At 42.4% G+C, this 138630-nt stretch overlaps 1 protein-coding gene across 4 annotated transcripts; it reads left to right on the top strand.

Moving 5' to 3' along the window:
- Window positions 1–67027: 67027 nt before the first annotated feature.
- Window positions 67028–129402, top strand: TMEM154 (transmembrane protein 154). Of its 4 annotated transcripts, none has more exons than XM_079153455.1 (7): window positions 67028–67213; window positions 91841–92098; window positions 92189–92227; window positions 98091–98118; window positions 99336–99421; window positions 101259–101316; window positions 104395–108148. In XM_079153455.1, the coding sequence occupies exons 1-7, from the start codon at window positions 67156–67158 to the stop codon at window positions 104669–104671; spliced, it is 804 nt and encodes a 267-aa protein (XP_079009581.1). In that variant the 5' UTR covers window positions 67028–67155; the 3' UTR covers window positions 104672–108148. The 4 variants fall into 4 exon arrangements, with proteins under 4 accessions (XP_079009581.1, XP_079009578.1, XP_079009580.1 ...); XM_079153452.1 differs by lacking the exon at window positions 104395–108148 and adding an exon at window positions 121932–122053 and having other exon boundaries at window positions 67029–67213; XM_079153454.1 differs by lacking the exon at window positions 104395–108148 and adding an exon at window positions 129294–129402 and having other exon boundaries at window positions 67030–67213.
- Window positions 129403–138630: the final 9228 nt, after the last annotated feature.

The raw sequence follows: 138630 nt of genomic DNA, 5'->3' as shown, positions 1-138630 counted from the left end.
ATTTAGGTTACACTTTCCCAATAATATCACCATTGCCCATATTTATAGAATATGTGTGTGCTATGTCACTGGCAAGGCGGCTCTCCCTTCCCTGCCCAAAGCCCTCCAGCAAATGACCTACTCAGGGAAAAATGGAGATGCTCTAGCTAGGGATGGGGATTGGGGAGGGGGAACTGCCCTTGAACTCTGCCTTCTTCTAGACTTTCCAAAGTGACCCCCAGTGAACCCCTATGTTAGTCAGATTTTTGTTGCTGTCACCTAAATACCTGACAAGAACAACTTAGAGGAGGAAAAGTTTATTTTTGTCATGGTTTTAGAGGTTTAGTTTATGGTAGCCTGAGTCCATTGCTCTGGGCTCAATGTAAGGCAGAACATCATGGCAGAAGGACATGGTAGAGGACAGCAACTCTACCCATGGTAGCCGGAATGCAGAGAGAGGAAAGGGCCACAGGGAAGATGAACCCTTCCATGCCTGCTCCCAGGGACCCACCTCACTGTCTATAATTACCACCCCATTAGTCCATCACGACTAGGGTGGGTAGGTTAGGTTACAGTTCTCATGATCCAATCATTTCATCTCCGAATGTTTCTGCATTAGCACAGGAATTTGGGGGTGGGGGAATATATCATATTCAAACCATAACAACTCCCCAAGAACTTTACTATTCCACAGGACACAGGGAAACCATTGTGGTTGAGGAGAAGCTGTTTCTGGAATCAACCTTTTAAAGAAACATTTTGATTACTTATTTAACCAATACCCAAATATCACTGTGTGCCAGGCACTGATGAAAGCATTTTACAAATACTAACCACTTTTCACTTTCAATTCGAGTCTCAATTTGCCACTTACAAGGTATGTGATAATTGTGAGATCTGTTCACTTCTCTGAGACTTCATTTCTTTACTGGTTATCTGTTATGAGAATGCTAAAATCTCACAAATTGCAAGAATCAAATAAAATGAGCCTCATACCAGTACTTTAGAAATAACAAATATTAGTTGTTATCATTTTGGTTATTGTTGAGCTACCAAAGAGTTGGCTGTTTCTCCACAGAGGAGCTGCCAATCTTTGATGACTAGAGTGGGCGTGGACAATCCTGAGCTGGAAGGACTTGGATCGGAGAGTCAGAAACTACATCTCAAATTTTGAGAAAGCAAGTTTTAAGACATCACTATAGTAATTTAGAATGGCTTGTGTGTGTGTGTGTGTGTGTGTGTGTGTGTATGTGTGTGTGTGTGTTTGTCTGTCTGTCTGTCTGGACTGAAGAGGGGGAAGAACTTTCAGCTAGTATATTTATAGAGGACTTCCATGAAATTGGAATATGTCTATCTTTTTTTTTTACTCTTTCGTAGTTGTAGTTTAGTTAAAGATGTACACAATATCTTTATTTTATTTAATTATTTTTTTCTGTGGTGCTGAGGATGGAACCCAGTGCTTCACATGTGCTAGGCAAGCGCTCTACCACTGAGCCACAACCCCAGCCTCTGGAAAGTGTATATCTTGTTATCAGAAAACCTTCCTCTAATATAATGAATGTGCACTCCTAAGGTAACTGTGGGACCACCCCAGCATCCAAGGCTATATTGCAAGTGCTCAGAAAATGTCTGTTGATTTCTGATTCCTAGATGACTTTTGCCCACTATCTTTAAGGTCCCTCAGGCAACTGACTATCCTCAATGGCATGTTTACAATGAGCCTTAAGTTCAGTTTGGGGATTCAGTCATCGGTGGGATAGATACTCCCTTTAAAAAATTCAGCCTCTGAAGCGTAGTCTAACTTGGGAGAGACTGAAAGGGAAATCAAGCAGAGTTGCATTTTTGAACTTGTTTGGGGCACACAAATATCCTTGTCAGTTGCTGAAGGGTCAGCGAGGATCCTGTTCACTGAAAAATTTCATACATTGCAAGGAGATGAAATGGCATTGAGAATAAAATGAGATGTCATCTCAGTGAAATGAAATGTCTGGGAAAGGGAAAAGGAGACAGACAAGGATGATAGAATTGACAGTCACAGGCAGACAGCCGTTTAGCATAAGTTAATTTACCAGTCAGCTCAGACCAAAAGGATGCTGATATCAGGCTTACGCTATGAAATATTAGACTCTGGTGCCATGGTAGGAGGGCAGGGGTTTAAAAGGGCCATTTCCAAGGACTTAATATATCTTATATGTGAATTGTAGAAACACAAGACAGACCAAGAAGAAACTGACAAGTGCTTTTCATCTTTTTCAGATGCCTACCACCTCCGTGTCTATTGTAGCTCCTTCTTTGAAAGGCAGGACCCACACAGTTTTGGTGCATCAAGTTCAATTCTGTTATCTCCATAAGAGCTTTCTTGTGGAATCAGTGAGAGATATGCATATACCTGCATTCACACACGTTAAGTATATGGTTAACTTTTCCATGAGTGTAAACTAGAAAGCAAGTCAACTATCTTATGAACATAACCCTTTAAAAATGACCTTATATTGGATGTTAGTAAATAAGGCCTCTGGTTGTAATTCCAAGAACATCCAAAATGCAAAGGTAGAAACAAAAGACCTTGTTTTTAAAAACTTGAAATATTCAGAATGACTAAGGGACAACTGAAGTCTATTTCTAATCATAAGCAGATGATATCATCATTCCTATTTAATAGGTGTCTGAAATTTTCACCACATACAAGGAGGGACGCCCAGAAACAATTGCACAAAAGAAACATGAAGGAGAGTTTTAGACAGCGTCTTAGATGCTGTGACTAAATGACACAAACAGAACAATTGTAGAGGAGGAAAAATTTATTTGAGGGCTTGCAGATTCAGAGGTCCCCATCCACAGACAACTGGCTTTATTCCTCAGGTCTCCAGGTCAGGCAGAACGACATGGCGAAGAATGTGGCAGAGGGAAGCAGCTCCCATGATGATCAGAAAGCAGAGAGACTCCACTCATCAGATACAAATATATACCCCAAAGCCACGCCCCTAATGCGCACCTCCTCCAGCCAAACCCCACCTGCCTCCAGTTACCACTGGGTTATCCCATCACAACCTAGTCATTTCCCCTCTGAACCCTCTCACATCGTCTTACACATGAGCCTTCAGGGGACACCTCACCTACAAACCATAACAAAGAGATAAACATCAAGGAGACAAAACCATTGGATTATAAGCCATTCCCCTTGGAGCACCTTGGACAGAGCAGTTACTTAATGGTTTTAAAGAGAGGAAAAGGATCTTCCATCTGAGGGAAGACCAAATACTTTTGACACTTGAAAGTGACTGTAATAACTCTCACTGGTGGTGACTATGCTTTTTTCAAGTGATGGTCAATCAGAGTAAAGGCCCAGAGAAAAGAAAAACCAGAGTTCTGGGCAGAATAGCTGTGTTCAGTTTGGGTCCAGCTTTCACCTGCACAATTGTTTCTTGCCCCAGCTGTGGTCTTTGTGCCTGCTTGATGTCAAGGTGCCTGGTGGAAAGACAGGCAGGTAAGAGAGGTCAGTACTATCTTGGGAATATGTTGACTACTGACAGCTGCCTCTGGCAAAAATAGGAGGTGTAACTTGATTTCTGTAGTCTGAAATTTTGGATTTAAATATAAAATGGAATCATATCATACTTGCACCAAAGGAGTTCATTGTATAAGGGAAATCCATTGTATGCCTTTGTTTAAGTGCAAAATTATTACTTTAAAGCGGAACAATACAACCACGTTTTAACCCATATACCCTTTAAGCTTGACTTTTTTTGTTTAAGAATATTTTTAGTTATAGATGAACACAATACCCTTATTTTATTTGTTTATTTTTTATGTGGTGCTGAGGATGGAACCCAGTGTTTCACGTGTGCTAGGTAAGCACTCGACCACTAAGCCACAACCACAGGCCCTAAGCTTGACTTTTAAATGGCTGGTTTCCTTATGTGAAATACCTTCACATTCCAAAATTTATTTTCATAATCGTTTTATACTTGAAAGGAATAGGAAAAAAATCACTGAAATATGAAACATATTCAGTAAAAATTTTTAGAAAGCACAGGGCCAACCCAAAGTTGCCTCTTTATATTTTGTAAGGTAAGAATCACTTTTACTATTATTTCAGGTAAGGAATAATACTTTGACATTCATAAAAAGGACATAGCACAAAGAAGGACAGTTGGTTATCTGACAACAAACAGATAAAATATAATTTATAAACATCTACATAATTACTGAGTTTAGAAGAGTTACAGTAAGAAATTTTATCTTAAAATATTGTATTGTTTATAATTGTTAAATTTGATATATACTTATCAGATTGTGGTTATATATTCAATAGGACATCATAATGTAAAGCAGAAATGTTTAATTTATTCTCATATGTTATCTATATCATCCATTATTAAATTCTGCTTATCATAGGTTGGTTAACCAAAATGGAAGCAGACACTGGGGTTATAGCTCAGTGGTAGAGCATGTGTTTAGCATGTGAGAGGAACTGGGTTTGATCCCCGGCACCAAAAAAGAAAGTAACATTAAAAATGGCATTTCCCTTGGTTTGGGATGTTCTGTGTTAACTGAAGTGTGTCCACTGATAGCTCTAATGCTACCTTTATTCCTCTTGAGGCCCTGGGGGGTCTGGGGTGTGGGCTTCCATCAGTGATTTCTCATAGCGGAGGCCAGGCAACTGGAGACTCTGGAGTTTCAAGGAAGAACATGCTTGGTTTATGGGGAAAGATACCTTGGTTACAAAAACTTCCCCTTGGACCAGGGCTGTTCTACTGCCCAGCATTTGGGAACTAGTGCCCCACAGGATAAAGGTCTCATTTGCTTTTAATTTCTACCATTCATTAGATCATTGGCCCATAAATAGTGAATCAATTTTCTTTCTTTAAAATGCATAATCTTCCCCTTTTGTCCATTTTCTGTGGCACATTTTTTTTGCCCACATTGTAGTGAGTCAGATAAGGTCCTCTCAAAACATATGTTCATCCAGAACTTCAGAATGTGACCTTATCTGAAAATAGTGTCTGTAAAGAGGTAGTTCATTGTAATTATTTAAGAATTTCAAGATAAAATCCCCTCAGATTTAGGGTTAATACTAAGTCCAATGGACTGGTGCCCTTATAAAAGAAGAAAGGACACAAAAAAAAATTCACAAGAGCATGTGAAGACAGAGACAGAAAAAGATTAAAAGTAGAAAAGGGGTCTAGGGGGTGTAATTTGGTGGTAGAGCACTTGCCAGTATGTTCAAGGCCCTGGGTTCCATCCTCCGCACTGCAGAAAAACATTTTAAAAAGTAAAGTCTAAAGGTAGAGATTGAAGCTGTGCTGTCACAAGTCAAGGACTGCCAGGAGCTACAAGACACTGGAGGAAGCCAGGAAGGATCCTCCCCAAGAGCCTTCAGGAGTGCAGCCCTGCAGACACCCTGATTTTAAATTTGTGGCCTCCATAATTCTGTGAGAATAAACTCTTGTAGTTTTAAGTCGCCCAGTTACAGCTGCCCTAGGAAATTAATACAAACATCTTTTGCTATTTATGATTCAGTTCTCTTTCTTCTACATCCTTTGCAAGAATCAAAATTTTAAACAGCAGTAGATTTTTTTGTGGAATCTCTGTTGACTTAGTAGCACTCCTCACTGCACAAACCCCTTGCTTATTTATAGGCTCTGTCTGTTGGGCATCGTTAATCATCTTGACTTCTCACTTTGTGCCATTTATCCTGTTTGTGCTTCTGTTTGCCCTCTTCCTACTGCCCTTAGATGCACTGAAGTGTGCCTGTGTTGAAGGATGGGTGTCTCCTCTCCTCTTTTCCAGTTAATGCCTGAGTAGACTCAGAGCTATTTCAGTGGGATTTACATTTAGAAAAATCAGTTATGCTGGGGTCTTTTCTAAGACGGTCAGATTTTGCATTTTATTTTCTTACATCAGTGACCAGGCATTTGCCTTTGGTATTTATAACTACTGTCCCTTTTCAGGGACTCTTTTTCACCAAAACAATGTCCCCTTATCGGGTATCTTGTCCTGGACCCCTGAATGTCTGCTCGTAGTAATCCCCTACTAAATTCAAGGCAGAAAACAGACACCCACCATACTTTTAAAATAGTTTACTTCAGAACTTAATCCAACAAGAAAAGCACAAACATTTGTTGAGTACTAGGTAAGGTCCAGACTCTGGATCAGAGGATTTTGTGTGTGTGTCCTCATGTACACACTTTATAGGAAGAAGAAAAATCCCTTAGTCTTCATTTCTGACTCTCTGACACTCTCTCTTCTCAAATGCTAGTCCTCTGTCCTATAAGTAATCCCAATCCCAGACACCATTTCATCATGGACAGGGTTGTTTCTTTGCTCAGACACCTGGAGTTTCTCCAGCTAATGTGAAAACAAAGGAAAAGATGTTTTCTCTACTCTTCCTGAGTTTTATTGCTTTTTTGGTAATAATGTGGAGAGGAAGGGTGAAACCAACTGTGTGGCAGATACCCATGGGCTCCCCTCTCTCCTCTCGCCTCCTGCCTTACCCTTACATCCCTCTCCCTCTATGTCCCTGACCCAGTTCCCAAAGGGAGCCTGTCAGAGCTGAGTGCAAACATCACTGGAACCCCTGGATTGTCAGGCTATGGGGTGATCCAGCGGGCTTACAGAGGTGGTGGGACCCTGGAGAACTTGGGGTAGCAGCTCTCACTAACCTGTATAGAAATATTGAACATTTTAGTAACTGATATGTCCATGGTGATGGATACCAATTAGTAACAGCCCTGTCTCACTGTGTGACCAGCACTGAATAACTCGGCCCCATGAGACCCAATTTCCCCGTGCCTTTAAGGAATCATATTTGTCCTGTCTAGCTTATAGAATTATAATAAGTCATCATGATGAATACCTACTACTTAATAATTTAGATGCAAAATATAGAGGACTTTTAATTAAGCTTTATGTTTACTAGGACTACCTGTATGATCTTGGGCAATTTAGTTAATGTACCTGTGCTTGTTTCCTCATCTATAAAATGAGAGATCACAGTAACACCTATTGCATAGAATTGTTGAAAAGAAGCGAGTTAATATATGTATAGTGGTGGGAGCAGTGCCTGGCACCATAATAATAATTTGGTGGCACAGATTGGGCAGCTACCTAAGCCTCCCTAGTTGAAGCAAAGTCTCTGGGCTCTAGTTATGAAAATGAAATCCCAAGTGTGACAAGAAGGGAAGGTTCTGCTTTCATGTGCTAGGTACTTACCTTTCTAGATATTGACAGCTACCAAAAACATGCAGAAAAGCAAAAATGATTACTTGTCAACCCTATTTGCCCTTTGAAAAATTCTGATTTTTCTGAGTCATCACATACCTTGCACACTCTTTCCTTGACAACCTTTTGCTTTGTTTCATTGTTTGTTTGTTTTTTGGTACTGAGTTGCATGCATTCCCAGCTCTTTTTATTTTTTATTTTTTTTCATTTTGAGACAGGGTCCTGCTAAGTTGCTTAGCATTGCTAAATTGTTGAGGTTAACCTCAAACTTGCAATTCTCCTGCCTCAGCCTCCTGAGTCACTGGTATTACGTGTATGCGCCACCCTGCACAGTGACAATCTCATTTTTTATACTATTTCCTTATGTGACCTTTGACAAATCACTTCTGATTTTTTTTTGTGGGGGGCATGTACCAGGGATTGAACTCAGGGTCACTCAATCACTGAGTCACATCCCCAGCCCTTTCCTGTATTTTATTTAGAGGCAGGTTCTCACTGAGTTGCTTAGCACTTCACCAAGTTGCTGAGGCTGGCTTTGAACTCATGATCCTCCTGTCTCAGCTACCTGAGCTGCTGGGAAATACAGGCATGCACCACCATGCCAGGCTAAATCATTTAACTTTTTTGAGCCTGACTTTCTCTTCAGTTAAACAGATTTAAATGTAGGAGAATCAAGAAAGATAATACATAGGAAGGCACTTTACAAACCAGAATCATTGTGTAACTATTATGGAGGCAGGCATTTTTATGATTTATTAATTATGAAACACAAACTTTTCTTTAGGATTGAAAAAAACTTCCATAAGATATGTTCAAGTCACAAACTAAAAAAACTTATAAAGATATTTGAAAAGATGAAAAACTACAAACTTAAAGGTAGGCAGACCAGATGCCTGGACAGGTTTAAGGTTCTTGCATATAGAAAAGGTTAAAGAGTATTATGTCCAACTGTTTTTTACCTTCATTGATGATAGGCTAAATGAAAATGGGCATTGATAGAAGAGATTTAGTAAGATATGAAGAAATTCTCTGTTATTGAAGATTTTTATGTATTCATTTATTTTTGGTGCTGGGTATAGAAACTAGGACCTTGTGCATGCTGAGCAGGTGGCACTTTACCACTAAGATACATCTTCAGCTCCTAGTAAGGAGGTTTGATTTTTTTTTTAATTGAAATGCACTGCTCTAAAGATCCAAAGATTTGACATGTAATAAGGACACACAAATGAGCATATGGGGTCAGGTAGGGGAATTTGCTTGAAAACATCCCAGACTTTCCCAAACTGCCACTTTTCTTGAGAAAATTTATATTATATTGTATTACATTATATATTATATATCATATTATATATCATATTTTTTAGCCTTTGTCAATTTAATGACTCATGTGCATTCTTTATCTAAATTAGTGTCCCCATGTATTAAAGGGCTGTCATATTGAGGTTAGAAGTACTTAGGAGTCAAAAAGCCTGAGTTGCCATCCTGAATCTGCCCCCTGGGTCATTTTGATTGCTATATCTCAGTTTCCTTCTCTGTAAAGTGGAGATTGTTAATAATGATTCTTACCTTAGGAGTGAATGTAAGCACATCTCCATGGAGCAAATGCTAAAAATGATAGCCAGGGTTTTGCTAAAGCAACCTCTTCATAGTTTCAAAGAGGTACTTCTTAGATCTAATACTTAGAGATCAGTTTGTTCTATTATCTCATGTTTTACATGTGCCAACCCTCTGGTTTGTAATTTCTTCTTGTCTCTCCTCTTTCCCTTCCTTTTTAGTTCATTCTCACAGGAAAGTACATTTCCCTCCTTGTTCATGCTAGTTGCCATTCTCTGAACTCTTTCCAGCTCCATTACATCTTCCTTGAAGGGAAGTGACCTGGAATTGTTCAAGTGTGATCTCCCTAAAGGAGAGAGATGGACTGAATAATGTATGAGGCTATCTTCTGCCAATATGAATCTCTGCAATGACTCAGGTGAAGGGAATTTTCTTTTTCAGACTGCCTCATCAGTTAGCAGAGACCTCTTTATAACACTAGAGGTCACTGTTAAAGCAATATTTCAAAAGAAGAAGACTAACCAGCAATAAAATTGAGAAAGAGTCCTTCAGAGCATGATCTGTGCAAAGATATTATACGGGTAGTTTGAGGGCAACAGCTGGGATTTTATCAGGTTCCTAAATTGAAATTCACTTCTAATCTCTTCTTGTTTCTCACCTCTAGAAAACAATTCCACTTTCCCTGAGGTGGTAAGATCTACCTGGAAAGATGTGGAACTGATAGCTTTCTCTGGCTTGAACTGCTGATTTCCAAATCAACTTCTCTACCTCTGACACCTAAGTCAAGCCTGTTTCTCTATATTTCTGACCATTGTCAACCAGTTTCAGTTTGGTCATTCCCCCCTGCCTGCACCTTCCACTCAAAACATGTTAAATCAGAATCTACTTCCCAAATCCTTCTTCCCCTCTTTCATACCCAGACTCCCGCTTCTTAACCCAATTAGATGTGCACTATAAATACCTTCATTCACCAAGTCCTGTTGATTTTCCTTCATAATTGTTTTCTGGATACATCTTCTTTTGCAAAATTGGAATTACAATAGTTGTGGGGAGTAAAATAGACTATGAACCCCTGCCTGTTCCTTAAAAACTCAGCTTTCAGCGACTGAGGAGGCTGAGGCAGGAGGATTGTGAGTTCAAACCCAGCTTCAGCAACTCAGTGAGACCCTGTCTCTAATAAAACATAAAAAAAAAAAAAAAAAAAAAGGGCTGGGGATGTGGCTCAGTGGTTAAGCATCTCTAGGTTTAATCCCTAGTACAAACAAAACAAAACAAAACAAACAACCTCAGCTTTGAGTATCTCATCATCGGACTATATCAACTCTCTCCAGTCTTTTTTAAAAAATCACTTTTGGATTATTTTATTACTTGTCTCACCTCACTCTGTAATATTAACCATATCTTGATTCTTAGCAATTTCAAGTTACACCCAGGTGATCTTTCCAACACCACAGCTTCTGCTCTAAGGATCTTGTCCTCCACCTGACCTCAGCCACTTATTCCCATTGTTATTCATATCACAGGCTAGCACAGTCCAAAAGAACTTTATAGCTGGGCACTGTGGCCATGCATACCTATAATCCCAGCTACTCAGGAGGATGAGGAAGTCAGGATTGCAAATTTGAGGCTAGTCTCAGCAATTTAGGGAGATCCTGTCACAAAATAAAAATAAAAGGACTTAGTGGTACAGCACTTACCCAGTACATGCAAGGCCCTGTGTTCAATTCCCAGTACTGCAAAATACAAACAAACAAATTCTTTCTGGGATGATGCTTTTTTTTAAATTTTAAGTTTTTTTTTTTTTTTTTTTTTTTTTCTTTCTAGTTTTGGTACCAGGGATTGAACCCAGGGGCGCTTAACCACTGAGCCACATCCCCAGCCCTTTTTTTTTTTTTTTTCTTTATATTTTGAGACAGGCTCTCTCTAAGTTGCTTAGGCCTTGCTAAATTGCTGAGGCTGGCTTGGAACTTGCTATCCTCCTGCTTCAGCCTCCCAAGTCGCTGGGATTACAGGTGGGTGCCACTGCGCCTGGCTTGGTGATGATTTTATGTCTGTTCTGTCCAGTAGAGTAGCCTGAGTCACATGGTGCCACTAAGCACTTGAAATGTAAAATGTGAACAAGGAACTGAATTTAAATTTAATGTTTAGCTAATTTAAATAGAAAGCATCTATTTTGCTTGTACTCTCTTTGTTTTGTTCTCCCCTGTTTCTTTTCCTGTTCCTTTCTTTTTTCTTTTTGTACAAGGGATTGAACCCACTTGCTTTTTTTTTTTTTTTTTTTTTTTGGTAAAAGGTAATATTTATTTTAATGACCATCTAAATGCAGATGTCCCAGATCATTTTCTATTCCCTTGTCTGTTTTGCTCCCATTCTGCCTTTTCTATCCCAGAGCACCAGGTCTTTGCCACACCCTCCACCCTTCCTTAATTCTCCTAGATTCTGTGTCTCAGGGTCAGATTCTGCATGTCTGTTAAGGTGCCAGCTAGCTGACTTGAAAAACTCATACTGATGGTACAAAGGTTGCTGCTTCATACAAAGATGCTTTATGACAGGGTCTCTTCTGGGGCAAATGCCCCGCCCTTCAAGTCCTATTCTGTGGGAGGAAGAGGTGGAATAGCCATCTAGACAGGACATCAGGAGGGAGAGGTAGGCCACCCATCTCCTCTCAGAGAAGATAAAGCTTTCTGAGCACCCATCATGTGGCCAGAGGGAAACACTAGCAGGGATGTGGCAGGGATGTGTGATGGGTAAATATCGTGACACACAGTTAGGTGCTGGAGGGGATGTGGGTATCAAAATGGGTAGGACTTGTCCCTGCCTTCAAGGAGTGAGGGGATGTTAAGCACACAGTTAATAAGCATAGATGATAAGTTATGACATGAGCTGAAAGAGATCCAAGTCAGGCTGCAAATAAAGATGGAGCAGGTTGAATAGATTGCTCCATCTTTATTTGCACAGGGAGGCTGATGGTGGCCTTAGAACTGACTCCTGAGAAGGATTTTTACAAAGTACAGAAGTTCTCCATTTTCTTTGGGGGATATATTGCAAGTTCCCCCATTTATTTATTTTATTTTATTTTTTTTGACATGACTTGGTTCCTCCTTTATTTGACAATTCCTTTAGGATAATTCCTCCCTTTGCTGATTTGCTTCTTTGTTTTTCATCTCTTCCTCATGGAATATTTTGCTGAGAATGTTCTGTAATGCTGGCTTTCTTTTTGTAAATTCTTTTAGCTTTTGTTTATCATGGAAGGATTTTATTTCATCGTCAAATTTGAAGGTAAGTTTTGCTGGGTATAAGATTCTTGATTGGCATCCATTTTCTTTCAGGGCTTGAAAAATGTTGTTCCAGGCCCTTCTAGCTTTTAGGGTCTGGATTGAAAAATCTGCTGATATCTGTATTGGTTTCCCCCTGAATGTAATTTGGTTCTTTTCTCTCACAGCCTTTAAAATTCTGTCTTTATTTTGTATGTTAGGTATTTTCATTATAATGTGCCTTGGTGTGGGTCTGTTGTAATTTTGTGTATCTGGAGTCCTATAAGCCTCTTGAACTTGATTTTCCATTTCATTCTTCAGATTTGAGAAATTTTCTGATATTATTTCATTGAATAGATTGTTCATTCCTTTGGCTTATTTCTCTAGGCCTTCCTCAATCCCAATAATTCTTAAATTTGGCCTTTTCATGATATCCCATAGTTCTTGGAGATTTTGTTCATTTCTTACCATCTTTTCTGTTTGGTCAACTTTGTTTTCATAGTTAAATATTTTATCTTCAATATCTGAGGTTCTGTCTTCCAGGTGTTCTATCCTATTGGTTATGCTTTCTATGGAGTTCTTAATTTGGTTTATTGTTTCCTTCATTTCAAGGATTTCTGTTTGTTTTTTTTTTTCAATATCTCTAACTCTTTATTGAAATGATCTTTTGCTTCCTGTATTTGCTCTTTTAACTGTCGATTGGTGTGATCATTCAATGCCTGCATTTGCTCTTTCATCTCATCGTTTGTTTCCCTGATTGTTTGAATTATGTACATTCTGAACTCCCTTTCTGTCATTTCTTCTGCCATGCTGTCATTGGATTTTATTGATATAACATCTAGATTTGTTTGGGGCATTTTCTTCCCTTGTTTTTTCATGTTGTTCAGGTATCAGTGGACCGCTGAGATATTGCAGATTTCCTCTATTGAATTATAATGTCCCTGAAGATTTCTAGTATATCCCCTCTTAGCCTTCAGTAGCCTAAAGTCTTGGAGGAAGTTGATAATGCAGTGCTCCACAAGGAAGTTGCTTCTCTAGGAGTGGTGACCTTCAGGTGGGGTATATTCCCTGCTAGTGGGCAGAGGTGCCTCCATGTGTTGACCAATGGTCATCCAAAGGGGAACTAGGCTGCGGGCTGAGGCAAGGCCTGTTTGGGCCTGTGTCTCTGGTTTTACCATCCTTGTGGGAAAACCTCACCCAGCAGGAAAGACTCACCCGGTGGGGAGGTCTCGCTGGTCAGTTTCCATCCTAGAGGTTCCCCTCAATCTACAACTACTGCCTGGGCTGGGCTGCCTTCCTCTGCAACGTTCCCAGGGGCCCAGACCTACCTCCTGGGTCTGGGAGCCTCACCCTTTGCAGACGAGTCTCCTTAAGCTGCCCCTCCTCAGAAAAGATGCCCGCAGGCCTGGAACCTTCGCTCCGCCCCTCAGCTTGTCTCTGTACGGCTCTTCCACCAAGAAGCCTCCTAGGTCCTGGGACCCTACTCTGCACCTAATCGCCTGGCTATGCGGCCCCTCCTCTGAGCAGCCACCTGGAGCCCCATATAGTCGCTCCAAGTCCCAGCGACCCATCGCCGTCTCTTCCTCCGGACAGCCACCCAGTGTTCTGGTGCAGTCACTAGGAGTCCAAGCAACTCACTGTGTGCCTCCTCCTCCCGCCAACCGCCCGTAGCCCTGGGCAGTCACTCTGAGTCCAAGTGACCCGCCCCGTTCCTCCTCCTCCTCTGGGTAGCCCCCCGGGTGTTCAGGAGCGGTCCCTCTGAGTCCAAGCAACCCACCGCGCTCCTCCTCCGGGTAGCCCCCCCGGTGTTCAGGAACGGTTGCTTTGAGTCCAAACAACTCACTACTCGCCTCCTCTTCTGGCAACCGCCTGTAGCTCTGGTATAGTCACTCCGAATCCAAGCGGCCACACTCCTCCTTCTCCTCCTCCTCCTCCGGGCAGGCCCCGGTGTTCAGGAGTGGTCGCTCTGAGTCCAAACAGCTCTCCTCGCAGTCCCTCCTCTGGGCCACCACCCGGAGCCCCAGTGGTTGCTCCGAGTCCCAGCGCTGTGCTGAGCGGCCTCCTCTACGATGCTCCCAGTTGTCCAAGTTCACTGCTCCAGTGGGGGGAGGGGTGTCTCGCCGGCAGCTCTACTTCACAAAGTTCCCTGCGTTTTAGGACTACTGCCCCATCCGGGACGCCTCCCCAACGGGAGAGACTCACCCGGCTGCTTTGAGTTGGTCCCAAGTCTCTCAATATCTCCTCTTTTGACTCCTGAGTCCTGGAGCAACATGAAATGCAGCCACCCTCTAGGCCGCCATCTTGAAACCCCCCTCACTTGCTTTTTTTTGTACCAAAAAAAAAAAAAAAGAGTCACTGGTGACTCCATATTGTCCATGTTCTTCACCCTCTACCTCTTTGACTCCACCTCTGAATGCTGGAATGCCCAGGGACATTTGTCCTTATACTCTTTCTTTTTCCTATTCACCCCCTCCCTGGTTGATTTCATCTAGAGCTTTAAACATCTTTAATTTGTTGGTCATTCCTACATTTTTATCTCCAGTATAGACTGAAAAAAATATTGGCCTGAAGTCTGGGCCAATATATCCAACTGGCATCTGGACATCAAATATGACAGGTCCCAAGTTGAACACTGATATTCCCGTCCCTACCTTCTTGTATAGTCTTCTCCAACTCAGTGAAGGGCAATTCCATTTTTCCCAGATGCTCAAACAAAATCTTAGATGTATCTTCTCTCTCTCTCTCTCTCTGTCTCTCTCTCTCTCTCTCTCTCTCTCCCTCTTATGCATAGTATCCAATCTATCAGCAAATTTTATAATCAGAAATTAATCATTTCTCACCCTTTTCATTGCAACGATCTGGCTCTGACCTGCCATCATTATTAACCTTTTTCTCCTGGATTATCATAGGAGTGGTTTTTTTAATCCTGCCTTTGTCCCGGCAATCCGTGCTCAAAAGTCAGCTGGGGTGATCTTTTTAAAATTAAAGTTGAATCATGTCACTCTTCTACTCAGGATGCTCTGGAGGATCCCTTCTCACCTAGAATAAAAAAATCTTATTATGATCTTAGAGGTCCCCCCAAAATGGGGAGTCCATTACCTCTTTACCTTACCTCCAACGTCTCCTTTCCTCATTTCTCATTCACTTAAGTCAGCAAAACCGGCCTTCCCACTATTCCTGGAACTTAGATTAAGTTTCCGCCTCTGAACCTCTGCATGTTCCGTTCCCTCTGCAAGCAATGGTCTTTGCTCAGCTGTTTTCTTTGGTTCCCTCATTTCCTTTCAGTCTATTTAAATGTCACCTTTTATTGAGGTCTCATGTGGCTCTGCTGTCAAAAACTTCATGCTTTCCCCAACACTTTATTTCTCTTTTTCTCCATTATTTTTTCTCCCTAGCACTTAGCATTATCTACTATGTTACTACATTTTATTTATTTATCTTGTTTATTGTTCGTCTTCCTCAGTAGAATGGAAACTCCATGAGGGTCTGGATTTCTGTTCTCTTTATTTCCTGCTGTATCTCATTGCCTAGATGAGCACCTGACCTATTTATTGAGTGAACTAATGAAATAATGTGTTTAATGTCCTTATACAGTACTTAGCATATAGTAATAGTTTAACTAATTCCAGCTGATATTTTTATTGCTATAATCATCATCGTCATTACCATCATTCCTGGCTGGCTGCTTTCCTCCCCATCCCTATTTCAGTTTCCTCACTTCAGGCTCTCATTACCTCTTGCCTAGACTACCATGGCAGTTCCAAAAGTGGTCTTCCAACCACCAGTTTTGCTTCCTGTATACTTCCACTCTATTTCCTGAGTTATGTTTTTATTTACTTAATTATCCTGGGGATTGAACCCACGGGTACTGAATTACAGTCACAGATCTTTTTATTATTTTAGGGGGCAGGATGGGTACTGGGGACTTCATCCAGGGGCAAGTCACCACTGAACCACATCCCCAGCAATTTTTTGTTTTTTATTTTGAGACAGGGTCTTATTAAGTTGCTTAGGGCCTTGCTAAGTTGTTGAGGTTGGTCTTGAACTTGCGATTCTCCTGCCTCAGCCTCCTACTTAGCTGAAATTACAAGCATGTTCCAACACATCTGCCACTGAATTTTGTTTCTGAAGTACAAATTTGATCCTTTGATGCCATGTCAAAAAATTGGATATGGAAAATGAAAAACCCCAAAATATTATAGCCTGATAAAAGGGAGTGAAAAAGAAAGTCATATATTGATGGCTTTCATCTCTTTCAAGATAAATTCATTTCAGATGTTGGCCACTGGTGGGGAATTAGTGTTTCATCAAACCTAGAATGATAGTCTCTAGGAAACACTAGTCTCTTCCAAGATAAATCCTCTCCAGTTGCTGGCCACTGACCCTCAACACAAAAACCCAAATTCCTGAGTTCTCAAACTGACACACTCACTAAATCACTTCTCGGTATGACCTACATAAATCCAGTCCTCTCCTCAGTGGCTCGTTTTCCACCAGGACAGTGGGTCCATCAGAACCATGACTCCATTTCTGAATAAAGGTTTTAGGTTGATCTGTGAAATTTGTGACTGGCCCGGTCTTTTTGTGATAACAAAAAAGATGTGAATTTCCACATCTTTCAGATAAGTCCCAACACTCAGGTGACATAGACCAAACCTTCCACAATCTAGTTTCTCTCTCCAGTCTCATTCTGTCCACTCCCTCCTTACACATAAGACATCCAAAGACACTGTGCCCCTTCACCATGGTGCCCTCCTCTGCCAAGACCACCTGCGCCTGCTCAGCTCCCACTCATGCTTAAAAACACTCTCCAGGGAAGCCATTGACTCCCACAGAGTTCATTACTGCCTCCTTCCTGCCGCCTCTTTTTCTTAATGTCCTTAGGTGCTACCTAATTCAGGTTGTATATCTTTATGTTTTCTGTCTAATTTCTGAGTCTGATTTTTTTCTTCTCATGGTGTGAACTATTTTTTTCCCCCAAGTCTGGTGTTTCTTTCCTCTTTTCTTCTCCCTGTCTCTCTCTCTTACTAAGAGTTGAACCTAGGACCTCACATATGCTAGGCCGGTGCTCTACCTCTGAACTACATGCTCCTTCCTTTTAAAAATTTTATTTTATTTTGAGACAGGGTCTTACTAAGTTATCCAGGCTGGTCTCAAACTTGTCATCCTGCTGCCTCAGCCTCCTGAGTAACTGCGATTACAGGTGAGTACCATCACGCCCTGCAAATTCTAGTGCTTCTTGAGATCTAATCTATGGTCTGTCCCAGCCATATCTATGATCTGTCCCAGCCATATTTCTCCAGTTCTATTTGTTCACAGCTCTCTGGTTTACATTCCTTAGTATAGACCATCAGTCCATGAGGAAAGGGAACAAACGGGTTGTTACTCACTTCCATGTACCTAACATCTGGCTCATAGTAAGAGCTTAATTGACATTTGTTGAATGAATGCTTGAAAGTTTACCTATCCTGTTAAAGAACACGAGGCCAATTTGGGTGACTATATCCAAAGTCACATGGATAATAGTATATTTTCCTGTAACACCCCTCCTTCCTCCTTCCCACCCTCCCTCCCTCGATTCCCCCCCCCCCTCTCTCTCTCGTACTCCTTTCTTTTTTTTGCTATGCTGGGGGTCTAACCCAGGGCTTCAGGTATGCTGGGCAAACACTCTACAACTGAGCTACACCCACAGCCCCATAGCATTGATTTGAATATCTCAGAGGAAAAAAATGGAAGAGTTTACCTAGTAGGTAACCTAAATTATATTGTATTCAGGCATGATGAACAAGAATATTAAATCCATAAGAACTTTAAAGACTAAACAGGACACTTCACAGAAATTTCAAGTCTGCGGCAGATGCTTGGGGCTGCTGCTTCTGGTCTCTCAGAAGTGTGAGTTTATTCCCTTCTGCTGTTGGTTTAGCTGCTTTGGGGGAAGATTTACAAGTGCTGTCTCTGCTCCCAACCATTTTTCCTGCTCCTGGAGGCTCTTCCAGAATTGCACATGCGCCCACAGCTCCTGTGCCCCTTTGCTAGTCAACAATTTTCTACTGTTCTCCCTCTCCATCAAATTCAGGCCCCAAGAATTAACACCCACCATAGTAGACATTTGCTGATGTAGGACCTACCCGAAGCCTTAAACCCTGTCCTCCCTGTGCGTCACCATGTGTGAATCTCCCGAGAAGGCAGGACCCTGCCTGTGCCCACATGTGTGAACACATGTATTTGGCTACAGTGTCTGTGATCCACCTGCCTTCTCTTCTTGCCTCCTTTTTATTTTTATTTTTTTAGTCGTAGATGGGCACCATACCTTTATTTTATTTATTATTTTTACTTGATGCTTAGGATGGAACCCAGTGCCTCACCTGTGCTAGGCAAGCACTTTACCACTGAGCCACACTCCCAGTCCCCTGCCTGGTTTCTTGATCCAGGTTACCCTGCCTTGGATCAATTCTGTGAGCTACCTTCAGCCTTCCACTAAAATTATTTCCTGCTTAATTAGCTCAGTTTCTCTTGCTTTCAGTTAAGAAGCTTGACTGACATTGCACATGTACACACATGCCCCTGTGGATTTTTTTAAAGTTAACGTTGTGAGTTTTTACTAAAGGACAAGCATCTTGCTAAGATTTTACATGCATTATCTAATTCTCAGAACCACCCCATGAAGAAAAATGTACTATTATTATCATCCCACAGTTGAGGAAAAAGACACAAAAGAGTTAAGTGCTTTGCCCAAGGTTGCGCTACTTAGGAGCTAAAGATAGGATTTAAACCCAGGAAGAGCACCCATACTCAGCACAACAACGTACTGCCTAACCCTCCTGAACTAATGCTGCCCTCAATGCCACGCCTCCTGAAAGCTCAACTCTCAATTCCTCCATGGAGTATATTGTCTATTGAAGGGACCCCTTCTCAACACCACAGCACCCACTGTCATTGCCGGGTAGTTTCAACTCTTACCTAGATACTGTGCTACTGGTTCAATGGCAACATACTGTGCTACAATACCTTGTGCTATTATTTAGTTGCTTCTTATAGATTCAGTTTTCTCAATTCACTTCTATCCTTCTAGAACCACCTAATACTTTCGTATGCCATTTAGCGCCAAAGAGCTAGGCCAGGTGTCCATGGCATGGTAGGGCTTAATAAAGATGAGGGACTACTGTTTCAGGGGTTCTTTTACACTCTAACTGATTTTTTAGTACTTACAGCACAGATTAATAGACGGTGCGTAGGCTTTAGGACCAGACTAACCCAGATTCTATCGAGTTCTATGCCTTATGATCAGGCCCAGTGACTTAAGCTGATGGAGCCTATTTGTTGATTTGGGAAAATGGAGAAAATACCTAAAACATGATTGTGGTGAGCATTAGAGGTTTAACAGGAAAAGCCCAAGGTGCTCAGTATGATTTATGTTCTTCATCCTTCACTCAAGGTGGCTCCCAAGAGATATCTGAGAATCATTTCTTTTTAACAAAATCAGATAAAGAGGGTTTCTCAATCTCATTATTGACCCTTTGGGCCCAGTAACTTCTTTTATGGGGGAGTGTCCTGTGCAGCATCCCTAGCACTGGCCTGTTCTAGCTAGATGCCGGTAACAACCCCCACCCTAACATCCTTACTCCCACCCCGTCTTGACTAACAAAAATGTCCCTTAGGGAACAAGATAGCTCTAGTTGAAAACCACCAAGATAAGGGATATGAAACATTCCCTTATAAACTGTGTGTCTTATAAGACACACAGTTTATAAAAATGACACACAATTTACCAGTCTATATACAATTATTATTATTATTATTTTTTTGCAACTGAAAATGACCTGTTTACAGCCTAGGAAGTAGACAAAAGCATGGGGGTCAGGAGGAGGAAACAGTGTGGATAAAGAATGCTTTATTTCTCCTTGAGGAAGTGTTATGGTGTGGATCTTAAATGTCCCCAAAGGTCATGTGTTTCCAGTCTTTGGTGCTTTTGGAAGGTGGTCTAGTAGGAGGAAGTTAGGAGATTGTGTGTGTGTCCTTGAAAGGAATATTGGGAGCCTGGCCTTTTCTGTCTTTGTTTCCCAGGTGCCACAAAACGAGTGGTTCCCTCCACCACATACTCCCACCACGAGATGTCACAGGCCCATAGGCAACAGGGTCAACTGACCAGGGACCTCTGGAACCAGGAGCCGAAATAAATTTTTCCTCCTTTAACTTGAGTTTCTTGGGTATTTTGTCACAGTGATGGAACGCTGACTAACACAGGGAGGAAATCCTTTCCAATTTTGGCCTAAACTACCAGGTGCCTTCCATGGCAGGGCCAGGTGGAGAAGGCAGGGGCAGGCAGGATCAAGTATACGCAGTTCCTATTGGGTAGTGTCAGAGCAGTGTCCAACTGTCCTAAGAGTTGGAAATATTTTTCTCTTCCTATGTGAATTTAAGTCAAGATATTTTTTAAACGGAGGGAAATCTTTTCTAACTTTTTATTTTTTTGGTTGCAAGACAACACAGAAGTCCTTGTTCTTAACTTGCTATAATATCTTGGTAAATGTAAAAAAAAAAAAAACAAAAAAACAGATTTGATTAGTTGTAATCAACAATTGAAATCATTCATAGAGACCCTAACCGAATTTCTAAGATAAGCATTTTGAAGAAAAGGATAGCAGAAAACTTAGACTGCTAGTGTTATTTCTTGGGATGTCAAAGGATTTTTTTCAATATTTCTGAATTCCATTTAAACTTCCTTATTAGAAAAAAAGAATGTGAATTTGTGAATTTGTAGTCGAAAGTCTATGCCTACGCGTAGTGGCATTCAGCCATTTACAAACATTTCTTTTTTCTCTTGCTTCCTTTTCCATTTCAGGGCATTTGAGCAGTTCAGAACTAAAAAACGCTTTTGAGATTTTTTAAAAAGGGTTTCTAATCTTTATGTGTCACGGGCCCCTTTGGCATTCTGCCAAAGTCTACAAACCTCTTTCAGTAGAATTTTTTCAATGCATAAAATTCCAAAAATGTCAATCATGTTGAAACACAGTCTTCATATACATTTTTATTATTAAGTTTTGATAAACACACATAAGATAAAATCCGCCTACTTAACTATCTTTGAGTGCACTGTTCAGTGGCATTATTATATCCTTGTTACCATGCAGTGGTCACTATTTTCCGTTACTAGAACTCTCTTCATCTTGTGAAGCTGAAACTTGATTCTGATTAAACAGTAATTCCCCATGCTTTCCCGCTCCCTGGCAGGCACTATTCCATTCCTCCATCTATAAATTTGACTATGTTAAGTATGTCATGCACACGGAATCATACAGTCTTTGTCTTTTTGAGCTTTCTTTCTTTTTTCTCTCATGCTGGGAATTGAACCCTAGTAGGCAAGTGCACTACTACTGAGCTCCATCCCCAGCCCTTGTGACTTGCTTATTTCATTTAGTATAATGTCCCCAAGTCTCATCCATATTGTAGCATGCATCAGAATGTCCTTCCTTTTTAGGCTGAATAATATTCCACTGTGTGTATATTTTGTTCATCCCTTCATCTATTCATGCTTTCATCTGTCAAAGGTCTATTTTTTTGACTCTTATGAATAATGCTGCCGTGAATGTGGGTGTACAAATAACTACTTGAGTCCCTGATTTTAATTCTTTTGGGTGTATTCCCAGAAGTGGAATTGTTGGATCAAATGGTAATTCTATATTTCATATTTTGAAGAATCACCGCACCATTTTCCACAGTGACTGTACTATTTTACATTTCCACCAACAGTGTATGAGGATACCGATTTCTCTACATCCTCGTTGACACTTGTTACTTCTTATTTTTTTGGATTTATAAATAGTAAACTATGCTGATAAATATGAGGTGGGGTTTCAACATATTCTCAAAAACCGTCTTGTAGCTGGCAGTGTAGTTCACTGGTAGAGTACGTGTTAAGCATTCAAGAGGCCCCGGGTTCAATCCCAAGCACCAAAATGAACAAACAAGATAATTTGTAATATAGAAGTTTTTATTCACATATTAAATTTCGAAGTAATGAAATAAAAATATTTCAAAATACCTGCCCCAGCTGCCCGACAATATGAAGACACCTGTGATTTCTCTTAGTGCTGTGGCGCAGCTAGCTCAGTCTACCACTGCTGTGGCTTATGGTCTACATTTGCAATGGAAGGAAGTGTGTGTTTTCAGTTAGAGATCAGTGAAAACAAAGTGCAATTTTTTTCTCATACGAGTGAAGGGCCCTGAATATTTTTCTTGAATAATTTGGGGGTCATGGACCCCAAGTTAACAACTACTGATCTAGTTTCTTGCTCATTTTGTTGGTGAGGAAAGTGAGATATCCAAGGGTTAAGTGTTTTCCCAACTAAGTGACTACTTAGCTGGTGTCAGAGCCTGGACCAGGACTCAATCTCCCAATCCTAATCTTTTTTTTTTTTTTTTTTTTTTTACCCGGAAATGAACCCAGGGGTGCTTAACCACTGAGCCACATCCCCAACCAACAAAAACCCAAAGAAGAACCCAAGCCTAGAGAGAAGACTGCAGACTCAAACTTTGTATTTCCTTAGCATCTTTAGACCCTTTTAACCAACTAAAATAATTTATCTTTAAATTTGGTCTTCAAACTTACGGTGATTTTTGCTGAAATTTAAAAGATAACAGTTCTCTAAAGCAGATGCCCATTAATGGTTTGATAAAGTTAGATGACTTAGATTTGCCTTTTGTACGATACAAGTTCTGCTACAAGTTGAAGACTCAATGCCAGTTTTTCTATTCCATATTGGGCTGGCTGGTATATCCACTTTTCTGTTTCTTGTATTGTGAGAGAAATTACAGAAATTTTATTGTTTGGTTGTTTGCTGGTTTTGTCAGTACTGGGAATGGAACCCAGGGTCTTGCACATGCTAGCCAAGTGCTCTACCACTGAGCTATACCCCAGGTCCTACAGAAATTCTCTTCTGTCTGTTTGCCTGAATTTGTGTCTCTGCCAACAGTGAGGTGCTTCCCTATTTGTTTGTCGAATAGCTGAACTGATATTTGGTCCTAGAAATGAGTCACCTCTATTTTTGATAAGTCTGTAGCTAACTTTGGTGTGACTAGTTTTTATCTGAGGCAAAAGGCCACCTCTCTTAAGAATTTTTACTTGTGTCAAGGCCAAGAAGCTGATGTTCCTTTGCCTGAACTCTTCCATAGAAAGATTGAAGCTCACTGGCAGGGAGAAATATTAGAATAATTTTGGCATCATTTTTATCTTGTTTTCTTGGCTTTGGGGAATAATAATCCTTTAAATGTTTAGGCTTCTAGCTCCTTGGATAGTTCTATGGTTCGCTCCTTGGCATACAAGTCATATCTAGTTCACAAATCCTATTCATCTGGCATGACAAGTCATATTTCTACTTTTTAATATTTGACAATCTCAAGGTGTTTTAGGATGAATAAATGCACACGTTTTCACCAGGCGGAGAAGTGACCTCCTGGGTTTGCCAATGCCACATGTGGTGAGGTGCTTAAGCAGCCTGCTGTTTTGCAACATGTTCCACCAGTGCGCTGAGCCCTCTGGCAAGCATTCAGCTCTGACTTTTAAGGTCTGGAATTATCATTTTATTTGATCTCCCTCCCAATTGTTTTCTTTTTCTTCCTTGGCAGCAGAAGAGGCCTGTCTGCTAAAAATGATAAAATATATATATGGCCCTGGACTCCTCCATGTTCTGCCAGATCATCAACATTCTGAGCAGGTGAATGTAAATCTCCCTTTTAAATCAGGCCTGCTGCTCCGTATTTCCAGGCTGAAAAATAATAATCATAAAATCAGTAGGTGGGTTATGCCTAAACATTAGGAAATTGATTCCAACAGGTTGTGAAGCCCCCTGGGGAGCCAGGGGAGGGGTCTTAGTGGCATTTTAACCCTTGCACCTTTGAGTTTCTGTTTCGGATGAGAGAGGATTGCTGACCAAAGAGCAAATACCACCCAGCTGCATCTCCCCCTCTGTGCCTCCGCCCGTAGGCAGGTCCGAGAGAGAGGGGATGGCCAAAACCCTATGTGTGCAGAATGATTTGAAAAGCAGAAATGTTTTATCCTCCTTTGCCACCCCAATCGCCTCTTCCACACGTGTTTGCCATCTCAGTGTAACAGCACTGTCCTCTGCCTTTGCCTTTGAAATGTCCCATGCTCCTGAGATCTGATCCCTCAGTGATTGGTGTCCCCACTTCCTTTCCTCCCTCGGGCCAGTCATGTGCCAGAGAACAAGGGAAAGAGGCCCCACAGATGCTCCTGGGTGAAGTCATTCGTTCATCCATTGCCAGCCAGTCAGTCAGCACGTATTTTCTGAGCACCTAATACTGCAGCACTAGTCCAGGTGCTGGGCTATGGTGGGATGGGTGATAAGACAAGAAGGTTCATTCTCTAGTGGAGTTCACTTACTAGTGAGTAGAAAAACATAAAATACAGAAATGCGTAGAGCGACCAACACCCAGATGAAATAAGAGGGCATCTGTAAGGGACTCGCACCTGGGTCAGGCTCTGCCACTCTTCCACTTGGCTAGGGCACTGTGATCAAGACCTCACTCCCCTGGTTCTCTTTTTTCTCCATAGTTTCCAAGGTGGCTCTCTCCTAGAGGGTCTTCCCTGACTGCCCTATTTAAGAATGCAGCTCCGAATCCCTTCCTTGCTTTATTTTTCTGTCACCTTTTAACATGTTATGTTACCTTCTAAGATACACTATGGGCTGCAGGCTTGTCCCCCAAACATTTATGTGTTGAAACCCAACCCCCAAGGTGATGGTATTCAGAGATGGGGACTTTGGGGGTGAGATGTATTAATTGTTATTAAGGATTTAATGGTTTTAGCTGTGATCATTGTATTATGATTTTTTCCAAGTCTTTGTCTTTTAAAGATCTATACGGAATTCTAAATGATATACTGCGTGTAGCAGAATTGCCTATGACTTAAAGGTCATTGGGACTAGGTGACTGGTACATGAGGGTTTATTATATCATTTTAACTACTCTTGTATATGTTCAAAATTGTTCATCACAAAAAGTTTATTAAACTGTTGGTTAAAGTTGGATTAGAACCTAAAGTGTAAGATAAATATCCGTGAGTCAATAGCGATACAAATAAATGAAGAGATAAATCTCTCATGCAGAACTCCAAATAATTAATGTTAGGTACGCCATCCTTAGGGAAGTAGAGCATAAATCTCATTTCAATGTGGGCTGCACAGAGTGACTTCCTTCTAAGGAGCATAATGAAAAGGGTGAGAAAAAAGAGTAACTCTGCAGTGGAGACACATGACAAATACTACCTGAGCCAGGTGATCAAGGTCAGTGTCAACAGTGTGTCATATTAATAGCATGTACCATTGATATGAGGTGACGAGAATGGCTTTATGATTTCCTCCTAAAAACATACCGATGCAGTTTAATCTTGAGAAAATATTAGACAAACCCAAAGTGAAGAAGGTTCTACAAAATGCCTAACCAATACTCCTCAAAACTGTCAAGGTCATAAGGAACAAGTGAAGCCTGAGAAACTATCCTAGCCAAGGGGAAGCTAAGGAGACATGACCAATTAATGAAATGTATCCTGGAGGAGATCTTGGAAAAGAACATTAGGTAAAAGCTGAGAGAGTGCAGATCATACATGGAGTTCAGTTAATCAAAATGTATGAATATTGACTCTCCAGTTGTGAAAAATGTAAGATAATAATAGGATATAAGGTTGGGCGTAGCTTAGTGGTGGAGTACTTGCCTAGCCTGCGTGAAGCCCTGGGTTCTATCCCTAGCATCACAAAAATAAATAAATACATAAAACAATAATAAGAGAAATAATGTATGGGAATTCTCTGTATTATCTTCACAATAGTTCTATAAGACTTAAGTTGTCCTAAAATAGAAAGTGTATTTAAAAAAAAAATTAACTGGCTACTTGATCTAATATGATGTATTGAAGTTCTTAGAATCCTTCATTTCTACTTCCGATGTTATTTCTGCCCACCCCCACCCCCAGCAATTCATCACTCCTTAGCCAAAGACTTTTTGAAGTATTACTGCGTGAGAGAGATTAAAAAGGGGAAGGAGAGAAAAGGGTCTGAAAGTAGGTATTTGGTATTGATTCCTGTCTTCCTCAGCTTGAAGCCTGTCTGTTTCAGGAGAAACAAGAGGTCAGTGGCTGCAAACTTCAGCTTCTCTTGATTTCTTTTTTCTTTTTTTTTGGTTGGGGGAGTACCCAGAATTGAACCCAGGGGCACTCAACCACTGAGCTACATCCTCAGACCCTTTTTAAAATATATATATTTTTAATTTAGAGACAAGTTCTCACTAAGTTGCTTAGGGTCTCACTAAATTGCTGAGGCTGGCTTTGAACTCATGATCCTCCTGCCTCTCCTTCTGAGCCACTGGGATTACAGGTGTGCACCATGGCGCCTGGTTTGCTTCTCTTGATTTCTTCCTCAGGGTTGCAGATTGGCCTAGCAGACCTGCTTCCTCCTCACAGTGCAAGTCCACAGGGAACGCACTGTGTTATTGACACAATAACATCTCTTTCTACAAATTCAAGCCTTGTCCCTTCTCCTGTGTCTCAGCAGAAGTTCCTTCCACTTAAAACTGTGTCACTGTGAAAAGAAAACTCTCTCTTGGAGGCTTCTCTTGAAAGACCTTGGCAGTCATTTTAATAGGGGAAGAAAAAAAGAGATAGTAACAGATAAAAAATGTATTGTGTGAAGAAAACATTTTTCTTTGCTTTTCCTCACAATAGGGAAGGAGAAGCATTACAAGACTGGAGAATTCGTAGGCTCTTCAGTTACAAGTGGCTCCATGGGCTTCAATGTCAGCTACCTGCTTAGGCATTTGGAATTACTCCACTTGGTAAAGTTTGTTCAGAAAGAAACCCTGTGCTAGCGGTGTGTGACTCTCACACACTGACATTGTCTTTTTCTTACTTCTGTGGCAGCTAGGAGAACGGCAGCTCAACACGTTGAGTCTTTCTGTCACTCAGCAAGAATCCTGGTGGGGCTTCAAAACTAACTTGAGTGCCTGAGGATCACAGTCAGGCAGAGTGCAGTACCCAGAGGAGGGTTGTTCTTGCACCTGCAGGGTTTAGCAAACTTATACAAAAGTGATGGGTTTTTGTTTTGTTTTGTTTTGTTTTGAGAAAGGAAATGTAGGAGTTCTTGAACGAATTTTTCAATGTGTTTGGAAGCTCTGGGTGTTAGTTTTCCCTGGATATATTTTTTGGAGAAGCATGGAGAGTCAAGAAAAGCAATCCAAGTGCACACAGATTGCAAACCTCAGAGATAGGAAGTGGAGACCCGGATGTCCCTGAGTCGCAATGATCTGCCAACCTCAGGAGACCTGCAAAATGGGACATTGTCCTGTCTTCTCAAGGGACATTCCTCAAATGGCATCAGAATAGACATTGGGTTGGGCAACACATTTTTAAATGGGCATGGCTTAATGGTAGACCTGTTGCATGTTCTCTTATCGGACTGTGGTAGAATGAGGTGGGACATTTTTCCTAACCATTCTTTAAAGTCTTTTATTTCATTTCATCTTTTAGTTGATAGTCCTAAGTTTTTTGTTTGTTTGTTTGTTTTTGGTTGTTGTTCTTTTTGATATCCATGAGAGTAGAGTGTATTTTGACATATCATGAGTATAACTTCCCGTTCTTGAGGTTGTACATGATGTTTCACTGGTCACATATTCATACATGACCATGGGGAAGTTAAAAGTTGTTTTGATTTTCTGCAATTTTCCTTGCTTGATCAGAAAGTCAATAAGTGACATTGTTTGGAAAGAACTCCAAGAAAATGAGTGAATATTTACCTCCGTTGAGGTAGGGAAAGCCTTTCTAAGCATGACATTGAAAATAGAACATTAGGGAAAATATCAATGAGTTTGACAAAGTAAAAACCAAAAATGTCTCTAGATTTTTAAAAACTACTATAAACTATCCTAAAAGGCAAATAAATAACACCCTTCAATAATGTTTCCAATATACACAATAGACAAAAATTTAAAATCTTGGATTAAGAACTCATAAATAAAGCAAATGCCTAATAAAAATATGTAAACAAATGAATTATTTATAAACAAAAATTCAATAGCCAATAATTTTATGAAAAAATCATATAAAACTAATAAATAAGGAAATGTATATGAAAACAATTACAAGGAGATGTTTTCACTAAATAAGTCACAAAGAAAAACTATTACCAGCATTGGTAGCATTCATTACACAGTAATACTTCCATATATACAGAACATAATTTGATGTTTCTGAAATTTGGTCATGTTATTAAAAGCCTTAAAAGCAAGTTTTCCCTTTGACCTAGGAAGTGTCATAAGGAAATCATTAAACAGGTGCACCAAAGTGTATTCAAGGATATCCTACTCAGTATTGTTTATGAAAGCAAAAACGTCCCTGAGTCAGGATGATATCCAACGATAGGGAATTGGTTAGGTAATCTATATCATAGCATGGATTAAGGATCAAGATGTGGACACAGAGACTGCTCTGTTTCAATAGCTTCTAAGTACTTTGATTTTCTCATTTGTAGAGTGAAGATAATTACATTATTGTGAGAGATGAGTTACTCAGTAAAAGGTGCCTAGTACACTCTGTTAACTCTAATTATTTTTATTCTTTCTGTGGATGTGCCACAGCCAATAAATATGTTGTAATAGAACATCTAAAAACATTAGGAAATGGACATGATATACTAAGTGAAATAAAAAGTAGATTACAAAAGAGTATCTGTAATACCATTACAAATTTCAAATGTATAAAAATTGTAGGCAAATTAAAAATGCTGGCAATAGGTACATTAAAAAGCCTGGCAACAAACCAATTGTTAACAGTGTTTATAGCTGGGTGACAGGGTTTGGGATGATTTTTCATTTCTTCTTATTCCTTTTTAGTATTTTACAATTTTCCACCATATTTTTGTTCTTAATCAGAAATGTTAACTATCTGTCTATTGATGTTTGTCTATATCTAATATACGCATTTATTAGATAAGATAGATATATGTTCTTTCTATCTATCTATCTGTCTATCTATCTTTTTTTTTTTTTCTTTTTCAGCAGTAGGGATTGAATCCAAGCGTGCTTTAGCACTGAACTACATCCCCAGTCTTTTCTTTTTTATATTTTGAGTCAGGGTTTCACCAAGTGATTAAGGCTGCCTTGAACTTGCAGTCCCCCTGCTTCAGCCAGTCACTGGGATTCCAGGCAAGCGCCATTGGTCAGCACAGATCCATTTTTAAATGGGCATGACTTAATGGTAGACTTGTTGCATGTTCTCTTGTCGGACTGTGGTAGAATGAGGTGGGACATTTTTCCTAACCATTCTTTAAAGCCTTTCATTTTACTTCATCTTTTAGTTGATAACCCTACCTCTTCCTTTCCCCGGCCTAAGATTGGGCTCTGCTTTGTCCTGGAGGAGTAGATGAAGCTGATGGGATTCTGGGACTTGCTACAATCCCATGAAAGGAAATGGCACCAGGGACAAGTGTCTTCAGGGCAGAACTGGAACAAGTAGGGGCCACTGCCAGGTATGTAACTGCTGAGCAACAGAAGGTTGCAATGCCTTGGCAATGGGTCCCTGCTGGAGCGCAGCCTGGTGTATGATTCAGGTTAGAATGTTCTGGAATCTCATTTTCCTCTTGTCATGGATAGTGAGAGTAAGTATGCAGGCTGACTGCCACGATACACACTATAATCTCAGTTGCTCCAGAGGCTGAGGATGAGGGACTGCGAGTTTGATGCCAGCCTAGACAATTTAGTAAGATCCTGTCTCAAAAAAAAAATTAAATAAATAAAAGGGCTGCGAGTGTAGCTCAGTGACAGAGTACTTGCCTAGTACGCAACTGGCCCTGGGTTCAGTCCCCAATACCAAAAACAAATAAATAAAAGAATTCGGCAGGCAGTATTCGGCTCCACCTCCGGATTGGCTATCTGGGGGCATGTCTTTAAATGACTTGGTACCCTGTACTTAACTTATTGCCCAGAATTGCTCAATGAGGGCTTTACTCATGTCTCCTAGGGGGAGAACAGGAGGGGAGAGAGAGCCTGCGATTTTACTTGGTTAAAGGAAGCCCCAGCAGTGAGTTGTGCAAATAAAACAGGTTTTTCCTTTTCTCTTTGGCTGAAAGTAGGAGAGAGCTTAGGTGTGTCCGGGTTTCTGAGTCACGGATGGGTAGTTTCGGCCTTTCCTGGAGCTCTCTTGGAGTTTTGTTTTGGAGACTGGCATGCTGTGGGTGCTGCACGTATTTTGTTGACTGGGTGGGTGAACATATCAATGAGCGATTGAGAGGAGGAATTGATGAGTGGATAGATGGATGGATGATTGGAGAAGGAGGAGCCAGAGATGGACTTGGTGAATTCCCTCATCTTTCTCTTCCTTTAAACTTGCCAGGGGAAAGGGGTGTCCACCTACCACCAGCCCCTGGTCACAATCTCTCCTGCTCTCAAGGCTGAAGCTGAGGCAGTCACAGACTAACCCAAAGGGGAGAAGGACACTTGGTGCAAATAAGGCAGAGGTTTTTTTTTTTTTTTTTTTTTTTTTTTTTTTTTTTTTTTTTTCCTTAATAGTTGTGAGTTTAAAAGGAGTTTTAAAAGGAGTTTCCACGTAAAGTCTCTGAGGAGAGGGACAACTAGCAAAATTTCCCAATCAAATCTCAAATCCTGAGCGTGGATGTAAACCAAGCTGGAGTTCAGCAGAAATCTAGGCAGATAAATGGTCGGCCCTCGGAGGAAGGATTTTTGGCCATCAGGGGTTCCGGGGTTCAGGAGTAGGGCAACCGGTTTCTTGCTATCTCTAATTCTGCTGGAGAGTTTATTTACAAGCCAGAACACAGAAATACGCCACTGAGAAACTGGGCGTAGGCCACTGATTCACTCTCAGGAAATAGAGTTTATGGAGAAAACCCTGATCACAGATGGGGAGGCTACAGGAGGCCCAGGGTCCACCAGAGACTACTGACTGGGGGTGGGGTTTCTGTGACCTCCTACCTGCAGGGCTGCAGGCACAGGTGAGAGCCAAGTGGCTGCTGCTGGAGAGCAGGTGGGCAACCAAGGAGATCTTTACATCCCTGCTGAATGTTTCCCCCCATCGCTGGAGGATGGACTACAGAACCTCCCACGCATGCGCTCTACCCCAGAGCTGCATCCGCGTTGCCTCAGGGCTGTCTTTGACCATTCCCATTCCAATGGTCCTTCTTCCACTGACTATCAACATGCCTAGGCTGTGATTTATTTATCTATTTATTTATTTTGGTACCAGGGATTGAACCCAGGGGCACTCAACCACTGAGTCACATCCATAATCCTATTTTGTATTTTATTTTTTTACTTTTTATTATTTTTAAAAAAAATTATTAAAATATTTTTTTATTTTTACACATTTTGATTCATTGTACACAAATGGGGTACAAGTTTTCATTTCTATGGTTGTACACAATGTAGATTCACGCCATTCATGTAATCATACATATATATAAGGTTATACTGTCTGTTTCATTCTACTGTTTTTCCATCTCCACCCCCTCACACCCCTTTTTCCTCTACACCTCCAAAGTTCTTTCATTATTCTCTTCCCCCTGCCACCCTCCACCATTATATATCGTCATGCACTTATCAGAGAAAACATTCGGCCTTTGGTTTTTGGATTTGGCCTATTTCACTTAGCATGATTTTCCAACTTCATCCATTTACCAGCAAACGCCATAATTTTATTCTTCTTTATAGCTGAATAATATTCCATTGTGTATATATACCACAGTTTCTTTACCCATTTGTCAACTGAAGGGCATCTAGGTTAGTTCCACAATCTAGCTATTGCGAATTGAGCTGCTATGAACATTGATGTGGCTACATCACTGTAGTGTGCAGATTTTAAGTCCTTTGGGTATAAACTGAAGAGTGGGATAGCTGGGTCAAATGGTGGGTCCATTCTAAGCTTTCTGAGGAATTTGCAACTCCACCAGCAATGTATGAGTGTATCTTTTTTCCCATATCCACACCAACACTTATTATGGCTTGTGCTCTTGATAATAGCCATTCTAATTGGAGTTAGATGAAATCTTAGGGTGGTTTTTAATTTGCATTTCTCTAATTACTAGGGATGATGAGCACTTTTTCATATATTTGTTGATCACCTGTATATCTTCTTCTGTGAAGTGTCTGTCCATTTCCTTAGCCCATTTATTGACTGGGTTCTTTGAATTTTGGGTGTAAAGTTTTTTTAAGTTCTTTATAAACTTTGGAGATGAGTGCTCTGTCTGAAGTGTGTGTGGAAAAGATTTTCTCCCACTCTGTAGGCTCTCTTTTCACATTATTGATTGTTTCCTGTGCTGAGAAAAAACTGTTTAGTTTGAATCTATCCCATTTATTGATTCTTGCTTCTATTTCTTGTGCTATGGGGGTCTTGTTAAGGAAGTCTGATCCTAAGCCAACATGATGGAGATTTGGGCCTACTTCTTCTATTTGGTGAAGGGCCTCAGGTCTAATTCCTAGATCCTGGATCCATTTTGAGTTGAGTTTTGTGCAGGGTGAGAGATAGGGGTTTAGTTTCATTTTACTGCATATGGATTTACAGTTTTCCCAGCACCATTTGTTGAAGAGGCTATCTTTTCTCCATTGTAAGTTTTTGGCACCTTTGTCTAGTGTGAGGTTACTGTACTTATGTGGGTATGTCTCTGTGTCTTCTATCCTGTACCATTGATCTACCTGTCATTTTTGGTGCCAGTACCATGCCGTTTTTATTACTTTTGCTCTATAGTAGAGTTTAAGGTCTGGTATTGTGGTACCTCCTGCTTCACTCTTCCTGCCCAGGACTGCTTTGGCTATTCTTGGTCTTTTGTTCTTCTAGATGAATTTCATGATTGCTTTTTCTGTTACTATGAGAAATGTCATAGGGATTTTAATTGGAATTGCGTTTTGTATTTTATTTAGAAATAGGGTCTCATTGAATTGCTTAGCTCCTCGCTTTTGCTGAGGCTGGCTTTGAACACGCAATTCTGCCTCAGCCTCCCCAGCCCCTGGGATTACAGGCATTCACCACTGCAACTGGCTTGTGTTCTTTTTAAAATATCATAAATCGTTCTTACTTTGAATTACCAACACACATTTTTTTGTTTACTGGCAAAATTCTATTAAAAAACAAAGACATCTATACTCAAGGTTTTTCCCCTTCTCTCTTTCATTCTTTGGAATATGACTGTTTGTTGCTTTTTAACTGAAATTGCTGACATGAGTTTTACCAGGACTTCTGAGCTCCTAAATCAGTCATCTCTGCTCAGTTTTATCCTTCTTGGCTTTTTGGTATCATGTGACACTGATGACCAATGGCTATCACTTGAGAGTGCTTCCTTTTTGACCTCAGGGGCATCTCAGTATATTGATGTCCTGCTTTGGGGACCTTTCCTTCTCCAGTTCCTCTTCCCTGCTGGCAGAATGTAAGCATTTCTGAACCATATTGTATAGCATAGTGGTCCCAAATCTCCACCGCCAATTGTTCACTATAGTGACTGGCACATTATATGCATTTTTTAAAAATCTGCCTATAAGAAAAGCGCCTGCCTCCCTCACTCCTGGCTCTTCTCAGTCCTCTCATCCACCCTACTATTAAATCAAATTTGTGGGAGTTCATGAATTTGAACTGGGCACCTGTACTGGGTCTAACAAATCAAACCAACATAGAATTTAACCTTGGTAACTGCGCTTTGGTTGGTTGTAAGAGACCCTGTCATCAGTGAACTAAGCAGTAACAAACTAACTGGTTGCTTGACTCAGCTATAGTCATTAGTTTTCCATGCCGTAGGTCCATATTTCAGTACATGATCATATTGTTGGTTCGAGTTCTCAGAACTGTTCTAGTTCTGAGAGCAGTTTGATTCATGAATGGGTTTTCTTTCTTTGCTGAAATACACTCTGCTTGACATGATCGGCCTAGGAGGTTTTCCAGTTTAACACCAGCACAACCACCTGCAGACACCCCCAAAGCAGCACTGGAATTGTAACAGTGGTCAACTTTATGCATTGAATATCCCCCTCGCTCCCCTGTCACTGTGACTTATTTTTAAAAGGACATGTTTCTTTCTCTTCCTCCCTAATGTTTCCCCTTCCTAATCTCAGGGAAAACAGGATTACCTTTCTTCCCCATCCTAGGCAGAGTATCTGTTCTTGAGCCCTTGGGTACCCATCCCAGGGACGAAGTAATGCAGACACTGGGGATAGCACTAGAATGTCTCAGAAATGACTATCCCCCAAGTTAACAAGGGAATTCAACTCCGACTGAGAACACGTGGAATGTCGTCTTTGAGTCACCTCTTTAAAATCCCTCTGTTCCTCCTGTTGGACAGAAGAATCATAGCCTCAGGGAAAGGAGTCCCCTGTGTTTCTCCTTTGTTAACAAAGCAATTTGTTATTCCGTGTTTTTCCTTTTTCTCAGAACTGAGTCCTTGTCATTGGATTAGCATTGGGGAAAGGACGGAGCTTTTGGTAATAGAATCTGCTCAAGCAGGAGGGGTCTGCCTTTTAGTCAGCTTTTCCACTGCTGTGACTAAAAGACCCAACCAGAACTACTTTAGGGGAAGAAAAGTTTATTTGGGGGCTCACAGTTTCAGAGGTCTCAGTCCATAGACAGCAGGCTCTATTCCTGGGGACTTGAGGTAAAGTAGAACATTCTGGAGGAAGAATGTGGCAGAGGGAAGCAGATCACATGATGATCAGAAAGCAGAGAGAGATTCCACTTGTCAAACAGAAAATATATACTCTAAAGCCACATCCCCAATGCCCACCCCCTCCAGCCACACCCCCCTGCCTTCAGCTACACTCAATTAGTCTCATCAGGTGATTAATGCACTGATTGGGTAAAGACTCTTACAACTTTCTCCACTGAACCTTCTTGCATTGTCTCACAATGAGGTTTTGGGGGAACACTGCACATCCAAACCATATCAGCCTATTTCCTCCAGAATTCGGAGAATTCAGTAGAGAGGGAGGGACCCAGTTTCTCCCACTCTTGTAGCCCCAAAGAGTGGCACAGGATGGAATACTACAGTCTCATATTTCTCTTTGCAGAACAAAGGAACCCGAAGTGGATAACCTGGATGGTGTCCTTCTCCAGGAGGTTCTTGCTTTCAAAGCTGTGATACTGCTGGTTATCGGTGACAAGTTCTATTTCCTCAAATGTTGAAGTCTGAACATTAGAGAAGCACCTGAGGCAAGCATATGATGCAGGTTTTATTTAAAAGTAGTAACACAAATTTCTCCCTGGAGGGAAAAGGGGGCCATGGTTGGTATTCAGGTGTCCCCAAAAGTGAGAGCACTCTGCCCCTTTTATAGACTAAAGTTTCCTTTGTTCTCCTGCTCTCTCCCCCTTATCTGTCTCCTTCCTGCCTACGGGACTAGGCAGGCTCAGGAGATGCTGGTGGGGTGGCCAAAAGGTGGGAAGCAGATGGGCAGTAGGAAGGGCCAAATAATGTGATCCAGGCAGGCAGCAGCCCAGGGCATTGATAAACAACTCCTTGTCTGCGGCTCTTTGGGAGGGGTACGATAAGCAGGTAACCTTGGTGATCAACAGGCTCTGGAGACACTGACACTCCAGTCTCCCTGGGGCGGTCCCCAACTTCCAGGATCCAAACTGGCCTCCATTTTTTCAATTCGACCTGGTCACCCATCTATCCTGTCTGTCTTCAGCTCTGGCTTCAGCTGCTCATGAAGAACTGCCTGCTGGACATTTTCACAGAAGTGGCTCAGCTTAACTAAAACCAAACTCATGGCTGGGAAGTGTCATTCTTCCAGGAAGTCTCCCTATTGTCCTTAGGTACGGTCACCCAATCCTGGGAGTCTTCCTTCCCTGCTCCCTCATCCCGCCTCCCTTTCCTGTTCCTGGAACTCTACCTTGGCTCAGGTTGTCCTGCCCCGACTGACACAGTGACCTCCTAACTGCAGTTCTCCTTACCTCTGAACTTACCCACTCGTCTCCTTCAAAGCACACTGTAACTGAATCAGCCGTAAAACACCACCTTAGATCCCTCCCTCCCTTCCTCCTTCCTTCCTTCCTTCCTTCCTTCCTTCCTTCCTTCCTTCCTTCCTTCCTTCCTTCCTTCCTTCCTTCCTTCCTTCCTTCCTTCCTTTCTTCCTTCCTTCCTTTCTTCCTTCCTTCCTTCCATGGTACTGGGGGTTGAACCCAGGGGTCCCTACCACCAAGGTCCATCTCCAGCCCTTTTTATTTTTGTATTTTGAGACAGGGTCTCACCAAGTTGCTGAGGGTAGCCTTGAACTTGCCATCCTCCAACTTCAGCCTCTTGAGTTGAGGGGATTACAGGCATTCACCACTGTGTCTGGCTCCATCTTGGTTCTCTCACTTCAGTTCCCCCAATTAACTACCAATGTAGTTCAAGTAGTAATGGGGTCAAGTCACACCTCTGACCCTCCCAACCCTCCCTTTCCCTCTCCTGTTTGAAAGGAGCAGACTTGGATGTCTGACGAATAAATGGCAAGCCCCTAGTGGACGGCAAGCCAAAAAGACATAGGTGTCAGGAGAGCGCTGCACCAAGGAGGTAAGACACCATCTGGACCAGAATTAGAAACGAGCCAAGAAATAGGGTATAGAAACTCAGCCCTCAAGACAGCTCCTCTGCTCAGCCCAGATCTCCTGGCGAATCCACGTCAGCCAGGTTCGCGAGCCCCGCGGATCATCCATCCGTCAAGACTGCCGAGACTCCGCTGCTCTGTCGGCTTCACGACCAGCGGAGACCTGCCTGTCCTGGATCCTCGGACCATCGGCCGGAGAAAAGTTCCGAGACCAGCCGTCGTCTTCTCTCCGACTAAGATAACGTCGCATTTGGGGTCATCGGAACCGACAAGACAGAGAGGACTTTGGACTATTTGATTGAGGTGTATTTATTTGCCATACGATTTGATTGAAGTGTGATATTAGGAATATTAAGGTTGAGATACGGATTGTGTTATCCCAAGTGTATCAAATAAAGCCAACTTGTTTGGAACCCAAATTCTAGTCACTCGCCTCTCTGCTGCTCGAGACACTGTTCCATTCCTCCAGTCAGGGACACTGAGAGACTTCCTTTTTCAAAGACCCAGAGGGTATTCCCACCCTTGTGTCTTCCTTCCAGTCATCTCTTTCACTTGAATTACCTTCTCCCTAACCTTTGCCCTCACAAGCTCCTAGCTGTCACTCAGATGTCATTAGCACCACCTGCAGCAGGCAACCTCCTTGTATACCATGGTTAGCAGTGACCCTTCTCTTTTCTGATCTCCGAAAACAGTTTGTCCTTCCCAGTACAAATGAGTGCTCATGTCAGCTTGTGTCTTGTCCTCCCTCCAGGGAAGGGACTATATCTACAATGCCTGGCAAATTATAAGAGATAAAACATTCATTTGCATGATGAAATGAATCATGTTATCAAAACTTTGCAGCCAGAAATCTGTGATTTCCACAGATGCCATTACCGGCTCATTTCCACCCTTGACAGATCTGTGACAGTTGGTCCCTATGGAAAAAGGATTGCACTGGAGTTAGGCTCTAGGTGAACAGTGCACACAGTGTAAAGGATGAGCCCAATAAGCACAGCCAATCCTGCATCACAGGCGGGATCAACGGCTAATTGACCCCAGTTCTTGAAAATCAGGATCTGTCCTGTTCCTCTGGTGTTGAAGATTGAACTCCTGAGAAATGCTGAGGCAAGAGCAAAAAGTTTTATTTAAAGAATAGAACAGGGAGAGAGAGAGAAAGAGAGAGAGAGAGAGAGAGAGAGAGAGAGAGAGAGAGCACGCCACACCCCTCCAAAGAGGAGAAGGTCCAAACCTGGTGCCCAAGGGAGGTGGGGTTTCCTGCTCCTTTTATAGATTTCAGATTTCCTTTCTTCTTATGCCCTCTCCTCCTCTTATCTTGCCTAAGTGATCAAAAGTGACCAAAAGGGCAGGAGAGAGCTGTCCAGGGGTTACTCATTAACAACTCCTTGCTGGGAGGAACAATTCCCTGGAGGCAGGTAACCTTGGCAACAGGTTGGAGGAGGGGGAGGGCTCTGGAGGTGTTAGCATTTTATTTCCTTTGACTCAGTCCCTCCCCCGTCTTCCTGACCCAATCATTCATTACCTACTCTGTCCTTTTGCCCCATCTCATAATAAAAGGAAGGATGGGGCACTGAGTTGACTTGGTCCCCTAGTCAGATCAACCTTGCTCCAGCAATTAGGAATTCTCTGCCCTTTCTTATAGTGTGCCTGCTTCCCTTCTGGTCTATCTGGGCTCCAACTAACTGGTTGCTTGACTCAGGTGTAAAGCCGTATGTCCATTTTTCAGTAAACGATCATATTGCTGGTTGGAGTTCTCGGAACCATCTCATCTCCAAGCTGATCATATAACCCAGCTCCGCAGTCTTAGTTCCAGAACTCAATGTTTCCTGGAACCAAAGTATAAGGCAGAAAACAAGAGAAGGAGTGGATATTTCACCCGGTGGAGGTGGTGTTCCCAACATGCTAAAATCCCACACCTTCCAGCTCTAGGGCAGCCTTGGCTTCAGAGGAGCACCTGAGGTGAACCCTGGCTGGTTTGGAATAACAGCAGGGCGCTCCAGGAGAAGGGTTTGCATTAGTCTGTCCTTAGTAGAGTTTGTAGGTAGTTTTTAAACAGTTGTTAAAAAGCAATTAGGAGCCAGGAAAGGTGGCGCGTGCCTGTAACCCGAGAGACTCGGGAGACTGAGGCAGGAGGATCTCGAGTTCAGAGCCAGCCTCAGCAACTCAGCAAGGCATTAAACAACTCAGGGAGACCCTGTCTTTAACTAAAATGCAAAGATGGGCTGGGAATATGGCTTGGTGGTTAAGTGCCCCTGGGTTCAATCCACAGAACTAGGAGCGGGGACAAAAGCCAACTAGGAAATGATTGGCATGTGTGAAGGGCCCCTTGAAGAACATGGAAGAAGACCAACAGCATCGTCCTCTGGGTGCTTGCTAGGAATGCAGACTCTCAGGCTGCCCCCTCTCCCAGGTCGATGGAATCAGAATCAGCATTTTACATTGCTCCTCTAATGATTTCTATCCACATCACCGTTTCAGAAGCACTACCACAAGCTTTCTACATTTCCCTTTTTCTTTTCTTTTCTTTCTTTTTTTTTTTCTGCTACTGGGAATAGAACCCAGGGGCGCTTAACCACTGAGCCACATCCCCAGCCCCTTTTTTGTATTTTATTTGGAGACTGGGTGTTCCTGAGTTGTTTAATGCCTCACTGAGTTGCTGAGACTGGTTTTGAACTCGAGATCCTCCTGGCTCAGCCTCCCCAGTTGCTGGGATTACAGGCGGGTGCCGCTGTGCCTGGCATTACATTTGCCTCTTAAAAATATAAAGAACAGTTTATAAACACTGTCAGCAATCTTCCTCTGCTGGGGTGTGCCTTCTTCTAAAGGGTGAATAGTGCAAGATACCAAGAATGTGGTCACCACAGAATGGTCCCATTCCTCCCTGTCCTTGTCTGGTCCCCTCTCTTCCTAGCTCTTGTCAAGGGGTGATCTTGATCTGAGAGACCACTGGGATGGAGGTGGAGGGGAAGAAAGGGGAGGAAGAGGAGGGGCCATATGGAGGTGCACTGCCAGTTCTCCCCCCAACTCTTCCCTAACTCTGCAAATGACTCTGGCCTCTCTACCTGCGGCGGGTCAGGGCCATCAGAGTAAGAAACCTTGGCAACAAGGGACTCTGGGTATTTTCCAAAGGACAGCCAGTCTGTGTGGTTTAAGAGACAGTCTGCTCCAAGCTTGAGACAGGATAAAAAATATATGGCACATGATGGAATGAATACTAGCAATAAAAAGGAATGGAATTGCCGGGTGCTGTGGTGCATGCCTGTCATCCCAGTGACCGGGGAGTCTGAGGCAGGGTATCTCAAGTTCAAAGCCCAGCCTCAGCAACTTAACAAGGCCCTTAAGCAACTCAGCGAGACCCTGTCTCTAAACAACCACAATAACAACAACAACAAAAAAGGGCTGGGTATGTGGCTCAGTGGCTAAGCACCTCTGAGTTCAATTCCTAGGACCAAAACACAATTTTTTTTTATATATGCAACAACAAAGATAAATCTCAACATATTTTTTGAGTAAAAGCAGAGAGACCAAAAAATAAAATAAAATAAAATAAACATACTACAAGACTGCATTCACATAAAATTCTAGAAAATGCAAATGAGTCTACAGTGATAGACAACATGTCAGTGCTTCTTAGGAACTGGGACAGATAAGAGTGGGAGGGCTGGATTGCCAAGGGGGCACAGGAGACTTTGGGGTGCTAGATATATTCCCTGTCTTGATTCTAGGACTGATGGTTTTCTGAATATAAATGCGTGTCAAATTTATAAAATTGTACATTTTAAAATGTGCAGTTTATAGCAATTAGAGAAATGCAAATTAAAACTACACTGAGATTTCATCTCACTCCAGTCAGAATGGCAATCATCAAGAACACAAGTGACAATAAATGTTAGTGAGGATGTGGGGATAAGGAACACTCATACACTGCTGGTGGGACTGCAAATTTCCAGAGTGCAAAATACACTCTGGAAAGCAGTATGGAGATGCCTCAGAAAACTTGGAATGGAACCACACCACCATTTCACCCTTTCAGTTATTTCACTCCTTGGCATATATCCAAAAGACTTAAAATCAGCATAATACGGTGACACATCCATATCAATGTTTATAAGCAGCTCAATTCACAACCCCTAAGCTATGGAACCAACGTAGGTGCCCTTCAACAGATGAATGGATAAAGAAAATGTGGTATATATACACACTAGAATATTACTCAGCCATAAAGAAGAATGAAATTATGGCATTTGCTGGTAAATGGATGGAACTGGAGACTATCATGCTAAGTAAAATAAGCCAATCCCCCCAAAAACCAAAGGCCAAATGTTCTCTCTGCTATGTGAATGTCGACTCACATTAAATGTTGGGGAGAGAAGGGGAGATTCATGGAATTGGACAGGGGAAAGTGGGGGGAAGGGAAAGGGATGGGAATGGGAAAGATAGTAGAATGAATGGGACATCACTTCCCTATGTTCATAGATGAATACACCACCAGTGAAATTCCACATCATGCACAACCACAAGAACAGGAAGTTATACTCCATGTATGTATGATATGCCAAAATACATTCTATTGTCATGTATAACTAAAAAGAACAACAACAAAAAGAATCTATACTCATAATATCCCCCAAATAAAATAAAATGTGAAATTTATTTTATAATGATTATACTTCAATAAAGCTGTTAACAAAAACAGAGAGAGTGCTCGCTTCAGTAGCACATATACCAAAATTGGAAAGAAACAGAAAAGATTAGCGAGGCCCCTGCACCAAGGATGACAAGCAAATTTGTGAAGCATTCTTTATTTTAAAAATAGAAAAACAAAATGAGAGAGAGAGAGAGAGAGAGAGAGAGAGAGAGAGAGAAAGCTGTTGGTCAAAATAACCAAGAGACAGAAAAGAACAATAAGAGAAGAAGCCCGCAGCCAAAGCAAGGAGAAACCAAAACATCCGGGCACTGGTTGGCCTCTGTGCTGGGGGAAGGAAGCCTGCCCTGGCAGCAGCAGACAGAGAGGCGTCCAGACTCAAGCTCATCCCTGGCCCCAGGATTCTTTCCACACCCAGTGTCAGGCTGGCTCCCAGAACGCTGTGCTTCATGGGGTGGAGAGAAGCCACATTCCCAAGCTGGCTCTGACATGGTCCTCGCTTATCAGAGAAACAGGGGCCATGGGGGCCTGTCCATTCTGGGCCACGTCTGGCTGTCTCTTTTCTAAGCCAAATTCGGATTGCTTTTTGGTTGATGAGCAAAGCATTACTCACGAGAACGGTAGCCCCTTGGCATGTGGAAATACTTTTTAGGGGAGGAAGAAGGAGGAATGGTGGATAACCTGAGTATTGGGACCTTCTTAAACTTGTCCTGTGTTGAATCACATGAAAGGCAGGTCTGCCTCCAATTATTTTCACTATGGGTATGAAATGGCTTATGGTGACCATTCTCTGTATTAACGATTACAGTGTTTTGTGTGACACAGATTATATGACATTGTTTTTAAAGGGTAGCTGTCCGAACCTCTTCTAGTTGGGTTTAACCAGCCGCACAATCTAACTTTCTTTACTCATGTCACCTCTACTAACTAAGCAGCAATAGCAGTTTCCTCCAGAGCTAGAAACCATGGGAAACCTGTACAGATCCTCAGTGGCTTTGAGATGACCTTCCTCCTGTAGAAAGGGAGAGAAGCGGTGACATCCCAGCAGGGAAGGTTGAAGAGAGATGTGGCATCATGGGAACTTACACGGCCCGCTGAAGACAGACTCTTCACTCTGGCACCGTAGTTTTATGACTAAGATATAATTTACATGTGATAAAATTCAACCTTAGCTTATGGTACAGTGAGTCTTTTAAAAAAATTTATTTCAGGGAGTTTGACGAACGTGTAATGCGACCATCACCACAACTAAAATACAGAACGGCCACCAGGAATTCTGCACAGTTCTCGCCTCTCTACCCTTCTCTACGGAGACCCAGGCAACCGTTGACCTGTTTCCTGTCCCTAAAGGTTTGCCTTTGCAAGAACATATGAATGTCAACAGCAGACAGTCTTTTGAGCCTGCCCTCAGTCATTCAGCAAATGTTTCCAAGGTTCGCGAATGTTGTAGCACGAAGCAACCATTCACTGCGACGGGTTTTTTTTTTGCTAGTTTGTTTGCTGGGTATTATTTCATTGTGTAGACACCGTCGGTTTGTCCTTTACCAAGTGAAGAATGTTTGTGTTGTTTCCAACTTTTGAATAAAGCCACTGCCACAGTTTGGATCTAGAATGTGTCCCAAAGGCCCGAGTGCTGAAGGCTTGGCCCTCAGTTTGGAGCTCCTGGAAGATGGTGGAAATTTTTAGAGGTGGAGAGGTCTTCAGGCCTTTGTGGGGGTGTTTGAAGGGGATTGTGGGACCCAGTCTCTTCTCTCTGTCATCTCTCTGTCACCAGGAGAGCAGTGTTGCTCCACCATGTACTCCAGTCATGACAGGCCACCTTACCCAAAGCAATGGGGTCACCAGACTATGGACTGGAACTTCTAAAACTTTGAGTCAAAATATACCTTTCCTCTTGTTATAAGCTGATTATCTCTGGTTTTTATTATGTCGGTAGAGGGCTGACTGACATTTGCACCCATGTAAAGGGTGTTCTGTGAATCTAGATTTTTATTCCAATTGGGAGTGGGATTCTTAGGTCACGTGGTCAGTGCTTACCTGTGGAAGAGACTGCCAACCTATTTTTCAAAATGTTGTACCATTTTATGTTCCCATGAGTTATATAAGAGAGTTCCTGTTGCTTTGCATCTTGGTCAACTGTTGGTATTTATTATTTGTTAGTTGTGAATTTTTTTTTTTTAAGTCATTCTAATAGGAATGGGGTAGCTTCTCCCTGTGGTTTCATTTTGCATTACTCTAATGGTAAATGCTGTTGTACATCTTTTGGGTTCTCTTTTGTTTGTTGCAGAAGGGGTTTGCTTGGACTCTTGTTGCAGTGGCTGAAGTTGAGTTTCTCCACATGGTAGGGCATTTCTCTGGTATCTGCCTGCATGAGCTATCTTAAAAACTCAAAATAAGACAGTGTACACTCAGAAATCAGTGAGGAGGAGGAGGGTGGACAACAGAGACCAGTGTAAGGCTACAAAAAGAGAGACGGCTTAGTTACAATGTGGAAAGTCAGCCTGACTGTTTTCATAGATGAACCTACAAGATCCAGGAGCCTAGGAAGAGAGAAGGAAGCCCTGACTGAATCCCCATAGATGCAAAGGTATGTTATGCTTAGCACACAGGAGATGAGACACATGCTGCATTTCCAGAAGAAGACTTGGAAAGGTAGGAAGCACAGGGAAATACAGCCTGGTTAAGAGTTAAAACACAAATCATGGAATGTGTAAAATATGAACTTGGCCAGAAAATGGCACTGTGCCTCCCTGTGTCTAGCTCCTAACAAACATGGCACCTCCATCCTCCTGAGCGCCCTGTCCCCTGTGGGCATGATGTGCGGTTTTGCTCCTCTCTGCTGACACAGTGGGCTTCCAAAGATAGCTGCACATTCACCTCTTAAGCCAGATTGTTCCACAAACATTGATGGAGCTGTTAGTAGACCTGGGAGCTGTGCCAAGGCTCCACATGTGAATGCCGACCAGGGCAACTTCTGGTCCTGCCATTTCACTGCCGTCCTGCCCTCCCCTCCTTTCTATGGCTTCAGTCCACACAGACCCTCTGAGGAAGAAAGGGAGGAGCAAGCCATGTGTTCTGTGTTCTTCTATGTACAGTAAGATGCTGCTCCCAGAGGCAACCAGGGGAGGCACAAGAAAAATGTTTATTATATCAATGGTGCAGGCCACGTGGGAGATGCATGGTGGCCAGGAGGCAGAGGACAGGAGCCAGGGGAAACATTAGGCCGGTCTTTACTGTGATTTCTGGGGAAGGGAGGGGCAGTTCAACCTGTTTAGGGTGTCAACTTTGAATGGTGTCAGTGGGCTCTAAGGTGTGGGATGGGGTCCTTAAGTGCCTGCTGCCTGACCTGGATTGATTAAGGCCCTGGACTATGGCCTCCTGGGATGTAGGGGCCAGGGAAGGAAGTCTGGTTCTGGATTGGTTAGTTTGCATTTGAAAGGCATGCTCCCAACTGATTTTTTTCCTACCTTCAAGAAAGGGCTGGCCCCTGGAGGGGCATCTCTCCCCAGGCAGAAAGATTAAGATGTCAAAACCTCATAATATGCAGAAATATTTTTAAATATTTACAACACACCACGGAAAATCCTCTTCACTGCCAAAGACTTGAAACTAAGTATGAATTTAATTCCCATTAGGAAGGGAGGCTGGGAGGAGAGCAGATGCCTTCCACACACAGACGAAGGGCATCTGAGATGAACAGCTCATGAAGGGCCGAGATACAGTGCAGGATAAATACCTTCGACAAGCACCCAGGGGGAATGCAGCGACATGGGCCTCGCTCTTGGCCACCAGGTGCCTGGTTGCAATAGATGCTGTGCTCCTGAACCTGTAGGGCAGGTGCTTACGCCATCCTTCTTTGTCAACCTCAACCCCACAAGGCAGTCTAATGGTGACAGATCTGACTCTGGAGGAGAGCTCACAATGCCAGTGGCTGACTCTCCCATAGAGAGAACATGCACCAGTTTCATTTCTTTTACTCTCCCTGAGGGCTCTTTAGAAAACAATCATTCATTTTAGCAACCAGCTCCATGCTGACCCAGCAGGCCTGGACAAAGGGTGACTCCTTTGTTTCCCTCAGGATGGTTGTCTGGGTGAAGCACTTAAGGGTTGGGACCAGGGCCAGAAATGACTTTCACTCACATGGCCCTATTCTGAAGATTTATAGAATTTTATTTGCAGGCTTAGAGATGTTCTAGTTTCAACTACTTCTCTTTGCCAGCCAATGACTCCCTTTCCCTCTCCTTTTCATATATCTGCATAAAAGATCTATTCCTTCTCTTTCTGGTTCCAATGGCATTGGAGGTCACCGGTGGTTCTCTACTTGGGAATACCTGAGAAGCCACTTGCTCCCTTGAATTGGTGCATGGTTTGGTGAAGAACACTGGGTGTGTCAGAGCTCAGGCTGACCCTGGGCCTCACCCAACAGGGCTGTTTTGCTGGACAGAGATCTCTAATGGAAGAGCCTGGACCTGAGTCTTGTTTCTAGAAAAATCCTGGCTTGACATGGCAGAATTGTTCTTCTTGGAACCTGCACAGCTTTGAGCTTCAGGGTCTCAGGCAGACTTTGCTGGGTAGAGAATTGCTAGAGGATATACTGCTTTCTCGAGGGCTTCCAACTCCAGCTACTAATTTGTGAATGTTGTTTAGGTGCAGCCGCAACATATAAGTTTTGTTCATTGATTTCTTTAAGTTTTTATTATGCGATGTATTCTGTTGTCATAAATCATTTAGATTTATGGGTTGGTGTATTCCATTCTTATGCAATCCTGCAGAGCCCCGGAATCCCAAAGAAATCATTATTATATATGTTTACTTCCTAGATGTCCTTGAATAGGGTTCTCACCAGGCATACAAAATGTGAGCCTCAGCGGGGGCTTGGAGCCAATTCTGTTTTCTCCTTGAAATGGACAGAGGTAGGAAGCTTTTTTCCCCCTCTCTTTCTTTCTGCTCCCAAAGAACTCTTATTTTCTGGCATAGAAAAGAACACAGAACTAAATATTTAATTAGGAGAATAAACACCAGGACCATGTAAAGAACTTGGTGTGAAGAGAAAAGGAGAAAAAAATTTAAGGATGGGTGAAGAAAGCTTTCTTACACAAAATAATACTCACTCATGAAGAGAACATCATAAAATTTAAAAGAGCAAAATGGAAAAAATTTAGTCACCCATATGCCACTACTCTATAAATCATTGCTAACATTTCAATGTATGTTTTTCCAGATCATGTATGTTACAGTATGAATATGTGTGTTTTCATGTGATTTTTTAAATGAAAAATTTGTGTATTTATAATTTGCTTTTTAAAATTCAAATATATAACTTTTTTTTTTGGTACTCGGGATTGAATCCAGGGTAATGTACTGCAGAAATATATCCCTAATCCTTTTTAATTTTTATTTTATTATTTTCAATTTATTATTATTATTATTATGTACCAAGGATTGAACCCAGGGGCGCTTAAGCACTGAGCCATATCCCAGCCCTTTTTATTTTTTATTTTGAGACAGGGTCTCATTAAGTTGTTTAGGGCCTTGCTAAGTTGCTGAGGCTGGCTTTGAACTCAAGATCCTCCTGCCTCAGCCTCCCTAGCCACAGTAATTACAGGTTTGCACCATCACGCCCTTCTTATTTTTTATTTTGAGAAAGGATCTTGCTAAGATGACCAGGTTGACCTTGAATTTGTGATCCTTCTGCCTCAGCCTCCTGAGTTGCTGGAATTACAGGCTACACCCAGCTTCAGAACAATTTTTCATGTCAATATGTACATCAGTATGTAGATGTATTGCAATTTACCCAGTGAATTTCCTTCTACTTGGGTCTTTGCACCAAATTAATCAGCTAACTAATAAATCCTAAGTGGTTCTGGAATCGAGGTTCAGAAAAGAGCATTATGAATGAAAAGAAATCAAGTATGATATCATAGACTGCACAAGTGGCAGGGGAAGGATAACTAACCATGAATAATGGGGGAAGAAACATTCACTAGTGTGTCAAGAGCTTACCAAATATTTGGGTGAGTATAATGGAAATCAGGTAATGGATTGAAAAGAGTTGAATCAAATAATATAATTTCAAAGTGGCTTTTCTAATTCTCTCTTTTGGCAAGTTGTGAAATCTTTTGGAGCCTCAGTTTCTTACTCTGTAAAATGGGAACCATTGTTTTTATATCAGAGTGACTGCAAACAAACCAACCAAAAAAATTATGGAAGTCTGAATTGTGCTTATCATGGAATAGTTGCTCAGTATTTCTTAGTGTCCCTACCCTACTTCTAACTCTGTGGATTGAGTTGTTCTGGATAAGTATTTGGAAGGGGAAATGGACCATGGTCAAGTCCTTTCCTTCTTAAAAACCTTCATTTTCTCATCTGGAAATTGGGAAGACAATGTCTTTCTGAGACCTCAAATGATGGTTTCAAAGACCAAATATTTAGGAAAGTGAAAGATATTCAAACAACAAATTATGTAAATGCAGAGTATACTAATCATTCCCTATGTAGAAAATGATAAAGTATGTGCCTACGACTTAACAAAAGTTAGGGTGAGAATAATGGAAATTGGGTAATGTATCTAAAATAGTTGCATCTATGTTAAAGAAAAATAAAAATTTGAAGCTGGATAATTCTAATTCAGATATTTTTGTTTTTGTTTTTGTTTTTGGTACTGAGAATTGAACCCAGGGACACATAACCACTGAACCATATCACCAGCAGTTTTTATATTTTATTTAGAGACAGGGTCTCACTATGCTCAGGGTCTCACTAAATTGCCGAGACTGCTTTAAATTTGTGATCTTCCTGCCTTCAGCCTCTGGAGCTTCTGGGATTAAACGTATGCGCTACCACATCCAGCTCCTAATTCAGAATATTCTAACAGATTGTAGGGTGATGTATAAAGCATCCCTGTTAGATAAAAAATAGTTTTGTTTTTATTGATCTTGGAGAAAAGAGTCTCCCTTTGGATGTTTTATAACCATCATTTCATTTTCTCCTGTGTAAATCTAAATTCCTGTGCAAGTACCATCAGTAGCTCAAAGATGTGAAGACAGTATCAGCCAATGGAAATGAAAAATTCTGGCATAGTGAGAAGCACTTATGAATGTGGAGTGCTACCATTTTGATCTGGAGTCTCCTCCATAGGCCCACATGTTAAATGTGTGGTTGCCGGTCTATTGCACTATTTGGAGTTGTATAACTTTTAGGAGGCGGGGCCTAGGGAAAGGAAGTTAGATCATTGGGGGAGTGCCCTTGAAGGGGATATTGGGACCCTGGTCCCTTCCTCTCTGTTGGTTTTCCAGTCACCCTGAGGTGAAGGCTCTCTCCACCACATGCTCCTGTCATGATGTACAGTGTCACCACAGGTTCAAGCAACAAGGACAAGTGACTGTGAAACCATGAGTCAAAATGAACTTTTCCTGTTTAAAAGTTTATTATCTCAGGTATTTTGTCACAGTGATGGAAAGCTAATGCTATTATTTATTCTCCCTTTATTGCTCCTTAGAAAAAATGAAGAACAGTAGGTCACCACCCTATGCGTGCACACCCCTCATCTACAGGAGGGCTATTATTAAGTTCTAGGCTCAATAACTCTGCTTTGTTTCACCTCCACTCAAAGACCTCATTGTTCTGCCTTAGCCATCTTTATTTCTCTTCTCTGAACCCTTTCCAGATTCTTCAGGCATAGCCTCTTGTGACACCCAGTCCTCTTGGTTCTGTAGTACAGCACTGAACTCAGAACTCTAGTCACCATGAGGGAGCTCAGAGAGGACACTGGGAGAGGGGCCTCATGGCTTCGTGCCCCTCACTGCACACTTCACCAAGAAAGCACCACCCTGACAAAGCTCAGTCGTTTATCCATTCTACACCAACTTCCCTAGTCATTCATGTTTTTCTTTTCATTTCCTTTGATACACCATTCTTTATTTATGCCTAATGAACTTTTCTATTTGCTATTGAACTATTTGCTATTTCTATTGAACTTCTTCAATTTCTCTAATAGGAAGTAAATTTAACATATTTATATATGCAACAGAAATTTAGAATATGCAAGCATAAAAAGATTGGAATGAGAAACTAGAATCATCTAAATAATTTTCTCTGGGAAGTAAGATTATAAGTGATTTCATTTATTTTCTTTGTGCTTCTCTGAATAGTTCAGTTTTGCTATGACTGACACATCAATTGTTTCATTTTCTTTCAAAAGCAAAAAGTAAAATTGGAAAATTAACTCTCTGCATGCTCACAGGACAACACAGCAAAAATTAAATGCTGGTGGGAGGTAAGGTCTTCCTGCCTTGCGTGAGACATTCTATTCTGGAAGGATCCGGAGCTGCTCTTTGCTGTGGGTTCGTCCCGGGTTGCTCCAGTTTAAGCACTGCAATGAGGCAAGCCAGAACAGTTGGTCACCCTTCCTCCCAGCCCTCTCTGTTCTCCTTCTCTGAGCCACCAGGACTGCCTCCTTTGTACATCTTGCTTGGTCATTTTTCAGAAAGTTCAGCTCAGCTGACCTTGGTGATAAGAAGACACCTGGGAACATCCTTCATGTCTGTTGTTTCGGATGAAGCCTAGTGCTAGTCAGAGGGCAAATGTGGAGGTACGACTGAACCAAGCTGCCTCTCAGGAGCGGGAAGGAGAGGAAAACCTTGGGGAGACCATGGAAAGATGGCGGTTCATGAGAAGAGCAGATGTTGCTAAGGGAGCTACCAACAGTGCTGGGTGATAGTGCTTCTCAGGAGGGAAGGGGAGAGGGTACAGTCCAGGTTTTCCTGTCTTTGACGGTAATTATTTGGGTACTTTTGTTTACTGTAGCTCTCCCTTTTATTATTTATTTATTTATTGTTCCATCTATAAGTCAGGTTGGTACCACCTAAATGGGCTCCTGCTGCAAGGATTTTGAGGATATTCTCCTTCGTTAGCAGGACCTCAAGGGCTCCAGACATCATGAAAGTTTCTCTTTTAAATTTACAACTGGAATCCAGAGCAACACCATATGGAACCCCCTCTGGGTACCACCAAAAGATTCCCTTTTATCTTTAAATTTTATTTATTTATTTTGGTACTGGGGATTGAACCCAGAAGCCACATCCCCAGCTCTTTTTTGTATTTTATTTAGAGAAACAGAATCTCATCGAGTTGCTTAGGGCCTTGCTAAGTTGCTGAGACTGGGTTTGACCTCATCATCCTCCTGCCTTAGCCTCCCAAGCCCTTGGGATTACAGGCATGAGCCACCGTGCCCGGCTCCCTTATATTTTAAAAGTTATATTTGTCTTATCTGGAGATTGGAGTTTATGAATGTTTCATTCTAAATCAGTGATTTCAGCCTAGCGTGGTGGTGTACCCCTGTAGACCCAGTGACTTCAGAAGCTGAAGCAGGATTGCTTGAACCCAAGAGTTCCAAGTCAGTTTGGGTATGTAGCAAGATCCTGTCTCAAACAAAACAAATCAGAAAAAGCTAAGGCCTAAATCAGTGATTCTCATTTGTGACTGTGCAGAAAAATCACTGAAGAAACTTCTAAAATATTCAAGCCCTACCACTTAAATCAGTGCCTAAGTGAGAATCCTCTTATGTGTGTGTGTAAGATGAATTTACACACATACACATATGCATGCATATGCACACACATATACAATAATTGCATGCAATATGCAATTTATATGTAAAATAATATATATTAGAGTTACACTGTGTGTTTATGTATATTTATATTTTAAATTGGGATTGCCCACAGGTGGAGTACTGGTCTATGCGGGAGGCGAGAACATAATGTATAAAGTATTCAGAAAGCCCAGGAGACATGAATCAAGGGTTTCAACCCTGACCAGTACTTTCCCACACTAGGCAATCTGGCACCCAAGTGTAGTCACTTGAGGGTCACATGCTACAAGGTAGGGCAGGAGTGCGTAGACCTGCTGGAGAAAAGAAAGGAGTTGTACAGGTGTTTTCTTCATCATTTCTCAAAGATTCATAGCCAGGCTGCTGGGGACATGAGCCACAAGTGTGAGCCACAAAGAGCAAGAGGTCTCTCTGACCCTCAGCTGTCAGCCACAGGCTCCAGGTTAATGGTCCAAAATCATGGTTGTGCATTAGAATCACCCAATGATTTCTTTAAAATACAGATGCCAGTTTCCTTCCTCCAGGGATTCTGATGGAATTGGTTTGGGGTAGGATCTCGTGTTTTCACATTATTTAAATATTTTCTGGGTGATTCTAAAGTGCAACTAGGGTAAGAACCACTGATTTTTAACTTTGAAGGGCCAATCTAACTGCTGGGGAGTAAGAGTGGTAAAAGTGTTACCCTCTAAGGGTGCTGGGTCCGTTGTCTCCATTCAGCAAAGAACTGAAGAACAGGACACAGAGCTAGCAAGTAAGAAGTAGGTTTATTGCAAAGGCAGCAGAAATACAGAGATGGACTCCTCTGAAGGGAAGGGTTCCCGGCGGGGCTGGAAATCTGGCCTGTTCTTTTTATGGTCTTGAATTTCCTCCTTTCTCATCTCCTTCTCCCCTGTCCACACACTCCTCACTATTATTGCTTGGTGCTCTCTTTGTCTACAAGTCTGTTTTAGTTTTTCTGTTGGGTCCCCCATTGAGGAGCATGAGTACCACAGTGTCTGTCTGATTGGGTCCCCTGCTTGGGTCCACAAACATTTCCATCAAGCAGGCAGCTGACCTCATCAGAAGACCCTCTCCATATTCCTTGGTCCTGGCCCTGTCCCCGACCTCCTCACTCACCACCTTGCCCTGGCTGCCTAGGCTCTTCTATATCTCCCTCAAAGGGACTCAGGGAACCTTTAATGTCCAGGAAAAAGAATGCTAACCCTGGCATGTCCGGATGCTGTTTTTTTTTTTTTTTTTTTTTTTTTTTGGGGGGGGGGTGCGGGGGATCTTTTTTGCTTACTGATTTTTCTCAGTTTTACAATTTTTCATGTTTTAAAATGTGTACATATTTTTTTCAGATTCTCAAATTTTAGCTATAATCAAAATCACCAGGAGAACTTATTAAAACAGGTTGCTGGGCCTGCCCCCATGTATTTGGATTCAGTAGCCCTGGCACAGGGTCAAATATTTGCATTTCTAGCAAGTTCCCAGGTGATACTGGTGTTTCTGGTCAAAGAAGCACTCTTTGAGAAATACTCGCTTAGCTTATTTTATCATTTCATCTTCTCAGGATTTGTTTCCTGGATTTAAAGTTCCAGTTAGATTTCAATTTTCCTCAGATTTTGGTTTTCTCTCCTTATTAATCTAGATTTTTTTCTTATCGCCTTTAGCTCTGATTTTTGTATTCCATTTTACTTTACCAGTCCCTCCCCGTCTACTTTTTAAAGTTGTTCTCAAGAATACAGTACATTGGGGCTGGGGAGATAGCTCAGTTGGTAGAGTGCTTGCCTTGCAAGCACAAGGCCCTGGGTTTGATCCCCAGCACCACAAAAAAAAAAAAAAAAAAAAAAAAAAATACAGTACATTATTATTCTGTAGTCACCATGGTGTACATACAATAGCTCTCAAACTTATTCCTCTTGTCTAACTGAAATTTGGTAGACTTTGAGCAAATATTCTCCCAATACCCCCACCAGCAGTTTTAAAAAAATTGCCTTTTTATTCATATGACAAACATTCTTGGTTGCTCACTCAAAAAAATATGGCAGAACAGAAATCTGGAAGGAATCTACATACTTGATGATGTTCTGCTGCTGAGCCAAGAAGCCCCAGAACTGCTTTATCTCTAGAGTTTTTGCTATGTGAGTTTTTCTTTGATGTTTATGCATTTAAAGTCAGGTCTTTTATTACTTCAAGTCCAAAGCAGCCTAAATGATACATGTGATTTTTGACCTTGTTAAACCATTTTTATTTGTATCTATTTGTGGGCATATCTTATACTAGATTCCTTGAGATCAGGAATCATTAAATCTTGTTTGATGTTTTCCTAAGATCTTAAATATCATATTGTTTGAGAGAATAGATGAATTCATTCTTTTCCTTAAAGACTTACTTGAGTCATTTTCTGCTAATGACTGAAATGAAATGGAGCATATAGCACATTTGATTGTCCCAAACAAAACGGAGTGTCTGACTACCGTAAGGGAAAGTGGCTCCATTGTAAGGATTCATGTGGACGCACCTATGCCCTCCCAGCCCCCGGGACCAGTTCTCTCCTTGCCACCCTCTCATGCCACCCACTGTCCTCTCTCATGGACCTCTCCCTCTGTCTCCATGCTTGTGATTTCTGTGCCTTTTTTGGCTACCAACTGGTCAAACGGCTGCAAATCCTATAGACCAGATTTCAGAGAGCAAGTCAAATTAGTTTATTACTACCCTTCTAAGGTCAAAGCCCACTTTGTGTGGGTCATTGGACTACTCTGGGACAAGTGCCACCTTTGATCCAACCAAGAACCACTTCAGGACAATAAAATATCCTGAAACAGCTTCCCTGAAACTATCAGAAGTTAGGAATAAAAGTCACCATGACGAATAAGTTTATAAGAGTTATTTAGAAAAAAACTCCAAAAGGAAATACATCATGGTGGGCTAGCAGACGACACTTTAATTTTCTGCCTTCTATTTTATCTGTATTTTCTTGTTTGTATGTATGTATGTATGTATTCATTTATTTATTTATTGGTACTGGGGATTGAACCCAGGGGTGCTTAACCACTGAGTCACATCCCCAGCCCTTTTTGATTTAAAAAAAAAAATTAACATATATTTTTAGTTGTTGATGGACTTTTATTTTTATTCTTTTATTTTTATGTGGTGCTGAGAATTGAACCTAGTGACTCATACATGCTAGGCAAGTGCTGTACCACTGAGCCACAACCCCAGCCCCCTTTTTTATGTTTTATTTAGAGACTGGGTCTCTAAGTTGCTTTTGGGCCTCACTAAGTTGCTGAGGCTGACTTCTGAACTTGCAATCCTCCTACCTCAGCCTCCCTAGCTGCAGGAATTATGGTTGTGAGTCACTGTGCTCAGCTTTTCTTTTCTTTTCTTTTTATTCTGGGAGTAGGTAGTACCTAAAAAATATTAAAATGTCATATTAAAACATGAATTGAGCTGGGGGTACAGCTCAATGGTAGACTGCTTGCCTAGCAGGTGTGAGGCCCTGGGTTCTACACCAGCATTGAAAAAAAAAAAGAATAAATAAAATGAAATATGAATTGCAAGTAATTAAAAGGGACGGACAGCCACTTATTGGGTATAGTACCCAGCATTATGCCATGTGTAATTTGATGCTTTCCTTTCTCATTCATGCCTTTTAGGGCGATGATCTCCATTCCAGAGTTGGCAGATGTAAATGGCGCCAGATATCCTGTGTACACACTGTAGCCTATTTTTGTCTATTCAAATGTGGAATTGTAGTAATAAACCTATTTGGGTTAGTGTCAGGTGACAACTACTCATGAGTATTTGTGCTATGACTTCACTTACTATGTACTTAAATAGGCACCCAGAAGGACAGCCTGTGCGAGATGCTATTTTCATCTGCTTCTATTTCCTCAGTAGGTCATGCCATCTAAATTGTAGCAAAGCACTCAATCCTCAGTGAAAATCCAACAACATCAAATGCAGTGCTTTAAAAGAAATGCGTTTTATAACATGGGCAGGGGGAATAAATGGTATCAGAGAATGTTCTTCCTGGAGTGGACTTCCTAAAGTACTGATCAAGTCAGGTTGCTACTGCCCTTAAAAATGTCCAGTGCTGCTCATTGTCAAGAGACTCCCCTTCCATTTCTCCCTCCACCTCCAGGACCTTGTCCCCATCTTCCTTTTCAGCCTTATTGTCCACCTCATCTCCTTCCACAACCCCACTTTCTAATCACCTAGGAATGTCCTTCCCTGAGCAAGCCCAGCACTTTCAGATCTTTGTATATCAAAAATTCCTCCAGTGAGTGTGTGACTAAAGGTGACCAAGAGCCACCACCAAAAAGAAAGCATTGTATCTGTTTTACTGACAGTTGGATAGTTTTCCATTAGTTTCTTCCATACTACGCCCTAGAACTTGGACTTTTCTACTTTGGCTTCAGCTCACAGTCTGGAGTAGACTCCACATTCACTCAACCATCTGGTTCCAACACGGTGTCCAACATGCCAGCCATGTGCCACGAGGGGGTTCTGCAGGAGAGTTGGCAGAACACGGAGCTAGGACCTATGACCCGGATTCTACACTGGGCACCCTTGGGTTAGACTCTAGACCTCTTCTTACTCAGTTGCCTCAGGGAAATAGAGATGCCCATCCACCAACCTCAAGGTTGGCCTCACTGAGCAGTTGGGTGTGGAAACTCCTTGTCTCCTGTAAAGTACACACAGTGGGAAGTGTTAGCCTCAGAATAACTGTCATTATTTGCTTTTGCTTAGCACAGAGATTCTCCAGTTGACACTTCTTTGTCCTGAGGAGCTGTCCTGTGTGGGACAGGGTGTCTACCGACTGGATGTTACAGCACTGCCATATCCTGAAAACTGAAAATGTGCCCAGACTTTAACAGATGTCCCTGGGAGGTCAAATGTCCCTGGCTGACTTATACTAGAGCTACAACCTAGCATAAGGTTTTTGGGTCACCCTTCCTTCTCTTTCTTCCAACTGTTCCCTGTAGTCCCGTCCACTGTCTCTTCTGGTCATCAAATAAACAAAGCTTCTTTTGATTCCATATTAGACATGGCTTCCCCTGCTCCCAACAACATTTTTAAAGATAGGTTTGCAGTTAATGTATAGATATAGGAGCTTCTCTGGATTCTGTGCACAGACTCTCCTGGAACAGTGCTTCATGTCCTAACACTGAACTCAAAAAAAAAAAAAAAAAAAAAAAAAAAAAAATTTCTTCTTTTCTAATGCCTCTCTTCCATCTTTGCTAATTAGATGATCCTACTTGTGACATACAATCTGAAAATACAGTTTCTCTTACAAATCTAAGTGCTTAGTCACCGGGCGTGGTGGTGCACACCTGTGATCTCAATGGCTCGGGAGATTGAGACGGGAGGATTTTTCAAAGCCAGCCTCAGCAATTTAGTGAGGTCCTAAGCCACTCAGCAAGACCCTATCTCTAAATAAAATACAGAAAGAACAGGGGATGCAACTCAGTGGAAAAGTGCCCCTGAGTTCAATCTCTGGTACCAAAAAAGAAAAAAAAAATTGAAGAAGGTAATATAGTTTTTTTTTTTTTTTTTTTTTTTTTTTTTTTTTTTTTTTTTCAGATAGTACGGAAGTGCATTAAGGGCAACATGTCTTCTTTATTTCCCCTCTTCGTCCTCCCTTCCCCTTTTCCACTCCAATTTTCAATCTCTCTCTCCAGAGTTACATCATAATGTCTGGTGAATTTCACCCTTCAGTTTTCTATGTGTTGGCAAGCGTAATTTTTCTTATTGCTTTTTCAATGTGCTAATGTTTGTATGCGAAGACGATGCTTTTCCTCTTATTCTGTCCCTAGCCAGAATGACTCTGGATCCCTAAGGATGGTCAAAGAGGAGGTTTAATTGGTACTCTGCAAGTATCTAAAACAGGCTCCTGCTCCTGCCAAAGCCCTGCAGGAGTGTGGTTCCTGCTGGAACGGATGACAGCCTGTTCAGTCTTCAGACATCACCAGACAAACCCCTCCAGGTATTCACACACAAAACCCCAACATTCAAGCCTCCATCTTATTGTGTCTGATTTTTTTTTTCAAGAAGGCAATGTGTTTTGCAAAGAACCCTGAGGAGAGAAGATAGACAGGTTTATGTAGTGGAAAGAAACAACTCTACACCAGGGGAGGAGAATTAGGGAGTGTGTGTATTGGGGCTCATTCTATTGAATGTTTCCCCTTGGCCAGGTTCAGGAATTAAATTCTTGGCAGGGAGATGGTAAGAATTATTCTATTTGTGTTTGATTCGGGAACTTGTGACCGTTTACAAATGCAGGTGCCCAGGTACAAACAAGATATTTTTAAAAAATCTCATTTGAGTGAAGGTCAGTTTTAGTTTCTCTCTGTAATTCTTTGGTTCACTGGTTCTAGGCTCTCCTTCAGGCAGTGCTTTGAGTAGAAGGAAGTCATAAAATGAACTTGGACACATGCTCTGCTTTCTAAAAGCATATGGTCAATTAGTGCAGAAAGAGATTGTCCAATTTGTCATCAGAATATAAAGTGAGTACACGATAGAGCTTAACTGTCCAAGTGCCATCTTTATTTTTCCCTCCAATGGACACCTTTGTGAATACAGGCTCTAACACAACCGTCCACTGACTCGGGAACCCACGACTGTCATGGTGTTGGCATAGCATGACTGGGCTATATGTCACTGCTGGCGCAGACTGAGCAGTGGTCCCTGCAGGAGGGACAGTGTTAAGTGTAAACATCTTCCCCAGGGCTTCACGATGATCTGACAGCCATATTTCTTAAAATTTCACTGCTTACCAAAAATAGGTTTAATTTTCTTCTCTGATTTTCGCCACTCAGGTTTGTCATTCCTGAATGAATAACCCTAAGAGATACATTAATCCACTCTCATGGCATTAATGTAGGTAACAACCCTAAACACCTCAGTAGCAGATAATCATGAGCATTTCTTCTTTTGCGCACGGGTCTGCAGGTCTGCTAAGGTTTGTCTGATGTAGGCTGTACTAGGCTGGATCCCAGGTCTCTGATTTTACTGGAATTGGCTTCACCTCACGGGGTTCCTGTTGGCAGAGCACAGGAGACAAAGATCACAGAAACACCACAAAGGCAAGCCAAGGTCTGTGATGTTCTAAGAGGCTTTGCCCACACCAGTCATGCTACCCTTCCATCATGTATCTTTGGTCAGAGCAAGTGTTACATGGCTTGGCCTGACATCAGTCAATAAGACAGGGAAATAAATGTTGCCCATTCTAGTGGAAGGAACCACCAAGTCACAAGGGCATCAATGAACCCAGAGATCATCCAGATAAGGCATGGAGAGCTGGGAAAGATGAGTCACATCCTACAAAGGGAAACTTTGTCACATATAGAGAACGTAACAGTAAAATAGGTAAGCGAGCGGCCTCTTGCCATGTAGAATTGTCAAGATCCTTGGGTGCCCAAGCCTGGCTGCTGATACCAGCGTTTGGTGTTGCTGTGTGATTGTAGCTAAAAATGACCATCACTGCAGACTTGAAGACTTTTGTTCTTGGCTTCAGATGGCTTTGGTACCTGCTGCTTCACAGACAGAAAAGGAACCACTTTGTATTTCTTTTTGGTGTATTTGCCTATTTATTTTCTTTCTCCTGCTCCAATATCACCACCGTGGAGAATATCATGCTAAATGCAAGAAGTGGGTCCCCAAAAACCAATGGCAGAATGTTCTCTCTGATATGTGGATGCTAACCCACAACAAGGGAGGGGAAGATTAGAAGTTCATTGAATTAGACAAGGGGAATGAAGGGAAGGGAGGAGAGATGGGGATAGGAAAGACAGAAGAATGAATCAACACAACTTTCTATCTGCACATTTGAATACATGACCAGTGTAACGCCACATCATGTACAACCACAATAATAGGATCCTAATTGGAACAAGTTATACTTATTCTATGTATGTTTGTCAATAATAATAATAAAATAATATTAATGTTAATATAAATTAATATTATTTTATTATTATTAATAATAAAAAGTTTTTAAAAAGCATTCAGAACTTTTTTCTCTTAAAAAAATTCACAACTGTCATATTTTTCCAAGCCACCATGTTTACGGCTGCTCTACTTTTTTTGGGGAGTGGAGGTGGTGGTTCTGGGAGTGAAGCCAGGACCTTGCATGTGCTAAGGCACCCCTGAGCTGCACCTCCAGCCCCTGGCTGCTCAGCTTCAACCCAGACCCAGCTCTCTGGCAGTTCTGCAAGTCGCTGCCCTCCAATTCTGCTATGTTGCTGAAAAGACAAAACTTCCTTTCTGAGTCTCGGTGGTGATGGGAAGGCTCAAGAACCTGGCTGGGTTGTTCGTATCTTGTCTGTGTTTCTAGAAGCTGAGGTTTACCTCTTTGAAAATTTTTATGTGAACTTACTCCCAAGGGAACTGGACAGATGCATAGAACATGAGTGCCGGGGCCTAAGAGGTCATCTAGCTGGCACCACTGTTTACAGATGAGGCAAATGGGGCCAAAGGACTCGTTAGTGAACACACGGAGACAGGGACTGCCTTAGTCAGCTTTTTGCCACTGTGACTACAATACCTGACAAGAATAAATTAAAGGAAGAAAAGTCATTCTGGACTCACAATATCAGAGTTCAGTCCATGGTTGGCCAACACCATTGCTGTGGGCCAGAGGCGAGGCAGAACATCATGGTGGAGGTCAGCGTGGAGGGAAACATCATGGCAGCCAAGAAGCAGAGAGTCGGGAGAGGCAGGCATAGGGAAGATTCAAACTTTCAGGACACACCCCAGTGACCCACCTTCTCCAGCCACATCCCACCTACCGACAGAGACTCCCTAGTCAGTCCACTCCAACTAGGATGAACTGATAAGCCTACAGCTCTCATGAGTCAGTCATTTCACCTCTGCGTACCCCTGCGTTAGCTGCATTAACACAGGAGCTTCTGGGGGACACCTCAGATCCAAACTATAATAGGGACCTTGACTCTTGATTCTCAGTCCAGTGAACCTGCAGTCTCTCACCATATCTATCCTTTCTTCAGGGGATAGTTATTACTTTGTTACTGAAGATATCATGTCATAAGAGGCAGGACAGCAGAAGAAATTCAATAAACATGATGCGTGTTTAGGGACCCTGGATTTATTTTGACGTAGCTACCTAAGCCCACCAGCAAATTAGACCATTTGGTCTAGAAAAAGGAAGACACCACTAAAATGCACAAACAGCGTGAAGAGTTAACTCTTAGCTTTTGATCTAATGACCCAAGAACCAGAGCTGCCTTTTAGAGACAACAGCTCCTGCCAATTCTTTGGCATTCCCAAGGCAATTCTAGAGGAAAACTGGGAGTAGATGTAGGGGTGGGGAGGGTCCTGAAAAGACTGAGTTTCATCTGAGAAAGTGCGAGTTACTGCATTTGGTCTGCTACTCCAGGAAGCACTGGAATTCAAAATGGATGCTGTAATAGAAAATAGAGTAAGTTACCATTTCTCCATACCTGACTTTGTGATCTGTGAATTTTTTAACTAGAGTGTGTGAGCAGGATTGTAATACCAACTGATAGTACTGGTAACAAAAGTAGGAATAATATTGCTAGCTAGTAGATATAGAAAAAAATCAAGAAGGATTAAACATAAAAAGATTTTTATTTTTATTTTTTATTTTTTTTAGTACTGGGGATTAAATCCAGGGCCTCAGGCTTCCCAGGCAAGTTCTCTAGGCAAGTACATCTCCAGTCCTTTTTATTTTGTTTTCAAACAGGGCCTCCTTAAATTGGCCAGCCTGGCCTCCAATTTCTGATCCTCCCACCTCAGCCTCTCAAGCAGCTGGGATTACAGGTGTGCACTACTGCACCCAGATTGTTTTTGATGCATTTTGAATGTGTTTATTATAAATGTCTTGTGTTTAAAATATGAAAAATATGTCTTTTTGTGTGTGCAGTGCTGGGGATTAAACCCAGGACCTTGTGCATGCTCGGCAAATGCTCTACCACTGAGTTACACCCCTAATCCTACCTTAATAAAAAAAAAAAATCACCTCTCACTCTCTATCGCCCTCTCTCACCAAATACAACATCCTTTCAAATTTCACTTATTTTTGGCACTACCCACATGTCTACCCTGGCACTCAAGTTGTTTTTCCTACCATTTTTCCTAATTCTTTTATAATTTGCCATCTCCCCCAAACCTCTGTGCCTTTGTATTTTCTAGTATTGCTGGATGAGGGTTTAGGTGGCCAGGATACCATTAACTGGGAATCTGGAAAGTGTAATCAAATAGAAAATGACAGAGAAACCATTGAGACCACCAATCTGCATTCATCCTTCTGGAGGGGACTTTGGTATGGATACTATGTGTTTACTAAAGATGGATCTCTTACTTGCAAAGAGCAGACCATATAACCCATCTCGTAGAGTGCCTGCCTTGCATGCTCAAGGCCCGGGTTCAAGTCCCCAGCACTGTGGGATTGCACAAATAACAAACGAACGAAACTAATTCTTACTTGCAAAGGTATTTTAAAAAATTTTTTGTAGTTGTAGATGGACAGCATGCTTTTATTTTTTTATTCATTTTTATGTGGTGCTCAGGTCCCACACATGCGAGGTCAACAAGCTACAGCCCCAGCCCCTTGCTACAGTGTCTGAAGAGCCTTATGGAGGAAAAGGCAGTATGATATGATCAAAGCCGAAACATCTGTACAAGGAAGTCTAGTTCCTTTGAACAGGTGTGGGAGGCCACAGATGAGTAAGGCTGGGGCAGTCAGGGTGGGGAGCTAGAGATGCAGCCAGATCTCTCGATGTGTTCTGATGCGTGCTATGGGGGATGCCAATGGAGGAAGGACACTTAGTCCAGTGTGTGGGCAGAGCAGGAGGGAACTTCTTAGAAGGTCTCCTGCGCTGAGTCCTGAAAGACAGGTTAGAGTCAGTCAGGGGAAGAGATCTTCCTAGAAGTGGTGAAGAAACATGGGCAAATAAAAGTTACACAACCAAGCTTTATTTTTTGTTCCAAACTCCCTGGCAGCCAAGGCAAAAAGTGAAAATATGACTTGTTAAGTATTTCTTACTGTTTTAGTCAGCTTTTGTGTTGCTGTGATCAAAATACCCAGCAAGAACAACTTCAAGGAAGAAATGTTCATTTGGGGCTCATGGTTCCAGAGGTTTTGGTATAGATCCATTGCTCTCAGCCCAAGGTGAGGCAGCAAATCATGAGGAAAGCTACTCAGCGCCTGGCAGGGTCAGGAGTGGGTAGGGGAAGGAAGGGTCCTCAGGAAAGGTATACCCTTCCAGGGCACGCCCCAGTGACCCACCTCCTCCAGCCACATCCCACCAGCCTACAGTTACCTCCCAATCTAGGATGAACTGATTAGGTCACTGCGCTTATAATCTGATCGCTTGACTTTTGAACAATCCTGTGTTAACAGGAGCTTTTGGGGGACACTTCATATCCAAACCATAGCACTTACTTTTTGAGAAAAGGGACAGACTATTCCAGGAGCTAGAAGTACAGCTCTTGAATGGTGATTTTGCAAGTTTTATTGTATATAAAAATCTACTTGAACATCATTAAAAATGCAGAGTTCTGGGTCTCAGCTCCAGAGATTCTGACACAGTAGTTCAGGGATAGGGTCCAGGACTCTGCACTTTAATAAGGTCTCCCAAATAACTCTGATGGAGGTGCCTACCACCAAAGCCCACTTTAAAAAAATCCTGTCATAGGGCTGGGGTAGCTCAACGGTAAAGCACTTGCCAGCATGAGTGAGGCCCTGGGTTCTATCCTGAGCAGCACACAAAACAAACAAAACAAAACAAAATTACCATTGTTCCCTTATTCATTTGTTTCTTCATTCAAGAAAATATTAAGCACTGTCTTAAATGCTGGGGATAGACTAGAGAACAAGACAGAGAAGCCACCTGCCCTCAGGGAGACTGGTCAACCAGAGGAGGCCCAAGGGTTGGAGCCCGGCAGCTGGCGTCCTGCTTCTTCCCAGGCGCTGCCCAGCCGGCCCTGTAGACCAGAGCTCTGCACTTCAACCCTCAGGCCTGGCACCACCTCAGCTCTGAGTCACGGTCCTTTCCACTCCGGGGTGGGCAGGCCACCTTCAGACACCTTGGAGGGCCCCATGACGGAGGAGGTGTAGGCTAGGACCTGCGGTGGAAGTTAGGATTCTCCCAACTTGGTTTATCTGAATGATCAGCTAAAGACTGTGTGACCAGGGCTGGCAGCCAGAACACAGGGACAGAGACTCCAAGGGTGCAGATGGGCTGAATCTGGCTGTGTGGGCTCAGCTGCTTGGCTTGAAAGGCAGTGAAATGTCTGTCCACCCCTCTCCTGGCAACAGCTTCCGGACACTCGTGGGGTTCATTCCAGTCCTGCCATGTCAGTTCTCTCCCTGGGCATTCCTTCAGCCCCTGGGGCCTTTGTCTGCCTCTCCCTGCACCTTCCTATGACTTCAGAATGACTTTCAGACCCCACCTGATATTCCTGTTACCGTGTCAGAGGGAACCGCCTCCTGATAATCAAATCCTAAGGGGCCATCAGTCATCACCAGCTGCCATGTAGACAGAGAAAGAAGCTCCACAGAATGTGTGTCCCTCGGGGGGGGGGGGGGGGGTGTTGTGTAGGAGAGGATGTGTGCCCATTTTATGAGTGAGTGTGCATGAGGGTGAATGTGGACAGCCTCGATATACAAATGGCTCATACTTAAAAGTCAAACATGGACCCATGATCTGCAATAGCCAGCCCAGGAAGCCAATCGTGGAAGGCAGGAAGTTGGCTCACTATTCAACAGCTTCCCTCATTTCCAATCCCCACTTCTAATTTGAGAGGCCTAATACGGTGCGCTCACCAGTCACTGGAACCCCCAGGCGAACTTGTTGCTGGTTCTCCATGCCAACAGGCAACAGGAAGCCTCCCCTTGATCCACTGTGAGTCCCTGCCTGCCTTTGGGTCTCTGCAAAATACAGTGATGGCAGCTGTCTCCCACGCTGAAGCAAGCCCTGAATTCAACAGCCTTTGCTGTTCTCATTTATTCCCACGGTGCGCATGAATGTGAGAAAGAAAGTTGCGTGCGCGCATGTGCCAGAGCGTGCACGCCCCCTCTGCGCCTCGGCAACGGAAAATGGAGGTAGGGAAGGGAGCTGATGTTCACTGTAAGATCTTCTCACTTCTGGGGTTTGCTCCTTGGAGCCCCTCCTCTTGCATGGTCCATGGAATTGGGGGTGCAGAGGGGACAAGAGGGAAGAGAGAAGGAATTGGATGACAGAGTCACTTCTGCAGTGAGGCAGTGATGGTAAGAAACAGACTCCTCTGGAAAAAGTCATAAGTGTCCCTAGAACTGGTTTCTCTCCCTGTCCTCCGGAGCAGGATGAGGGCTTGGAGCATTTCTGTACTCCTTTCCTGCTTTCAGGAAGCCACCGGCAAGCACCAAGGTGATCTTACTCTGCCTCTGTGCAAGTCATGGACTCCAAGACTCCTGGTGCGTCCCTGTTGCACTGAGGCTCTGACTTCCTGCCACAAGTGTATCAAGATTTAATCTGAAGCGAGGCAGCCACTTGCCAAAATTAACGGTTGGTAAAATTAGAACAAACAGTGGTAAATAGCCCTTTCCCTACCATACAGTCTCCCTTTGATTTTAACTGCAGCAGATAGATCACTGGGGTGTTACCATTTTCTGATCAATGATGGTAATTTTCTTTCCCTCAAGATCAGCTTTATCAAGCTAAGGGTCTTAGCAAACACAGGGGTCAAAAGAAAATTACATGCCTGTGCAGAATTTCTCTGCGGCTTCAGTTTATTTTGGACACCATTCTAACTGATTTAGGGTTGCGCTGCTTAGAAGCGACGCAAAGTACACTTGTTGAAACTACAAGGAGCTGTTTGGCCATTCCCTGGGGCTCAGTGGGAAGACTGCACAATAAGACAGCCTGAGGTCCAGCCCCGGATACCTGACTGCAAAATCTTCCCCAGCAAGCTGTAGATTTAACATGGAAGAACCAAAGCTGGCAACCTTGCCCTTGCCAAATATGTATATCAAGCCTGGAAGCAACAATGCTTTAACAGTTTGGAAATGGTAAGAGGAAAGAACTCCCAGGCCCTGGGCCTTCTCTCTTGCATGCATGTGTCTCAACTGGAGAAATGCTTGCCCCTGCAGGAATAATTGCTACCTAAGCTCAGTGCTAGAGGGTCTTGAAGCCAGTGGTGTATTCACATGCTCAGCAAGAGTTCAGTGAATAGTTCTTTCCCTGTTGTTTTCAAATCAGTCATCCAGTTTTGAACACATGTATTTCCTTCTGCTGTTCTGTGTTATCTTCAAAAGTGCAAAAGCATAGTTTATCAAGGGTTGACTTAATTGCCAGTTTAAAACATTAAAATGCATACTGTAAATCCATGAACAAACGGATCATTACATGAATCACCAACCTATTTCCTGTGGATAAGAACTAAGATAAACATGACTATGACACTGAAAAACAGCTATACACTAAAGAAAAAGTTCATGGTTATGACCCTGGCAATTTCAGTTACCTTGTGAGTTTACACCAATCATATCACCAAAGATAAAGCGATCACAAAGTAGTGACTCTCCAGGCTTGGTGGTGCATGCCTATAATCCCAGTGGCCCTGGAGGTTGAGGCAAGAGGATCACAAATTCAAGACCAGCCTCATCAATTTAGCAAGGCCCTAAGCAACTTAGCAAGACCCTGTGTCAAAATAAAAAATAAAAAGGGCTGGGGATTTGGCTCAGTGGGTAAGCACTAGGGTTCAATCCCAGGACCAAAAAAGAAAGTAGTGACTCAGATGGTGATCTGCACAGTGCATGGAAGGGTTTAGAGGTCAGATGAGTCCCAGGCCTTGACCCTACTCCTCTCTCTCTGCCTGTCTCTAGGCATAGCAGCAAACATGATTAGGAAACTGTAATTAGTGGTGCTTAAGTCCTAAACCTGAACCATGAGAAAGACTTCAGGCAGCACACAAAAATGTACATGCTGGGCACAGTGGTGCATGTTTGTAATCCCAGGGACTTGGGAGACTGAGGCAGGGGGATTGTGAGTTTGAGGCCCGTCTCAGCGACTTAGCAAGACCCTGTCTCCAAAAAAAAAAAAAAAGAAAAAAACAGGGGTTGGGGGCTGGGGATGTAGCTCAGTGGTAGAGCACCCCACTACCATAAAACAATAACCTCAACAACAAAAACTTGAACATACTCCGATCTCCACAGTATATGCAACTGACATTCCTTCCTGCTTTGCTTCTGTGAGGTAGGAGTTCCATTCTCATTCTAATCCGCTTCAGTCCCATTCTGCTTGATGTGAACAACTTCCAAAAAAAACCAAAAAAACCAAAAAAACCCCAACTTTTTGTTTTAGTATTTAATCTCTATTTTATTTTATATTTTATTTTATTTTATTTTATTTTATATTTTATTTTATTTTATGTAGTGCTGCGAACCCAGGGCCTCACCTATGGTAGGTGAGCACTTTACCACTGAACTACAACCCCAGCCTGTTCTGAGAAATTTACAGTCAATGCGAGAAGGAAGAAGAGTGAGATGCAGGTCACCTCCCCTACTGGGTATCATCTGGGACTCTGGAAGTGGATCTCTGAATGATCATTTACCCCAGGGGAGCAGAGTCCTACCTTCCGGCATGTGTGTAGCCTCATCTTTTGCCTTTAGATGGCCTGAAGAAGACACACTTAGGAGCAGAGGGAGGGAGATGAGCCTGGGTGGAGAGAAGCCGTGTGGCAGTTTTCTAATGGTGAAATGGTCCTTGATCCCTGGGCAGGCACTCTCCAGCATAGAGGCCATTAACTGCATGGAGTTGTTTAAATTAATTTAAAAATACATATAAGCTAAAAACTTCAGTTTGCACTAGGTTCATTTCAAGCGCCCAGTGGCCGATGAGGCTGATAGCTACTGGATTGGACAGCGTTGGTTTTGCATTTCCATTAGGACAGAGTTTCACTGGACAGAGCTGTCCATGCTCCAGACAGTCCCAGAGACTCACCTGGGGGATGTGGAAAAATCACAAACCCAGACGCATGTGGTCCAGGTCCCTCAGTCGCAGATCCCGAATGACATCTGAGCCACAGGACACGGTTTCCCAGGGGCATTTTCAAAAGATGGAGACTGGGACTCCAAAGGGCCAGGGAGGGGTGCTCACTGAATCAGTGCTGGGTGAGCAATTTCTCTTTTGCAATCCTTGCTGGTCGGACAGGCTCCTACAGTTACATCACTTCCTAAAAAACAGGCAAACACCTCTCCTTCAAGTGAGCACCGACCCAAACAAGCAGGAAACAGGAAATGTGCGCGTGTGAGGGAGGCCAGAGCGCAGAGCAGCATCCTGACCGCGCCGAGGCCAGCTGACATGACCGCTCCCCGCGCTGCCCTGGTCTTTGCCCTGGGACTCGTCCACGCCCGCCCGGGTAAGCGACCTCCAGCGGGGAAGGAGGATCCTAAGGGCTTGTGGGTGCCGGCAGCTACAGGACTCTGCGGGTGGGTGGGTCACGCCCAGAAAACCTAATCCTTTCTGTTACCAAAGTGGAGAAAATGAACCGTCTTGTGCGGGGCTGAGGGTGGAGGGTGGACTTTGCTGTCATTGCAGCCGTCAAATCGCGCCCCAGTCCTCACTCGATCTAAACCTCTTGCAAGATGGGTGGATCCCTGTAATTTACCAACTTTAATGGGCATATTAAGGAAACCATAAACTTTTTGGCAGTTCATGGAAAAGAACGTTTCAGTCGACTGAAACAGAGGAATAATGAATTCGCTTTTAGGAGTGTGGGCTGAGAGGTCTGCCGGTTCCAAAAACTCTTGGAAAAACTGGGCTATGGAAATTTATTACTGGAAAGCATACCAAAGAGAAACCATAAGTGGAAAAAATGTAAACAGGAAATTATCAGGACTTATCAGGCATCCACTCTCTAACACATGGAGAAAGTTCTTTCATCTGCTTTTCTTTGATCTTGTTACTTCCGGGGATATTTTCTTGCATTGATCGTTACTAATGAAATCTTGATGTGTTATGCTAAAAGCAGGATGGATGTACTCTTTTGACAGTTGCTACAACAAGCTAGATCACCCTCCATTGCCTCTTAAGGTTTTGTTGACTTGCCCTTGGTAAATAAACTGGCTGCCCATGGTTTCTGTCAATGGATACAGCCTGCTTCTGCTGTTTGAACCAGAAGGGAAGTTCTCATGTTGTAGTTCTTTAAATAGGACCCTGGACATCAGTCACTAACTTCACAGATGAGGCTATCAGCCAGCCCTCAGCTGGGTGCTCTCCAGGTGTGTCCCCCGGCATCTGAGGCAGAAGGTTGCAAGCAAGGCTAACCAGGTCCACTGGAAGATGTTTGGCTGGGATTGACATAAGTGTTCAAAATGAGTTTTGGACCAAGGTGTCATTTTACATACAAAATTTTGAGGCTGGAGGGGAACCTAAAGGGGCCATGTGCAACTCTAGGGAAAACCCTCTTTGTTCATCTTTGACTTCCCCAAACTCTGGAAGGGCTCAGCATAAATGAGGGACTCAATAACTGTTGCTGAACATGAAAATCGTCCCTAGAAAGGGTATGAGGCTGATGACTAGATGAACTCGACACATACTGGGGGGACAGAGAGGAGCCCAGGTAGAGGAAGGGGAGGTGACTAAGTCCTGCTGCTGTCAGCTCCTCTGACTTCTATCCCAGGGTTCTTTGCTCTTCCTCCGGGGACCTGTCATTCTCTCTGCTGCCAGTTCCTAGGGGGATGTGGTTCAGTGCTTAGGGGAGCAAAGCTTAGCCATCCCACTTCTGCATCTTTTATCTACCTCTTGATGCTACCTCATGTACTGGGGGCTCCCCTGAGAGTAATATGTAACCTTGTCTGAGTATTTTCTTTTATTATTATTATTATTTTGGTACCAGGAATTGAATTCAGGAGTGCTCAACAATTGAGCCACATCCCCAGCCCTTTTATTTTTATTTTGAGACAGGGTCTCGCTGAGTTGCTTAGGGCCTCACTAAATTGCTGAGGCCGGCCTCAAACTCTCCATCCTCCTACCTCAGCCTCCCAGACAGCTGGGATTACAGGCATGTACTTCCATGCCTGGTTATGCCTGAGTATTTTCTTGAGCTCCTGAAAAATGATTGACTGGAGGTGTCTGCAGTTCAGGAGATTCTAGGAGAGGAGCACAATCACTTTATAAGTTCAAAAGGTTCAGACTAAATATAACCTCTTTTTTTTTTTTTTTCTTGGTACCAGGGATTGAACTCAGGGGTGCTTAGCCACTGAGTTACATTCCCAATCCTTTTTGTTTTGAGACAAGGTCTTGCTGAGTTGTCTAGGGCCTCCCTTCGTTGCTGAAGCTGACTTTGAACTTGGGGTCCTCCTGCCTCAGCCTCCCAAGCCGCTGAGATTACAGGTCCAGCTCTGACCCCCTTCTTGATGTCTCCGCTCACTCTCCCTGCCCTGGAGCTCTAATTTTTTCCCTTGTCACATTTCCATGGTCCTAAACTTTTGTTAATACAACTAATTTCTTGAGCATAATTGTGTACATATCCATTTCTCCTTCCACCAGATGGGGAGCACCTCCAAGGGAAATCCCTTTCAGTTTGTGTTTTTAAAAATTATGATTAGTGTTATTATTATTATTTGGCACTGGGCATCAAATCCAGGGCCTCTCACATGCTAAGCATGTGCTCTACTACACCCTCAGACCCTTTAGTTCATTTTTGACTGTCCTAAGTCCTACAAGAGCTCATTACAAATCAGGAACTCAATACTTGCTGATAAGTGCTAATATCATCCCTAGACTGGATATGAAGCTGATCACTAAAAACTGATGAGTTCCTGAAAACAGGTAGTGTTGGACTAGAAGAAGTCAGAGATGAAATCTGCATTTCAGTAGAGCGCAGGGATCGTTGACCTAACCTAATATGCCAACTGGGCCTGCCTGGATGCCTGGTGTATGAAAAATGCAAAAAGGCCCACTTGCAAAGAGCTGTTTAATAAAAGCCTATTATTTTGATGTTAATCAAAGGAAAGGCTATTCCAAACTAAGGCTTGAGTTTAAAATTAATTCGTGTATATCCTTTTGAGCTCATGGTGCCTAAGACTTCAGGATATGAGTTAGTTTTTAAGTGTCACATGAATTCATCTGGGGATGGGCTGTTTGGTAGAAGAATCCAATCTACTGACCAGCCTGACTCTCACCTTGCAAATGTCTTCTGAGACATATCCCAAGTTCAGCATTGGTTAACAACAAACATGCAGTACTAAAGGATATTCAGTTGCATGAGACCAGCATGGGACCTTTGAGTCAGTATCTCTTCCCTTTATGTGGGCAGAAAACCCCATGCAGGGTTAAGTACTGTCCCAAGTGAAATAATCCACTTGGAACTCACCAGAAGACAAACAAGAAAACAGCTTTCCCAGGATTTTGACCAAATAGATGATCATGGCTTTAAAAGCTCTGGGCCAGCACGTCTTGGTCAGTAGAGGATCCTCAGGAAGCCCAAGCCCAAGGCCACACTGTGCTGTGCAGTGGAGGGAGGTGCTCCTACCTCTGATCTTTACCCTATGCCCTGTCGAGTCAGCTTCACACGGTCAGGAAACTAAAAGCAACTTCCCAGAAACCAAAAGCATGGGATTTATTAGCTGTCACAAGCAGAGGCGTTTACAGAAGGGAGAGCTAAAGAGCACGACGCAGAAATAAGGTGTCCGTGACTGTTTTGGTGGCCAGAGTCAAGCACTGGTTTCACAGGAAGAACTAGAAGGATTTTCTGTGCTGTTTCAGAAGAGTAAGATTCATATAATTATTGGATGAACTTGAGAAGGAGAGAAAAGCAGAAGAACATACCAGCTGCGTAACTGAAGTCACACTTTCTTACGCTGTAGAACCAGATATCTCAGGCCAATGACTAGGACTGCCATCTGCTATTTCCTGGGACAGTTCCAACTTCAAATATTAATAAGAATGATAGGTAAAATTACAGTGTTTACTATATGTCAGATGCTGTTCTAAACACTATGTACACTAACTCATTTAAATCTCAAACAACTTTACAAGGTGGATTCTGTTATCCCCATTTTACATAGGAGAAAGTAGAGGCACAGAGTGGCTAAGTGACTTGCCCAAGATCATACAGATAAGTAATGGACCTAAGTAAAATTCTTCCTCAGAAATCCCTGCTCTATCCATATACCACTGTACCTTGGGGTTTTTGTGTTCTGCCAGGCTTGGTGTCTAGTGATTGTGAGAAACCATGGCTCTGGTACCTTCTTTGCTGTAGATGAATCTCATAGCTGGTGGCCCAGTTTCACAGTTAGGTATTTTAATAACAGGGTTACATTTATTTGCATTGGGTTGGGCAATGATTGACAGGAGAAGGGATGGTGAGCGCTGAGTTAAACCTTGAGCAGCCAACTGGGAAGGGAGGAGCCGAAATAGGTGCAGAGTGAGCAATCGGAGAATCTAGGGATTAGCTTAGGGAAGAGCAGAAGCAGGAAACGCCGAATGCTAAAACCACAGAGGCTTCAGGGTGTGGGAACCCGGGAGAGAAAGAATGGCTTATGTCAAGCAGAGCCATTGTGAGAACTGACCCCTAAGCACCAGTGCACTCAGGGACAAAGATGAAAGAAACAAAACAAAATGCTGAACGATCTATCAAAAAACAAAACATAATAATAAGAAGAGCAACAATAATAATGACAATCAAAAACCCAAAAAAGTAGAGAGGGAGTGAGGTTTAAAGTCCTCCTGTATCTACAATCCTGAATCCCAGGAAAGCAGAAGAGGCGCCATGTTGGCTGGATGAGCTCAGTTCTGTGTGCAACCTGCAATCGCCGCCTGTGCATAGTTTGCATCACCCTCAAACGTTGGCAAAAGTTTGCATCACCCTCAAACGTTGGCAAAGGTGTGGAGAAACAGGAACTGCGCAGGCCAGGCGTGGGGGCGGGGGGGGGGGTCAGTGTAATCATGCTGCTCCGCTGGCCTTCTGATGTTGATGATCATATTTTGCATTTCTAGAAAGGTCTATCCTTTTTAAAAGTAGACTTGAAGTTGTGGTTTTTGTTTTTAACTCTGGTTATTTATTCCTTTTTTCATGTCTTTATTTTAAGCCTGTTATCATCTCTTTGATGACTTTCCTCTGCGGTGTGTGTAGCCCTAATCTTGCTGCTTGTTGTCCCTGTTGAATCTTTGGGGGCACCGAGGGCAGAACCTGGCACACAGAGGATGGCTCATCCTATCTCCTCAAACCCCAAGTCCTCTGATCCCATCACCAAACTATTGTAAAGTGCTCTCAGCTCCAGTTCTTCTCGTATAACCCCTGTCCTGCCACCATGAACTGATATTTGGAAGAAGTGGTGACAGGGACATGCCATGCTTGAGTACAGCTCATGACTGGACCTCAGGCTTAACCTCAGCCAAGGGCGGGACTGGGAAGGGGAGGCATCAGGGGTCAGCCTCCAAGGGTTGGGTGAGGAGGTACCAAAACTTCAGCAGAAGCGGCAGTGGAGCCAACCCAGTAACCAGAGGTGGGACCAAGGAGACCCGAGCCTTTGCCAACAACAAAGGAGACTCCAGAGTAGACCATGCCAAACTGAAAATCAGAGGGTCCAAGGATATAGCTCAGTGGGAGAAAGCTGGCCCAGCATGCCTAAGGCCCTGGGTTCCATCCCCAGCTCTGAGAAAGTAAGGAAAGGAGGGAGGACAAGAAACTGTCGGAGGAGGGCCCAGGGCAGAGTCCATCGGTGTCAAGATCACCTCTCCTGACTTCGACCTTTGCCAAAGTCACTGTAGCAGCTTTAAAAACAAAACACGTGACTTGGGGTTGTAGCTTTAGCTTTTCACCTAGTGGATAGATGGGAGCCCCCCAAAAGCATTATGTGGACTCTTAGACCCCTGGAGCCCCAAATAGTGGAAATCCCCACTAGCAGATACTGCTTTTCATTTCCTCTACAATCTTTTCTTTCTTTCTTTCTTTCTTTCTTTCTTTCTTTCTTTCTTTCTTTCTTTCTTTCTTTCTTTCTTTCTTTCTTTCTTTCTTTTTTCCTTTTTTCTTTCTTTTTTCCTCCTTCCTTCCTCCTTCCTTCCTTCCTTCCTTCCTCCCTCCCTCCCTCCCTCCCTCCCTCCCTCCCTCCCTTCCTTCCTTCCTTCCTTCCTTCCTTCCTTTCTTTCTTGACATTTCTGGGCCATGGGGATTTCCCAGTTTCTTTGAGATTTCTTTATACATTTAAAAGATCACTTTTTATATTTCAAATAGTATTTCTAGGTGTTGAACACTGGGAGAATTTTCAGACTCTCAAGTGTATCAGATTACTGAAAAAGGAAATTTTTCTATACAGCTATTTTGGAACATAATTTAGAAATTTTTAGTGAACCGAAGACAGTTTTACTCTACAATCCCGAGTTTTTACTCCTGTATCACTCAAAAATGTTCAGCAAGGAGACAAGGCCAAGAATGTTGATTATAGCATTATTTGTAAAAACCCCGGGGTGGGGAAAGGAAGCAACCTTAATGTCCATTCACAGAAGGAGGAAAAGAAAATTTTGTACAGTCATAGAATGAGACCCCAGAGCAGGTAAAAAAAAAAAAAAAAATTCCTTTTGGCAATTGAGATAATATATTTTCACAAAACAGCGTGTACACACATACATACCACTGTACGCTATGTCCATTCATATGTCATAATTTTGTGTATTGTATAAAAATTATGCATGTATTTATGGTTAAAAAAAGACTTCTAAATACACTGAACAAAATGAAAAATAGCACCTTGAGTATTGTTTACATGATAGTCTCTTTTCTTTCTATCTTTCTGGAAAAGATTCAACATGAGGTCAGGAACACATGGGTGACCCTAGGTGTATTTTCAACCACTGCAAACCTAAGTTTTCCCATCTGTAAAATGGAAACAAAATAAATTCTGTGGGATTTATAAAATTTATGCAATTAGTCTTATAAGAGTTTTCTTTATTAGTTCATCTTAGTTATAGATAGCACCAGGATTCATTTTAACATTGTCATACAAGCACGGAGTATAATTTGCTCCAATTCAGGCCTGTACTTCCCCTTTTTCTCCCCTCTCTCCTTCTCCTGTTCCTTTCCCTCTGCTCTACTGATCTTCTATTTATTTAGTGTTTTTTGGGATTTTATTTTGGTTTGGTTTTTGTTTGTTTGTTTGTTTGTGTACCAGGGATTAAACTCAGGGTCCACACCACTGAGCCACATCCCCAGCCCTATCTTGTGCTTTATTTAGAGATAGGGTCTCCCTGAGTTGCTTAGTGCCTCACCATTGCTGAGGCTGGCTTTGAACTTGTGGTCCACCTGCCTCAGCCTCCTGAGCTGCTGGGATTCTAGGTGTGCACTACCAAACATGCTCAGCTTGGTTTTGTTTTTGCATTTTATTAGTGTCTTGTGGATATACATGAAGGTGAGATTCACTGTGGTGTATTCATTTATGCACATGGGAAAGTTTGGTCAGATTCATTTCACTGTTTTCCCCTTTTCCCAACCCTCCTCTCTCCCCTTTTACCTCCCACCCCATTTTGGTCTAAGAGCAGGTAAAATTAATGAACTAGAGCCACATGTATCAAGATGGATCAGTCTTAAAAATAATGTTGACAAATAAGTCAATAGAAGATAATTATACCCAAGTGGGATATGGTGGCAAGTTTGGGGTTTCAGATACTTAGGAGGCTGAGGCCAGAGACTTGAATTTCTAGACTTGAAGCCTAGAAATTTGAGACCAGCTTGGGCAATACTGTAAGATTTTTTTAAAAAAATTGTTTTTGAAAGAGGTTATTATGCATAGAATAATTATATTGATTTTAAAGTTTTTGTTTTGTTTGGTTTGGTTTGTGCCAGGGATTGAACCCAGGGGTGTTTAACCACTGGGACACACCCCCAGGCTTTTTCATCTTTTCCATTTTGAGACAAGGTCTTGCTAAGTTCCTAGGGCCTTGCTAAGTTGCTGAGACAGGCTTTGAGCATAAAATCCTCCTGCCTCAACCTCCTCACAATATACCCCCAAATATGTCATATATTGCTTAGGAACATAGGCATGTTTCAAAAGTGTGGATATGATACAAGCCTATTGCCTTTGTAAAGTGAAAGAAATGAGATCAGTAAGAGGTATGATGAGGACTTCGAATATATCTATTAGTCAGTTTTCTGTTACTGTGACAAAATGCCTGAGAAAATTAACTTGAGATTTATTTTGGCACCTGGTTTCAGGGGTTTCAGTCCATGGTTGCTTGACTCAGTTGACTTTGGGCCTGTGGCAAGGTTGTACGTCATGACAGGGAGCACATGTCAGAGGACACTGCCCACTTCATGGTAACCAAAGAGCAAAAAGAGAGAGAAAGAGTGAAGAAGGAATTGGGGTCCCAATATCCCCTTCAAGGGCACAACCCCACTGGCTTAACTTCCTTCCCCTGGGCCCCACCTCCTAAAGGTTTCAGCTCCTCACAATAGTGCCACAAGTTGGTGACCAGGACTTTAGCACAAGGGCCTTTGGGGGACATTCAAGATCCAAACTGTAACAGTCTCTGTAATACTGCTTCTTTCAGAAAAAAAGGTGGCAGTCCACGGTTCAGTAACCTAAGACCCAGTGGCCAAACCCAGCCAGCTTGTTTTCTTCTTGTACCGCCTGGAGTCCTGAATGCTCTTCACATTTGTAAATGGTTATATTTTTATTAGTTATATAAATAAATACTTGCATACTAGCTTGTATTTTGCTTCTTGACCCACAAAATCTGAAATGTTTACTCTCTGGCCCTTTAAGGGAAAAATTTAAGATACTTATGTGTGTGTGTGTGTGTGTGTGTGTGTGTGTGTATATATATATAAAATGCTGCAGGGAAACACAAAAAAGGACAGAAATGGGTCCTTTGAGTTTACCTATCAGGAGGCATCATGACCCAGATATAAATATATATATATTATATATTTTTAATATATTATATTTTAATATATTAAATATATATAATATATATTTTAATATATATATTATATATATTTTTAACTTTTTTTAAATTAAAAATTATAAATTTACATAGGGCAATGTTGTTTGATTCATTCTGTTATTTTTTCCCTTCCCCCCCTCCCCTCCCACCCTTCTTTTCCCTCTATACATTCCTTTCTTCCTCCATTTTTACCACCCTCCTTATTCCTAACCCTAAACCTAACCCTAACCCTAACCCTAACACTAACCCCTCCTACCCCCCCTTATATGTCCTCATCCGCTTATCAGCGAGATCATTCGTCCTTTAGTTTTTTGAGATTGGCTTATCTCACTTAGCATGATATCCTCCAATTTCATCCATTTGCCTGCAAATGCCATAATTTTGTCATTCTTCATGGTGGAGTAATATTCCATTGTATATATTCGCCACAGTTTCTTTATCCATTCATCAACTGAAGGGCATCTAGGTTGGTTCCACAATCTGGCTATAGTGAATTGAGCAGCTATGAACATTGATGTGGCTGTATCTCTGTAGTATGCTGATTTTAAGTCCTTTGGGTATAGGCCAAGGAGTGGGATAGCTGGGTCAAATGGTGGTTCCATTCCAAGCTTTCTGAGGAATCTCTATACTGCTTTCCAGAGTGGCTGCACTAATTTGCAACCCCACCAGCAATGTATGAGTGTACCTTTTTCCCCACATCCTCGCCAACACCTATTGTTGCTTATGTTCTTGATAATCGCCATTCTAATTGGGGTGAGATGAAATCTTAGGGTAGTTTTGATTTGCATTTCTCTTATTACTAGAGATGTTGAACATTTTTTCATATATCTGTTGATTGCTTGTACATCTTCTTCTGTGAAGTGTCTGTTCATTTCCTTAGCCCATTTGTTGATTGGATTATTTATATTCTTGGTGTAGAGTTTTTTGAGTTCTTTATATATTCTGGAAATTAGTGCTCTATCTGAAGTATGAGTGGCAAAAATATTCTCCCACTCTGTAGGCTCTCTCTTCACATTACTGATAGTTTCCTTTGCTGAGAGAAAGCTTTTTAGTTTGAATCTATCCCAGTTATTGATTCTTGCTTTTATTTCTTGTGCTATGGGAGTCCTGTTAAGGAAGTCTGCTCCTAAGCCAACAAGTTGAAGGTTTGGACCTACTTTTTCTTCTATAAGATACAGGGTCTCTGGTCTGATTCTGAGGTCCTTAATCCATTTTGAGTTGAGTTTTGTGCAGGGTGAGAGATAGGGGTTTAATTTCATTCTGTTGCATATGGTTTTCCAGTTTTCCCAGCACCATTTGTTGAAGAGGCTATCTTTTCTCCATTGCATATTTTTAGCACCTTTGTCTAGTATGAGAAAATTGTATTTATTTGGGTTTGTGTCTGTGTCCTCTATTCTGTACCATTGATCTACCTGTCTATTTTGGTACCAACACCATGCCGTTTTTGTTACTATTGCTTTGTAATAGAGTTGAAGATCTGGTATTGCGATACCCCCTGCTTCGCTCTTTCTACTGAGGATTGCTTTAGCTATTCTGGGTTTCTTATTCTTCCAGATGAATTTCATAATTTCTTGCTCTATTTCTGTAAGGTACATCATTGGGATTTTAATTGGAATTGCATTGAATCTATATAGCACTTTTGGTAGTATGGCCATTTTGACAATATTAATTCTTCCTATCCATGAACATAGGAGATCTTTCCATCTTCTAAGGTTTTCTTTAATTTCTTTCTTTAGTGTTCTGTAGTTCTCATTGTAGAGGTCTTTCACCTTTTTTGTGAGATTGATTCCCAAGTATTTTAATTTTTTTTGATGCTATTGTGAATGGGGTAGTTTTCCTAATTTCTCTTTCTGAAGATTCATCACTTATGTATAAAAATGCATTGGATTTATGAGCATTGGTCTTGTAACCTGCTACTTTACTGAATTCACTTATGAGTTCTAAGAGTTTTCTGGTGGAATTTCCAGGTTCCTCTATATATATATAATCATGTCATCAGCGAACAGGGATAGTTTGAGTTCCTCTTTTCCAATTCGTATCCCTTTAATTTCTTTGGTTTGTCTAATTGCTCTGGCTAGAGTCTCAAGAACAATGTTGAATAGAAGTGATGAAAGAGGACATCCCTGCCTTGTTCCAGTTTTTAGGGGGAATACTTTCAGTTTTTCACCATTTAGAATGATATTGGCCATGGGCTTAGCGTAGATGGCCTTTACAATGTTAAGGAATGTTCCCACTATCCCAATTTTTTCTAGTGTTTTGAGCATGAAGGGATGCTGTATTTTATTGAATGCTTTTTCTGCATCTATTGAAATAATCATGTGATTCTTAACTTTTAGGTTGTTGATATGGTGAATGACATTTATTGATTTCCGGATGTTGAACCAACCTTGCATCCCTGGGATAAAACCCACTTGATTGTGGTGCACTATCTTTTTAATATATTTTTGTATGCGATTTGCTAAAATTTTGTTGAGAATTTTTGCGTCGATGTTCATTAAGGATATTGGTCTGAAATTTTCTTTCCTCGATGTGTCTCTGTCTGGTTTAGGTATCAGGGTGATATTGGCTTCGTAGAATGAGTTTGGGAGGGTTCCCTCCTCTTCTATTTTATGGAATACTTTGAGGAGTATTGGAATGAGCTCTTCTTTAAAGGTTTTGTAGAACTCGGCTGAGAACCCATCTGGTCCCGGACTTTTCTTTGTTGGTAGGCTTTTGATGACCTCTTCTATTTCATTGCTTGAAATTGATTTATTTAAGTTGTGTATGTCCTCCTCGTTCAGTTTAGTTAATTCATATGTCTCTAGAAACTTGTTGATGTCTTCGAGGTTTTCTGTTTTGTTGGAGTATAGATTTTCAAAATAGCTTCTAATTATGTTTTATTTCACTCATGTCTGTTGTGATATTTCCTTGTTCATTCCGAATTTTAGTAATTTGAGTTTTCTCCCTCTTTCTCTTTGTTAGTGTGGCTAAAGGTTTATCAATTTTGTTTATTTTTTCAAAGAACCAACTGTTTATTTTGTTAATTTTTCCGATTGTTTCTTTTGTTTCAATTTCATTGATTTCAGCTCTGAGTTTAACTATTTCCTGTCTTCTACTACTTTTGGTGTTGGTCTGCTCTTCTTTTTCTAGGGCTTTGAGCTGTAATGTTAAGTCATTTATTTGTTGATTTCTACTTCTTTTGTTGAATGCGCCCCATGAAATAAATCTTCCTCTAAGTACTGCTTTCATAGTGTCCCAGAGATTTTGATATGATGTGTCTTTGTTCTCATTTACCTCTAAGAATTTTTTAATTTCCCTCCTGATGTCTTCTGTTATCCATTCATCGTAAAATAGTGTATTATTTAATCTCCAAGTATTGGAGAAGTTTCTGTTTTTTATTCTGTCATTTATTTCTAATTTCAGTCCATTATGATCTGATAGAGTACAAGGTAGTATCTCTATCTTCTTGTATTTGCTAACAGTAGCTTTGTGGCATAAAACATGGTCTATTTTAGAGAAGGATCCATGTGCTGCTGAGAAGAAAGTGTATTCGTTCTTTGTTGGATGGTATATTCTATAAATGTCCGTTAAGTCTAAATTGTTGATTGTGTTATTGAGATCTATAGTTTCTTTATTCAATTTTTGTTTGGATGATCTCTCCAGCAGTGAGAGAGGTGTGTTAAAATCACCTAGTATTATTGTGTTGTGGTCTATTTGATTTCTGGAATTGAGAAGGATTTGTTTGACGTACATGGATGAGCCAATGTTCGGGGCATAGATATTTATGATTGTTATGTCTTGCTGATTTATGCTTCCCTTAAGCAGTATGTAATGTCCTTCTTTATCCCTTCTGACTAGTTTTGGCTTGAAGTCCACATTATCGGAAATGAGGATGGATACTCCAGCTTTTTTGCTGTGTCCGTGTGCATGGTATGTTTTTCCCCATCCTTTCACCTTTAGTCTATGGGTATCTCTTTCTATGAGATGGGTCTCTTGCAGGCAGCATATTGTTGGATTTTTCTTTTTAATCCAATCTGCCAGTCTATGTCTTTTGATTGATGAGTTCAGGCCATTAACATTCACGGTTATTATTGTGATATGATTTGTATTCCTAGTCATTGGACTCATTTTTGTTTATTGACATGATTTGGTTTCTCCTTTATTTGGCTATTCCTTTAGGCTAGTTCCTCCCCTTGCTGATTTACATCGTAGTTTTTCATCTCTTCCTCATGGAATATTTTGCTGAGAATGTTCTGTAATGCTGGCTTTCTTTTTGTAAATTCCTTTAGCTTTTGTTTATCATGGAAGGATCTTATCTCATCGTCAAATCTGAAAGTAAGTTTTGCTGGGTATAAAATTCTTGGTCGGCATCCATTTTCTTTCAGGGCTTGGTAAATGTTGTTCCAGGCCCTTCTAGCTTTTAGGGTCTGGATTGAAAAATCTGCTGATATTCTTATTGGTTTCCCCCTGACTGTAATCTGATTCTTTTCTCTCGCGGCCTTTAAAATTCTGTCTTTATTTTGTACGTTAGGTATTTTCATAATAATGTGCCTTGGTGTGGGTCTGTTGTAATTTTGTATATTTGGAGTCCTATAAGCCTCTTGTACTTAGTTTTCCATTTCATTCTTCAGATTTGGAAAATTTTCTGATATTATTTCATTGAATAGATTGTTCATTCCTTTGGTTTGTTTCTCTAAGCCTTCCTCAATCCCAATAATTCTTAAATTTGGCCTTTTCATGATATCCCATAATTCTTGTAGATTCTGTTCATGATTTCTTACCATCTTTTCTGTTTGGTCAACCTTGTTTTCAAGTTTAAATATTTTGTCTTCAGTATCTGAGGTTCTGTCTTCCAGGTGATCTATCCTATTGGTTTTGCTTTCTGTGGAGTTTTTAACTTGGTTTATTGTTTCCTTCATTTCAAGGATTTCTGTTTGGTTTTTTTTTTCAGTATCTCTAACTCTTTATAGAAATGTTCTTTTGCTTCCCTTATTTGCTCTTTTAACTGTTGATTGGTGCGTTCATTTAATGCCTGCATTTGTTCTTTCATCTCCTCGTTTGCTTCCCTGATTGTTTTAATTATGTATATTGTGAACTCCCTTTCTGACATTTCTTCTGCTGTGCTGTCATTGGGTTTTATTGATATAGTATCTAGATTTGTTTCGGACATTTTCTTCCCTTGTTTTCTCATATTGGTCAGATGTCAGTGGGACTCTGTGATATTGTAGATTTCCTCTATTGGCTTATAGTGTCCCTGTAGATTTCCAGTGTATCACCTACCAGCCTTCAGTAGCCTGAAGTCTTGGATTAACTTGATAATGTAGTGCTTCCGAAGAATGCTGCCCCTAGCCCGCTACTGGTTCCAGGGAGAGACCTGGAGAGGTCTCTTGCTGCCCAACCCTGGTCCCAGAGGCTGGTTGCAGGTCGGAGGTCTCCACTGGCTTGGGGACTTGTGGCTGGCTCTCACTGGGCGGTTTGCCCCGAGAAGCTAGCCTAGAGAGGCGCTTCCCACCAGAGGGGGCTGGGTTGTTTGGGGAAGTCCCTGGCGCCCTGTGCTGGTCACTGAAGCAACCTGTGGGTGGGCTGGAGCTGGCAGTGGGGCGGGCCGGAGCTGGCCGCGCTGCTTCTGTGCAGAAAGGCTCTCACTGGAGGGCCTGCTCCGCGAGGCTGGAGATTCTGTCCCTGTGGGAGTAGCTCACCGCCAGAGTGCACAGAGCTGCCTGGGGGAGACTCTATCTGCCCTGTCCTACTCTAATAAGCCGCTCGAATCCGGGCCTGCCGCCCAGCTGAGCTTCACTGGGTGGGGGAGACTCACCCCCTGGTTCTATTTTAGTCCGAGTCTCTCAGTGCCTCCCCTTCTTGAATCCTGGGTTCTGGAGCGACTGGAGATGCAGTCACCCTCTAGTCCGCCATCTTGGGTTGCCCCGTGGAAAAAGCCTCTCTCTATATTTTTTTTGTACTAGGTTTTGGACCCAAGGATGCTCAACCACTGAGCCACAACCCCAGCCCTTTTTGTTTTTGTTTTTTTTTTATTTTGAGACAGGGTCTTGCTAAGTTGCATAGAACCTTGCTAAGTGGCTGAGGCTGGCTTTGAACTTGTGATTCTCCTGCCTCAGCCTTCCAGGCCTCTGGATTACAGGGGTGCGCCACACATCTGGCAATTTTTTTATTTTTTATTTTTCTGGGAGGGCTGGGGATGAAACCTAGGGCCTTCCACATGCTGGGTAAGTGCTCTACCATTTAGTTACATCCCCAGCCCTGTCACATTATTCTGCCCTTTTTGCAGGGATACATTTATAAGGAAAAACAATGAAACAGTCTTAAACTTGTTTTAGCTCTTTTGAGTCCTACGCTAGAGCTCCTCCATCTTCCTTTCCAAATCTCCCAGGGTGTGTCTTTGAAAGTAGTCAATGCATCTTCATTTTCTTACTTTCTAATCCTCAGCCCTTTTTAATATTTTATTTAGAGACAGGGTCTCTCTGAGTTGCTTGGGGCCTCAATAAGTTCTTGAGGCTGGCTTTGAACTCAAGATCCTCCTGCCTCAGCCTCCCCAGTCACTGGGATTCCAGATGTGTGCCACCACATCTGGCTCTATTCATCTCTGAACCCATTGCAATGTTGTTCCTGAGTCAGGCACAGCCCCCAGATTACTCCATCTGGGGTTATGATGCCTTCTGATAGCTAAACCCAAAGGACCCATTTCTGTCTTTCTTTTCTGTTTCCCTGTAGCATTGACCAGATTGACTCAATCATTGCAATTCTCTTCCTTGGATCTGATGTGTCATTTTCTTCTAGGTCTCTCTGATGACTCTGGTTGCTCCTTTTCAGCTTGGGGCTGTGCAGGTCTTTCTTCAGCTGCTCACTTCATGTTCATTTTTTCTTTCTCACTCCTTACACCATTCCGGGCCCTTCTATCCACTTCCATGGCTTTTGTCTCACTTCTGGGCCGACAATTCCCAAATCATCACCTCCAGTCACCTCTCTCCACCCAGCTCTCCTTGGCTATATCATGGGACTCTTAAGCTCAACAGATCCAAAACAGAATTCATTCTCCACTCCCTCTAGTTTAAACCCTCCTTAACTTCATCTAGGCTATTCCAGCAACTTCTTGACCGGTCTCCTTGCTGCCAGCCTCACCTGTGGTCATTTCACACAACCTCTGCAGCCTTCATGGCTGCACCAGTGTAATCCTTTTCCTCCTGTACGTATCCCCTTAGAGTTTTTCATTTTCTTAAGATAGATTCCAAACCCTTCCGCATCATGACAACCCTCTTACCGGCTGCAGCTGAGTTCCTTTCTCTCTTAGCCATTGCCATGTCCCACTACGTGCCCTATGATGTGACAGCTTGAATGTGACAGGCTGTCAGGCCCCTGGGCCCTTCTGTGTGCTGGGCCCCCAGTTGCAGTGCCTCTCCTACCATCTTGGCTTGGGGAACTCCTGAGATCCAGTTCAGTGGTCCACACCTCTGAAGGTTTCCTGAATCCCAGCCCCAGGTGCAGTGGATTCTCTTCCACATCCTCATGACACTCCATCCACATAAGCATGATGGCGTTTATTAGTCTGTGCTGTAATTATTGATTTGCAGGCCATCATCCTGACTTAGTCAGGAGCCAGGTGCCGGGTACCATTCACCCCTCCATCTCGGATTTAGAATAGCGCTGGCACATCATCGGCCACACCACAAGTGTGGTGACTGATGGGCCAAATAAGCAAATGACATGAAATTTGTCTTCAAGACAAGAGTATATTGGTTGAAATAGTGAAATCAAATTATAGTTAATACCTGAATCGACGTGATACTTAGTTAACCCAGTTTTATAATTCCAAAATGTTAACTATCCCAAATATTTTAATGTATGAATTAAAGATAGTTCATTTCTGTCTCTTCAAATGAAAACAGTTATTGTCCCAGCCACTTTCCTGTAGCATCTTCAGAGAAAGCATCCTTACACAACTTCTCAAAATAGAGAAGACCCAGAAATAAGCATTCACAGCAGGATAACTTGCAGAAGGGACAGAAAGTTCCAAGTGTTTGGGGAGAATTGTTAAAGGAGAACGAAGGGACTACTAGTTCCATAAACTGTAGATTTTATGCCGGTCAAAACTATTTAAAAACTTGAAAAAGAAATAAAACTTATGTAACAAAATGAAGGAGAAAATCTCCTTTAGTTGTGATTTTCAGCACAGAAACATTTCCTGAGTTTGTTGAAGAAGGTGAATATAAACAAGAGTTATCTCCTAGAATAGGGTTCTGGCCGTTGTCTTTGTTTGTTTCTTTTCCTTAAAGTAAAACCAATTACTCTAGTTTGTTTTTGAAATCTTTCTACGTTTCCTAGGACTTCAGTTTCCTACCTTCCACCCCATTGTCATTTCCAGAAACAGGATTCTAGTGACTGCCCAAGTTTTCTGACATGCTGTCTTTGTCTCCTGACAACACAAAGTTCATTAATTTAAAAAAATGCATTTATTCTTTCTTGAAAATCATGCTTATTTAATGAGTTCTTTTCTGATTAAAATTGCCAGACATACCAAGAAAAAATACAGGGTAACCAGATACACGATAGGCAGATTAATAATACTTTCCTGTAATGTAAGCATATCTCACGCACATCAGTACCCGGATGGGACCCCGACAAGTAATGCCTGAGATGTACTAAAAATCATTCATTGTTTGTCTGATATTCAAATTTAACTGGACATCTTGTATTTAATTTAGTAACTCCATTTAGGATTATGATTATCTTTTCTCAACCAAAGATCATCTCTCCATTTGTCCATGAATAAGATCATACCCTACTGACTATATAGACATGTTGATTATGTAGCTGGGTATGTATAAATTAGAAAAATATTTAGATTGAGTTCTAGATCAACAATTCAAAACAACAAGTGAAGAAACTATTACTGAAAAAAATACCAATGGCTGAAGAATCTACTAACGTAATGAATCACATTAATAACTAAATGAGAAGAATCGTAAGGTGGAATTCATAAATGCAAAGAAGAGGTCAACAGAGTGAGAACAGACAGGGACAGTGCCTCAAGCAGTAGCAGTGAACTTGTGACACTGAGGCCTGTTCTCCTGTCCAGGGTGGAAGGGCAGGACTGTTCTCTGCAAAGGGTGAGCAGCATCAGAAGCCAGTCAAACTTAGGGACCTGGGCAGGGCTTTGCTGATCTAATGTACCCTTTATCTCTTCATATGTCACTTTGGGGGGATGGTACCAGGAACTGAGTCACATCCCCAGCCCTATTTTGTATATTATTTAGAGACAGGGTCTCCCTGAGTTGCTTAGTGCCTCGCTTTTTCTGAGGCTGGCTTTGAACTCGAGATCCTCCTGCCTCAGCCTCCCAAGTAGCTGGGATTACAGGCATGCGCCACTGAGTCCAGTATCTTCACACACTATTCTTAAGACCTCAGCAACTTCTTTCCTTCTTAAGTTTCTTGTAAGAAAACCTCAAACCATAAACTAGTCCTTGTCCTCTGCGCCCGCATAGGCTGGGGCTGCAGACTTGGGTTTACAGGGACCTTGGGGGACAGGTTGGCCTCCACCCTCTCTCTGCTATTCCTCCTGGGCTCCCACAAGTCCCTTCGAAGACACCCCTCAGTGACCTGAAGACTGCCCCCAGCCTCCACCTCTTAAAGTTCCACCATCCTCCTATAGCACCACAGACTGTGGACCAGACCTTTAACACATGGGCCTTTGGGAGAAATTCCAGAGACATTTGAAATTGGTTATTCAAAAAAAGGATAGAAATATACTAAAAGTAGAAAAGTACTCAGGTTAACAATGAAAACTATCATTTAATGACCCCTGGCTCCATTGCAAAGCCCTTTCTAGGTCTTATTATCCTTCTGATGGTGGGAAGAATTTTGTTTTAATGTTTTAAAATGTGTATGTACTCTGACCCATAAAACTACTTATATTTTAAAACTGCCAAGTCTACAAGCTAGGATTCCAGTGCAGGGAAAAGAGGAGGCAAAGGACCCAAACAGCTTCCCCAGGCCAATAACTTCCAACAAGCGACATCCTTAGGATCTGGAAAGATCTGATTAAATTTGAACAAACTTTCTCTATAAGTAAATAAATAATAAATAAGTATAAAATGTTTAAAGAGAAAAAGACATCAGAGTACTGTGGGTCTCCCTCGTGATAGAACAAGGGTTTGTTTTAATTGTTGTTTTTTGGGGGGGAGTAATAGGGATTGAACCCAGGGGTGCTTAATCACTGAGCCACATCCCCAGCCCTTTTTATTTTTTATTTTGAGACAGAGTCTCACTAAAGCTGCTTAGGACCTTATTAAGTTGCTGAAGCTCGCTTTGAACTCAAATCCTCCTTCCTTAGCCTCTCCAAGCAGCTGGAATTACAGGCATGTGCCTCCACACCCAGTCAGAAGAGTTTTAATCTGACAGTGAATTGCAATTTTGGGGGTGGTTCTCAACACATGGAGATAAAAATAGCTAATAAAGCATCCCAGGTAAATTCCTAGCACTCACTGCTGCATGAAGATGCTCTTCAGAGAACCCTCTTCAGCATGAGCAAAAACGAAACATTTCTTAATGTTCTTTTGATAGAAAGCATCTTCAGCTCTCTGTGTCTGATGGCTGAAGAGAAGGGTGTAGAAAACACAGACATTGGTCCACCTAAGCTACCTACCTCTCCACGCCTACCATCAGCCATTAACCCAAACTGCTGTTGTCTGGCCATTTTTCTGATCATTTCTTTTCTTCAAGGAAATATGTCAGGAGAAACAAAGTAGGTGACTATTTTCCCTTATTAAAAACTTATCAAATACAAGGCCGGACGCAGTGGTGCACACCTGTCATCCCAGCAGCTGGGGAGGCTGAGACAGGAGGATTGCAAATTCAAAGCCAGTCTCAGCAATGGTGAGGCACTAAGCAACTCAGTGAGACCCTGTCTCTAAATAAAAAGTACAAAACAGGGCTGGGGATGTGGCTGGGTGGTTGAGTGTCCCTGAGTTCAATCCCTGGTATCACACCCACCCCCCCCCCCAAAAAAAAAAAACAAAAAAACAACTGTCAAATACATAGACCACTGAGCTTTCAGTGAAAACAGCAATCCCTTCACTTCCCTAGTCCTTCTCCCAGGGGGAGTCAGGTCTCCTGAGCTTCACATGTGGGCAGGCATGCGAAATGCCCTGTTCCTCCCACTAAGAAGGAACATGACGTCTCATCACCAGGGACTCAGAACTTTGCACTAAGCAATTCCTCTAATTCCCCAGGATTTTTTTGGGGGGGAAGGGGGGCCCATATTTCCTGGAAGGAAGTTATCAGTCTAAAAGAGTATCAGATTCTTTTATTTATTTATTTATTTAGGTCCTGGAGATTGAACCCAGGAGTACTTAACCACTGAGCCACATCCTGCACCCTTTTATACATTTTATTTAGCAACAGGGTCTCGCTGAGTTGCTTAGGGCTTCCCTAAATTGCTGAGGCTGGCTTTGAACTCGAGATCCTCTTGCCTCAGCCTCTCCAGCCACTGGGATTACAGGTGTGCGCCATAACACCTGGCTCAGATTCTTGATAACAGAGTGAAAGGTGTGATGACAATGTTAGTGGGACGTACCTCCCCATTCGACATTTCCTTCTGTCATTCGCTCCAGAAACAGTTCTGCATTGAAGGACTACTGAATGAAAGATGGGGCATCTGATTGAACACAGTAGGTTGGGTTCCAGATGCTCAGGGTAGAGTCCAGGACAGTGGAGGAGACAGACAAAGGGAGGTACATAATGGAGGTGACTTCAAACAACAAATAATAGGTTGATGCTCTTTTGAAGCCAGGAGGTCTAGGGAAAGGACAGAGCACCTCAGAGCGCCATCGTGGTCCATGAGCAAGGAATCCCAGATGTTACCCTTCTACTGTCCATCAAACACAGTCCTCCTGCAGCCAGGCTGGTGTCTGGTGATTCTGGGAAGGCCATTTGTTCCTGTATGTCCCTGACTACATCATAGTCAAGTTCCAAAATGCTACTGGGAAGAATGAAGAGTAGGCCGACTTCTTGGGTTTGGTTTCTGGAGCTCCTGAAATTTATATACGGTCAGTTACTCCACAGAGCAGGAGAGAGAACACTCAACACCTGTCACAATTTGCTCCATTTCCCCATCTGAATTATAAGTGTTTACATAATTTGTGTATGGAGTTGACGTAATTAACAAAGGAAAGATGGGGTTTCTGACTGAGGTTCGACACACATCACAACATCCTGTTTGGTAATATTCTCTTACCTTTGTTTTATTTCATGTTGCATTAGCAGCCTGGCAGTCCAGCAGTTAGTATATAATACTTTGTCCAATTTTAAAAATTAGAATGACTGGGGGTGTAGCTCAGTGGTACAGCATGTGCTTAGCATGTGCGAGACCCTGGGTTTCACCCCCAGCACCACCAGAAACAAATATTCTTCCTTCCTAGGTTTTGGCACCAAAAAATACAAGCCCCTAAATAAACACAAAATGGAATGTCTAAAAATAAAAACAAAAAGAGCTGGTTACACATTTCCGTTTTTTAAAAAAAAAAGGAGAAGTGAACCTGTGTGCACTACAAAGAAGCAAAGTCATTTCCACACAGGGAGATGCTCAGAGCAGTGATAAGGGAGCTGTGTGTCTGGGCTGCTGGAGCCCCGGGGCCTCACGGGTCCTCACCAGATGCACGAGCTGCAAGTCCCAGATGTGCTTGCATGGATATTGTCAATAAACATTTGTACATGCCTCTGCACACCAGGCAGTTTTTATTATCTGGTGATTTTAGGGTTAACAGTCAGGTGAGGTACTGTAGGTTGCTGACAAGGTCACATGACCACTTCCATTATCTCTTAATAATGCTAATAATAATCCTGGGAGAGTTCGTGTTGAGGTCGCCTGAGATATCCAGGAGTGGGCCACCCAAAATAGAATGTGCTAGACCTGCAGCCTTCGGGGCCACCAGCCTGGAGCCCTCACACCTGACTTGGCAGGTGGGACACATGCAGTGTCCAGGGCGTGAATGCCAAGATTTGCAAGGCCTTTCTGCTTTCAAGGGCTGTCTTCAGCTTTCTCCTTCTCTCCTGTGCTTGTGCTTGTTAAAGTCCCTCTCTCTGTCCTCACTCTCTCTCTCTCTGGCAGTGTTACCAGTTTCACCCCTGGCCCCACCCCTTGCACCCTGAAATACGTCCAAATTTAGATAAGAAGATACAAACACAAAATAAGGAAGTAGTACCAGGCAGATGAACCTTCTGGGGAACAACAGAGAAACAGGCAAGTAGAGAGTCTAGTATTTGCTGGTAAATGGATGAGAAAGGAGAACATCATGCTAAGTGAAATAAGCCAGTATCAGAAAATCAAGGGTCGAATATTTTCTCTTACATGTGGGAGCTGAAGCAAAATGAAGGAAAGAAGTAGGGGGAGACTGGATATCATAAAGGTACAGGGAAGATTAGCAGAAGAGAAGTAGGAGATTGAGAGGGAGAGAAGAGGAATGGGAAAGGGGAGGAAATGCAGAATGAATTCTTTAAAAATCATGCTATGTGCATGTACAAATATGCCACAGGGAATTCCACCTTTATGCATAAGTAAAAAGAACCAATCAAAAATAAATAAATAAATAGTTGAGCCAAAGGAAGATCAGTAGAGTAGAGGAAGGAGAATTGGGGGAAGGGAGGAGGGAGAGAAAGGGGACCACAATGAGAAATGAAATTGAATTCCATGCACATATGATTTTGTGGGATGAACCCAACTTCTATGTATAGCTACAATGCTCTCATTAAAAAAAAAAAAAAAAAAAAAAAAAAAGAATAAAAATAGAGTGTGAAGTTAGAAGCTCCAGTTCTGCCCTGGTTCCTCTGAGGTCCAATCTTTACTCCTCCATCCGTGCTCTTGGGCAACTTATGCAATCTTTTTGTCCCAGTGTCTATCAATGAGATAACTCAGGTAAAAGGCAGAGTAGAGGGCTTGGCTCTTAAGAAAAAGTCTTGAGAAAAGTTAGCCTGAAATAGTAACAACACCTTCAGCAGCAGAAGTAGGCAAAAAAGTAAAAGCAAGGACTGGGATGTAGCCCCCTGGTAGAGCACGTGCTTAGCATGGATAAAGTTCAGGGTTCGATCCCCAGCACCAAGAAAGTTTAAATGAAATAAAAAAAGAAATTTTAAAAATGGAAGAAAGAAAAGAGGGCTCTGGATATTCAAGGAAGGTCTCTAAACACCGACCCCCATACACATGTGCACTGGTTTTCACTGGCCAGGTCACCTGTGACAATGCAGTTTGGTCTGTTTGCCGTAGTTCTGCAAGCACTGTGACTTTAAAGGGGTGGACAGATATCTTTTCTTGCCTAGAGTGACACCTGATATACACAAGGTTTTGACATATGTGTAACTACATTATCAACTTACCTTATTTGAAAGATGTGGAAATATAGGACAAAGTCATAAACCCAGAAGGCAGAGATCAATCAATGGTGGGTATTTTTTTAATCCCGCATTTGGAAATAGACATATGTGAGAAACATCAGTAGTTATTTTCTGTAGTTTGTCATTGATTCTGATTGATAGTTTTGGGTGGCACTTGCCAGAACGATTATCAAATGGATTTATATTTATCTATAGAACCAAAATAATTAGCATGTGACTGTCTTAGTTCAGCTTCCATAACAAAATATCATGGCCTGGGTGGCATAAACAATAGAAATTTCTTTTCTTGTAGTTCTGGAAACAGAAGTTAAAAATCAAGTTACTAGCAGATTCAGGGTCTGGGGAGAACCTTCCTCCTGACTGCCCTGTTACTGAATCCTAACAGGGCAAACAGAGAGAGCCCTGGTCTCTTCTCCCTCTTCTTATAAGGGCACTAATCCCATTTTGGGGACCCCATCCTCATGACCTCATTAAACTTAACTACTTCCTAAATGTCCCCCACCTGACACCATTATATTATGGATATCATCATATTGGGGATTAAGCCCTAAGGCTAATATATTAATTAGATGGGGGTGCACACAAACATTTATTTCATAATAGTGACCAAACAAATATTGTTATTGTTTTAACCAGAATCAGAGGAATTTATTGTTATGTGATCACAAAGCTAAAATATCGAATTGCCTCTGTTATGTCCAGTTTGGTCATTCAATGGAGTCGTAGTCCAACCTGTAATAATAGAGTGTGATTTAAAGTAGCCAACTTCTCCATTTGTATCTTGTCTTTCACCTTGGAAAGAAATTCTGCATACACTATCTCTGTGACAAGCCACAGGTTGGGGTAGCAAAACCCCCCAGGGTTCAAACAGAATAACTTGCTTGTACCTTGACGGTAGGGAAAGTTCCACAGGTGCATTTTATTGAATAAGTTTAAATATTGGTAGAGTTTTCTTATTCTCCAAGGGAACTTCCCCTGGAAAATTTTACTTTACAAATGAAATATGCCACATATTTTTAATTTAGAATCCAGGAGGATTTGTCAGAGGCAGACTTGGTGCTTTGCAGGATGGGAGTCTAACACTGAAACCTAAGTAATCACTCCAAAGTCCAAGAATTATTTTCCAGCGATAAGTACCTTTTATTAAAAGTTAGGACACAGAGTGAATTCCTTTACACCTGTTTATATTTAATTATTTTTTGCAGTACTAGGGATCTAACCAAGGGCCTTACAATTTGTAGGCAAGTGCTATACTGCTGAGCCACGTCCCCAGCCCCATTCCTTAACATATGAATGGGTTAGATGGCATGTACTGAACTTTCAGTATGTGTAAATTGAGATTTGTTCAGAAATGTTATTAAAATATCATGATGTCCTATAGGCAAACACCTGGGATGTCACACCACTTGGCTTGGGAAATTACCCTTGACAGGACAAAGCTTCCAACACCCTTTGCTTATGCGTATCCAAAGTGTCTGGTCAAAGCTAAACTGCCTGCATTTATGGGAGGTTTATCGCTGGGCGCTGATTCCATGTTCAATATACTTCAGCTCAAGCTCCATTTATGTTAAATCAATACGCGGTGTTACAACGAACTGGAAGGCCAAGTACAGTGGATCAAGTTTATCACCAAATGTATCTAGGATAAATTTAAAAATCATTGAAACCATAACATACTAAATTTGTCTCCATGGCTATCTCAATTTTGTGTGTGTTCCCACAGGTAATTGTGAGGAATTAGAACAGTCTGGAGATACATCTCCAGAAAACAACAATGCAAATGAAGAGACCACATCATATGCACTGGCTGCAACAACCACAGAAATAGTATCTGCAAATACGACTTCTATCCCCATCGCTGAGGATGCAGATCAGTTAGAGTTTATATTAATTGTGTTGATCCCGTTGATTTCCTCAGTCCTCCTACTTTTATCAGTGGTGCTTCTTGTGAAGTACTGTAGAAGAAAGAGAACTAAACAAGGTAAATATTTGGTGTACCCCCATTTTCAGATCATTGCTTTACAGGTTAATGAGCAACCAATAAAACAATGTCTTTTTTTCTTTCACCCAGAGCCTTCTAGCCAAGGATCTCAAAGTGCTTTACAGACATGTGAGTATTGTCCTAACATCGGCTTAGGGCTTGGGATGGGATAGAAGGAACTGAGATGTTTAAAAATGAAGCAACAAGAATTACATAAAACACTATGTGACGATGACTGATACAGTTCAATGACATTTTTAACTAATTAATGACGCTACATCCTTTTTTTTTTTTTTTTCCTTTTAAAAGCACGTTTTCAGTCTACCTTGAAATTTTTTGCAATGCCATTTTGGTATCAAGTGCAGATAATGTATAGTCTTGGCCAACAGGCCAGTGTGACATTTCCCACCATGTGAGGAAAGGGTCAGGGAGATGAGGCAGTGGGTCCAATTAGACTTAGGGATGGAGGCTGGAGGCCATGGGGTCTTTACTACAAAAGGACCAGAGAAGCACTGTTCTTGTTCCCACTGAAACAACACTTTCACAGGGAGATTCCTGATGGGTTAAAGATTATTAACATCAATCTGAAACCAAGATAGAAAATTCCCAAGATTAGAAGCATGCTCTGAACGTCTAACATGGAATTGTCAAATATTAGGTTTGGGGGTAGTTTTAGATTCCAGGCAGACTTGGGGTATTTTTGTTTTGTGTTGGTAAAAATCATGCCAATTCGTTTTTTAAATTGAAGCTTTTTTTTTCTTTTTCTGGTTCTGGGGATGGAACCCAGGCCCTGGAACATGCCTGCAAGTGCTTTACCATGGAGCTACATTCTCAGATCTTAAGTTAAGCTTTTAAAAGTCACTCTGGAAATTATTCAAGGAATAAGAGGTTTCCTGATAAGATACAGAGTCATATGTGTATGCAAAACCTGCTCTGTGCCCCTCAGGCCCAGGAACAGGGCACCTATGGCTTTGAGGTCATGACCTTGGCCTGCATGCTTTCCCCACTGTCCTTGCACCCCGACAGCTCTTAAGCTCTCTGCAGAAACTATAACAGCTATTTCCAAAGCCAGCAGATGAGGCAAATGTGAGCTGGGGGGAAGCCCCAGAGTGTATTTCCCTTCGTGGCAGGGGCTCATAAAACAGACACCGCAGAAGTAGGAAATACAAGTTTCTTTACCCCTCGAAATTACAGGGTGACTTAACAGCAGTGGACAAACAGGAGTTCCTTCATAAGCTAAAGATAAGGCAAGAGGCAGCAGAGCTGCCTGGACCCCATTTCTTTTTTTGAGATAGGTCTCCTGTGTTATCCAAGCTGGCCTTAAACTCCAGGCTTAAGCCACCCTCCTGCCTCTCAGCCTCCAGGAGTAGAGTAGCTGGGACCCCAGGTGCATGCCACAGCACCTGGCATCCCACTGTCTAACCTCAGGCAAAGTAAGAATTTCCTGCCCCAAACCATAGCCCCACAGCCTGTCTTAACTAATGGACTCTGGGGAGGAGGACAGGGGAGGCTGGAGGTGTCCGAAGGGTCTTGCTTGTAGGCTTTAAATCCAGAAAGTGATTTCCACTGAACTTTCTTGTGCAAGTCTCTCAGTTCAAAGGCTGTTTACACACAGGAACTGGCCTCATCCTCAGTCAGGGCCCAGGCATCCCACCCTGTAGACATACTTCAAGTATCTGCTGTTGCCAGATCACAGCTTGACTTCCAGGAGACCACCAGACCGCACTCTTCCTTCTGCCTGGAATTTCCTTCTTGTCTGCTTGGCAAACAGCCACCCCTTCCGCAGTGCGCAGGACTAAAGCTCATACTAAGACTTTTCCCCCCGTAAAATCCATCACCGCTTCACACTTACTGTCCACAGTATTCAGGCTGTCCTCAAAAGCAAGTGACCTTTTGTGTGTGCGCTTTTGTTTTCGTCTTTCTGTCCAACTACATTATGTTCTATTTAAAGTCCAAAAGAACCAAGAAGTTATCTTATTCTTGATGGACAGTGTGGCCCCAAGGTTGAGAGTACCAACTGGAGAACCCCATTGTTTGGTTGGCTTTTGCAATACCCGCTGTATGATCTCTCGGACTCAGTTTCCTCATTTGTAAAATGGGCAAATTCAGTACCTCATAGAGTTGTGAGAATTAAATGAATTGATGTATCTATTTACCTCTATCATCTGTCTGTCTATCTATCTATCTATCTATCTATCTATCTATCTATCTATCTATCTATCTATCTATTACTTAGAAAAAAAGTGCCTGGCATAATTTCTAAGTAAACGTTCACGTGTTATTATCATCACTTTGCCTAACATGATACCTGGCCCACACATCCTAGCTGCTACTCAATGCATGTTTGTGGAATGCATGAGCTGATGACAGGATGTCAGAATATTTTTTAAAGAACATCTACTCTCAAAGGTCAAAGGTAATTTGCACTTTATCCTTCCTACAAATCAGCACATCATTTTTAGTTTAAATATCCTCACTGTAGGAAAACACAATATAGAAAACTTAGAAATTTGAAACCAATTGCTACTCACAAAAAGTTTTGTTCAAATATTCTTTTTAGTCGTAGATGGACAAATACCTTCATTTTATTTATTTTTTTTATGTGGCGCTGAGGGTGGAACCCAGTGCCTCACATGCGCTAGGCAAGTGCTCCACAACTGAGCTACAACTCCAGCCCCCAAAAGTTTTTGATAAAGAAGACTTTATTATATTTTTTTCACTAGCTACACATTTAATATAAACACAAATATCTCTTCTGAACTGAATGCTATAAAGATTAGCAACCACTTCCTCCTGAAGTCACCCTATTTAACATTATAATACAGGTCTAAGAAAGTAGAATATTTAAATAACTAATTTTTTTTCAGGAGAAACAAAACTGTCAAATTGAATCAAAGAGACCTGCATTTTGCCTAGATAGTTCCAAAGGAATGATCTGTTGCAGGCATGGGTACCCTGGCACTTGATGCCCCTCAGAAAGTAGACAGAGGCACCCTGTTTCTTTCCTCACCAGACCCTGTCCTGGTGACACCTGGGGAGGATGTGACTCTTCAGAACCGATGCTTCATCTGATTGGAAATTACCTTTTGGTTTTGTTTTCGTGCTGACTTTGAGCAGGCTAAGCACAAACTTTGTCACTGAGCTAGTCTCTAAATTACCTTTTTTATTTTTTATCCTTTTTTAAAATTTAAAAAAAAATTCTTTTTTTAAAAATATACCTTTATTTTATTTATTTATTTTTACGTGATACTGAGGATCGAACCCAGTGCCTCACAAGTGCTAGGCAAGCACTCTACCACTGGGCCACAACCCCAGCCTTTGTTCTTTATTTTTTATGTGGTGCTGGGTATTGAACCCAGGGTCTCACACATGCTAGGCAAGTGCTTTACCACGGAGAAATCTCCCCAGCCCCCTAAATTACCTTTTTTTCTTTGAGCTGGTATGTTTGATGTCCTGGAAAAGGGAAAATATTGTATAGTAACCTGGTATTCTGCTACCACTCTTCCTGGACTTTTAGGCATTACATTTCCAGTTAACATTTATTAAGTATCTTGATGTGTGTGTTTGGGGCGGAGTGGGGGTTGGTGTCTTGAGAGAGGACGCACGAAAATGGCTGGCAGGAAACTGTCAACTTGAACAGACGGTGCTACATGATGCTCAGCTCTGCTCAGTAAATCTCCCAGGAAAGAGCCTTGCTTACTGCTCAGAGTAGAAACAAGATAAGGAAGCCAGAGTCTCCTGCAGCTCCTGGCTCCCCAGCCCCCACCCAAATAATCCCACCATCCCATTCACAAAGGAGAGGAGCTATGAGTGGGGTACTGTCAGGCCAAGAGGTTGTGATGCAGGAAATGAGGGAGGAGGACATGGTGGGTAGGAGGATAGGAAATGGAAGGACTCTAAGGGGAAAATGGAATCAGGGAGGGGGGCTGTCTAAAAGCTGCATTTGCCTCTGGGCTGCAAAGGGAATAGGTGGCTATTAATAAAGAGCTGTAGGCCAGGTGGAGTGGAGCGGGCAGGGCCTGATTGCTGAGGACAAGTAATTGGTCTCCCTCCTGGTTTAATGTTTTACTTTCCCAGATGTTTTTCTGTTGCCATGGCGGCTGGGGCAGGGGTAATGGCCATGGAGCAGGGAAGAGGAGGCCACAAAAGGCTTTTTGCTCTCTTTTAATACTGATTATAGGAGCTTCACATTTGGTGCATCTGGAGCACTTTGGTAATGGGTTTTTTAACTTTTCCATCATCTGCATGCAGGAGAGCTTTTGCTCACCTCCAAGCCTGCGGGGAACCCGGATTATAAAGATAAATCCATGCCCACAACAGTGAGGCTGTGGAGACCCTGGCTCTCTGAGGAATTAGTGGGGGGTTATTAAGCAGGCAGGCAAAGAGAGAGGAGTGGGGAGGGAGGAACAAAACAGGGTGATTTTTATGGGTCTCCTGGAGGGAGGTTCAATTGTGTAGGGGCTTTGTTTATAGTAAAATCCCTTAAGGAAAGAGCCTGTAAATTTTAGATTAAGGATGTACATAGAAAAAATATAGAAGATGAAGATAGTTTCCCCTCCCCATTCTACGTTATTTTTTGAGGAGTCAGGCACCTGCAGGAAGCTTCAGATTCCTACTGGGGGGCAGGAGGACCTAACAGCCCCTCCAAAGCAAGCAGTAATGGCATGAAATGTAAATGTGCGCCCAGCTTTCGTGGATTAGCAATGCCATTCACGCTCTGCTCGCCAACCGCAGGAAATCACCGCAGCTCACTGCTGCCAGGAGCTCTGTTCCAGGTGCTTGCTGGTTGTGTTCCCTCGCTGGGGACCTGCACTTCTGTAGGCCAGACAAAAGGAGGCCTCTGACTGCCAAGGATCAGGAACGTCTGACGATTCCATGGACCTCTACAAAGTGGCTTTCTTTTCAATCGTTCTCACATCATAAAAGGCACCGTGGTCCTACACTATCCACCCATTTGACATCGTCGATTCATTTCTCTGGATATGCTGGTCCCCCTGCCAAACAAAACAGAGCTGGAGCCCAGGCATCAGGCTCTGGTTCTTGCCACATGTTCATCTGAATCTGATGCACATTAGAGTCATTTTGTAAACTGTTCCCCAACTTTCATCCCAATCAGCAGCAAGTGGGCTTGTTGGAAGTCTATGGTGAAAATGCTGCCCAACAGATTGGACATGACTTTAACCCCAGGGCTGAACAATCAAGATTAAGCCTATTCATTGATTCAATAAATATTTACTAGGCATTTGCCAGGGACTGTGTTAGCAGGATGGGAGCTGGGGATGCACAACATGAACAGGACAGACATGATCCCTGTCCTTGGGAAGCTGTGGGCTAGTGGGAGAGACAGGCAAAGCAGAACCAAACGGATGGATGGATGAGAAATTGTGACCCATACTATAGAGGAAGCAAACAAGGTGCCGGGCTGGGAACACGGAAAGGTTCCCTTCTCAAATAGGTGGGGTGGCCACCCTGAGAGCAGATTATCAAAGCTCAGAACTCACATCCAGTCCTTCAAAGAGCTGGGGTGAAAGTGGAGTTTCAAGAGGAGCCTTTGAGGGAGTGACCCACATCCTACTCCAGGAGAGGGGACAGTGGCACAGTGTTCAGCGTGTGTGCCATGAGAGAGAAAGCCCTGGAATTTTGAACTGGGACATTTTGTTGAGGGTGGCCAAGGAGCAAGCCCTGGTGCTTAACCCTGCCTCTCTTTCCTTTACCTTTGTTTTCCTCTTCATGTGGACATTAAAAATGGACCAGATACATCTGATCTGAAGTGAGCTCAAAGGAGCATCCTTACCCAAAAGAAAACAGATGTCACACGTGTTAGACTTCATTTCAATATGGCAATCTGCACTTGTTCAATCTGGAAGTTAATTATTGCGCCTTTAAAAATGTAATTGACTTAAAATTTTTTTCCATTGCTTTGTCAAGGAGACCTCAGCTGTCGTTGCAGATGGATAAGGCTAACGTGACCTTTGTGTTTATTCCCTTTTAGGTGAACTGGGAAGTGAAAACCTGAAAGTGTGAGTCCTCCCCACCCCCTCCAATCGGGCTGCTCGTGGGTGCCCTCAGTTAGGAAGGGGAGAGGAGAGTCATCTGCCTTTTCCTCTCTCCAACGCCCTTGCTGGCTTCTCCTGCTTCCCGGGCCCCCGGGGACCCGGACGGCCCCTGCCGGCGCCAGCCGGGATGCTCCCGAGTCCCCCGATCTTACCCCAGCGCAGTCTCTGCGGAAGACCGGGTCGGAGCTGCTTTATTTCATTGTCATCTGCTCAGAAAAGAATCTTTTTCTGACTACGACCAATGCCAAATGCATAGTAGTTAAACATTCTGACCCTGGGTGTATGTCAAGGACGTTGGTTAAACGATTCTGATTAACAAATTTATTACCCGGAAAGATCCTGGAGCTGGTGTTGCGCAAGGAGGGACCCGGTAGAAGCAGAAAGTTGGCGCTGCGCTGGGACAAGCAAGGACAGGGCGAGAGAGGACGGGCGAAGGAGGAAGGGGAGGGGGCGAGAAAAAGAGGAGGGAGGGGAGGAGGGGGAGGGAGCGCGAGTGACACCCTGAGCCGCGTTCTGGGGCCACGCCGCAGCGCCCAGCAGCCTCCGGATTAGAAAGTGCTCACTTCCTCTCCCGGGTTCAGCGCCTCCGCGGCGGTTCGAAGTGGGTGGTCCTTCCTCCCGCAACCCCATCTACACCCACCTGGGGTCCTGTACCTTAGCCAAACGCTCTGAGCCCCGGGAAGCCTAGACAGTTGGATTTCTGGAGAGTAACAACTCCATTTCTCCTAGTTAGAAAAGCCTGGGGAATTGAAGAGAGAGGTGATAACAGTTGTCCCTTGACCGTGGTCTCTTGATCTGGGCCACTGATCAAAAACCCCAAGGAAGGAGAAGTGAAATGAAGCAAGACTCAAAGGCTAGATGTGGTCTGGGGAGGCTTGCAGACTCGTCTTTGTACCTTCAGGGGAGCGGTCTCCTGGGTTCCCTTTTTAACCCACTCCCTGGGTTGGTGGGCCTTCTAGTTTGGGATCAGGAATAGAAGTGAGCTCCCCCCCCCCGCCCCGGTTTTTTTTTTTTTTTTTTTTTCCGGTTAGAACTTGATACTCTTGAACAGGGCAACCCCCAGGGTAGCCTGGAGTGCCAGACACTGAATCAAGTCCAATTTCCTTAGAATTGTCGTTCTAGACTCTCTCCGAATGAAATACAGCGCACTATCCTCAACAAACCTTTTGCTGTCTCTCTAGCCCTATTTTCGAAGAGGACACACCATCTGTCATGGAAATAGAGATGGAAGAACTGGATAAATGGATGAACAGCATGAATAGAAATGGTAGGTGGAAACCAAACGTTTTTGCTTTCTTTTCTAGTAATAGAAGGCTGCAATAACTTTAAATAAGTACTTCAATCAGTTCTGGAGTGTGGCAGAACCCAAATACTACATTCCATCTAGTGCATGTAGATAATTAACTAAAGTCTGATAGATCCTTAAATATCCAGTATAATTATTACATGGATTGTTGCAACTTGTTTTTATTTGTGTGCAAGTTGTTGAAATGATCTCTTTCAAGCAGAAAAAGATCTCTTTTTTTTCTTTTCTGTTTTGTGGTGCTGGGAATTGAACCCAGGGCCTTGTACATCTACACAAGTGTTCTACTACTGAGATACACCCCCAGCCTTGATCTCTTTTTTTCAAGCAAGGAAATCTGAGACCAAATTATCTGAGAAAAGCATCTGGCATTTCCTTACACATTATAGAATTTAGAAATCTATAATTTTGATCTGCGTATGAGAGATAACTCTATCAAATGTACTTTACATAGATCTATGCTGTCCAATACAATAAATGTTAGCTACAGACGACTATTCAAATTGAGTACATAAAAGTAAAATTTAGTTTTAGTAACCACATTTTGAGTAATCAATAACCAGGGGGCTACTTATTAGACAGGATGAATCTAGAACACTTCCATCACTACAAAAAGTTCCACATAGATAGTAATACAAAATATTCTTATATAACAATTTCCAATTGATATCTAGAAGTAATTGTACTACATGTTCCTTACTTTCTATTAAGTCAGTAATTGGTCTTAAAATGGTGATGGCTATTTTTTCCTTAAAAATCAATAAATTATTTTAATGCTCAGATGGAATTGCGCAGATAAAATCCACTTTATATTATCATATCATTTGTATTTTTAACATTTATCTTTAAGAAAAATGCCCTGGGTCTATCAGATTCAACACTCTACAATGGAATTTTCTCAAATCCAGAAATTTGTTATTAAAATTAGATGAGCTTGCCAAAAGATTAGAAGCACTCAATAACTTGTACAATGTCCAACAATTTTTCATCCTGAGGGACAAAGGGCTCCATAAAGCATTTGAGGTTGGATGTAGGTCATTGACCTAGTCCTTAGAGTGGTTATATCGTCTTGTTTCTGTTTATAGTATGCACACATTGTAGACCTTGGAAAATGCAAAAAAGGAGAAAGAATTCCAGCACCGAAGAATCTCTCTTAACATTTTGTTGTATTTCCTTTTGTACCTGAGACTCTGTGAAATACAAATCATAATACTGTCACACTCATTAACTGTGACAGAAAACTGGCAAAAGACATCAATTTGCCAATGAAAGCAGAGAGTTATTTTGGCACATAAGGGGTAGATCCAGGGGAATTTTTTTTTTTTTCTTAAAAATAATGGGTGGTGTAATAGAAGAGAGCTTGACCAAGTCGAAATAGGTGGTCATTCCTTAACCCCTTGCCTTTTCTCTGCGTGGTCTGACTGAAATTGTTCTGCACGCTCATCAGGACCTCAGGTGCAGCCATTTTATCCCAGTGTCTAGCCTGAAGGATGCAGATTCTGGCTTTCAGAACTACACAGAGGTTCCACTGGAAGTGGAAAACCAAGCAGTGATGAATTACACCCTTTCCGATAGGGGTAGAGGCAAGTTGAAGTCTCGGATCTGTGTTATTAGTACTTTTTCCATTTCAAGAGTCTCACCACCATTAATCTTTTAACCTCCAGAACTCCCTAGAGTGGGGCCATTTTTGCACAGGTAACCACACAGATCAAGGAAATGTCGATGCTCAAATGTGTCAGTTTTGGGGATAGAAAATAAAATTTCGACAACTAACGATGAGTTTGCTTTTGTTCTGTTCTAGCCGACTATGAATGTTTGCCTACTTTGAAAGAAGAAAAAGAATCCAACCATAACCCAAGGTACTTCTCATTTCTACCACGGGTCCTATGCTTATGGCAGGAAGGGGACTGTAAACCACAGGAGCACTTTTTCTTCGCCTTCTCTGCACCTGTCAATTTTATTATCACAGTTTACATGGAGGTATATATATGGAGTGTGGAGAAAAGAAATGGGTTTTGGAAAATACAAACATCCTAGTGGATCTTTATTTTTAAAAATAAATTAATATTGACATTTTCTTCCAAAGAGACACAGTTGAATTGGCTTTGGTTTTAGTCATAAAAGTTTCTGATTATAACTCTAGGCTTGTTTACCTTGGCTAGATAGTTGGTAAGGAAAACAGATGGAGGTGACCATTGCAAAGATGGTAACTGTTAATAAGAGTAAAAGGAACATTAAAAAAATTTTTTTTTTTTAAAATCCAATCCACCAGGACTGGATTATTACAGGAGAGAAATGAATGAAAACCTTACACATTCCATCCTACCACTAGGTGGCTCTGCTTGATAGAAAATTTTAGTATATTAGGGTTCAGTGTAATTTATTAGCACTCCTTGATCTTGTTGAAATTATATTATCTTCTGTGAGGATAGAAATGACCCTGTTCTGGTGTTTCTGATTAGAGAATTCTCTGGTCGGGATGTGGGGAAGGATCAAAGGAAACAGGGTTCATGATTTAGCCAGCTGGGGGCTTGGTGTGCAGAACTTGCAGCAATTTGTTGGCAGGACCCCCACCCTTGGATGATCAGAAGGCAGAGAACTGGACCCTGCGATGGGAACGCTACACTTCCGTTGGGATAAACAGAACAGAGGTTTCATGCAGGATAATACCACCCACCTCCTCGCCCTCCGTCATCACAAGGGGGCTTGTTTGTGCCAGTCATTGTCCCTGTTTCCAGAATGTAGTCTCAGGTCCTTGGGCAGTCCCCGGAGCCAGAGCATTGCAAGCAAAGGCCTTCTGATGGGGCAGTCTGATGTTCGTGTTTCGGATCTTCTTTCTGCATCTTCCCTCTGAACCTGACCTAAACATTCACCAACCTACATCTCTCTCCACATCACACCACAACAATCTTACTCTGATAAACCTCAGTTCTGGTACCATAGACTACATATTATTGCAGATTTATTTGGGTGTTTATATGTTAAGAGTCGTGCTAGTTTAAAAAAAAAAAAAAAAAAGATTCTATCTCATTTAAATGAGATTCCAGGCTATGAACTAACAGGTGAAAGAAAGTGTGGGGGAGGGGAGATAATGCCAAAGGATATTAGAAAGGAATATTTTTACCTTACCTAAAAATGAGCCACTATGTATGCCCAGTATAGGGCTCAGATCAACACCTAAACTCCATAATGTCTTATTACAGCATCACTGATGCGTACTCTCAAATGATGTGAAATGTCAGTGGTTTTTACATACCTGCCTCTTGTTCTTTCAAATTATTGGCAACATGGAAGCAGCTTAACCTTACAGAATTGTGTGATGGTGAAAGCTTCTTAAAAATGAGATCTTTGGAATACTGAGAATTTTGTTCTCTGAAATGAACTGTTGCTTATTTCTGCCTGTAAGGCAAAAAGCCTTAACTTGTTTGGAGAACTGCTTTATGTGAAACTTCTTTTTCCTGGGACAGACTACATTCCTCTGTGATTTGGAACTGTCTGACAACCATGAGGGCTTCACCTCATTCCCTCTCTGTGAAGCCAGTACCTGTATTTCTAGGATAAGGAATGGCAAGTCCCAGGCCTTTGGGCTGCAGTCACTTTCTGATAACGAAGGGGTCTGTGATATTGCAAAGCAAAGTTAATTTTTATTCACTAAAAACTAAGAAAAGTACAAAGCGCTTAGAACAAAGCCTAGCACAAAGTAAGTTCTTGATACCTTTTAGTTATTATTATTAATAATAAATTAAAACTCATAGAAGTATACAGAAACTCACAACTTTGGGGGATAATAGTCTGGGCCCAGGTATGTCAATATTGGCAGCTGGGGCGTTATTTTTCTTCTGTGATTTTTTTTTTTTTTTTTTTTTTTAGCCTATCAATCCCAAGAAATTGGGAATTCGTCTGATTTCCACTGAGACTTGAGTTCTCCTCTGTCATCAGCAGAGGCCCATTAGTGTTGGTGATGTGGAAATAGTCGTCACTGTGGAGAGCTCTGGAAAGGGTATTATCACTGTAGAGTTTGGACATTCTTTTCTGTCGTAATTTTACTAACATTTCTCCCAATGTCTTGCTTACATTGACAATTAATAAAACATTTACTTTGAATATCCAATTCGGAGCAGGAATAAGATTTGGTTTTTCCTTCAAAGCTTGAGGATCATCAGAGACCCAGGTGGAAAACACTTTGATCACTGGAGAGGCTTGATTTTTAAGACCTGACTTATATGTTCTTTTATTCTTTACCCTAAGATAAGTCACATGAGCTCTTGAAAAATGGAAATACAGATACCTGTTCTAGTTTCATAGCATCATGTGAAAGACTAAAACAACTATGTGAGGTGTTTTCTGTTTTGTTTTGTTTTGGTACCAGGGATTGACTTCAGGGGTCTTAATACTAAGCCACATTCCCAGTCCTTTTTTGTATTTTATCCTGTCTCTAAAGACAAGGTCTCACTGAGTTGCTGAGGGCTTTGCTGAGGCTGGCTTTGAACTCGCGATCCTCCTGCCTCAGCCTCCCGAGCTGCTTGGATTTCATAAGTTTTAAAGCACCATGCAAATGAAACGAATTCTTTTTATGCCATAGCGATAGTTTTTCTCCCCCATTGGTTGTTTTTATTTAAATGTTTTTAGAGCTGTTTTAGGTTCACAGCAAAATGGAACAGAAAGTACAGAGAATTCCCATCCCTCCTTGGCCCTCCCACATGCGTAAGCCAGTTACCAACTTTCCCCCTACCAGCGCTGTACAATCAATAAGCCTACCGCTGACACGTCATTGTCACCCAAAGTCCCCACACTGGCATTTACCTCCGTGAGTCATCCTTCCTCTTCATTAAGCAGTGTACAGAATTTAATGCTTCAGAAAGTGGGTAACAGTCAATAAAGATTGGATTTAGTGCAAACTGACCAGACAAATGAAGACCTCTGGAATCCATTTACAGGGTTCAGCCTCCTTTGATGCTCCAAAGACCTGCCTGGCCTCGGACCTCTATTGCACATGCAGTCCCCTGTGCTTCTGGGAAAAGTGTGGCTCCGATGAGCATCCGAAACCTACTGTGCCACACTGTGCACAGACTTCAACCCTTGTCTCTCGTTAGGATTCATAATCTCAGATCTTTCCGAACTTTCTCCACGTATCCCGCTGGCCAGCCCTTGTTCATTGTTCTTCTCTGTTCTCATTGGACGAATTTTTTATTAAGCTGTGTAATCCAAAATTAACAGGATTTGTTTTTTCCAGTACTGGGGATGGAACCCAAGGTCTCATGCATGCCAGACAAGTGCTCTGTCCCCCAGCTATACCCCCAGCCCTAGCTCAGGAGTTTTACTAAGGACCAGATATGTACACAATAACATGGGAATTCACACTACGGTTTTCATGGGATTTTTTGTTTTTGTTTGTTTGTTAATGGAAAACACAACAAAGGAGTTGTGGGGGAGGGGAGAGCTCTGTACACTCATTTCCCACCTCAGCACTTTTCCCATAATTCCCTGGTGTGTACCTTACACGGTAGAAAGAACTGGTGTCCGTGGTGTTCACAGAGGTGGGAGGAGGTCAGTGGCAGAGGACAACCCTACAGTTGAAGAGAATTTCATCGCTGACATGTTAAGCATTGCCAGTCCATGGCCATAACAAAAAACAGATCCATTTCATTGATTTTATGATTGATTGGTTGAATTCTCTATAGAAAACACACTCCCTTACTGTTCAACCCCACCCTCACGACACCTTCCCAAATGCAACCAGATGGTGGTACAAACAGGAAGGGTAGAGTACCTTTTCTCACAGCCCTATGGCCTCGCCAGCCTCTCCCCACCAACGCACCAGGCATTTCTAGTTAGTTTTCTGAAAGCTTCATTTTTCTGCCTCTGCACCTTAGTTGGAAAACCACAAGAAAAAAAAAAAAATCACAAATATTAGCCAAGTGCCCATCTTCTTTCCCTTTCTATCTCTTGACCACAGCGATGGGTTTTACATTGAGTGACAACATTGGGGAAGATTAGAGAAAGAATTAGATTTGGGTGCACTCAGTGGGTTTATAATTTTGAAAGCACAGTAATAACAAAAACAGTAAGACATTTTACATAGCATTTTCTATAACCCAAGTGCCTATATTCTGTTACCTAAGAAATGAACTCAGTCAAAGAAGGTACCTAACAGTATACCTGTTCTCATATGATAATAACTCTGTTTATTCTGTTATTCGTGTTTCTAAACTCAACGCATTATAAAAATGGGTCACTTCATTATTTATTTATTTACTTATTGGTACTGGGCTTGAACCCAGGGGCATTTAACCACTGAGCCACTATTCCCAACCCTTTTTATATTTTATTTAGAGATGGGGCCTCGCTAAGTCACTTAGGGCCTCGCTAAGTTACTGAGACTGACTTTGAACTCGAGATCCTCCTGTCTCAGCCTCTGGAGCTACTGAGATTACAGGCATGTGCCACCACACCAGACTCACTTCAGTGTTTCTCAAGGACAAAGGGGAATGAAGAGAAGGGAGGGGAGATGGAAATAGGAAAGACAGTATAATGAACTGGACATCACTTTCCTATGTTCATATATGAGTACATGACCAGTGTAACTCCACATCATGTACAACCGAAAGAATGCGAACTTATATTCCATGTATGTATAATGTGTCAAAATACTCTCTACTGCCATGTATATCCAAAAAGAACAAAAAAAATTTTTTTAAAAGCATCCAATGTTCAAATTTAAACTAGAACAAAAATTTTTGTTCTCTTAAAATTTTGTTCTCTTAAAATATTTGTTCTTTTCTAAACACATAAAGTGTTTCTAAACCTAAAGTGTTTAGAAAAGAACATATTTCATTGTTTAACCTTCTAGAAGAAAACAAGTTTATAACCCCCCCACCCCAAAAGCCAAAGCTGTCAACAATAAAATATTCATTATTAAAAAATATTTTTCTCAGGAAGAGTCCAGGTTAGTTTCATAGAGAATTTTGTGAATTTCTTCTCTTCTCTTTGTGTATTTTTGAAATAGTACAACTGTGTAGTTTTTCAAAAGATACTTATTGATCAAGTCAGGCGTGGTAGTGCAGGTCTGTAACCCAGCTGCTTTGGAGGCCAAAAAAGGAGAATCACTTGAGCCTAGTTCAAGGTGAGCCTAGGTAATAGAATTGAGAACTAGTCTCAAGAAGAAAAAACCAGATATTTATTGAGCTCCTAATATGTGCCCAACACTGTCTACATCGTGCCAAGACAACCAGTTAAAAATGAAATCATCGGAGTAAATCTGGAACTCCCAGGGGTTGAGTTACTTGTTCAAGTTCACATGACAAGTTTGTCATAAAGCTGGATCTAAAGAAGAATTTCTTTTAAAACCACATTTTTCATTCTTTTCTTAATTAATTAAAATTAAAGAGATTAATCAACAGATAAATTCTAGATTTAAAAAAAAAAAAAACCCAAAAAACAAAAACAGAACACTTAGCAGTAAGGAAGCCAGCCACCCTGAGGTGAACGTAAGACAGTTATATGGTGAGTGATGTGTCATTGAAGAGACTTTACCCTCCATTGTAAGAAAAGAGCAGTTTTGTGTGAAAAAGTTTTTTTTTTTTTTTTTGGTCTCTCTGTTTAAGTAAATCTCTGGGCACTACCAACGTTTTCTTTATGAGTTTCTTTCCTCTTTCCCTCCCTAGTCTCTCAAAAGGCATTTAAAAGGTGTTTCAACAAGTTTCCCTCAAATCTGAGCTTGGTATAGTGAGGGATGCAAATAACATTTTATTATCCTGCCAGCTCGGGGGTGGGGCACATGTACACATGCGTGTGGGGGGCGGGTGAGGGGAGATGTTGTAAATTTTGAAAACCACAGCGCTGCTTGAATAGCCGCCCAGATTATGTCTACACTGTGGGCATGATCTATGCATCTTAGGCTAATTCTAAGCCTGGCTCCGATGTTAGCCAGATGCATGATCTGTAACGGCCCCCCAGCCAGGCCCTTGCGGGGAGGCGAAGAGACATTATAGTGATGTTGAGAAAGGGAGCTTGATCTAATTGTTAAGTGACTTCATGCCAAAGTGAACTCTGCACTCTCCAACATCTGAGTTAGCCTCATAACAGGAGAAAGGTTTAGCGTAGGCTTATTGCCATCTTTGGAGATAGGGTACGTTAGCTGTGGTCATAAAGAAGGATTGTTACAAGATAGACTGGTCAGGAGAACAAAGATGACTTATCTGATCCTGACTGCCACAAAGGAGCAGTTATAAAACGAGGTACTTGAGGTGGATCTCATTTAACTGGTAGCATGCCCGTTTAATGTCTTCCTAAAGATAACGTGGGGATACTTTCTAATCCATTTAGTTTGTTCTTACAGTTGGTCAGCCTATGACTAATTTAGGCTTTCGGAAAAGGTGTTCCATGTTCTTAAAATATCTATATAACACTCCTAGACAAATTACTCATTAATGTCACTGTCATAGATAAGTCGCTGAGACCGCTCAGCCTTAGCATTGAGGCAAGCCGCACAGTTTCAAGTGGGATGGCTTATTTCATTTGTTGCAGTTGTGTGGCGGTGTGCCAAGCTATTTTTAACAGGGAACTCTAGGATTTGCTAGAGTTAAAAATGTCTGGACTTATTTGATCATTTCACAGAAATGATAAATAACCACAGAGACAGAGACAGCAGGGAGCACCTCTAACTAAATAAAGGAATGAGCGAGAGAGAGAGAGAGAGAGAGAGAGAGAGAGAGAGAGAGAGAGAGAGAAACTCCAAGCCCCGGGGCCAGATTCCAGGCTGCTGCCCGGCTGTCACAGCGCCAGGGAGAGTCGCTACACTCTGGGAGTGACCTGATGCCCCACGCTGAAAGCAGCCTGTACCCACTTTGGGGCCATGTCACTCTGGTCATGGTCCACAGAGCTGCAGCAGCAAGCACCATCCCGGGAGCCTTCTTTGCCTTTTGATGCTTTAAGAAAACGACAGTGTCACATGAAATGCTTCTCCTGAGAATTTTAAAGTGTGTTTTGGAAGGTAGTTTCTTAAGGCCATTGATAAGCTAGTGTTTTACCTGCAAACATTTGCTAGTGTGAAACTTGAAAAATAATAATAACCAGCACGAATTCATGTGGCTGGGTGTCATATCTGCATTTTCTCATTTATTCTTTCTGTGTGTGTGTGTGTGTGTGTGTGTGTGTGTGTGTGTGTGTGTGTGTGTTTGTGGTGCTGAGGGTTCAACCCAAGGCTTTGGACTGTGCTGGGCAAGTTCTGTACCACTAAGCCACGCCCCATCCCCTCATTATTCATCCTAACAACCCTGGGGTGCACGGTAGCATTAGGTGTTTTTGTTTTTGTTTTTTTGCAGATTAAATGAAACAAGAAAACTAAGGCTGAGTCACACAGCACAATGTCACTGATTCTGATTCAAACTCTGGTCTTCTGACCCTGTGCTTTCCTTATGCTAGAAAAGCCACTTGCTAGCACATTCCAATGTTAATACCATCATGAAAGCCACACACACTATGAATCACCCAGAGATAACAACAACAATAACAAAACGCATGGGGTAATATTAAAAATGTTCCAGTATTTATTTATTTATGCTGGCGATGGGACCCTGGGCCTTGTACATGCTAAGCCTGTGTTCTCCCTCAGAGCTGCATCCCCAGCCCTCAAATTTTTACTGAGGAGCATGAAAGATTTGAATGAATGGAGAGGCATATTATGTTCCTGAATGAAATACAATAATGTAAAACTTATCATTTTAAATTCAACCTCATCTCTTAAAAATCCCAATGCACCTTTCCGGAAGAATAACTGCACACAAATAGCCAGGATGATTCTAAAACAAAAAGCAGTTGTAAGATGGGGTAGGGAGTGTCGGGGAGGGTCACTGGGAACATGGCAGTAATTAAAACATTGTATACCAGGAACCAAATAAGAGGTATCAATAAAATAGAACAGGAACAGCCCTGTAAGTATACTTAAACACTTAATATATCATAAAGATGACATTTCACGAGTGGATTATACAATAAATAGTCTTGAGATGGCTAACCTTTTGGAGAAATTTAGAACTCTGCCTTACATGTTATGCTAAAATTACAGATAAGTGTAAATGTCAAAAAGAAAAAAAAAAAATCCAGGGCTGGGGTTGTGGCTCAGTGGCTGAGCACTTGCCTAGCACATTTGAGGCACTGGGTTTGATCCTCAGCACCACATAAAAATGAATAAATGAAGACACTGTGTCCATCTACAACTAAAAAAGAAAAATATAGGTCAATTTTATATAACTTTTAGGAGGAGATTAGTCTGAAAGGATGACAGCTAAGTCAGACGCTATATTAGGAAAGAATAAATTTATTGGCATTAAAACTCAAATTTTCTGTACTTTGAAAACCACAATAAATAAAATTAGAACAAAATGATAAACTTTTTTACAATATATATGAACAAAGATTATTATTAACAGCCAAATCAATAAAAAGATAATAGTCCTATTTTAAATATGAGCAGACTATTGATAAGCAAGTGAGCAAAAGAAGCAATTGAAATTAACAATTAATAATGGAAAACATTTTTATTCTTAGTAATAAAATAGTAAATGAAAGTAATGAAAAGGAAACTATAGTACCAATTTCACCTATTAGACTTATAAAAAAATGAAAACAATAATATCGAGTATTGGAGAGGATGAGGGCAAGGGACATTTCCCTAAAGAGAAGTGTTGGGAGAATATAAATTTTACACAATTTCTAGGGAAGGGAAATCATTTGACAACAGGCCGTGAAAATCTTAAAAACTGCATATACCTTGACCTGTAGTTCTTCTCCTGGAGTTTTATGCAAAGGCAATAATTAGAAGTGTTTATAAAAAATAAAAATCTCAAGTAGCCTAAAAGTTTAACAATAAGGGAATGTCTAAAAACTACTGGGATGGGGGATGTGATGGGACTATGGAATGTGATGCTGGGGATCAAGCCCAGGGCTTTGCACGTGCTAGGTAAGTGCTTTACCACTGAGCCATATACTTCTAGCCCCAGGTATTATATTAGCAAGCAAAGATATTTTTATGTGAATGATAGTGGGAAAAGCAGATTATAGAACAATATGAATAACATGATCCTAACTTTGTACCAAAAAGGAATAAGTATATACATATATATGTTACGTGTGTGTGTGCATGTATATGTGTGTGCAATTATCACCGTCTGGAAGAATAAATATAGGTGCAGCTATAGTGACATGGTTGGTATTTTTATTTTGCTTCTTTATATTTTCTATTTTCAACAATAAACATGGGCTGGCTTTATAATAATTAAATTTAAAAATCACTTCTCTCATAACAGCTGGACAGAGATCAGAGCTGTGGACAAAAGAGGGCTTTACCGTTGCTCTCCAGCTCTGTACTAAACTCTGCTTAGAGTGGCTGAAATGTCAAGATAAGGCTCCAGAAGGAGAACATGCAATTCAGGGACTTATGTTCTGCAGAGATGGACTTCTGCATCTTAGAAATACTATCCTGCTACCACCCAGTTTCCAAGAAATGAAACCTCCTTTCCCGTTTAAGAGTTGTTCAGGGTGACGCACTGAAAGGCTTTGTCCTCAGATTAAAAGGAAAAACAACCACTTCTTTTCGGGTGGAGAAGGGTGCTGAGGATCAAACCCAGGACTCCTGTGTGCTAGGCAAGCCCTCTAATACTGAGCCACACCCCCAGCTGAGAAAATGTCTTAATTTCCCATCAGGCTTCCATTGTAAATAAGTTTTGCTAGAGACTGTTCTTGTGTTCACTTCCCTGCCTCAGATAAAATCCTGCCCTCCTCCTCCTTTCCCATCGTTCATCCCTGGTTATTTCGGCTGCTCTGCAGTCTTTGCAATACAGACATAAACACCATATATGCCAGTACAGACACAATGTCTCCTCTGCCCTGTCATGAACAGATCTAGCTATTGATCTTGATCTTTTTTTTCTATTGGTTGATCCATCAATTGATCTGGGTTGTTTTAAAGTCCTTTTAGGAAACTTTTTTTTTTTTTAATTTGTGACAGGATCTCATTATGTTGCCTAGACTGGTATTGAACTCCTGGGCTCGAGCGATCCTCCTGCCTCAGCCTCCTGAGAAGCTGAGACTGCATGCATACCACATGCCTGGCTACCGCTTGGTGTTTTACTGAAACACTGAAGTAGGAGTCAGAAGAATATCATCCATTGCAGGCCATGCACATCTGTGAGCTGGGATATACCAGCTCTGTTGATTATTATTGTTCAAGCACTTCCTTGGAGACAGAGCTGACTGCAAAAAGAGACATGCTAGAATTTGAGTGAAGGGGTATAACATTAAAAAAAAAGAAATGGGGAGAAAGGTACTGCCTCTGCTTTCCAGGAGACTTGGGTGGAGGTGCAGTCCAGCTGGGAACCCGCTGGGAAAACACTGAGAAGCCAGATATTTGGCAGAGATAGCCAAGTTCGAAACAAAAGCACAGATTAGCCAATAGCACCGTCAAGTTCAAATACCGACGCTATAATTTATGTCTACTCACACCCTAAGATGCCCGATGATTGAAATCTAAGGACGCTGCGAAGGCACCTCCAGATCCTCTGTGGGTTGAACAAAACGGGCTATTGAAAACCTGCCAGGGCCACAAACTCTTGAGGGAAAACAACACATGGAATTTAAAGAGAGAGAGAGAGAGAAAAAAAAAAGCTATTTTGGCATCTATTCATAGAGAATAGGATTAGATTTAATTAAAGGGGGGAACCCCAACTCCATCTGGTTCTCTCCGCGTAAGCGCTGGGATATTAGAACAAGAGCTCAGGATTATTTCTTGGCATTCATGGATTTCCTCCTCAGGGATCAAATATAAAATTCAAACTGACCTTTGTTTCATAAATGGTAAGCTGGACAATGTTGGCTTCCTGACTGTTTATGCTCTCCCGCTCTTTTCTTTTTTTGGTACTAGGGGTTGAATCCAGGGACTCAACCACTGAGCCACACCCCCAGCCCTTTTTTGTCCTTTTTAGAGACAGGGTCGTGCTGAGTTGCTTAGGGCCTCGCTACATTGCTGAGGCTGGCTTTGAACTGGTGATCCTCCTGCCTCAGCCTCCTGAGTCCCTTGGATTAGAGGCGTGCTCTACTGCTCAGGCGTTTATGCTCTTGCGTCACCTCTGCCATACAGTAACCACCTTTGCATTGCTTCTTAAAAATACGCTATGGTTCTGTTTTATTTTGTTTCGTTTTAACAGTGACAATGAATCCTAAAACTACAAGGTGCTGATGTTTTCCAAGAGGAGGAGCCACTGAGGGAGCCCGCCAGTACTGCCAACCCAGGAGGAAGATGAATTTAATTAATTTCAAATCTACGCAGACGCGAGAACCTTCTGCTGTTTCTTCTACGCCCACTCCTCCGACAATGGCATCACCTGTGCTTGGAAGAATGAGCGATTGAGAAGTCCTGGGAAAGGCCTGGCTGCCATCCAGCCCTGCTCCCAGGCTGGTGAGCCCTGTGACTGGACTTCTGATGGGTGGGCGCCCCTCCTGGCAGCCGGCCTCGCTCACCGAGGCCAGCCTCGCTCAGCCCTCCTTACCTGTGTGCTTCATTCCTCAGGGTTTCCATCAGGAAGCTGCTGTATCTATGCTTTCCTTCTGGGTCATCTTATTACCTAACCAGCTTTGAACTGTGTCCTCTCATTATTCAAGTCCTCTGATAGGTCAACAGCATTCTACAGGAACTTTCCTCAAGGACACTTATGTCATGGAAAAGACATCAAACAAAGCATGCTTTTCAATGTCTGCACTGTCCCAGGGGGTTGGAAAGCTCATTTCTACCTGCCAAGAAGATACAGTGAGAGAGTTCACGGTCCTGATGAGATGTCATCGGGTGACTTGTAGACCTTGATTTGGCCACATCTGAGTCACCCTTGGGAACTTCTGGGAGGAACTCGGAATCTTCAGAGAAAGAACTGAATGCTCCCTTTCCTTCTCAGCTAAAATCACCTCTTCTTGGAACATTCCCTCAAAGCTCTCCTTTCCTCATGCTTCCCTCACCTATGATCTATGGGCAGGGAGCCTGTGCAGGTGGGGGACATCTGTCACCTTTCTTCATCTCAGAGATCCTTGTGTTTATTTGAAACGGATTAGGAACAGGAAATGTTTGTACCGTGGCAGGTATCACTCATCACGTGCTGCATGCTTTCCTGTCAAGCTGGGACCAGCCTCCTGTCCTCAACAGAGCTCTCCAGGAGGTCACTGTCAGTCCATCAGGGATGACATTCTACGTGGTATTTATGGACAACCTTGTGCTGAAAGCAATGGTGCCAAATGGAGAAGGGTTCACTGTCTGTTCCCCTCTCACATAAAATCCTCTCCATGTAATCCTTAGTGTCCTAATTCTGACCTTTAAAAGGCAGTCTAGCCAATTAAGAAGACTCTGCTCTCCTAGGACGTATGATATTTTATTCCAGGAAAGAAACCAAGAATGGAAACTTTATTTATTTTGCTAACAGCATGTAAATTGAAAGGAGATGAGGTTAGCCAAACTTTTGCTGCTGAATTTGGGGTCTGTGTTTGAAAGACCACCTTAATGCATAATGAAACTCCCCGTCTCCTGCCTTTTAGGGTTGCTTTAACAAATGCTTGCCTTCAGAGCTATGCAGATTTTTTTTTTTTTTTTTTTTGTACCAAGGATTGAACCCACGGGTGCTTAATCACTGAGCCACATCCCCAGCCCCTTTTTATATTTTATTTAGAGACACAGTCTTGCTGAGTTGCTTAGGGCCTTGATAAGTCACGGAGGTTGGCTTTGAACTCATGATCCTCATACCTCAGCCTCCTGAGCCTCTGGGATTACAGGTGTGCACCACTGTGCCTGGCTCTATGCAGCTAATTTTAAAAGTAGCTAACTTTAAAGGCAAGGTTCCAAGCCAGCAAGGTCTCTCTACGTAATGAGGTACTAGTGTCTGGTTACATTTGAGCACTGACGTCATGCCACCCTGGGACTGGGCAGTGCTGTGACAAAAGATAGTCTTTGTGGGATATAATTTAATAGATTTGTCTGTCATCTTCTCATTAACACATCCTACCCTGGCTTTTTGTTTTCGTTGCTGTTTTGCATACTCATAATCAATTTTCAGTCCACAGTGATTCTCAGATACTTATGCCAAGTTTGCAAATTATCATAATAACTTGTCTACTTTATGCCTTGGGTTGTTATTGCAAGTTTGTTTCTCCTTAACAGTTTGATTCTCGAAAGAGTCTCAATTTGCTTTTTGCTAGGTATCTAAGATCTTTGCTCGACCCTCAGTCCTTTAACCTTGATTGAAGCCTATCAAATAATGAACTTTAGAAGTTCTAAGAAGTATGAGAGGTATAAGGGACCCTGTAATCTCACTGGATGAAGTGCTATCTTATGAGACGATAAAAAATAGTCTCAAAATTCTGTATTTTCAATAACTTCAGATTCTAGAAGATACAAACTTCAGCAACATGTTATTGAGTTTATATCTGAAAAATGTACTGACCTCTATAATTGCACAGTGTGCAAGTCACTTTTTAAAAAGAGGTTCTTCTGGCAAAGTATTCAAATCATTAATCCTAGCACCCGCATCTCTTTATTACTATCCAATCAATGTGTATCCTGTGTGCTTGACAATTCCAAGAATTGCTCTTAACCCCAAACTTAATTTTATGTTTCAGATTATTGCTAGTAAAAAAAAAAAAAAAAAAAAAAAAAAATCATTAATTTGCTCTAATTGGATGGCCAATAAGAGCAAAGTCTAACTTAAATTTATTTTAAAGATATATAAGTTTTACATCATTTGTCTGCCATTGTAAGCAAACTGTGTTAACAACATTGCCTAGTTGAACTTCTCAGGAAACTTGTTTTAATAAATATGTAAAAATATCTGTATATGATTCTTATCCCAATACTATGATTCCTCCCTCTGGTAAGGGCTTTGGTACCCATGTACAAGCCTGGATCACCCTTGATATCCACAGGGTAGTAGAGGCTTTTTCTGATTTCCACAGCTCCAACAACAGAAATGATGTCAACATAAATGGATGCTTTAAGAAAATTATGTCTGGCCAGGCATGTTGGCGTACTCCTGTAATCCCAGGGGTTTGGGAGGCTGAGACAGGAGAATCATGAGTTCAAAGCCAGCCTCAGCAACTTAGTGAGGCCCTGAGCAACTCAGCGAGACCCTGTCTTTAAAATGTAAAAAGGACTGGGAATGTGGCTAGTGGTTGAGTGCACCTGAGTTCAATCCCTGGTACCCACCCCTCCAAAAAAATCATGTCTTTCTATTCCTTTATTTTGATTGTATGGACCATCAATTTATATCATCTCTAAAAAATTTCTATGTTGAGTAGATGATAATTTCATCTTTTGTGCATATTAGTGTATATTCTGAATTTACTGGAGTGATAAGACATGGCTTCCCATTGGGAAAACACTGCTGAAATTCTCTATTTTTTCCCCCAGTGCTGGGAATTGAACCCAGGACCTTGCACATGGTGGGCAGGTGCTCTACCACTAAGCTACACCCCCAGCCCTGAAATTCTCATTGTGGGGAAAACATCAAAATTTTATACTGAATTCAGGGGGGATGGGAATGGGAAAGACAGTAGAATGAATCGGACACAAATTTCCTATGTTCACATATGAATTTAGGACCAGTGTAAGTCCACATCATGTAAACCGCAAAGATGAGAAGTTATACTTCATATATGTATGATGTATCAAAATACATTCTACAGTCATGTATAACTAAAAAGAACAAATAAAAAAATTTAAAACTTTATGCTGAATTCAATTAATACATGACTTTTTCATATTCAGAAGACACTCAAGATGAATTCTGGGATTTCCAATGTGTTATGTACCATAACACATAGTCCAAAGCAGCTTCCCTTGTGGACACATTTCTGCAACCCAACAATGTCCAGAAGAGTTCCTGTGTATTAGTGAGGACCATCTAATTGGTTATTCATAATTGCATAACCCAAATTACCAATTGCCTGCATCTTTTTTGTTTGTTTGTCTTTTGATCTGCACTTTGCATTACCTTGATACTGTCTTGTCTGGTATCAAAATTTGATTTTCTTCCTAGCCCTTTTGGGGGTTGTTAATTGTAGATACCTGGCAATTTTTTTTTTTTCCTTTATTACCTTTTCTAAATAGTCTGGCATGCTCATGAGATAGCATTTCATATAATTATGCTTTTTATAAATTCTGAACATGCTTTGAGCTCTTTTTGAAATGATATTTTAAGAAGGTAAATTCCTACATGCTTAAGATAACATGACTTTAATGTTGGCATTGTACAGTGTTGAACTGTTTAAGACAAAGTCTTTTGGTTTATTTATAGATGGACTTCAATTGGTGCAGAGGGTTCAGATAACTGTATTTCTCAGTTCGTGTTACATTATCATCATTGGCCTTTGGTACTTTATCAACAAGTGATTGGACTTTTGCAATAAGCATATTCTTCACAGATGTAATTTCTTTTGTCTGCATTGAAAGACTTAATGAATGAATGAAATGCTTCAATTATGAACAGTTAGCAATATCTTTACCAGTGTAAAAACAGTTAAGAGTAATCACTGAATTACCCTGACTTAGATGAAACCCCTGAAATTATAAATAATATCAGGGACATGTTTAATAATGACAGTTTTCAAAAGAATAGGAATTATAAGTATTCAACCAGTTTAGAAAGATCCTGTAGATCAGTAAGAATTTAATACACCCGGTGGCCCATGTCTGTAAGCCTAGTGACTCAGGAGGCTAAAGCAGGAGAGTTGCAAGACCGAGGCCAGCCTCAGCAATTTAGCAAGACCCTAAGAAACTTAGACTCTGTCTCAAAATAAAATATAAAAAGGGCTGGGATGTGGCTCAGTGGTTGAGCAAGCCTGGGTTGAATCCCTGCTACAAAAAAAAAAAAAAAAAAAAAAAATTAAAACACTTTTAAAACACATATCTTGTATTTAAAGTCAACTGAAAATAATATTTAAAATTTTTTTTTCCTTTTTTATCTTTTAAGCAATATAAAGTATTTTTTCAGAGGGGCAAGTTAGATCATCAGATGTCATGTTAGTTCCTTAGCTTAATCCTAGCAAGGTATAAATTTTAGCCTATAAGCCACATATAAGAATTATCCCATGGTAACTAATTGGAACTGATTTTTACACATATCAAAGTTTTAAGACTGATTAAAGAGTTTAGGTATTTTTTTCTCCTACTTTGCATGCTGAAAATAACATGCACATTAATATTTTTCCTTATGACTTAGTTTTTTCAATATCAAGTATAAATGTGATACATAGATATAAATTATTCTATTCTCAGCTACATGGATTTTTTTGAACAAAATAATCACATGCACATTGGTATATTAAATTGCTCACTTAGCAATGATTGATTGAAAAGCATTCCTAAATTTAATTGAAAAATAAAGCACTAGAAGATAGGAGGAGAGAATATCTCCTACATTAGTTTCAACGTAATTGACAAACACCAATACTCAGATTCAAAGCTTATTTGAAGATAAGATATTTACTGACTAAAACATTGTTTACTAGGAAAAAAGGGGTGAATTATTCAACTTTCTAAAGGAAAATTCTTTTAACTTAATTCCTGTGACTATAAAAAAATTGTTACCTTCATAACTGCACTGTTTTGATTCATACCCCTCTTTAAATAAATGAATCAATACCAATTCAGAAAATTCTTATAGAATTAAACTTGCTTCATACAAAATTTTCTAGCCTAAAAATTAAGTGTATTTCCTGCATTTCTAGATACTATTATTATTTTCTTTATTTTCCTCACAAAACATTTTTAAATGGAAGTTTGAAATTGTAATTGTGGGAATGTGGCTTTAAAAAATATTTTCAGTGAGAATCACAAAATCAGCCAGGCACGGTGGCACATGCCTGTAATCCCAGTGGCTCAGGAGGCCGAGATGGGAGGATCACAAGTTCAAAGTCAGCCTTGGCAACTTAGTAAGAACCTAAGCAACTCAGTGAGACCCTGTCTCTAATAAAACATATAAAATAAAATATGTAAAATGGCTGGGGATGTGGCTCAGTGATTAAGCACCCCTAGGTTCAATCCCTGGTACCAAAATAAATAAATAAATAAATAAGTAAATAAATAAATAAATAACAACAAAATCTTAAGAGATGAAAACTTCTCTTTTCCCTAATTACTAACTTTTCTGGGTGCTTTTCATTCTAACTTCATCTTCTACACCTCAGCATTGTAACACAGCAGGCTGAGCAGCAGATTCATAACAACTAAAGAAAAGCCTAGCTGGGCATGGTGGCACCTGCCGCTTGGGAGACTGAGGCCGGAGGATCATGAGTTCAAAGCCAGCCTCAGCAATGCTGAGGCACTAAGCAACTCAGTGAGACCTTGTCTCTAAAAAAAAAATAGGGCTGGGGATGGGGATGTGGCTCAGTGATCAAGGGCCCCTGGGTTCAATCTCTGGTCCCCCCCCCCCGCAAAAAAAAAGCCTCATCAGTTATGGCTTCAATATACTAGAATCCTACCTAGTATGCCTAGAATCTACCATACACCACACAGTGTATTTCCTTCTTGTTTTAACCAGAACTAACATACCCATACTAACTTTGGGTCCAGAGATGGTTGGACCCAAAGAGCAGACAGTCCCACAGAGAAAAGATGCCAAGAGAGAATAATAATCTTTCTTTTTTTAAAAATCTTATTGTATCTTTTTTTTAAAAAAAAGGAAAAAACAACAACTTTATTTCTGTTTATTTGTTTTTATACAGTGCTGAGGACAGAACCCAGTGCCTCACACATGCCAGGCAAGTGCTCTACCACTGAGCCACAACCCCAGCCCTGAGAACAATAATCTTGACTACCATTTATCTTATGTATTACTTAGGAATCAAATTCAGGCTCCAATTCTAGAGACAAAAAAAAAAAAAAAAGTTGTTTGAAGTAATATTTCTCACACATGAAAGAGTACTAAGGTAGCTGATCACAAGGTAGTTCCATGGTCATTTGGACCTGGGATCCTTCTAACATCCCCCACCTGCATTAGTGTAGGGCTTCTGTCCTCAGGGTTGCCACATGATCCAAAATGGTGGATGTCACTCCAGCATGATATTTGCAAGAAGGAGAAAGAGGAGAGGGAACCAGCCCACAGACGAGCTCCCAACTAGGTCAGCTGCTTTTAGAGAGCTTTGCTTTCAGTCCAATAAAACAATCCTGCCCACATCTCATTGGCCACCATATCTGCAAGGCAGGGAGAACAGAGGCCTCTATGTTGGTGCATTATCATATTCAATAATAGAGGCTTCTGTGTGTTTCACAAAGCAGGTGTCTGATGAGATGGCAGTCCTGGCCATGAGGTAGAAGCACTCAACATATTCCATGTCATCTGAATCCTAATTATATTTGTAAGGTAGGTTTAGAGAACTTAACGAACTTGTTCCTTGCTTCTCCAACTTGGAAGCACCTGCTTCTAACCACTGTACTGCACAGCTTCCAAAACAATCAGCAATAGGAACATGTTTAACTAGGTGTTGGTCTTGTCAAGGAGGCCTGGAAGCAGGCACAGCCTGAAATAAGAAGTAAGAGAGGCTGCAAGATGGCAGCGAAGGCAAGACCCCAGGCCCAGAAGAAATGGTAGATCATGCTATGAAAAAAGCCAGGATTTGCCAGGCATGGTGGCTCATGCCTATAATCCCAGCGGCTCAGGAGGCTAAGGCAGGAGGATCACGAGTTCAAAGCCAGCCTCAGCAACTTAGTGGGGCCCTAAGCAACTCAGTGAGACCCTGTCTGTAAATAAAATATACCGAAGGGCTGGGATGTGGCTCAGTGGTTAAGCGCCCCTACATTCAATCTCCAGTCAAAAAAAAAAAAAAAAAAGCTAGTTGCTGGATCTAGGTACAGGAAAGATCAGGTGAAAAACAAAACTCCCTATTTCTGGAGTTGAATAAAAGAGGATTCGAGTTGTCCTCTTGGAGGGTGCAACAGAAAGGCATGCCAAGATGCTCTCGGGAACAGGTGTTCAGTGCTAGAATCTGCAAGAATTTAAAGTAGCATGAGATAGCACCTCTTTCACAGCTACAGTCATTTTGGCTCTCAGAATTCCCAAGCCTGGGATGAACATAGGACTTGTGGAGAAAAGGAAGAGCCTTAGGTTCAGACCGAGCCTAGGTGGCACCTTTTTCTTTGGTACCAGGGATTGAACCACTGGTGGTGCTCTTAACCACTCAGCCACATCCACAGCCTATTTTTTATTTTTAATTTGGAGACAGGATCTCTCTAAGTTGCTTAGGGCCTCACTAAGTTGCCAAGGCTGGCTTTGAACTTGCAATCCTCCTGCCTCAGCCTCCCAAGGCATTGGGATTGCAGGTGTACACCACTGCATCCAATTTGGCATGTGACATTTGTACTTCTCAAGACAGAAGATATGATGGAATTGATGTTTCAAGTCATCTGTTGCTGTCTAACACACCTCAAAACTTTGAAGCTTCAAACCATGAAAGCCAGTTATTTTGCTCATGAACCTGTGATTTGGGTGGGCTCAATGGGAATGGCACAGTCTCTTCCACGTGGCATCAGCCTGCAGCTCCATTGGGACTGGAGTTGCACTATCATTGTCTCAGTCATGTGGATGGTAAGTCTGGGCTGGTTGTCAGACAGGAGCCCAGCCAGGTCTGTGGGCCATATGGTGTTCCCACCATGTCATCCTCTCCACGGACTTTGGGGCATCTTCAGAATATGGGAACCGCTTTCCAAGAGCAAGTGTGCCAAGAACATAAGGCAGAAAACTCAGAAGTCTTATAGCATTTCTTCTACCACACTTTGTTGTTTGAGGCAAGTCCTACCCAGGTTCAAAGGGAAGAGGACATAAACCCACCAGTCAAGAGGAGGAACATCAAGGTCACATGGGGAGATTGTTGCAGACATCTTTGGAAAATATCATCTGCCAAAATTGATGAGTCTTCATGAAATGTGAAGGAAACATATTAGGCAATCTGAAGTAACCTGAGATGTCCATTGGACTCCTCTGAGTCCATGGCCTGTGTGACTGTCTTTGGCTTAAACATACAGCCCTGGTCCAATAATCTGTGGTAAGTGGTAGAACTAGTTTTACCAACTATGTGAGCCGTGAACTATGGCACAGAATGAAGTGGATCAAACACAGAGGAACTTATGAGCACCCTTCACACATGAGGTTCAGGTGGGAGCAGGGCAGATCGTGAGCAGCTTGAGAGTAAGGTCTTAACTCATCTCTGTGCTTTTGAAGTGTTTTGCATTAGTGGGTGCTCTACTGTCGTGGAAAAATCAACCAGTCGCTGTTACCTGAAGACTGAATCAGCTGTTATCATCATGGACTGCAGAAACCAAAGATGATGTTGTTCATTTGCTATCACATCTTTCTTCCAACTGTTCTGGTTTAATTGCATTTTCCTCATCTTCCATCTTATGGATCCTGATACCACCCTTTATTCCATTGTGTGTGTGTTTTATTTTTAGCCACCTCAAATCCAATTTGGAAGGAGGCACAGAATGGTCATAATTGAACCAACAAGCAAGAGACGATGGGTATAAAGTGGCCCCACTCTGGGAAGTAAAGGAATATTGAAGAAGGAGACGGGAAGATCATTAAAAGTCTTGAAGCAGTTCTTCCTGCCTCAGCTCCGTGCCCTCTTCTTTGCCCTGTGGAAGGTCCACAGAGGAAAAAAATACAGTTATTAAAAAAAGAGGATCCGGGTCTCTAAACTCAGTGAAACCCCTGTCTCTAAATAAAATATGTATTTGTATAAAAAAGGACTGGGGATGTGGCTCAGCAGTTGAGTGCCCCTGGGTTCAATCCCTGGTACCAAAAATAGAGGAAAGATTTCATTTAAAGTGATGGTACCATAAGGTTTGTTTCTTGTCTGGGTAAGAAGAGAGATGAGTAATCTAAAGGACACCATGAATCGTTCCTGAGGTGTTCCCCAGCCATCTCTGAATGTAAGATGAAGCCCACCAAGCCAGCTGATGGGGTGGTAACTATGAGGTCTGCTCGTGTCTTACCTCCACGGAGCCTGCATAGAAATACCTCCAGAGGGTTAGAAGTGGCAATTGACTGCTTTTTACCTGACGTAAAAACTCTTCATCTTTTTATCTTCATAACTACAGTTTGGATCTTGACTGTCCCTCAGAGGTTCATGAATCAAAGGTTTGGTCCCCTGGGAGATGCCATTCGGAGGTGGCAGGACTTCTAGGAGGTGGAGCCTAGTGGGAGGTTCTTAGCACACAGGACGCGCACTTGAACTGGAGGGTGGGACCCCGGCCCCCTCTTCACTTGCTTTTGCTTCCCGGGCATAAGATGAGCAGTTCTACTCAGCCCAGGGCTCCTGCCACATGTCCTGCCTCACCACAGGCCCAAAGCAGTGGGGCCAATTGATCAAACCCTAAAAGTTCCAAAACTGTGAGCCAAAATAAGACTTTTCTCTAGGTTGATTTTCTCAGGTATGTTTTTATGGTGTTGGGAAAATACAATCTGCCCAAATTGGGAAGATGACTATTGCAATAATTCACCGCTGCTCCATTCCAAATGGACCTCTGTCCTTCCTCTTTGCTCGCACTGTCCAACACTCTGCCTTCAGGGAACTGGAATGGATGTATGTGGAGAAGCAGCCAAATGAATAAAAGTCAGGGTCTGTGCGCTAAGTGGAGCTGGAGCATGAGCAGGGGAAGCCAGGGTGGAAGGATGAGAGAAAAAAGTTCTCAGAAGCTTCTCTGGTGAAGAGGAAAAACTAAGATGAGTTGTTAAAGCCCAAGGGCAGGAGAGGGGTTACGCTGTGGGACAGAAATTAAAGGCAAGAGTGAGACAGAGGCAGACTGGAGAGGGTGGTTTCCATCCGGGAGCTGCGGGAGCTTCCTGGAGTCTGCCGTACCTGGCTGCTGGATGCACTGTGAACGGTGGTCAGCCTGGCCTAAGAGTGGAAAGGGGGGACACTAGATAAGCAGCACCTTCTCTTTGCCAAAGTAGTCCAGCCTCCATGTTAGCTGGGTGACCCAGTTCCAGGAAGACAGCACGGAAAACAGACATTTTGCTGGGGCCAATGCTTCCACAGCATTAAGGCACCCATTTTGACTCCTTCCAGAGTTGTGCAAGGGATGGGAGCTGATGGGGTCACCTGAGGTAAGGGGGAAATGCCACCTGTATCTTTGGCTGTATCCAAAGGTCCGACATTTTCCTTTGAAAAAAAAAAATTCCTAAAAAAAATACATCTCTCAATTTTATCTTCCTTAAATGTAATCTCAATGTGTTTGTTTTAGTAGAACTCTTGGTTTCAGTGAGAAAATGTCCAACTGAAACTAGTACAGATCAAAAGAAAACTTATTAGTTCATGTAACCAGATTGGGAAAGGCTGAGAAGTGGCAGGTTCCAGGGACAGCCAGAACGCAGCGCAACTGGAACAACGAACAGCCAGACCAGAGACTCAAACACAATAAGGGCTTCTCCATTTTTTTTTTTTTTTTTTTTTTTTGTATTTTCTGCATTGTGTGAGGCCGATTTTTTCTACATGACTATAGCTACTGTAGCATCTAGCAGGCACAGGGAACTTTCTATCTTTATCACCAGAGTAGAAGGTGATCACATTTTCCCTGATCCAGAGAATAAAAGTTCCCCAGGAGGAAATCGATTAGACTATCTGGGTTTTAAGCCTGCTGTGGTTCGTCCCCACCAAAACTCATATGGAGGCTTAATTCTTCAATGCAGCAGTGTTAGGAAGTGGAGCCTAATGGGAGGCTTTTGGGTCTTGGGCTGGGGGCCCTCATGAATGGATCAATGCCCTTCTCTCATGAGTGAGTTCCTGTTCCAGTGGGACTAGATTAGTTACCTGAGAGCAAGGTGTTGGGAAGCAAGCCTGTCGCTCATGCTCATGTTTCACCTCTCTTGCATGTGCCCACATTTCCACCAGGCTGCAAGTAGCTCCAGGCTATCACCAGAAGCCAAGTGATGTGACACCATGTTCTTGGACTTCTCAGTCTCCAGAACCATGAACCAAAATAAACCCATTTTCTTTATAAATTACCCAGTTTCAGGTAGTCTGTTTTAGCAACAGAAAATGCACTAAGACAATGCCTAGCCTTGGGAAATGCCTTTTAAACTAACTGGGACTGACATTTCCCTCTACTATTATGGGTGGGTAGCTGGCTGAGTGAGTGAGTAGGTGGTTGAGAGGTTGGTTGTGGGCAGAAGATGCAGTGGGAACTGCTTCTAAAGGGCATCAGAGTGCTATGACCTGATGTCTGGCATTGGGGACCAGCCACGCACAGAGGTATCCACCATTACAAATATTCCTCCTTCCTTCTCATTTATCCACATCTAAGAGTGAGAATTTGTGAATAGGCCACATATTTTTAATATTTTCCAAATGTTCTACAGTATATACATAGTACCTTTGTGATATATGTTTTTGTTTTTGTTTTTAAGGAAGAGAGCAGATACACTTTCATTAACCCAGGCAGAAATATTAAGAACCCAAACAGAAAAACTCTAATTTTAGGTCTAATGCTCTTGTGGCATATATGCTTTGAAATTTATTTGCAAAACCAAATAAATATATTTGTGTGTATGTGACCAGGACTATTTTTTGTAGGAAAGAGAAAGGATTCTGAAAGGGAGTAGAGGGAACCTTTAAAGATTTGCTTTACAGTATAAAATGCTGGTTTTTTCCATCAGCATTCTTGTAGCCCAGGCTGCGTTGCATATCCGAGGCCCATCTTCTTTCAGGAACCGTGGGAGAATCAGGGAAGCTCTGTGCCTCTGTATTTGACTGAGACTCAATTCCACATCGTAAACAGGAGGGCAGAATGTTGAGGTGGTTGTCAGGACTCAGAGAAGGTAGATGGAGTCAAGGGGGAATTGAAAAAATTTTCTCTCCCCACAACACATAATGTCTAATCATTTTTTTTTTTTTTTTTTTTTTTTTTTGGTAAGGATCATTTAACAAGAAAGAATATTTTGAATAAAGAGCAAAAATACACTGTAAATTCTTTTCCCTGTGCACTTCTGTAGTTGCCAAATCTCTACAATTAACATGTACATCTTTCATAGAGTAAAAAGGTTTTTGAAAATAAAGTCCAGTTCAAATTTTAAAAGTCATTTTTAATTCCACCAGCCTGGCAAAGCGATTTCCATTTTTAGGAGTGCCTTGGAGTCTCTGCCTGAGTCTTCCTAAGGAAGGGAAAGTGAGCCCAGGTGGGCGTGGGCAGGGGACGTGGTGTGGTGCCACACAGGGCGTTTCCTGAGGGTGGGGCGGGGGCGGGGTTTCCTGAAAATACCGGAAACAGTTCACCAGTTGCTATTGGAGGGTGAGGTGGGTCAGTGGGCGGGGAAGCCAATCAGAAATCCTGGACAGGGCTGGGTCTGTAGCTCGGTGGTAGAGTGCTCGCCTTGATCCTCAGCACGACATAAAAAAATAAATAAATAAATAAAATAAAGGCATTGTGTCAAAAAACACATTAAAAAAGGAAAGAAAGAAAAGAAAAGAAAAAGAAATAAACTCGACAGAAAAAATACTAGTAAGCCACCCTAAACATGCCTCTGGGATGCATTCATTCAGCAAACATTAACCAAGTGCCTCTCCGTGTCAGATGTTAGAGATGTGGAAAGGAGGGGAGATAGCCTAGAAAAAGAAGAAAAAGTTCATAAGGGTGGAGCTGGACTTGGGTTTAAGGGTTGCTGTGTACCTCTGGGCAGGTTGCTTAACCTCTCTGTGCTCTAGTTCTCTTGTAACATTTTTTGAAAAAATTTGTGAGTCAATATGTATGAATGCTCTGAAGGGCAAATGCCATATGTAAGGATTACCTAGTGCCAGTTGTCATCGTTATGGTCTCTGTACCTATGGAGTTCACAGTTCAATGGTTAAAACAGCACATACAGGAAGTTGGTGGAAGAAGATGAAGGACGTGACAGGTTCATTTGTTTTAGTTGACGAGAAGCTCCTCCACTGAACACTTTGCAGATCATGCTGCCCAGAACTCCAGCCCCAGGCGCCACTTAGTAAGAGACTGAGTCACAGTGGCATTCTTACTCGGTGACGGGAATGGTGTGGCCATGACGAAGGCTTTTTTTCAGTACTTACTCTAGGACAGGCAAAGTGCTTTCAAAGTGCTTTCTGTGAATTAGCTCACTCGAGTCCTCAGCTTACACGTGCATTATCATCTCCATTGTGCAGATGGGGAAACTGAGGCACCAAGAGATGAGGTAACTTGTTCATGGTCATATGGGATTTGAGCTGAAGTAGTCTGTGTTCAAAATTAGCCTGTGTGTTACCCGGATCACCTTAGGTGTACCATTGACATCCATCGACTGTGAGAGAATAATACAAGTGTCTCAGAGGCTGAGGCAGGAGGATGGCAAGTTCAAGGTCAGCCTCAGCAATTTAGCCAGGCCTTAAGCAACTTAGCGAGACCCTGTCTCAAAATAAAATATATAAAGGGCTGAGGATGTGGCTCAGTGGTTAAGCACCCTTGGGCTCAATCCTTAGTTGTTGTTGTTGTTTAAATAATTCTGTGTGACCAGGGATGCTACTCACCAACTTATTTGAGTATCATTTATTTGCTACTTTTGTAGCATTTATTGAGTCCCTGGTTCCAAGTAGAGGAAGAAATGGGTGCAGAAAGGAAGCCAGGATCTTTCTGTAAGAAAGCTATTTTGGGAGATAAGACTTGTACAACTTCAAAAAGAGACAGGTTTCCCCATGAGGAGCACAGAGACTGTTCAGAGACACACAGGAGGAAGAATAACTCTGGGTTGGGAGGGCTATTGGGTTTGCAGAGGGTCTCAATGGACAAACGGCCATTCAAGAAGATGGCATTCCAGCCTGAGGAAGAGCACAAGGGAAGAAATCAGACAGGACAGCGTCGCGCAGCGTGGTTGGCTGAAGATGCAGGGTGAGGGGGAGTGGCTGGGGTCTGAAGAAGGTTCCATGGGCCGCCAGGGCCTCACTGTGGAGGCCTTGAACTCTGACTCAGGAAGGTGGATTTCACTGAGGAGGAAATGGAGAGTTCTTGAAAACTTTTGGGAATGGGAGCAAATGGATCAGCATGGGGATTTGGAAGAATGATCCTCAGTATGTGGAGAGTGAGTTTCAGAAAGAGAAGGCAGATAACAGGGATCCAGTCCACAGCAAAGGGAACCAAGAGGAGAGGAGAAGGGAAGTAGGAAGGGCGCTGCAGACATGATTGGGCCACCACTTTTATCACAGAACCCCCTTGAACACCCCCGCTGAGCTGGAAGAGAAACGCAGTCATTAGCATGATCTGAATCCTTCCTTTGCCTCCTGGGCCCCTTGTGGCTCCTCAGTGCTTTGGCCAACAGCCCCCTTCAACTCCTAGAGTACATCCTGCCCGGTCCTCCTTTTTCCTTCTCGCATACTATTTCCTGAAATGACAGCCGCCATCCCATGCCCTCAACTCTGCCACACAAGGTCCCCCTCATCCTTCCTGTTCCGGCTCAGTGGAAATCCTCCTTGGCCCCCTTATACATCCTCGGCACTTGGTCTTTGTAGTACTAGGCACAGCTGCAATTTTTGGTTCCTTTGTGTGATTACTTAACGAGTGCCTGCCATTGGTTAGAAGCTTCATGAAAACAGATAAATATCTATTTGGCTTACCCTTGAACCTCCAGCACCAATCCTCCCTGGAGATTATACGCTCTCCAAATATTGGGTCAATGAATGGAGAATCCATAGGGTTTGGTAACTGACTGAAAAAGAGGCTGAAAGATAACATGAGATTTTTGATGTCCAGTGACAAGCCTTGTTGCCATTTACAGTGACAGGAAACACAGGACATGCCATTTTCCAGGGGTGATTGTGAATCTAGCATTGCACATTTTTATTTGGAGGTGCCAGCAGGTCGTCAATTTGTCTGGCAGACCATAGTGTATTTCATACCACAATTTAAGGGACATGGTGCAGCCAGAGAAAGGAAGAGTGAAGAGTTTGAAGGTGTATCAGTAACAATTCAGTTTGTCTGCATATAGCCAAAAAAAAAAAAAAAAAAAAAAAAAGAATAGAGACTTAAATATGAAAGGATTTATTTCTCGTGGAAAAGGAAGTCACGGGCTGGACGGGGAGCTCCATGGTCATCTGAGAATCCTCCTCTCTTTGCACCACTTTTCTTAGTATGTAGATTCTATCCTCAAAGTCTTATTGGGCCCAAGATGGCTGCCAGAGGTCTAGTCATCAAATCTGTATGGCTGGCAGCAGGAAAGAAGAAGGGGGAAGGTGAAATAGACTTGCCTAAAGGCCTGATACAATTATGTTGCACTGGCCAAAACTTAGAAAACGGGTGCATCTTGCTTCAAGGAAAACTGGAAAATACATCCTTTTAGGAGGACCCAGTGCTGTCCTGAAAAAAGTCAGATTGTGCTGATAAAAAATGATGGATGCCAGATGGGCAATGGCTTATTCTAGTACAGGGGGTAACAGCTTAGGTGAGACGGTGGAGGTCATGAGAGAAATGTCAAGTTGCATAAATATTCCCCCAAGACGGAAGAATTGAAGTTCATTGGATTAGACAAAGGGGAATGAAGGGAAGGGTGGAGGATGGGAACGGGAAAGACAGTAGAAGGAATGGGACAGAACTTTCCTATGCTCACATATGAATACGTGACCAGTAAAACTCCACTTTATGTATGACCACAAGAATGGAATCCTAATGAGAATAAGTTATACTGCATGCATGTATCATATGTCCAAATATACTCTACTGTCATGTATAAATAGAACAAATTTCAAAACAAAAGAAAGAAAGAAAATTGTGGAATAGAAAAAAGTCACCATGTCACTATGTTACCATGCAAAAACAAATACATAAATATTCTCCCAGGCAGGAAGAATGATCATATCCAGGAAAGGTGGAATTTCAGAACGGCAAGCAATCCCAGTGATCACTCGCCTTCATTCTGTTAGAGAGACTTGACTCCTAGGAACAAAGAGACTGGGCCGACGTCACACCCCAAGTGAGCAGCAGAGCAGACTCAGATCCCCTTGATGAAGTGATGGAAAAGTCTGTGGGGAGGGTTCGTAACCCCTCCCCCTGAACGTGCCTGAACATGGGTGGGCTCTGTGCAGCACTCCAGTGACTCCAAGGACAGTCTGGGATAGAGCGGGGTTTGAATCCCAGCTATGGGTCCTCGGGCAAGTTACCAGCTTCTGTGTGTCTCAAGTCATTCATCTGAGTCACAGAGACATGGCACAGAGTAGTTGTAGAGTATGGTCACAGACCATAAATAGTGGTCTTACGATTATTATTTTTAGAAAGCAACTGATATTTCTGGAACAATTGAATCAGTGAACATATGAGACATGAATGAATGAAATTAGAACAGGAAACTGCCCATCTTAGAGGGATTAGCTCTTTGCTTGTTTTGTTAGTTAACATAGCATCACTGTGACAAAATGCCTGAGAAAATCAGTGTAGAAGAGGAAAGGTTTATTTTGGCCCATGGTTTCAGAGATTTCAATCTGCTGTCACTTGGCCCAATTCCTAGGGGTCTATGGTAAGACAGAAGACCATGGTGAGCAGCTCATAGAATAGCATGAGAGAGAGAGGAGAGGGACACTCCCAATGACCCACCTCTTTCAACTAGGCCCCACCTCCTTAAAGTCCCACTACCTCCAAATGGCATCGCCAGCTGGAGACCAATCTTTCAACCCCTGAGCCTTTGGGAGTCATCCCAGACCCAAACTACACTTGGTGGCAGCTACCAAACAGGATAGGTAGGCACTCGTCTACCCTGGTTTTATAATCTATCACTCTAGCTTTCCATGTTTACCCTCCAAGCAGCTGTCCTTCCTTGGACTCATTGTGACCTTCCTGTCAAACCATGCCATGATCTGTCCAGACACTTGCTCCTCTTCCAAACCAACCCTAGAAGGATGAGCCAGATGCAGGCTTCCTCCTTGATCCGTTTTCCTCCTCTCGCCCCCACGTGTCCCCACGCATCCCCTATCCCACTTCTCAGCATTGGGTTCCTCCCCCATTCATGGGCACTGAGCTTAGCCTTGATGAGCAGCCTAAAGAAGACAGTAGCCATGGACCCTGCCTTCGAGTCCTTGCACCTCAGTGACTCATGCAGTGACTCATGCAGACTTGATGCCCACCTTAAAAGACATAGTTATTTAAGGGAAAATCCAGATAACTGTACTCTAAATACAATTCCCCTCCTTCTTCCGTTACCTCTGGCATCCCCCGCTCATCTATTATTATCTATTCTTTGCCTCTGTAACTAGTTTCATGTTGACTTAGTAATTTTTGTGGAATTTTAAAAGCTAGGAGATAGTTATGTTTATGGTCTTTTCCTTATGGTTTTCAAAAACACTTCATCAATTCAGTATCAACACTCAAGGTAAAACAGCATTAAATTACCAGATGAAACCTGCAAAAATCTATAAACACTATAAGTGAGATCCTCATTAAAATTAATTTATTTTCATTGGGTATAAACTGGATTCTAGTTTTATCTGGAAATGTGGAATTTATGCCTTATTGTAAAATATGGCAGTAAGTCCCCAATTGCTGTAGCCAGGACTATATGCCAGCTGGAGAGGACATGGAACTCAATATTTGCCTGTCTGTGAAGGATTCACATCCAGAAATCCTGACGTCCCCTGCTATAAGAATACTCCTGCATTTCCTCTCCTGGAGGAGGAAATGCTTGTGCCACTAACTAGCTGGGTGACTTTGGGAAAGATGCCTCATTTCTCTGGGACTCAGTTTTCCCATCTACAAAACAAAGAGGCTGGATTAAATTATTTTGAAGTTATTTGAAGTTTTGAAATTATTTCAGACTTCATGCTGAAGGTATGCATAGAAAGTGTTGGAGCAACTTCTTAAAAAGACAACTTGAAAAAGCAACTTCTTAAAGAGTCCCAGGTCACCTTCTCAGAGGCTGATTCAGTAAGCTGGGTTTCTGCTGAAGAATCAGCACTTTTAATGAGTAACTCCTGATAATTCTCAAGCAGAGAGTCTGAGGATCAGTTTCAGAAAGTCACTTGTAGCTTTTTTCCAGCTCCAACACTCTGAGTCTTCCTCTGGAACATACGCATTCTAGAAAAAGGAGAGGGCAGAGGAGAAGAAGGAAGAGGAGGAGGAGGAGATGGCCAAGAAATAAGAAAGAATCTTATTATCTCCCAAGAAAAGAGGTTCAAAGGGCAAGCACTGTGGTGATTACCAGAGTTGACCACTTGCACTGACCTCTCTCCTTCAGCTCTGTGCAATCCCATCTCAGCCTCCTTCTGGGAACTTGATCAGAGTCTACCATGTATATTATCTAACTGCTCCCTATGAATGAATGTCTTATCTCATTTAAAGTGTGAGTCTTCCAGTGGTGGAGTCTGCTTTGACCTACTGGGCTCTTAGAGCAGCCCCTGCACAGTGCCAAGGGAATCAAAGACTCAATGTAATACCAACATAAGTGGAAGGATGGTTAACTTTGAACCCTGGAAGAGGAGCCCTTTTCAGTTTCTACCAGTGGGAACACCTTTCATCAAGCATTTTCCCCTCAGTATTTAGGAACAGTTTCCCCTTCATAATGAATCTGAGGAGAGGTAGACCTGATTAATTTCCCCTAATGAGGTCTTCTTATTACTAACAAAGTTTAGGGTGATATGTACAATTGGGCTTTTTTTTTTTTTTTTTTTTTTTTTTTTTTTTGGTGTTTAAATCAGGGACTGCTTTCTGCTTTACATATAAATAATATCAGTAGGTAAAACTTACTCTGTTGTTTGAATGGTGTCTTCTTGCTCTCTCCTTGTAGGATGGAAGGAGACAGCTAACTCTCTGGGGTTGCTTTTATAAGGGCACTGCGGTAGTCAGCTTTCTGTCACTGTGACAAAATACTTGAGGTAATCAACTTAAAAGGAGGAAAGGTTTATTTTGGCTCACAGTTTCAGTTCATGGTCATTTGGTCATTGTTTGGGCCTGTAGGGGCACAGTACATCGTGGCAGGAATACATTATAGAAAAGAGCCGTTTGTCTCATGGTAGCTGGGAAGCAAAGAGAGAGACAGGAAGGGACCAGAGTCTCCATATCCCCTTCAAGGTTATACACCCAGTGACCTAACTTCCTCTCAGTAGGCCCCACCTGTGGGACCTGGATCAGTCCCAGGGCCTCACACGAATCAGGCAAGCACTCTACCACTGAGCCATATCCCTGGCCCCTAGGCCCCACCTCTTTAAGGTTCTGTCACCTCCCAGTAGCACACAGGTTGGGGACCAAGACTTTAACACATGGGCCTTTGGGAGACATTTCAGATTCAAACTATAGATCTGCTCCTGGCCCCAGAGGCCCTTTTCATCTCACAAGGCAAAATGCATTCAGTCCATCTCCAGGAGTCCCAAAGCCTCAGCAGTTCCAGCTGTTGCTCAAACGTCCAAGTCCAGAGTCTCTTGAGATGCAAGACAAACTCAGCTATAAGCCTCCATGTAAAATGAATTAGAACAAATGACAAACTTCGAAGAGACAGTGACACAGGGTAAACATTCCCATAACAAAAGGTTAGAATAGGAAAACAGGAAGGAGGAATCAGATCAAAGTATAATCGAAGTCCTGCAGAGCAAACATTCCATCCTACACTTCCATGTCCAGCATCTGGGGCACATGATGGCTTGATATGAGCTCCAAGGGGCTGGGGCAACCCCATCCCTACAACCCTGCTGGCCGCAGCCCACATGGCTACTCCCTTGGGCTGGCTCTACGTGCTTCCAGCAGCTTCCCCGGGCAGGTGTTCTACATTCCTGGTGTCTCTAACTCCAGGAAGTCTCCAGTTTGTGCTTCACTCTCGCAGTTTCTCGCATCGCCCTGTCAGGGACTGCCTACAACCACTCCAGCTCTGCCACACGCTGCCTGCTTTCCCAGGCTCTCCTCTGGAATTCAGTGGTAGGCTCCAAGTCTCCATAACTCTGCCATACCGCATGCCTGCAAAGCCAACAAATGGGGACAAAACCAGGGTTTGCCACTGGCATGAGCAGAATCCCATTCCTAAGGAGGGGCCCTTCTGACCTAATGGCTCCCCAAAGGTGCCCCTGCCTTCTGATACTACCATCTTGGTGATGGTTTCAACATAAATTTTATGGAGAAACAAACATTCAGACCATAGTACCAGGCAATGCTCTGAGTACTTTACCTTCACGCATCCATTTCAACCTCATTAGAAACCTGTAAGAGGGCTATTTTTATTGTATTCATTTCCCAAAAACTGAAGCACAAAGAAGTTAAGCAGCCTACTGAGGGTCGCACATCTAGGAGGCAGAAGACCCAGGATCCCAGGCAGGATCACCTCTGGAGCTAAAGTTCCTAACCACTTTGCTCCTCTGCCTCCTATATGTTTGAGGAACCTCTGATCTCCCTCCGCTGTAGCCTGCCACCCCAAAGATCTCCACCATCCCTTTCCCAATTTTCCCATTTGTCTCTGTTCTCAAGGAAGGCTGTGTGGAGGGAGAGGCAGCCCAGGAGAGATAAGGGCCCTGGGGATGAGCAGGGTGGACTCACTGCCATATTACTCGATAGACAACCAGAAACTTTGGGAAACCAGATGGCCTTGTGGGCAGAGAAAATACAGGAACTGCTTAGCAGTGGCCGTAGGGTCTGCTTAGTCAGACCCTTTGGGACCTGACTGCAAACATACAGACAATGGCCAGAGAAACAAGCAATTGCCAGCCTCTCTTCACCCTGTAACAAGACCTATAGGAATGGGGTGTAGCACAGAGGTAGAGTGCATGCTCAAAGCCCCTAGTTCTATCCCCAGCACCACACACACACACACACACACACACACACACACACACACACACACAAATGTCTGGTGCATTTTCCTTAGACGTTGTGCTTCTTTCGCTCAAGTGAATATGCACTTATTCTTCAGCTGATTAGATGAAAAAGACAAAACACCTCGTGCATATGAAGTTTCCTCCTGCAGTAGGAGGTGAGCGGATAGCTTCACTGTCTTGGTGAGTCATTGCCTGGATTTGAAAAGAACGCACCTACAGCAACATGCAGGGTGTAGACTCAGTAAATAACCAGCTGACTGGCACTTCTGAAACCCATTTCTGCCCCTGAGTTGTTTTCCTCATCTTTTTTTCTTTTTCTTCATCGTCTCCATTTCCCCCTCTTTGGTAAGGTCCAAAGCAGCAGGCTCCTTGTTCTCTCCATTAAAATGCAAAACTATCCTTCCCTTTCCACCTTTCCAGTCCTGGGACCCAGAGGCAAGAAATGAGGGCAGCGCTAAAGAGAAACATATAAAAAATAAATGAGCCATTCATAAAAATGAATATTATCACCAAAAGGAGCCGTCTGCCAACATCTCCATGTATGTATTAACTCAGATGGTCTCTCTGTAACAACACGGAATTAAGCCAATACATCATCTTTTTAGTGGCTGCTCAGCTGATTTACTATTAACTTTAAACAACCATTGTGAAATGAGCGCTTCACTTTGCTGTAATGATGATGAGATTTCGCCCAGGATTATTTTTTATAATGTAAGCCTCAAAATTGGCAAAATAAATTTCAGTTGTGCTTAGTACCCTCTTACGGCCCTCTGAAGGAACCAGATATTCAGGTGGGGGAAACAGCTTCATTTAACCAGCTTCGTGAAGTCATTTCCACAAATCCTGCAAATTGGCTTTGTTTTCTTTTAACTCAGCAGAGCTTTTCTGGAAAATCCCCAATGTGAAGATGCTGGACCTTTTCGGCATCTCGATAAGCAACTGAGGATTGCCTCTTTTTTTCTGCAACTAAAAGACATACATACTGGACTCCTCTCTGTTCCTCGGAGGCCTGCAAGTCTCTCTAGGTGACAACATGAAAGATGCCCACAAAGAGACTTCCTGCTGACAGCTAAGTCCTGGAGACAGTCTGAGCACCTGGCTGTTATTTCTTGCTTGGCCTTTCACTGGGTCACACAAGTCTTTTTCTTTTCCTCCTTTGCTTCTCTGTCGGTGTTGGGCTCTGCCCCTTGTGCAAGTTGTGACTGTAAAGAAAGGCGACTGATTTCCACATGTGGCTTGTGGAGCGAGTGGCATTACTTTGTAAATCTCTACAGGCTACAAGCCCGTGTCTGTCCCCTGCGGTTCCGAGAACAATCTGCAGCGAGCACTGACAGGAAGGGCCATTATGGTCACTGATGTTCTCGCCATCTGGAATGGTTACAGTTGTCAGGAGCTGAGATGACTCACTGTGCTGAGGAATCATTTCTCTAATGGCAGCACTAATCAGGAGGGATGAAGCCGTTGCTAAGAGCCGCTGCGTGAAGAAAATGCCCTGCCAGATGAAAAGGAAGGGCTGTTGATTTGTTTTTGCCCATTTGAAAATGAAGTGGCTTGGAATGTCATCCTTGGTTGCAACAGGCCATCCTTCACGGCGGGAGCCAGCCTTCAGGAGCAGTGTGGGCAGTTAGAACAGACAGAGGACCTGAGCTGGGTGTTTTGTCCTTCCTCTCTGTGGCCAGCTGTGCCCTGCAGGGACTGGGTAATTCTCTTTCAGAGGCTTAGCAGGTTGGTGAGAAAAGGGCAACTCAGATTCGGGCTGTTTTGGACCTCCCACGGTCTCTCTAGCCTTTGGCCCGGGGCTGTTCTGGGTATGCTCTAACCTCACTGTGAGGACCCCCCCTCCTGTTAGAGTTGGCCCCTGCGGAAGTTCCCATGAGCAGCTGGAGAACAGGACAGGGGTCAACAAACACACACTGTGCTGGGCATCTGATAAACCCTGAACAGCAAAGCACAGAGCAGGGTTTCTGCCATCAGAATGCTCACCCAACGTCACTATTATTAGGGGCCCTCTCCTAATAATGGCTGCCTTCCCATCCTTCTCCACATGTGGAGGTAAGCAATTCCACAGGTGTGAGGCAGCTAGGTAGGAGGGACGGGTGTTTGCTTAGAGAAGGATAATGACAGACAATATGGCCCCGTGGGCAAGGCACTCCGTTTTCACAACCTGGAATCTGCAAGTTGTGCCTGAAGACCCATTTATACCGGAACTTTCCATTCATAGGGCTCCAGGAAGTAGGAGGGAATCAGCCAGGAACAATCCTGACTCACCAGGCAGCAGCCTCTCCCATGGGCCCCTTGCTTGGTCTGCCTACTCTGCCCACAAGAGTTAGTAAGATATGCATGTTAGTCAGTTTTTTTGTCACTGTGACCAGGGTGATGAAGAAAACTTAGAGGAGGAAAAGTTTATTTGGGGCTTATGGTTTCATAGGTTTAGTCTATGGTTGGCCAACTCCGTTGCTCTGGGCCTGAGGTCAGACAGAACATCATGGTGGAAGGGCACAGAGCAGAAGCTTCTCCGCTCATGGCAGCTGGAAAATTGAGAGAGGGAGAAGGAGCGTGTGAAAGAGGAGCCAGGGATAGAATACAGTCCCAAAGGGTACACCACCAGTGACACATATCCTCCATCTATACCCCACCTGCCTACATTACCACTGATAGTCCATTCAAATTATTAATCCGTCCAATGGATTAACCCATTAATGAGGTTAGAGCCCAAATCATTTCCTGAAAGCCCCACCCCTGACCCTGCTGCACTGGGGACCATGCTTTCAACAAATGAGCTTTTCAGGGGGACATTCCAGGTCTAAATCCTAATGGTATATCCAGCCATCCATACAGCTCCTTGCAACAGTATCCAGAAGGCTCTTTAACTCAGGACTCCTTGATGGTATAATAGGAGTGGATTCATATAGACCAACCCTCCCTGTGAATTGGGAACTTTCTGTATTTTACAACACAGTGACCAGCAACCTTCAGCATAGACTCCAAAAGATATGTGGTATGATGACTCATAAGTGAACTGCTGAGAAGCCTTAGTCCTAAGGGAAATCTCTTTAGGTCTCAGCTGGGCTCTTCTGTAACATATAAGGTCTTCTGGTTTCCTCCTATATTAGATTTCTAGGGGTGCCCTGACAAATTACCATACACTGGGTACAATAAAACAGAAGAAATGTATTCTTTCATAGCTCTGGAGGCTAGAAGTCCAAAATCAATGTGTACACAGGATTGGTTCCTTCTGGAAGTCCTGCGGGAAACATCTATTCCATGCTTCTTTTAACTTCTAAGGATGCTAGCAACCTTTGGTACTTTTTGGTTTGTGGATGCATAACAGCAGTCTCTCCTATTTCTTCAGGTGGCCTTCTCTTGGTGTCTCCGTGTCTTTTCTTCTTATAAGAACACTCATCTCTGGATTTAGGTTTCACTCAATGGGTCAATTCAGAATAATCTCATTTCTGGATCATTAACTGCATTATGTCTACAAAGATCATTTTTCCAAGTAAGGTCACGTTCACGGGTACCTCAGGCAGGACTTGGACCCACTACTCCCACTCTCTGGACTCTTCCCAAGCCAGACTTTGCTGGGATGCCTCATGGACCTTAGAATTCTTTATATTACTAGAAAGCGATGTGTCTCTCCTATATCCTGGGCAACATTCCTGCTACTTATTAATTGTTCTTAATGTAGGGATGGATGCTTGACCGGCTAATCTCGGTGCTTTGTGCTTGACCCTCTGGGTTACTTTTTGTGGCAAAGAAACTATAATGTATAAAGCTGCTCCCCCACCCTTTCCATTGCAGCCATTTTCCCCACCTCCCAACCACTTGTCAATCTGTGGACATCCTAGCTGCTATTGGTTCATCAGTCAGCTTGCAAGTATCCTTCTCCGATATTGGTCCCCTGTTAGCCTGGCGGAATTCAACGTCTTTACGGTAGCTACCCCGCCATCTTTCCTCATCTTTCTCTCTTCCCTACTCACTTTCTCTATCCTCCTGGCTTTCACACTTTCTTGTGCACGCCCTTTCTCATTCTCTTTCTTTTCCTCTCATTTTCTCTCTTACCCTGCAGGGAGACACTCTGTTTGCTTAATAAACTCCCTTATGTGATTCCCCGTGTCTGGCGTGGTTTCCGTGGGATTCCTTACAGAAACGAGTTACCCTCTGTTAGTAGAAAGACTGTAGTCCCTGCTTAAATCCCATCCTTGCCTTTTTTCCCACTGGGTAAAACAAGAACATCATGACGTTCCCCATGGTGGCAGCCGCTCAGGGTGTCCTTTTTAACGGTTCCATATACATTGCCATGTGGTGGCTACATCTTCCTTTTCTATGATGTTTCCACCTGCTATAGTTTGGATCTTGACTATCCCTCAAAGGTCCATGTGTCAAAGGCTTGGTCC

This window comes from Sciurus vulgaris (genome assembly GCF_902686455.1).
Source record: "Sciurus vulgaris genome assembly, chromosome: 9".
NCBI classification, from domain to species: domain Eukaryota; kingdom Metazoa; phylum Chordata; class Mammalia; order Rodentia; family Sciuridae; genus Sciurus; species Sciurus vulgaris.
This window is presented reverse-complemented; position numbering and strand designations above follow the sequence as displayed.

Bases quoted from the DNA above. Each gene is read 5' to 3' on its own strand.
- TMEM154 (XM_079153455.1), top strand. From the start codon at position 67,156: ATGACCGCTCCCCGCGCTGCCCTGGTCTTTGCCCTGGGACTCGTCCAC. The intron at 99,422-101,258 runs GTAGGTGGAAAC...GTTCTGTTCTAG, and splicing joins GAACAGCATGAATAGAAATG to CCGACTATGAATGTTTGCCT. The intron at 101,317-104,394 runs GTACTTCTCATT...ATCCATTTACAG, and splicing joins GAATCCAACCATAACCCAAG to GGTTCAGCCTCCTTTGATGC.